At 29.5% G+C, this 144,179-nt stretch overlaps 1 protein-coding gene across 1 annotated transcript; it reads left to right on the forward strand.

Moving 5' to 3' along the window:
* The first annotated feature begins 7,931 nt into the window (after nt 1-7,931).
* Nucleotides 7,932-92,659, forward strand: LOC122271046 (uncharacterized). Its single transcript, XM_043050854.3, has 3 exons — nt 7,932-8,500; nt 89,404-89,577; nt 92,465-92,659. The coding sequence occupies exons 1-3, from the start codon at nt 8,065-8,067 to the stop codon at nt 92,506-92,508; spliced, it is 654 nt and encodes a 217-aa protein (XP_042906788.1). The 5' UTR covers nt 7,932-8,064; the 3' UTR covers nt 92,509-92,659.
* Nucleotides 92,660-144,179: the final 51,520 nt, after the last annotated feature.

A 144,179-nucleotide genomic window follows, 5' to 3' on the forward strand; every position in this document is an offset into this window, starting at 1 on the left:
GCAAAATCTTCGAAACGCAGCTCACTTCCAAACAATAATTTTTCAAATTAGCACTTATTTGCAATTATTTAGAATTAAGAAAAACAGTTATTCATCATTGACATTTCTTTCATTTACAAAATCAATTACAGATAAATTTTTGAATATTAATGAGAAAAAAAAATTGTCAAACTATTTTTTTTGTTTTTTCGATTTTATATTTCAGTACAAATATAATTCTGATATTCTAACAGATTTTTTCAGAAACTATTAGACTGTTTCTTATAATCAAAAAATACAAAAATAATTTTTGGTTTGTAATTAGAGAGTCAGAAAAAAAAATATATAAAAGGGACACCTGTGTCCCATCTGCCTCATAAGATAAGGAAAAGTTCTCAACTTTGATTTATTATAATTATTTTTTATTTAGAAGTGACGATAAGAAAAATTCGTAAAGCAATTACTTTTGAAATAAAAGAGGCATTTTGGTTATAAAATGCATCAATGACTATTTTAGTTTAATCATTAATCTAATATTTACGGGCAGAAACTGTGAACTTACAAGAGAAATCTATGAAAGCAGCTTTATTCTACAGTTAATAAAGGCAATTTATTTGTTATTAGTAACCTTTGTTAAGATTCCGATCACGTAAAAGTAATTATTATGGATGACCACGTTTTAACACCGCGTCATGGTCAATATGAAGTCCCGTATAGTTATAATGGGCTACTCACAAATCAATAATTCGTTCATTTTGGATTGCATGATTTCAGAAGAGAATTAAAAGCAAGCATCACGAGCAGTAATAATTTATTCGTTTTTAATACATTGAAGTTTATTGTTAGAAAATCTATTTTAAATTACTATTGCTATATATACTATAGTCCCGTATAGTTATAATGGGCTACTCACAAATCAATAATTCGTTCATTTTGGATTGCATAATTTCAGAAGAGAATTAAAAGCAAGCATCACGAGCAGTAATAATTTATTCGTTTTTAATACATTGAAGTTTATTGTTAGAAAATCTATTTTAAATTACTATTGCTATATATACTATAGTCCCGTATAGTTATAATGGGCTACTCACAAATCAATAATTTGTTCATTTTGGATTGCATAATTTCAGAAGAGAATTAAAAGCAAGCATCACGAGCAGTAATAATTTATTCGTTTTTAATACATTGAAGTTTATTGTTAGAAAATCTATTTTAAATTACTATTGCTATATATACTATAGTCCCGTATAGTTATAATGGGCTACTCACAAATCAATAATTCGTTCATTTTGGATTGCATGATTTCAGAAGAGAATTAAAAGCAAGCATCACGAGCAGTAATAATTTATTCGTTTTTAATACATTGAAGTTTATTGTTAGAAAATCTATTTTAAATTACTATTGCTATATATACTATAGTCCCGTATAGTTATAATGCGCTACTCACAAATCAATAATTCGTTCATTTTGGATTGCATAATTTCAGAAGAGAATTAAAAGCAAGCATCACGAGCAGTAATAATTTATTCGTTTTTAATACATTGAAGTTTATTGTTAGAAAATCTATTTTAAATTACTATTGCTATATATACTATAGTCCCGTATAGTTATAATGGGCTACTCACAAATCAATAATTCGTTCATTTTGGATTGCATAATTTCAGAAGAGAATTAAAAGCAAGCATCACGAGCAGTAATAATTTATTCGTTTTTAATACATTGAAGTTTATTGTTAGAAAATCTATTTTAAATTACTATTGCTATATATACTATAGTCCCGTATAGTTATAATGGGCTACTCACAAATCAATAATTCGTTCATTTTGGATTGCATAATTTCAGAAGAGAATTAAAAGTAAGCATCACGAGCAGTAATAATTTATTCGTTTTTAATACATTGAAATTTATTGTTAGAGAATCTATTTTAAATTACTATTGCAATAAAGAGTCATTATATTTTATTATAAACTTTATGCATCGTTATTATGATGAAGAATTGTAATTTGTTATTGCTAACTTTTTATCCTTTTCGGGACGGGTGTGTCATAAATATATTCGTATGGAATCAGAGACAGGATGGAAAAAATAAAAAGCGGTAGCTTACGTTTCGTGCATGGCTAATTTGACAACCTTATTTTTGCTTTCACTTTAAATCTAATACATCCAATCTAAGTTTGTTAAAAGTGTAACTATATAATTTTTACCTTGAACTAAGTCTCAGTAATGTAAATAAAGATAATTATTACCCTGCTCACAAATAAGCTGCTATTAAAATAGTTTGGCTACCAATTTTACCGTAATTGACGCCAGTCTGAGAATGAATATATGACTCGCCCGTCTCAAAGAGGTTAGCAATAACTGGCTACGAAATCGCTATTACATACTTGTAAACTATTGGATTTATACTAATTTTAATTTCTTTGTAGTGGTAGGATTTAACAATTGATTTTGTTATTTTAACTATTTTGAAATGATATTTAATATTTTTAATCGTGATTTTGATCTTTAACAATGCACTTGGGGATTCTAGCGGTAATAGTTTTGAAGAATAATATTAGAACTTTTATAGATATATTCAAATTAGAAAACTATGGTCAAAGTTAATATAAATAAATGGCTTTTAAAACAATATGAAAATAAAGTTTTCATTTTGTTACCATTTTAAAAATATAAAGAAAATCTTTTGATAAAATTCAGATTAATCTTAAATATTAAATTTTTAAAATTACCCCATATTCCTAAAGCTAGCGCGTTTATTATCTCTTATGACGAAGCGAGGTGTTAGAATTAGTAAATATAATTCTGAATGGAATTATAATTCGTACATTGCTCTAAGGAGCTTTATATATACTTATTTAACACGTTCACGCCGGGGTGACCCACCGGTGGGTCACGCTATATTGTCTCATCTTGGCAGCGCACCGGAGTAAAAACTGGTAACAATAAATTTCATTTTTTAGTTTTTTTCAGGGAATAATAAAAATCCATAACTACCAATTGTTTTTAACGGATGCAATTTTTATATTGAATTGCTTCTTCGCCTTAATAAATTTCCTTACAGTGAATTGTTATTGTTGAGAATAGATTAACTCCTCCCGAATATTATCTAACATTGAAATAGTTCTTCTACCAGTATTTTCTCTTTTCCCGTACCAGTATTTTCACTTTTCCCGGCGTGAACGTGTTAAAAAAGTTGTAATTGTCATACATTTACACAGGAAAACTTTTTTTTTCTTCCTAAGTTCAGTCTTTTTTTTATCTAAAAAGTGTATGCGTATTGCATGTGTAATGTACTAATTGCAATTGTCGTTATGTCACAGCTTTTTACGAAACTTAGTCGAAAGTACAAGTTGAAAATGGATTTTTCCTTAATTTTTTGGAACAAAGCTGTAATGAGGGGTCCATTTTGAAATTTAACTTTAACAAAGAGACATAATTAGGGAAAGAATTTCTTATGTTTCTAATACCTATAATTTTTTCCCCCGTTCATTTTTCAAGTTTCTTAATAAGAAAGAAAAATGTAAGATTTACCTAATAAAACTTTAAAATGCTAGAAATGTATAGATAAATTTTTAATGAATAGTATTGAGATCTTTTATTTTGAGAGAACTTCAAGGGAGTTTGATTACCTCCATTTTTTTGTCACAAAATATTAAATATTTAAAATCATAATTTTCAAATTAAAAACTAAAGAATTTTTTTTAGCCAAAATTCCTGGTCTCAATTTTCTTTCGCATATTGCGAAATATAATGAATGTTTTTTAATATTGAAAAAGAATGTGTTCTTTGTTTTTGGTCTTTAAAAAGTAAAAAAGTGGTTTTTTAGTAAAATATTCCAATTAGAAGTAGTTTTCAGACTAAATATCAATGCTGTAACGTGTATAAGAAAATTAAAAACATTACTATTTTCTTATTGATTGTTAGATAAGAGAGATTTAATTAATATAAATTAATATTATTTTTGAATTTTGGTTATGAATATTTAGCTTAAAATCATGAGAGTTACTTTTTCTTGCCATGGATTATAATTAGATTAGGTAATTAGTCCTTAATTAATTTTAAATTTTCTATGTGTTTTTCATTTTAAAAGCACTTTTGATGATGGGGTATTATTTGACAACACAATACTTTTAAAATATATGAAAAATGAAGGACTCACTTTGTTAGAATGGATAATGGATAGCCACTTTATTGGAATAGAATATTGTATTTCTGCAGACAAAAGTAGTAATTTTATTTAAATATGTGAATTATTATAGGAGCAAAAATAACAAAATTACTTTAAAAACACGAACTTAATATTCATGAGTTCCAAATGTGGAATAAATTCCAAGAAAATGCACTTTCAAAGAAAAGAATTCTATTAAAGATATGTTTCTTTAAATATTTTTGTCCATTTTAATTCGCATCCAGAAATCAGTGGAACATAATTTGAATTGCAAAACAATGTAATAAGGTTAGAAAAAGAATACTTTTTGAACATTATTAGAGTGATTTAAGTTGTCGTATGTTAAAATTGCTTATTTTTCTGATTTCAAATATTCTTCTATGCAATTGAACTTAGCTTGTTATTACAATTATTTTAAAATTATCTTTTCAATAATTTTTTCCTACACCCTTTACAGGTTTTATTATTTGGTATTGATTTGCATACCTTCCAACTGCTACGGAATTTCCGTAGTTTCAGAAATCTTCTTTTCAGACGGTAGCAAAATTAATGTCTTAATACTTAAAAAAAATTAATTTTAGTGTAACTTGTCCACTATTACTTATAAAAGTGCAGGCCATATGGCTAGATTCTTAAGTTCTGATAAAAGTTTTATGAGAGATCCATTTGCTTTAAAAATTTCTACTTTGGTTCGCTACCACTAGAAAGAATTATTTTCAAAATCTTCATAAGTTGGAGGGTATGGATTTGTTGCAAAGATCGATAATTTTTAAAACCACAAGTTAAGTTATGATCTGCGAATGAAAACGATTTCTTAGAATCATAAAAATAAACTCAAATGAATGATTTAAAAAAAAATGAACTTTAAAGAAAAAATAGAAATTAGAAAATAAATTAATAAATGTGGAATTAAAAAGTTTTACTTCTTATTTCAGAGTCGTAAGTCCCATTCAGGAAGAAAAAAATTGCATAAGGAATTTTCGTAGATATTCCCATTTTTTTTTCATCGAAATTATTATTTTTCTAAGTCATACTGATTTCAATAATATACAACATATTAGATTATTTTACTAACAAAAAGTTTCACAAATTGCAGTCAATATCGTATGGTGTTCTAAGATTTTGAAAAGTGGCAGAGACATACAGGGGTTGATCAAAATAATGGAGAAACTTTTATATTAGCTCAATGTAAACAATTTTTCTTTTAGCAGAAAATGTGTTGGAAGATTTTACATGGAAAAACGGTTAGCATCGAAACGGTTAATACTTAAAAAATTAAGTTTGAAACATTCAGAAATAGTAACCTTTTTAACCATGTTCGACCATAATGAGCACAAGAGGTATGAAGCAGGTTTTTTGTTTTTTAATACCACTGTAATTAAAAAACCAATATATAGAAATATTGAAATTCAAAAGAATGATATCAAATTTCCTAGCATTAAGCAAAAAATTTATTTATTATTCAAAGCAAATTCGGGTTGTTCCGAACTTTGCATGGGTAAAAATATCATTTCAAACATAATCTTTTAAATCGTGCCATCAGTTTTGCCATGTAAAAGCTTCCTAAACATTTATTACTTAATAGTTTATACAAACGTTGTCTATAAGTTTTTCCGTTATTTTGAGCTACTCCTGTATATAAGTCGTGATGATTCAGGGGATAGAACGTTCGCCTTCCAATGAGGTGAACCGGGTTCGAATCCCAGTCGATACGAATCCCGCACTCGGCTCGCACCGACTACAGTGCTGACGTAAAATATACTGAGTGACAGACGGATTACTGGTTAGAGTCCTCTTGCAATCAGGGTAGCAGTGGGAGGTTTTCGTGGTTTTCCTCAGCGTGTAACGCAAATGCAGGTTAGTTCCACCAAAAAGTTCTCCACGAAAGCAACTTTCTGACAATACTTGATCAGAGTTCTCTTGTCTTCCGGATTGGGTTCAAAATTACAAGGCCACGGAGCTTGAAAATTGGCAGTCGTAAACCCAAAAGTGGGTTGGTTACGACCGTTATATAATATCAAATAAAAATGAAAAAAAACTCCTGCACAATAATGTAAAATTTGAAGTCATGCGTTAAAAATTCGAAAGTGAAAGCTAATAATAGCTAATTTTAGCTAGGCCCCTGAGGTCGTTTACAGTCGTTTACATATATTTCAATTTTAAATATTATATAATACAATTTATAAATAAGAAAATGAAATTCGATCTGTTTAGTAATATTTTATTTATTAACAGAGTTGGACGTAATCCTGAAAAGTTTTTGCATGCAATTCAGGACTGTAATGACAGCAAATGAAATATTTGATTCATATTGAATTGAAATATTTGACTGTTATAACTAAAATATTTGACTTATATACTAAGGGAAGTCATTGTGGTATAACCAGAGCTGCTTAAATATACCGAATTCCGTATCTTTATATAATTCTTTAGTAATTTGTTTATTTATTTTTATCAAATATCTTTATATATTATAAAACAGTAATAATAATATATTTTTCTACTCAAAATAACCAATAAGGTGTAAGAACGTTTATCAATCTAGATTTAAAAACGATTCGGGAAACCTTTCTTGGTCTTTCTTGGTCTTTCTATTTCTTTCCCCAAAAGTTCTTTTCCATCTTATCTATGAACTTAGCTATGAAAATAAAACTATTCTTTCGTGTCATTCTTTTTACTCTTTTTAAAATAAGGAAACATCAATTCATTCTCTACCGGCGAGCGTTACGTTAGAGGGCGCTGATGCAGAATGAGATCTTAGGTAAATGTGAGAGCAGACGATACTCCCTAGCGATCATAAATGATTTCGCTTACTCGCAGCGGCAGGGTAGCTACCTTTCCTTGCTTTGGTTTCAAAGCGGTGTGCAGATATAAATAAATTCGTATCCCTGCCTTGCAGACGATAACAGAATATTTCCCTTTTGCAAACGATACTGTGACAAACAATTTATTCCAGTGTTGCCAGGTTTCCAATTTTATTATAATTAGTGAAGCATTTAAAGTGATTGATTAATTTATTTGCTGAAAAAGGATATGTGCTGACAGCAACAGATAATCAGTTGCATTGTTTATAAAGAATGGTAATTTTATTCTATGGAATATAGAAAGACTTTTTCTTTATAAATTAGAAAATGCAAATATGAGGTAACTGATTTTCAACGATTAAGTGTAAGCTTTCGGTAAGTTTGTTGATGCCACTTGTTGATTGCTATTATGATAAACTCGCAGCATTTTTTTACTAAATATTTTTTTAATGGATATAAGACCGATAAATATTAAAAAATATTTAGATATATAAAGTAAGATAAAAATTACTGTCATAAGTTGAAAAATTAAAATACAATTTTTTAGTCTTAAATTAAACTGAAAAGAGAATATGATACATATTTTAAAATAATTATTTTATAATTTATTTGTTTTTTTTTTAAAATTGACCAATAAAGTTTTGAACAAATAAAGATATAATAAGATTAATTGATAATAGCTATAGTAAAGAAAACCTCATTGACAATATTTTCATGAAAAATCTCTCTTAATCTTTAAATAAATTTATTAAAAAAAAACAAAATTGTAATGAATAAATTATTGTTATCTGGAACAAATTTTATATAAAGAACCAAATTTGTCATCTTATCTTAGCCTTGATTTACAAACAATTATTTTTATTAAAATATACAGTATTTAACTATGAGTAAGTAATTCGAATAAATACAAATTTAAATTCTAAATAAATATTTTTATGTTCAATAAGTAATTTTAATTATATAAGTTCTTTTTAAAAAATAAAATTAAAATTTTAAACAAATTATGATTAGTTCAAAAGTCACATAGCGCTTGTCTTTAACAATTGCAGCATATTATCCTAATTCAGAAATTGAAAATTAAGATTTAATTGAACCAGAATAATTTTAAAAAGAATGGCATCATCATCACCGAAATTAAATTCAGACGATCGTCAAAGTTTTATCACACCTGATTCCCCGACTACCATGGAAGCAGAAACGTCATTGAATGGTGATCGTTGTGGATATTGTAGCATGCCAAAAAGGCCTGAGAAAATCTCTTCCGCCACAGATTTATCCCAATTGTGTAAGTGTCCAAGCGCATCAGATTCTACTGATCCTAACATTCGATTGGGTACTGTTCCATCGAGTGCTTTTAGAAGATCTCCATCTCCTCGCCCTTCTATTGTTCCACCTTATGATCGCTCTGGATTAGCCGCTGATGGTGGTGGTAAATTGGAAATTGTTAGCATCAGAGAAAAGCATGGCGAATTCCGTAAAGCTATTCCTCATATGCCGATACCTGTTGCTGTGGTGCTATGCTTGTTGAATGTTGTGTTACCAGGAGTGGGTGAGTTAACCAACTTTTATAAATAAATAACACTAAAGTATATCATAACGCAACACAATACTATAAAATAGCTGTTCCCAAAAGATTTTTCAAGGAATCCTACGATTCCGTGGAAAGGTCACAGGGGTTCCATAAGTTAGAACTTTTTTTTTAATCAGTAATGATTTTTGTAACTTTAATTAAGGCAATTAATAATCTATTATTGAATTTCTCAGTTATTTTTACGAGATTATTCATTAAAAAAGAAAATAACAAAATTTAACTAAAAAAATACTTTATTATTTCTCATTGAACTTTAAAATAAAAAACTAAATTCAAGAATAAAGAATTATTTTTCTTTAATAAAACAGTAACACATTTCTTCTTTTAAAAACCATGATTAGATTATTTTATTCAATTCAACTTGTTTATACGCCAAAAATTTATAAACAAAAAGCCGCTGCAAACTAATGAATTCAAATGTCTAGTGTGAAACCTAGTCTTAAGACTGCTATTGATGAAACAATTGAATTTTTCACTATAAATGTTTCTAAATTAATTTGTTTTCTTTTCATTTTTTTCTAACTTATTTAGAAATGCTAATGAGTTTTTTTTCTTAAAGTCAAGTTCCACCAAAAGAGGGTTCCGCAATCGGAAAAGATTGGGAACCGCAGCCGTATAAAATAATACTAAAGTAAATTTTTATTTTTAGCATTTTATCCACTCTTGCGTGTTTATTAGAGTAGAATCATTTTTCGCTGACTATTTTTTTGGTCTTTTTTCTTATGATAAATGCAATTTTTTATTGAAAATGTTCTTTTATGTATATAAAAAAAATTACTCAGCGAGAATAATTTCAGGAAATATATTTAAATTTGTGATATTAAACTTACATTGAAATTAACTTAATGTGGTAACTTATATTAAAAATTATGAATAACTATAATGTCAATTTCAAGAAGAAAAAATAAGTCCACACAGGAATCAACGCCCAAATGTTCAAATCAATTTGAAACTCAAATAAGTGCATTTTAGTAATAAAAAATCTAAAAAAAATTATTTTTTAATTGCCTACCTTAATCTGCGGATTTTATAAAACTTACAATTGAGTGATATTAAAAATATTTATGTTGAAGGAAGGTGTAAAAGAAGAAAAGTACTATGTTTCATTCGCTGTTTTTTTTTTTTTTTTTTTTTTTTTTGACTAACAAGAAGTTTTCGATGGCAAGTAATGTTGACAACCTTAGACTCTAACCTTAGCCTTTTTTTATAAGTAGTCTGCGCAGACTACTTATAAAAATACTTATTTAAAAAGTGAACCGATTGTGCGCCTGAACCCAAATTCTATATTAAAAGGGACTTAGAGTGAGATGAGATTCTGAGTCCCTGCCAGCGAGCGGGCACTCCACTTCTTCATATGTCATATGCCACGGGCGACTGAGGTACTGTCATTAATTAAGTGGTAGACAAGTAAATAAGACTAAGCAATCATATTCATGAATTTAAAAAACAATTAGACAACGTATTTGCTACCACTTTCTTATTTTCACCAGATTTTCTATTAAAGGGCTATTTCGTAAACTGGTTTACCTTCATAGTGGTCTGATCCGACTATCTATAAAAAACCGTGTGGAGGCTTTCAGTTGTATGAGGCGTTGCCTAAGCAGTCCTTTCCCTTTGAAGCATATCCAGATGTTAATTGTGCGGACGCTAAGACGAGAATAGTTTAAATAAACGTTTGGGATTTTAAATTTTGCCGATTGACAGTTTTCGGGGGGAAAGCAAATGCGAGATACAATATACCTTAAAAATAATTCTGGCTCTAATTGCGATAAAAAGTACCGGCACTCAGGGTGCCGGTACTTTTTACCGTAAAATCCATTTTTACTGGAAGATGCTACGGAACAAAAAATATGATATTCAGAAATTTTCACAGTAATAATTACCGTAAAATCTATGTATCACTCTAATTAAATAAATATTACTGTAAAAATTGTGGTAAAATATTTTACGGCAAAAATACGTGTGATGCACCATAGGTGCCAACACTTTATACCGTAATTTGATCCGTTCTTCTTACCGTAATCCGCTACATTTCCTTAATTAATTATACTAATTATTGAGAAAAAAATATTTATGCATAATTATCTTAATCCTTTTAATTATATTTCAAAAACAAAAACTAAAAACACTGATTTGCTTTCATATAACATATAATAATAAAAAAACAAAACAAATTATATAATTTTGAATTTTTGGTGATCGGCTTTTTTTAATGAATCATTGAATCCTTTAAATAAATTACACCGGAGTATATTGCTTTATATTTATTTATTGTCACAAAGGCATATGCGAGATAGTGTGCTTATTCATCACCTCCTACATCAAGAAGCCTCCACACGATCTTTCATAAGTAGTCCGCGCAGACTGCTTAAAAAGCGAACCAGTTGTGCGCATGTACCCAAAACCTTTTATAAAAGCAATTGAGAGAAATTTATCTTATATATTTCAGAATTGAATCTATAGTGGTTGACAAGTGAATAAGGCAAGCTATTAATATTCATAAATAAAATGAAGTTTTAGCCATATATTTGCTGCCACTTTCTTTTTTTAACTATATTCTGTATTAAATGACTCGTTCGGTAAGTGGATATCCTTCACAGTGGTCTGATCGGACTATCTATAAAAAACCGTGTGGAGATTTTCAGTTATAGGAGGCGTTGGCTTATTACAAGGTATGGCTTATAAGTCTTTGTCAATTTGAAGAACAAGTGTCGCAATCTAAGATAGGACATCACAGAGATACTTCTAGAGTTGCAGCTGGGTTCGAATCCGCTATCTCCATGTAACAGAGAGTTTAGCAAATTTGTGGGACATCAGAGTGTTTATTGAATAAAATTCTTTTTTCTTTTTTGAAATAATAAAGATTAAAAAATTAATCTTCTAGCTCAAAATTTAAAATTTGTAATTCGATTGAAGATTCATATAATATAAAACTAGAAACATTCTCTTGAAAACTCGAAAAGAGCTTAAAAATTCAAGTCAATCTCATGCCTGTCTAGACTTTTACTGCTTTCCGACTATTTTATTTCTTTTCTAAACTCATTATGTCGACTGAAGTGAAATTTCACGAGTTTGCTTCTCAAAAATAGATTCGTAATTGCAAAAATATTTTGTGATTAAGGCATTTTCTAGATAAATGCGTTTACTTTATAATATTAGAGCAATATTCTATTCCTGTAGCGGAATCTCAAAATATAAACCTGTATATCATAGCAATCTTAGTCATTCATCACAGCGGAGATTTTTCTTTGTGCATTATGTTTATTTTCGAAAGAAATGCTCGCCAAGTCAAACAATCAACTATTGGAACGAAAAATAAGCGTTAGTCACTAAATGTTTGTTAGCTTTGGCTTTAAGAGCCACATTTCGATGTCTTAAAACCCCAATTCTCTTAGGAAACTCATAAGATTTTATTTTATCCATATCTAAAAAAATCTTAGCTTTCAACGCATTGTATAGAGTTTTGTATGTTGTTTCAGAGCATTGTATAAGTTTTATTTAATTTTATCGCTGGCATTGAAGGCAATGCATAAAATGTATGCGCTACTTTTGAAGTTCAACTCCACAGTGTTGCAGTTTTGAATCAAGGCCCAAAAATTAATTAAGTAGAAAATGTTTTTGTGTTCAACTAATGCAAATTTGCTGTACGTGTAGAGGAAAACCGTGAAACCTTTCCAAAGATTGCCCAAAGGCAAAGGTACTCCTACATGTTATGAGTTATTTTTTCAATTCATCGTTAATGGAATTATAGATGAAAGAGTTTAATTTCAAAAGTGCCCAAAGCGGCTAAACTGCGTCAAACACGAATGGCATATCATGCTCGAATTTACTCGGTCAAATGATGTTAAAAATGATTCTAAAAAAAAGTTTGTAACAAACAAAATGAAAGGAGCCCTATTAACCCTATTAAAAGCTTTCTGTAAAAAGTTTTCATGAAATATACAGGGGTTGGAAAAAATTATGGAAACAGTCTTTCTTTTTTAGTAGTAAATTTTTCATAGCACAATTGTTGGCACTACTTAAAGGATTTTGCTTGAATCTTTAAGAAATGGTGTCGTTTTTACCCATGGAAAACTTACATCGACCAGAATAAACGTAGGAAGTTTAACCCTTTCGCGCCGACTGTCACAAATACGTGACAGCAAAAAACCGTATCAATCAGGGTAAGAAAATAAAACTGGTAATCAAAGTATTTCTTTAGCAGTTTATTTGTAGGCGGAGTTATAATTTTTTGATTCATTTAATTCACCATTACTTTGTTCAAAATAAAACTATTTAGTTATACTTTGAATTAACATTGATTATATATATGATTAAACTAACAATAATTAAAATAAAAGCAAAGTAAGTCTGTCAAATTAGTAACGACTACATTTAAGTTACCGTTTTTTATTTAATTGCAACTTGATTCTGATTTTGTACGAATGCTTTTCTGAATCACCCGTCCCCAAGGGGTTAAAGCTTCCTTCTTTTCCCAACACAACTATGTCCCAACACTTCTATAACCATTCCAAATATCATTATCCCATTGAATGATTTCAAAATTCCTGGCATTAAAATTAGAAGGAAGTTATTAACTTCCTTTCCTCTTTTTGTTTGATCTGAATTTTGCATGAATAAAAAATGACATTATTTGTAAAAACTTCAAGCATGATTTTTTAAAGTCGTGCCATGTAAAATCTTCCAAAATACTTGAGATCAAGATTGTTTACATAGATTCAGTAGAGAAGTGTTTCCTTATTTTTGTCTAACCCCAATATATTTTAAATTTTTACATTTATATGAATTTTATTTCATAGTTTTATGGAAACGTACTCGATTAGGAAAACCAAATAAAATAATTGTTATAATTTTTTTCTTTAAACGCAACGTGATAATCTCTTTTTACTTAAGTTACTATTTGAAGATATGATTCGAAGATTATGCACTTGCAGTAACTTTCATTATCTTCTCATCAAATGTTTTACTTTACTGAACTTGATTTACTTTATTTTAATCATGAATTTAATTAAATTCAATATAAATTTTCTCATCGTCAGAACTTTTTATGATCAAAAATGTAAATGTTAGTATAAACTTGTGCTATACAATTGTGTTATTAAAAAATGCTTTTAAATGTTAACTATTAAAATACAAAAGAGAAAATACCGCGCTTTGCTAAGACAAGTTATCATAAAATGTATTTAAATATTTTATGTAATGTATTAATAATTAATTAAATATTTTATATAATGTATTTAAAATATTAAATATTTTATATTACTATATAAATGTTACATTAGCTCATTTCATTTGCATTGCATTTAGATGTAAGCTATTTCATTTATAATTTTTTTCCTTTTCTAGATCGATATGGCAATATTTACATTTAATTAATATAATCTTTCGTATGAAAATATATTGCTATTTGCAAAAAAGAGCGAAACTAACGAGGAACTATACGTTTTTAACTTAACTATTTGTTTACAATAAAAACTTTTAAATAATTTATGAAGCCGAAAAAGGTTATCTAATTATAATATTTTAAATTCATACATATAAACCATAGTTTTCTTTTCTTTGCATAAAAACATATTTGTTACCACTAACGAACCAAAGGCACGCATTATTTTATAGCTCTTTTTATGTCATAAATATTCGGCAACTAAATTTATGGCACGCAAAGTCGATTGATTAAAAGTTATATGATCGGGTATAAAATTCTAATTACCGGCGTCGGGTGAATTGCGGCTGTCAAGTGTTTGTTGAATATAATATTTGTCGATAAAATTGATTTCTAATATTTACACTGGAAGAAATTCTTTCATGAAGAATCAGATCTGCATACCTGCCAACTTTTGATCCCTTCCATTATGACTTTTCCCAGTGGTAGTAAAATGGGATTAAAATTTCAATTGTAAGCAAAAAATACGTTGTATTTGAAAAAGCTTTAGCTGACAACCCCAATAGTAATACATATTAACCTATATGCTAAAAATTTTTAAGAATAGTTGTGATCAAAATCATTTAAAAAATCAGTTTATGAAAGAAAAAATAATATATATTTACTACCACTTTAAATATAAAAATAAAATTTTACGCCAAATCCGTAAAAGTTGGCAGGTGTGGATCTGTATGAATAATTTCCAAAGGGGATATCAATATCGAATTTTATAAGTCTCTTCTTATTTGATAGTGGTGAAAATAAATCCCTTAATGATATCATTTTCGTGAAAAGGAATTATTAATCATAGGCCTCCAGTTTAAAATTTGCATAGAAGTTATGTGAATATTTAGACTGGTGGTGAATTAAGTCACTCATGAATTTATGAAGTAATAGGCGAATGTAGTTATTTATTTGTAAAGTGGAATAATATTTTATTGTTTTTCCAAATAATAAACTATAAAAGAACATTAATTGAGTTATTTACTCGATAATACAATCGATTAATTGTTTAATATCTCCTTATATTAAAAAATCGTAAGACCTCCGACGCCGTTTCAGATTTACAACTTAAAGTTACATTTTGTTTTTCTGTGCAAAAACTATAAGACTTAGAAATTTGAAACTACAAATATGTGTAGAAAAATGTATAGAGAGTAAAATGGATTAGAAAAATTTAGCATTCGACAATTTGTTCGAGAATTTTTAAATGTTAAGCTGGTAGGAAAAAATACCATATCGTCCGTACTGCAGGCAGCAGGCAAAGTTGAAATTTAGTATGCTGAAAGGGTCATATTCATTTATAAACTTCACACAGAGCGTTTTTTCTCAAAATTGTTATTTGTACGAAAGTTAAGGCGATATTCAGTACTTTTCTTTTGCGAACTTTTAACACTTTTTTTGCTTTAACCCTTTCGCGCCGACTGTCACAAATACGTGCCAGCATAAAACCGTATCAACCGGGATAAAAAGATAAAACTAGTAATCAAAGTAATTCTTTAGCAGTTTATTTGTGGGGTGGAGTTATAATTGTTTGATTTATTTAATTCACCATTACTTTGGTAAAAAAAAACTATTTAGTTATACTTTGAATTAACATTGAAATACATGATTAAACTAACAATAATTAAAGTAAAAGCAAAGTAAGTCTGTCAATTTAGCAACGACTACATTTAAGTTACCGTTTTTTATTTAATAACATCCTGATTCTGATGTTGTACGGATGCTTTTCTGAATCACCCGTCCCCAAGGGGTTAAGTTACATTTTGCTTTGCTGCACAAAATCTATAAGACTTGGAAAAGTCAAAGTACGAAGGTATGTAGGTTTGACCACTAGTTTACCAAAAAATACCACGTTTTGTTAATCTGAGGCTCGCTGAAGTGCAACAACGGAGTCCAAATTTGATGTGCTGAAAGAGCCTTTTTAATTAGTAAACTTAGCGCAAATTTTGCTTCGAAATTTTAATTTTTTCGAAAGTTATAGCAAATTTAAAATTCCTTTTTTATTTTTTTCCTGCTTTTTTACTTTAAATATTAACAACTTATCCATTAGAGTTGAAAATTTATTTTTCCCACACGAGATCTTTTTTTATTTCATTTTATAAACTCACGCCCGAGTCGACGTCAATCAAATGAAAAGAAAGATACGTCTTGCCAGATATAAATCTTAACATTTATATTGGAATTTAGAAAAAAAAAAACTTAATAAAGAGCTATAGGATCCGTTCCTCATTTGAATTGTCAACAAGTAAAATAACATCTAATTTATTTCTTCTTACTTAATCTAACATTCTGTGTTTGTTAGGCTAAAGTTGTTTTTTCCTTCAAGTATAGGTGATTATTTTTCAAATCCAGGTAACCGCTCATTTCGTTATGATTAACTTGTTAACAGAATGTTATCCTACATGAAGCTACCATAATTGTATACTTTTTAAACAAAATTTTCTGTGTTTTGGGGGAAAAATATCGATGTTTAATGGAAAAAGACAATGATGAATGCGTAGCATTTACAAGGGAGTGAACAGGGAACACAGCCTCCAAGTTACTACAAAAAACATGTTTGGATGATTTTTTTTTTAATTCTTGCGCAATTTTAAAAAGAAACTATGTTCCATTTTTATTCGCAAAACAAATATAATTTAAGACTCTCTGTAGTTTCCGCAATTCCCAAAATCCTAAAAAATCGTTATAAAACTTTTAAATTTGTATGTGAAATTAGTTATAAATAATAAGTAATTAGTGATAATAAGATAAATTTACTTTTCATGATCTTTCAACAGCATGCCTGCAACCGCTTACGGTCTTATTCCCATTCATCATGTATTTCTAATGTTGTATTGAGAGTCATTGTGGTTAATGGAATTGGTATAAAAATTGTGCATGTTGGCCGCCATATACACATAAGTGAGTTTTTTGAGTTTTTTGCAATTTGGACAGAAATGCATCAGTACAGAAGGAGGCTGCTATAGGTCGCGTTCTTACGTCTTGTGGTTTATTGGAATTACATATAATTGCAGGCTTGTGTGCTCAATTTAGGCTTATAAACCTTTGTTAATTAGAAGGACAAATAGTACAATATAGAGAAGGACAGCACGTTGGAACATCCAGAGAAACAGCGGGATTCGAATCCACTACCTGTGCGCTTTGTACAGCGTTTGGTGGGAGATAGGGCTCTGCCAGGGAGGCTCCGATGTCTTCTGTTAGCAAATTTAATTGAAAGATATCATTAAGCTTAGTTTTGTTGCATTATTTGTCCTCGTAAAAAAAGTTAAAATTAATTTAATTTCGCTTCACGTTGGTGAAGATAACCGATTTCAGGGGTCTGTTTAGAAGAAATTTGGGTCCGTTAACGGACCCTTCACAAAATATCTTTTCATAAAAATGGACCCTTCACAAAATATTTTAATTTAAAAACGGACCCTTCACAAATTTGTTTATCTTCATTATTGTTTTGTAATCGAATAAACCCTTCCCGGGGGGGGGGGGAGGAAGACAGATGTAAACGAACTAAGTTTCGTCTCCGGCAGACGGTTCGTCCATTATTCGTCCGAAATGAATATTCTGCGTTCAACAGTATAGCCTAAATACCAAATATGTGTATGTTGCATCTCTAATTTAGTAGCAGCAATTCTTGTTTATTTTTGAAAATTTAAACTTTTTATATTATAGTTTTACAGTGTTGAGCATAATCTGCTATTTACAATTTTAAAACTCCTTGAAAAAGTTTTTTGCAATAGCAGAACCCTATTTTCACAAAATTCAAAAAAGCAGGACCCTGGTTAAAGGAATGTGACTTAACTTTTATTTTATATTCACAAATTACGAGAAACTTCTTCACAATTTCACAAAAACAGGACCTTTCACAAAATGTCTGGACAGACCCCTGGAATTAGGAAAATGTACTATTTTAGTAGGAACAATATTCATAAGATTTAACTTTAAAATACTTTGGGGCTTTAAAATAATTTGGCGTTGTATTAAGACAATTACTTTAAAATGCAATTTAAAAATCTTTTTTCGATGCAGAGTTTCTTCGTCTGAGTTCAACTAAAATTGTAACACTTTCTATTTATTCCAAAACTAAAGCACATTTCCTTCTTGAATTATAATACAAATATATAATCTTTATCCACAACTATTGTCCCCTTGTTATTGATGACATCGGATACATAATTACAAGTATGTAAATACCAGAATGACTGTTTGTAAAGTTTTTGAATCAATTACAAAACTTTTTTGGATTTGTTCCAACTCCACAAAATAAGCCAGTTACTTAATTTTCCTAGATTTGTGTATATGACTTTTAAGGGTAGAATGACTAACAGAAATATTTCTACTTGAATCATTTATTTCGAATGAGATTCAGCAAATAAATTGTCATTTAAGAATATTTATATGTATCAAATCGTCTGAAACTTTACGAATTGTTTAGTTTAAATTGTTAATTATTCGGCCTATCGAAAAATTCTGTCCCAGAAAGTACACACCCGTTTTGAAGTGACGAAAAGTAAAAAAAAAAAAAGATTATTAGCATTTAACCGTTTAAGCGCTAAGGCTGCATTTTTGGAACATGTCATTGTTTCAAAAAGATGAAGAAACGCTAATGCTGTATTTTTGGAACATGTCATTGTTTCAAAAATATGAAGAAACGCTAATGCTGCATTTTTGGAACATGTCATTGTTTCAAAAAGATGAAGAAACGCTAATGCTGCATTTTTGGAACATGTAATTGTTTCAAAAAGATAAATATACGCTAATACTGCATTTTTGGAACATGTCATTGTTTCACAAAGATGAAGAAACGCAAATGCTGCATTTTTGGAACATGTCACTGCTTCAAAAAGAAGACTGGTAACGCGATTATTTCTTTGTCAGTATTAATTATAGAAACATCAGAGATTAGAATCCACCAAAATATTTTAATAATACTAAAATATATTTTAGGTTCTTTCATAATATTGCTATTATATTTCTAATTTAAATTGGTAGCTAATTGAATAAAATATTTACTTAATTTAATCACAAAAATGTGCTGTCATTTTTAACTTAAAAAAAACGTTTTTCTCATTGTTACATAATGCAAGTTTGGCAGGTGAACGGTTTATACTTTGCCAATTAAACGCAAATGCAACATTTTACAATAACGAAAAAAAAAAAACTGACTTTATTAACTTAAAAACCCGAGTCAATTCGGGAATTTTCAGTCTTTTACACACAAAAAATGTGGCTGACGTTTGTGTTTAAAAATTAAACTAAGTAGTTTTGCATATAATGTTCCTGAACGCAGCTTGCACCTCAATGGTTCAATTACAATGCACCTCATTAGTTCAATTTTTCAGAATATTGCTTCACTTCCGGCAACACATGAAAAACATTTCCAGATGATTATCAGTTTTAGTAGCTAAATGAATAAAATATCCACTTAATATAATTACGCTGTTTTTCTCCTGAAGTTTTAATTATTTTTATTTACATAAAATATGCTTTTCGTAGGTAAACGGTTATAACATTTGTTCAAAGGTCAACAGTCAGAAATTGATGTAATTTTGATTTCAGTCAGATGACTATTTGATAATTAGGTCAATGGTTATTGTAAGGTATTAATTTACTAAGTATTAACATTAATTGATTATGTACTAATAATGCTAATCAACTCAGGAATAATGCTAATTAACTAGATATCAAGAGTTATTTTATTTGGATGTGTGTACTCAAAATATTCAATAAATTATGCATAGAGAAGGTTAGCTAACCTTTTTTGAAATGTTAGCTAACCTTTTTTGAAATGTGTTTTGTTTAATTTTAAATTTCAAGCTTCCCTTTTTTATAACTTTTATAATTAGACGTTTAAAGATATTTATAATTTTATTTATTTTTTTCTTTCCAATTGAGCCAATTTTTATTTTTAAAAATGCCATATTTTTTAACTATTGTAACAAGGATTTAAATTTTATTTTTTTATCTACGTAATAAGTGAAGAAAACAACAAATTCAAATTGGGCCCCAAATAAAGTTATCGTTTTTAGTCAACTTTTTACTTTCATTATTAGAAAGGATAATAAGTTAGTGTTAACACTTTCATAACATATTTCGGTGACACCAACGTGTTGTCACGTGAAAACCAATCGTTAGCTGCCGGTGACAACACGTTGGTGCCATACGCGAGCCATACACTAACAGCCGGTGACAACACGTTGGTGCCATGTCCAAGACAAACGTTAGTGGCCGGTGACAACACATAGATGTCGCGCTTTGCAACCTGATATTCATGTGACATTTTGTCAAGGGACAAAAGAGTACTAACTAATCAAGTTTTTCAGAGTACCTATCCAAGAATGGATATCTGCTCCTTCATCTAAATTGAAGGATATGTGGTGGAAGGGAAGGGAGGTGCTGCGTTAACAAAGTTAAATCTCAGAATGAACAAAAGAGTACAGAGATGCCAACTGCTGCGCTTTCTGGAATAGTTTTAATAAAGTGGTAGCATATTATATAGTAAAATTCGTTAAAGAAAGATAGTTACGTCTACTTTTTAATAAAGTAACTAGTAGTTTGATACTTTAACGTTGCATTTTATATCATACTTATAATTTTTGATATTTACTGGTGAAAAAATTACTTATAATAAAAAATACTAAACTAAAAGTAACTTAAATTTCGCTACCACTAGAAAATAGTATTTTACAAAGTGGAGCAAGTTACACGGAGCCGGTTACATGGTAAACTTATCACTAAATATATGCGGACCGCATAGTGTTAATATGAGACATATATCGTTGTGTCTCCAGATACGGTGTTCGACTAAAATTATTTCATTTCAGGCGATGGTGAGAGAAGATCTCGCCAATATTTTCATTTAAGTCTGTGATTTTATATTAGGCGATACAAACTGGCTTCAAATTAAATTTCAAAATGTTATTTTTAGGCCAAATGCACTGCAAAATATTGTTTTGTATTAAAATATTCCTTTATATTTTTAGTAGTTCGGGCTATAAAATTTTTGTTCTTTTATCTTACTATAAAGATAGAATAGAAAAAAACATCAGTGTATGGAATTCCGGATATTACCCATGGATTTGTTATTAATAACCAGTGTTGCCAGATTAGGGGTTTTCCCCCTAAATTTAGGAGGATTTTTTTTTTATTTTTATCTTCAGTGGGTATTTTAGGGGAATTTGTTTTTAGGGGCTTCTTTTAGGGTTATTTGTGAATTTTACTAGTTTCATTTTGGTTACGTTCTAATATCAAATTTTATAACTGAATGTGTGATATGGTAAGATAAAAATCAATATGTTAAACCAAAACAAAAAGATTAAGATTTAATTTTAGAACTTAACCTCTTTGTTGAATGTAGGTAGTAAGTTAGTACTTAGCTCGATCAACCTGTACGTTTGGTGAATTTGAATTCAAATTATTCAAAAGTTTTAATGTGCAGGGTTTAAAAATAATGCGAAAGGAGGAAGAAAAAAGATGTACGTACAAAAGTAAAAGAAAGATTGGAGATAATGTGTATACGTACAAGAAGAATATTTTATCAGAAATTTAAGCATAATGTTAGAATTAAAATATTAAAAAGACTATATCGTTGATAATAAAATATTTATGAAAAAATGTGCGAGTCAAAAAATATCTTTAATATTTTAGTAGAAATTAAAGATAATGCAACGATTGAAATGTAAAAAAGACTAATTTGTTGATAATAAAATATTAGAAAGTATTAAAGCAACGTTTTCTATACATTATTTAACTTTTGTACTATTTTTTAATACTTATACATTAAGTTAAGAATTTTGGGTTTTTTTAAAATTTTTAGGGGATTTTACAACGCCATCTGGGGGTGAATGATTATTGCCACCTGGCAACAGTGTTAATAACCCCCATTATTATTATGATTAGGAAAGGAAGCTAATAGCTTCTTTTTTAATTTTAATACTAGCAATTCTAAATTATTAAATGTTGAATGAAAATTCTAATTAGAAAGAATTTATATTTTAATTATAGTGGTACTGAGAAAGGAAAAAAAAAGCTTTTAACTTCATGTGCTTATTTTAGTGGATGCGAATAACGCAAAGTTAAAAAATGACACCATTTCTGAAAGCTTGAAGCTTATTCTTTAAAATTGTGCCAACAGGTTAGCCATGTAATATCCTCCAAAATATCTGCTGCTTAAAGAAAGATTGTTTATATAGTATAGAATATTTTCCATATTCTTGCCTAATCCCTGATTATAATACTTAATTGTACAGAACGTGTTAAAAATATTCACAAATTTGCAATCGCTGAAAAAAAATTAAAATTCGAGGATAAATAAATATATTTATTCTGGGAACTTAAAAGAACACGAAATAAAAATCGTTCTAACTCTTATTCTTACACGAAAATATATAAAATAAAGACAGAAAGAAAATGCGGAAGTAAAAAAAGAAAGTAAGTAGGTATTCTTCAAATATTCTGCTCAGATTCTTTCGAAAGAAGCTGGTAAAAACTTTGTCCTGCATTCTGGAACTCAGTTTAGTTCTTTTTCTGCCAGTAAAAATAAAGAAAACCCAAGATACTTTTGCCTCTATCTATAGTAATTTAAATCCTAGAATCTTTAACATCTATTTTTATGGTACTATTTTACCAGGCGGGTGTCGACAACTTTTAATAAATTGATGCACTTTTCTGACTTTTTGCTCCGTGCTTGAGTACATGAAATTTTTCTCAATTTCTGTGAAATGCCATTAACTTAAGAGGACGCTATACCTTGGAGGAAACTTTTCATGATGATTTCTGCTTCACCTTCTCTGGTTACTTTAAGATTTAAAGTTCAGAAAAAAGTGTGTTCAGGTAAACCATGAAGTTTCAAATGCCGAAGAAATGTTTTCAAAATAACGACGTAATTATTTTTTATTTTTATTTTTTTGCAAGATTGTTTAGAATTAGGCAGTGTTTAAGTGATCTTGTCATAATTTGCTGTATTTTGATGTTTTGAAAAAAAACATTGTCAGCAATTGAAACTAGTTAAATATAGGTTTGCCTGAACTCCCCTTTTCTATACTTTAAATTCAAGAAAACTTAAAATGGAGAACAGATAATTTGCCCTGAAAGTTTTCCCGGCGGTATAGCGTTCGTTTAAGGACTAGCAAGGAAGGGACAGGTTTTTATGTACAGTTTTTAAGTCTTATATTTAAAATTCGATTTCTCAGAAACTATTCAACTTATTTCGCACAAATTTTGTATTTTGCTATTCAAAATTAGATACTATAAAATGACATCGAAACTTGTATACTTTACAATTTAAAATTTTTCTCGACATTATCTCCTTTTACTATTTCATTCCAGGCACCCAAAGGCATACACACATGCGAAAGAGTAGATACTTCACAAGAATTTTGATACTTAATAAGAATTTTGCTTTATATTAGTCACTTTTTTCACATTTTTAGTCATCTGTGGTATCGTTAAATAAACTAATATAAAATTCTCATCTAAAAAAAGCAGTAAGTTAAGCTCAAACAAGATGTTTTTAGCATGGAAAAATTTAAGTTTGAAGATAAAAAAAATTATGCAGATTAAAAAAGTTCAAGAGAATATAATATTTATACTCTATTTAAAAAATTTTGTATTCAGTACCTAAGGATAAAGCTTAATCGTTCTAATTTTAAGGCTTAGTTAAATCAGTGAAAAGCTTACATTTTTAAGCTCATAATTATTAGTTTTCTGAAGGGATAATAAAGAATTTACTTAAGCATTATGAATGTAAGTTATTCTGTCTGTGTTTCTTACAAAAGTGCATGATGACAGACGCAATGGGGTGTAACTTTTCTGCATTCTCTTGAAACATTTGTAAAAAAAATTCACGTAATCATATTTGAATTTTTCATTAGTTTTAAAAACGTATGTAACCTTTTTAACGAAGTTTTATTTCTATTTAGTTGTCTCAAAGCAGAGTTAGGCAATAAGCTACGTTTGTTGAATAATGAATGACTTTAATTTAAAGATATTTTTCTCAAGGCTTTAACATTCATTTCAAGAAATTTTTTTTTGAAGTGTATTGATTTTACTTGAATATCTTGACGGAACAGAAATAATTTTTGTCTTATTAATAAGGGAGAGGGAGGCTAGTATGGACATGGGGTAGCGTAGACCAATGGACTATTTCTGTTATTTATGACTCAAAAAAATCTCTGTAAATTACGGCACATTGGTAAAACTGTGTTACACTTTCATATTATAACACTAAATATCTAATCCAAAGTATATAAATAGCAATTAACAGTCGACATGTTTCAAGCGCTTCAAAATTGGCGCCCATTTTCAAGACTTGCTAATTGTGAAGGAGAAGAAGCAAAAGTGATTTGAAATATTAAAAAAAAGCGCAAAGTTGCCAACAAAAAGGGGAGAAACAAGACCAGAAAAATTACATTAGCCAAGAAAGAATGTGGATTAAAAATAGAACAAAATAAAAATAAAATATTAAAAAAAAAAGTAAAAAACACAGTGGCCAAGAGGGGCAAGAGGTCGTTTACAACGGAATCACCATTCATATAAATATACAAAATTCCGGGGCATCAAGATGTGCTAATGTGACAGGAATGGAAATAATTTTGGCATTGTTGAAATTAAAACATGAAATAATTATATAGAAAATAAATGAATGAAACTTTATTATAATGGGAAAGTAAGATCTAAATTTTTGCTTTAATTTCAACTTTAGATTAACTTTATTTATCGTTATTTAAAATATGAGTTATTATGTTAAGAAAGGATACGCTTATTACATTTGATTTATTTTTATTTAATTAACAGATGGGTTAAGTGAACTAATAACTGCGCGAGGCTAAGGTAAACACACAGTGGCGAGACAGTAAATTGAATTTAGTGAGTATTAGTGGTTGTAAATTTACGTAATTATTAATAACTATAGTAGGGACTATCTTTTTTTAAGATACTACTTTAATGTGTAGAGCTTAAATTAATACTAGCTCTCTACTAGTTAAATTAGTACTAGTCCTCTACTAGTTAAATTAGTACTAACCCTCTACTAGTTAAATTAGTACTAGCCTTCTACTAGTTAAATTAGTTCTAACCCTCTACTAGTTAAATTAGCACTAGTTTTCAGAGATGCCAACTTGCTCCGGACGGCAAATATATATTTTAAAGTGGTAGTTTATCAATTGTGATTCTTGGTTTAATAAATTCAATTTAATAGATTTTTATCCACCTCTATTTCTAAATAATTAGTAGCCTAATACAATTGACCACTTTATAATTCTCATGTCACCTTTTAAAAAGCAAGCAAAAATAGTCTAATATTTGCAAAATTCACTTTGTAGTTATTTACCGTTTTTTTAAAATTATTTTGGCTTGTCCGGAGCAATTGGCATCTCTGAGTTTGTAGTACTAGCCCTCCGTTCTCGTGCAGATCTGATCTTCACAAAATAACCTATAATGGCAATCACAAATTTCTTAAATAATCAAATTTTGTTATATTTTCACTACCAGCATTAAAAGTTTTCAAAGAACTTTAAAGAAACCTGTTAAAATATTCACATACTTCCAGAGGCGTATATTTACAGAATATTACAGTATATTTACAGAGTTTGCGTATTTACGGAGGATATATAATACAAATTTAGGTTATCTAAGTTTATTTTGTGCATCACGTAACTCTTTGATGCAGATGGGGTATCCATTTTATATATTTTAACTCACTTCCTAGTTGCGAGAAAAAAAAATACTTTGGTGTTTTTTTTAACTGTTAAAAACAGTCTAATAGTTACTAAAAATATCTGCTAGGTTATCAAATTTATATTTCTAGCAAAATATAAAATCCAAAAAATGTTATTTTAAAATTTTACTATTCATTCATATTCATATATTTATCAATATTTAATTTTGAAAATTGAAATAAATGAATGATGAGTAATTGTTTTTATTAGATCCAAAAAACTGCAAACAAGTGCAAATTTGAAAAAAATATTGTTTGTAAGTGAGCCGTGTTTGAAACATTTTACTTTTACAGCCGAAAAAGACACCGGTGTTTCAACCTCTATTTCATAACCAAAAATTATTAAAATACTAAATATAATATTTTTCACCTATTTTGACCAAGTTAAAACAAAATATTAAAAAAAAAGTATGGAAAAAAATGTTTAATAAAAATTTTGCGTCCAAGGGTTAAAACCTCCTCGTATTATCAGACGGCCTAATACATTTGTTTTGTTTAAATATCAGTGTAAATCAACTTTATTACACCAAAACTGAAACATTAAATTGTATCATTTGCTATCACTTTAAATATTTAAAAAAATCTCTCGGTATAAGATTTTCATGATTATTTACTCAACTCTATTTTTTTTTGACTAAAACTATTTCTATTTTGGTTTTCCTTGCTTTTTTCAAAAATAGCAATAGATTAAATAGTAAGTTTTAAGGTGTAGACACTAACCAAGTGTTGCGGGACTAGAATGAAAAAAGAAATTATTAAAAAAATTATGTTCAAATTAACTTATCTATCATTTAAAATGCATAGAGTTGTTCAAATTTCATTTAAAAAATACGAGATATGTCCAAAATAATGGCTAATAAGCTTTATTGGCAAATTTGTTAAAACTTTACACACTAGTCCCCCTCTTCTAATAATCTGTCACACATTTTTGAATTCTTTCAATAACGAAAGAATATTTTTTTTGATATTTAAATCAAATTGGAATATTTAAATACCAAAATATTGTTGCTTTAAATGTTTCGTCAAATGAACTGAAGCTAAACGTCTTAAGGTTCCGACATTTACTTAACTTTATAGAAAATCAGTACTTATTATTGGTCATGAAGTAATAACTTATACCGGCATATTGTTTGCTATTCATATTAATAAAAATAATTTATCGTAAACAATAACCAACAACCCGTATTAACTGTAACATAAATTTTTTAAACTCAAGTGTTTTTGTTTCACTTTTGTCTTTTCATTTGTTAAAATTATTTAAATTTTGAATTTTATCCATTAAAAAATTAAATTTTTAAATAGTATCAAAATACATAATATAAAATAATAATTTAAGAATCATCGCGCATTAATTAAGACCTAAATGAAAAACAAACTGTAAAACAACAATTTCAGTGAATAGAATCGATTTAAATGATTAAGCCCTTAACGTCAAAAGTATCAGGATTTTTTTTAAAAAAGTAAGGGTAAAAACTAAAAATTTTTTATTTATGTAATGTGTATAATAGTTAAATTTTTATAAATTATTATTTCATTTCATTCAGAAATTAAATTTTTTAATAGTATTAAAATACGTAATATAAGAATGGTAATTTAAAAACAATCGAGCATTAGTGAAGAACTAAATAAGAAAAACTGTTAACAACAATATTAGTAAATATAATAGATTTAAATGATTAGGTGTTTAATGTCAACAACATCAGAATTTGTTTTAATAAAAAAATATGAGTAAAAACTAAAAATAGTTTTTCTATATGCTATGTATAATTTTCTTATTTATATCCATAGTTTCCGTTTTTATTCATTGTTATTTTATTTTACTCTAAAATGTAAGTTTTCAATAGTATCAAAATACATTATATATATAAAAAAAATCAATTAAAGAATCATCGTGCATTAGTTAAAAACTAAATAATAAAAACTGTTAAAAACGATTTCAGTAAATAGAATAGATTTAAATGATTAAGCGCTTAAAATTATAAAAGCATCAGAATTTTTTTTAAACATATGAGTAAAAACTAAAAATATTTGTTTTATATAATGTGTATAATTTTGTACTTATATACCATTGTTTCAATTTTTATCCATTATAATTTCATTTTATCGTAAAATTTATTTTTTCAATAGAATTAAAGTACATAATATAAAAAATCTCAAGAATCATCGTGCATCACTTAAAAACAAAATAAGAAAAACTGCTAACAACAATTTCATTAATAGAACAGATTTAAATGACTAAGTACTTAACGTCATAAGCATCAGAAATTTTTATAAAAATTTATGAACAAAAACTAAAAATAGTTTTTTTTTACATTAAGTGCACAATTTTCGCTCTTATGTATCATTGTGTCAATTTTCATCCATTATTATTTCATTAAATTAAAAAATTAATTTTTTTAATAGTATCAAAGTAATAACAAAAACTTATTTTCAAAAAATCATGGTGTATTACTTAAAACTGTCTCAGAATAAGAAATTTAATAAGATTTAGTTATTATAATAGATTTAAATGATTAAACACTTAATGTCTCGAGAATTAGATACTTAACGATAACCGATTGCGTGCGAATAAGTAATTACAGCAATTTACAGAGTTATATAGATGAAATTTACATCTGTGTCCTGGAAGTTATCCTGGTGTATAAAAGGCGCCATCTAGACTATCGATCCATCTGACAACGAGATAGTACGAATGATTTTGAGAAGAAAAAAAAGTGCTTTCTGAATGAAATTCATGACGCATGAATAATGATGTCTTTCACAATATTATATTGGCTCTTTGACAAATCATAATGCGAGGAATAAAATATGGGATATTAGATACATTCTGTGTAAAATACTGAGTTCATATAGAGCTTTTGGATGGCTTATTTCCTGTTTTTGAAAGTGTTAACATGAGGGAGTTTTGGTTATTTATAATATAAATACATTTTTAAATAGTATATTTGTTAAGTATGAAATGAAAAAAAGGATATAAGATAAATACTGCATAAAATATTTAGGTAATAGTGTTTTTTTACATAAAATATTTAGTTTATAGTGCTTTAGGTTATAAGTTTAATTTTTAATACAAGAGTGTTTTTAAGTTTTAAAATAAATAAATCAAATACTGCAAAAAATCAGATAAATACTACATAAAATATTTAGGTTATAGCGTTTTTTAAGTGCATAAAATATTTAGGTTATACTCTTTTAGGTTATAAGTTTAATTTTCATCATGAGAATGTTTTTACGTGTTAAAATGATAAAATCAGATAGATACTGCATGAAATCAGATAAATACTGCATAAAATATTTAGGTTTTAATGTTTTTTGCATAAAATATTCAGTATATAGTGTTTTAGGTTATAAATTTAATTTTCATAATAAGTGTGTTTTTAGGTTTTAAAATAATGAAATCAGATAGATACTGCATAAAATCAGATAAATACTGTTTAAAATATTTAGATTACTGTGTTTGTTTACATAAAATATTTAGTTTATAGTGTTTTAGGTTATAAGTTTAATTTTTATTATAAGAGTGTTTTTAGGTTTTAAAGTAATTAAATCAGATAAATACAGCAAAAAATCTGATAAATACTACATAAAATATTTAGGTTATAGCGTGTTTTTTTTGCATATAATATTTAGGTTATAGTGTTATAGGTTATAAGTTTAATTTTTATTATAAGAATGTTTTTAGGTTTTAAAATAATTAAATCAGATAGATACTGCAAAAAATAAGATAAATACTACATAAAATATTTAAGTTATAGCGTTTTTTAAGTGCATAAAATATTTAGGTTATAAGTTTAATTTTCATTATAAGAATGTTTTTACGTGTTAAAATGATTAAATCAGATAGATACTGAATGAAATCAGATAAATACTATATAAAATATTTAGGTTATAGTGTTATAGGTTATAAGTTTAATTTTCAGTATTAGAGTGTTTTCAGGTTTTAAAATAATGAAATCACATAGATACTGCTAAAAATAGGATAAGTACTTCATAAAATATTTAGGTTATAGCGTTTTTTCTTGCATAAAATATTTAGGTTATAGTGTTTTAGGTTATAAGTTTATTTTTCATCATAAGAATGTTTTTACGTGTTAAAATGATGAAATCAGATAGATACTACTTAAAATCAGATAAATACTACAGAAAATATTTAGGTTATAGTGTTTTTTGCATAAAATATTCAGTATATAGCGTTTTCTTTTATAAATTTGATTTGCATAATAAAGAGTGTTTTTAGGTTTTAAAATAGTGAAATCAGATAGATACTGCATTAAATCAGATAAATACTGTTTAAAATATTTAGGTTACAGTGTTTTTTGCATAAAATATTTAGGTTACACTGTTTTAGGGCATAAGGTTAATTTTCATTATAAGAATGTTTTTACGTGTTAAAATGATGAAAACCGATAATTTGTGTTATTTTAAAGAATAGAAATATTTTTATACATTGATAACTTCACATAAAGAAAATTATTCAGATGAAGATAAAGCTTTCAGATAAGTATTTTGCAAGCTTATTTTAAGCAAGTCTTTTTACGTGGTTGACTTTAAAATCGGTAAATTTTACTAAATTGATGTACATTTTTGCATTGTAAAACAACTGATTCCTTTCTTTGCGTTCCTATTGAACAAGTAGTAATTTTTGAAAGTTAAAGTTTTTGATTTTTATTTTAATATTTCAAATATTAGAACGTTTAATTGAAGTATTTATGTGAAAACTATTAATTTTATGATTATTCATAATTAGCTTTCAGCTGGTTATGAATCACATCATTTTCCAATTTAACTTCTTCAGACATGATTTGTCCTTTTTTAATCTATTTAAATAAGCATAGTCTGATTTCTGATCAAGTGATTAAGTGTGAAGTCGTATTTAAATTACCTACTATCTTTTAACAGAAAAGAATGCTTAATGTTCTAAAGGAAATTTAACTTCTTAACGCTTTAATGGGCCATTTATTTCTAATAAAGGTAAATTAAAGTATTTTTGGAATTGAAATTGTTAAGAAAAAAAGCTCATTAAGTTTATAAAAATGCCATTTTTTTCTGTTAAGTATATTTAACACGACCTGTAAGGAACTTTTTCGCTTTTATTTTTCTTTATTTATAAAATAAATTTTATAAATGCTACAAACTTCAAAAGGAATTATGAATTTTATAACTTTTATACGTTTTCTTAAACTAATAAATGGTTGTCAATTTTATTCAAACGCACTTCAAGAAAGCTGAAGTTATTAACAAATGGAAACCTAAATTAAAAGTGGTAAAAAGGTTCACCATAGGCTTTAAAAATTGGTGGTAAGTATACTTACCACAGCTTTAGAAAGGGTTAAATAGAAATGCAGGAATGTCACAGGCGACTATAATTGTTAAAAGTGGTAGTAACTCAATTCGTTTTTGTTTATTTATTATCTCCTTAATTATTTAATCGTAACTACAACTAGAACTGACATTTCATATTATTCATAATTAAAGCACTTTCATAAGTAAACTGAAAAAAGGTAAAGAAAAAGGTGCTAATTTTAATAAAATTTTGAATTTTATTAGTTACCACTTTTTGCTTTTTTGGTCGCCCGTGGACAACTCTGGGACTCGTTTTCAATTTTGATTCTGGACGTACAACGTGCAGTAAAATGGAACAAACAACGGTCGCTATTTGTTTTAGAAAATATCTCGATATACAGCATTAATTTTTTTACTTTCAAAGTTTGAGAAATTAAAAATTTTATTCAAATTTAAAATTTTCAATTATTATTAAAATAAAACTTTTCAAAAATTTCTTTTAGCAGAGATACGACTCTTGATGGTCAAGAAAAATGTTTTTAAATATTTCTTCTATCTTTTCGTAGCTATTTTTTCTATCTTGAGTAGTATTTTCCCCATCTTTCCTTAATTTATTTTTCACATTTTTTTTAATCTTTAGCATATTGATATGAATTATGTATTTAAAGTTGTATTAACATTAAATTATTTTTATTTTGCTCCTACTTCAACTCACTGGATTTAAAATTATTTTTACCACCATTAAATTGTAATAATTTAAATCCCCTTAAGAATAGCTATTATGATTCATTCTAGTTCAGAAAGTACCAAACTTTGCGCTATTAATATATACGCTTTAACACGTTCACACGTTATTGTTGAGGATAGATTAACTCCTCCCGAATATTATCTAATATTGAAATAGTTCTTCTACCAGTATTTTCACTTTTCCCGGCGTGAACTTGTTAAAAGAAACGTAACTCTTTTTTACAAACTGCAATTAAATCTTATAGCAGTTCTGAAACTAAACAAAAAAACATGAAAACCTTGAGACAAATCTTTAATCATTCAAGTTGAGTGTTTAATTTATTGTTATGGAAGCAAATTTTTAAAATTAAAATAATTTAGTTACAAACGAAATGAAAAGAAATTACATTATTTTTACCTATCTTTCTCAGTTATTGAATTATTGTCGTGATCAAAAATGTTTCATGATATTTTTTTTAAAAAAGAAATAAGAAACAAATGTTACGACATATAACTTCTTTGCACTATAATTATTTTAACGAATAGTTGAGAGTCTTTATGCTACTTTAAACTACTAGTTCAAAATAAGGTTAAAGTAATTCGATAAATTTTATACTCTGCCGAACTGAAAGAATAATAAAGTTGAACATGGAAAAAGTTTTTATTAAATTTATATCTATGATGGAATTTTATGCAATTCTTAAAATACTTCCTCAATATTTTATTTCTATTAAATTTGTTTAAAACTTCTTTTAGTTACATACTTTTTGATGATTTTTTTACGAATAAATTGAAAAGTAGATTGAAAACTGCTTTTCAAGACTAATTTTTACTGTATTACCGAAAATTTCCATTAATACAGAAATCGGAAAATTAGTTTAGCGAATAATAAAGAAATCATTATAAGAAGAAAAAAAAATTTTTTCAATTAAATTTCATAAAAAATAAAGTAAAATATAAATTTAAATAACTTATTATTGAAGAAAAACAACCAACTGGAATTAAAATAATCAAATATATAAAATCTGTGTTAAAAATATTTTTTAATATCGAAATCGGAAAATTAGTTTAGCGAATCACAAAGAAATCATTAAATATAATATTAACAAAAACTTTTTTCATTCAATTTTATAAAAATAAAATTAAATATAAATTTAAATAATTTATTGAAGAAAAAATCATCAAAATAAATAAATAAACGGGGATGAAAAAAATCGGAGTTAAAAAATATTTTTTATCGCACTAAGTCGGAACATTAAATTTTACTTTCTCCGCAATTTTCTCAATTTCCGGGGAAAAAGTAGGAAGTCAGCATAAAAAAAGAGTAATTGAAAGTAGTTTTTGGATGCTATTTTCCTTTTTCTTTATTTTTACAAGACGGTCAAAGACAAAGAAAGCAATTTTACTACTCGGAAAAGAAATCACCTTAGGAAGAAAATTAAAGGGCTGCTAAAATTAGAACTTACAATTATGAAAAATTCAATTTATATTTGGTTAGTTCATTACGCGAATCAATTTTTACCGAACTTTTCAGTGATATTAGTAAAAGATGGTAAAATTCATAAAATTACGTTTCCTTAAGAATGGTGCAATGCATTATTTCAGATTAAGTCAAACGAAACGGATTGATTGATTTTTTTTTTCACACTGATTATTTTTTTTAATTAAGGAGTTGACAATAAGAGAAGAGTTAAATGACAAGAAAATCGTCTTTGAATAAATATCGAATTAGTGGCCGATTGCGATGTAAAAACTGATTCGTATGGTTATTAGAAGTTGAGAAGTGGAAGTAAAAATAAGAAAATATAATTTGTTTTGAAAAGTTCATATAAACCCATACCTGCCAACTTTTAATCCCTTCCATTATAATTTTTCCCAGTGGTAATAAAATGGAATTAAAACTTCAATTTTAAGCAAACAAATACGTTGTATATGAGCAAACTTAAGTTGACAACCATGATAGTAACGCATAATTATATATGTGCTAAATTTTTGTAGGAATAGTGGTGATTAAAATCAGGTATGTAAAGTTGGCAGGTATGTAAACCAACACCCGTTATGTTTCTACTTTATAAGACCTTAGCCCCTTCGCGCCGACTGTCACAATTAAATGCCAGCATAAAACCGTATCAATCAGGGTAAAAAGATAAAACTGGTAACCAAAGTAGTTCTTTAGCGGTTAATTTGTGGGCGGTGTAATAATAGTTTGCTTTATTTAATTCACCACTACTTAATTTGAATTAAAAATTGTATAGTTATACTTTTAACACACAGGGATTGGATGTGGTGGATTTCAAGCAAAAGCCAGATTAAGTCTGTCCATCCTCGAAAGGATTAAAAGTCAATTAATTATTACATTTATTTTAAGAGACATTTACTATCTTAAAATATTACTACTTATAGTTGAAACATGTACATTTTACTAGTGAAAGTTTACGAAATATAGCTTTTTGAGGATGCTGGCAATAGTGTGAAACTTGTAGTAAAAACTTATAAGAAAATGTAGTTTTTCAAACCATAAATCTCCAACGTCAATGCACAAAATTTTCATCAATTGTTCATAACAACACCTTAAACAGACTTGTCATCGTTTACAATTTCATTAGTATCTCCCGATGAAAAACTAATTGAAAATGCAATTGTTGATAAATTTATCTTTTCACAATTGCTATGGTTTACACTCACTTTTGTTTCAACAACTTGTTATTATATAATGACTAATTCGCATTTAGTGGTAGTCAAAATTATATCAAATTAAATTTATAAAAAGAATTAAAAAGAAATTTATAAGATTCATGATCACTTAAAATATAAAAATGAAATACTACCGATAATCCGTTGCTGTTGGCAGCTATGCATTAAATGAGATGAGTAAATATTAAAAAAAAAAAACTGTAATTTTCGTTCGAAAATTTTATGTTCCATTTAAAAGTTAGTCTGTTTTCTATATTACTTTTTTGCATTGTTCTTAAATGCTTATTCAATAAGTTGATAACATGCGATTTCATTCCCGGACTTGCTAGATTCGATCAATCTTTGTGTCTTCTTCTAAGCCAAAACACGCGCTTGTCGTTAAAAGTGCCTCTGCGTGTTAAGTTGCCTTTCTTTCAGAATGAACTACTTACATTGAAAGAAAGTTCGACACGACATTCACCGTAACCTTAATTACCCCCAAACGAGTGACACAAATGTTCGTGCTGTCAGAAGATTATGGTTAGTTTAGAATATTTTATTTCATCAGAAATGCTTCTTTAAATCATCTTCGTCATATTGATTTCTATGTATTGCAGGGCTCTTACTAGATCATCAAATATATTAAAGGGGTAATAATCTAATCGTCAAAGGAAAAGGAAAATTTTATGGATTTAGCTACTATTATCTTTTAAATAATTTTGACTTAATTACGTACGCTCTAACAAATACAGATATTATTTTATGTTTTAGAGAATGCAATGCAATGGATGAAAAATAAATAAATTTAATTTATAGAATTACGTTTATAGTGAGATTGTAATATAATTGTTTAATCTGGTAAAAACTTTTTACTTATACAGGGGCTGATCTGGAAACAATTCTATACTAGCTTAATGCAAACAATTTTTCTTTTATCAGCAAATTTCTTAGACGATTTTACATAGCAGAACTGATGACACAGTTTCAACGTGCTTTAAGATTTAAGAAATGAGTCCTTTTTTTACCCGTGCAAAATTTGAATCGACCAAAATAAACGACGGACGAAGTTAAAAGCTGATTTCTTTTTCAAATTTTACAATACCACTATAATTAAAGAAGCATTCTTTTATATATATTGCAACCCACAAGAATGATACAGTTGACTAAAAATGTATAAAGTGGTAAAAATGCAATTCATTTTTCTTTAATTATTATTTCTTGCATTATTCTACTCTGTTAAATACACAGTAAAACCAGTGTAGAGGATGGAATTTTACAATTTAATTTTATTTAGAGAACGGAAAATGAATTCCTCATTAAACTGCATGTAGCGAAAAAACTGCAAATTTGACTAAACTATATTAACCTCTTAACCAACATCTTTAATTCGAGCGCGCTAAACCATCATCCCCTACATCAAAAAGCCTCCACATGGTCTTTTATAAGTAGTCCGCGCAGACTGTTTAAAAAGTGAACCAGTTGTGCGCATGAACCCAAAACCTTTTATGAAAGTAATTGAGAGAAATTTATCATACATATTTGAGAATAGAATCTGTAGTGGTTGATGAGTGAATAAGGCAAACCAATAATATTCATAAATAAAATAAATTTTTAGTCTTATATTTGCTATCATTGTCTTATTTTAACTAAATTTTGTATTAAGTGACTCGTTCGGAAAGTGGATATCTTTTGCAATGGTCTGATCGGACTACCTATAAGAAATCGTGTGGAGGCTTTCAGTTATAGGAGGCGTTGGCTAAACAGACGAAACTGTGTACACTCGAGATAATTCGAGCTGCGTTGTAGTTTATGCTGCTGTAATTTTTCACACTGGAATATAATCGAGAATTGAAAATAACAATGCGAAAGCTAAGAAAAAAAAATCGTTTTATTGATATTTATCATTTATATGGGATTGTAAGCCATAACTCTTATTTATTCAAGAATTAAATTTACAGAGATGTCAATTTGCTCCGGACAGCAAATATATATTTTAAAGTGGTAGTTTATCCATTGTGATTCTTGGTTTAATAAATTCAATTTAGTAGATTTTTATCCACCATTATTTCCAAATAATTCGTAGACTTATATAATTCACCACTTTACGCTATGTTTATCATGCTATACCTTTTAAAATGCAAGCAAAAACTAGTCAAATATTTGCAAAATTTATTTTGTAGTTATTTACCGTTTTTTCAAAAATATTTTGGCATGACCGAAGCCGTTGGCATCTCTGAATATAGCCTTTTTCCATGGAGCAGTATTTCTAAGTTATTCACCAAAAGAAAAGACAATGTTCTAAAGTGTGTTTTTTTACATTAAAAAAAATTATTTTTTTTGGCCCAGTTTTTTTCAAAAAATCTGTGCGTTAAGGGGTTAAAACTGCTTTAGCCTATAACTAAAACAGTTTACTAAAACTGTACTAAAGTACTAAAGCTTTTTAAACTGTACTAAACTACTAAAACAGTTTAAACTATACTAAACTACTAAAACTGTATTAAACTGTAACTAAAGAACTGTAAACTCCAGCTAAACAATCGTAACCGTAATTCGTATTTGTGATTGCAACTGTAATTGAAAATTCGTAATTAAAAAAAATGTGCTCGAAATGTTATTGTTCCTATTGTGGTTTCCAATTCAATAAAATTTGCAACTGGCTATAATACAACCAATCACAAGAATAGTTTCATTTGAATAAACTTAATTTTTTTCCAATCATTTAAAATAAAAGCTTCGTTTATACTTTCAATTATAAAGCTATTTACGTCACGGTGAAATATAATAAAACAGTTTTGAGCAAGAAAGGGAAACTTTTACGTTTAAGTTCAACATAAATTCACCTGAATAAACTCATGTTTTTTTTTTAAAACGTGTCATAAATGTGCTAACCAGGCGCAAGAATAGCAATATATATATCGCTTCTGTTTATATACAAGGTCCCCCATAAATTTGAAGCTTATTACACTAGCTATTTCTGAAGAACACATTAAGTAAATTGTTTTAAAATCCATGGAGTGTTTTGTGAAGAAAAGTCTTTAGAAAATAAACAGATGATCTCATTGTTAAAAGATGGAGTGAACTTTGTGAGAATGACGCAGTATATGTTAAAAGTAACAAGGAAATTATTTTTAAAAACAAGTTTACAAAAAACAGTACAAAAAGTGAGTTATTTGGTAAAAGGTTAATTGGTTAAATGTCAATTTAATCGCGTAGACGTTAGATGCATATTGTAAGACGCATAAATGAAAATAGTTAAAATACGTGCTTTAAAAACTGTCACGATTTTGACTTTGAAGAAAATTGTTTGACAGGAAAATATTTTCTACTTGCGTCTAACTGAATCATGCGCATTAATTATTTAGTATAATTATGCGTGAATGTTCCTTACTATTTTCATCTAAACTTCCTACGCATTTCAATAAAGACTAGGAGGCTTCACCTCCTGCATGCTCCGTTCGACAATACCCTGGGTTGTCTCGCATTCATCTTCATTTTTTATCTTAAAAATCTATATTTTTTCTTAGAATTAAAAACTTTTTTTTCGAATTTTTCTTCAAATTCGACCAAGATGAATACTGATTATACATTTATAAGTAATATTGAGTATTTATCATTATTCGAAATTGAGCAGATGATGTACAAATACAGATGAGCATTACTAGGTTGTTCGGAATGTTTATATATATATATATATATATATATATATATATATATATATATATATATATATATATATATATATATATATATATGCCTCTAGTGAAATAGTTAAAATAGCATAAAAAGTATTCGACAACCCTATTGACTATGCCTACTTTATCCATGGTCCTCATAGTTACAGTTATTTTAATCATCCCCAAAATCCTTATAAGGGGCCTAGAACGAGATGAAAACTCACTTAACTCCTTGGGGACGGGTGATTCAGAAAATCATTCGTACAAAATCAGAATCAAGTTGTAATTAAATAAAAAACGGTAACTTAAATGTAGGCGTTGCTAATTTGACAGACTTACTTTGCTTTTACTTTTATTATTGTTAGTTTAATCATGTATATAATCAATGTTAATTCAAAGTATAACTAAAGAGTTTTATTTTGAGCACAGTAATGGTGAGTTAAATAAATCAAACAATTATAACTCCGCCCACAAATAAACTGCTAAAGAATTACTTTAATTACCAGTTTTATCTTTTTACGCTGGTTGATACGGTTTTATGTCGGCGCGAAAGAGTTATAAATGTTTTTCACCAAAAAAATCTTAGAGATTTTGAAAGGGCGTAATTTTAAAGTTTGTCTGTTAAATGAAGGGAGATCGTGTAACAGAAAAGGACTTCTATTCATAGTTTAATTTACAAAAGTGTTAAGGTGATATTTTGAAATTTTCCTTTAAAACTGGAATGAACCCAATATGAAGGTTCTCGAGGTTATTTAAAAAATGAAAAATTTGAATGTAATAAAATTTCTTCTACATATGCAAAAGCGCTAACTTACTCTGTTTGGTATAGAAATATTTTCTTACGGTAAATTAAGTTAAATACAGTTTTTAACTCCGTCAATTTAATTTGAAATTATTAAATATTAAAAATACAGAGCCTGATATAAAAAAATGTACCTTTGTTTTAGTCCTCTCGAGGTGAGGCTTTTAGAAAGTTTGCAAAAATGTCTCTTATTCTGGAAATTTTTTATTCGCTAATTAAAGTAAAACCTCCACTAAAAAAATTAAAAAAAACTAACCGATTTATAAAACTTTTGTAGAAAGTGGGCAGTTGGCATCGTTGCATATGTGATCTCCTCTTCAAGCTATTTTACAAAGTATATTGATATAAAAAATTTTACTTTCCAGATCTCTAAGCGATCTTAAACATGACTATCGATTCTAGATTTAACTACCGCTAATAAATTATTAATGTTTCTCGAAAACCAGGCATAAACAAAACGAGTAATAAAAACTGGTTTTTAAATTAAACTTTACCCTTAAATCTACCTTATTTTCTTTTATTATAAAATATTTCAAAATTGAAATTTGGTTTTTTAACACATTTTTCATTTCAAATATTTATATACATAAATATTTGAATTTTTTGTTAATAAGTTATGTATTTGCAAAGAACAGTAATGAAGAAAGGAATAAATACTAGGACTTATAATCCAATTTTTAACTTTTCATTTCCTCTTATGGAAGTGTGTTTCGTGAACAGACTGCAAATCCATTTATTTTCTGCGCATTTAACGAACTAAATGGGAAATCAGGGAAGGCTGATGTATTCTTCCAGACAATTATACCGCTTGACAAGGCAATGAATGATTATGTCTTTCTGCTGAGTGAGATGAAATCTTCGATGCTTCCTAATTTCTGTTTTTCTTCTTTTTTTTTTAAATTTTCTATTTTATTTTCCAGAATAAGCTTTCAGAATCAATAACTTCTTTAATAATATATTTCTTCATCTTTTTATTTATATATATATATATATATATATATATATATATATATATATATATATATATATATATATATATATATATATATATATATATATATATATATAATATATATATATATATATATATATATATATATATATATATATATATATATATATATATATATATATATATATATATATATATATATATATATATATATATATATATATATATATATATATATATATATATATAAAATACTAAGTCTGAGCAGTTTAAAAAAAGTACCGCTCTTAAAACTATTCAAAAGTTTAGGAAAGACAAATTTATAAGTCTCAAAATGGCCCAGACATAAAATGGTGGCCGAATTTAGACTAGCCACTAGCCATGACTGTCTCCCGAAACATTTGTGCTGTTTCTGCATTGTATCAAGTTTCATTTGCAATCTCTGTTATCTAGGACTGGTCACGGATGGTGACCATCTCATTCATGCCGACCTTTAGGCTAAGATTCTCTTGTGGACCTCTACTTTGAGCCTTTTAGATTCATAGACTATCGCAACAGCTGCTTTTCAAGTTCGCTTCAACTTCGATGTTCTCAATGTTGTTCTTTGTATTTATTACTGTAGTTGACTTTTAATGTTGGCATTATAAATAAATAAAAATAATGTGATATTATTACAGTTCATAATAGAGTATGAAAACTGCTTCATTTCAGGCTTGTCCCTAAAAGTTTTTCTACATTTTCGAAATGTATGTAATGTTCAGTATATTTCGAAAAATACTTCAAAAAATTGCTTTTATAAATATCATCAGTTTCTTTAAAAATACCACATGTTTTAAAAATACTTCAATGTACTTCAATACTTTAAAAATACTTCAAAAAATTGCTTTTATAAGTATCATCAGTTTCTTAAAAAATACCACATGTTTTAAAAAATATAGCCACTGGCCGGTGACAAAATTTCCTAATTTTTTACCTTATACCATTTTCATCAATATTTATTAGCTTTCAAGAAATATTCGACTAAGTTTCCACGTTTGTGCAATTTAAATCAACTCTGAAAGCTCAAACCTTTGGCTTATTGACAAACCCAAAATAGAAAAGCAACACAAAGAAATAAAAGTTTCGCTTGCTTCAGAAAACTGTAAACTAAACTGTGAGCCCAGAACATAAAATAGGCCAGGTCTAACGTGAAATACAGCGTGTTGTGTCACTGTCTGAAGTAGTTTTTTTGGACGCCACTTACACTCTAAACTTAATGATGACAAAGAGAAGAAACTTAGCAATTGTACTTTTCCTTTTAAACGAAACAGTGTTAAATGCAATGTGGGACTTTTTGGAATTTCGCCAATGATTGTTTCTGGAGAATCCGGGTGTTAGGATGTTGAATATGATTACAAAGATGAGCTTATATATTTTACAGATTTTTCTGTTCAATGATCTTTCTTTTTAGTTTTGGAGATTCGGATAGATTTCTATTTAAAATAAGTCTGAAAATATGAAACTTGATTAAGGAATTATGAAACTTATTCTTTTAACTAAAAAAATTTACTGGATGTTATCGAATTTGTTGCCAATTTTTTTCTTCAAAATTATACTATTCAAAATCTGGTAATTTATCAGTAGCAATCCTATAATAACATTAAAACTTTGAAATTAAATATATTCTCTTAAAATAACTCTTGACTTTCAAAAGATTAATAAAATGAAATTTAGTCATATTCAATTTAATGCATCTCTAAACGTTGGTTGATTTTCCCTGTTGTCTCTTCTTAAATCTTTAATTTGATTGACTGACTTTTATTTAGAATTATTTAAATTGGTGTTTCCAAATAACTATCAGCAACTACATATGAAACAATTAAAATTTTCTAAGGGTTGTAAAAAGCACAGCAAAATAAAAAAATTTTGTAAAGAGACAATTTTGTAAAAAGTTTTTACTACAAACTTGTCTCCGTTTCCACTGATATTCTAATCCCAAATAAAAAATATTGCAGATGTCTTAGCGTATTTTATTCTCTTTAATTGATCTACATCTATAACTTCAATTCAAATAAATATTTTCATATACGTATTTTATTCAAAAGTCTGTTTATAAATTTAACTTCGAAACTACAGAAGCATAAACTATAAAAAGATGTATTTTACTTATAATAAAGCAATATCTAGATTCTGCACCGGGCAAATTACTGACTCTTTTTTTGTTTGCTTTAATACAAACTTAAATATTAAGAGGAAACCATATCACGGGAAAAACTTTTCATCACAAATTCTCTTTTACCTTTTAAAATTCGAAAGAATGAAAAAATGAGTTCAGGCAAACCTTAAATATTAAAACACAACCCAAATAAATCATCGGAAGAGAATTTCTCCATAGCGTAAACCGAAGTTATCTTTTCCTTATTTATTTTCATTTTGATATTTAAAATTTTTTCTTCAGTGTTTGATACTCTAGGTTTGTCTGAACTCACTTTTTCTAGCTTCTCATAATTAAGTTTCATTTTGATATTTTAAAAATTTCTTATCGGTGTTTGATACTTCACGGCTTATTCTAGGTTTGTCTGAACTCACTTTTTCCAGCTTCTCATAATTAAGTTTCATTTTGATATTTTAAAAATTTCTTATCGGTGTTTGATACTTCACGGCTTATTCTAGGTTTGTCTAAACTCACTTTTTCTAGCTCCTCATAATTTATTTTCATTTTGATATTTTGAAAATTTCTTTTCAGTATTTGATGCTTCATGGCTTACTCTAGGTTTGCTTGAACTCACTTTTTCTATTCTTAAAATTTTGAAAGGTAAAGAGAATTTAAGAACAAAAAGTTTATCCTGTGGTACGACGTCCTCTTAACGTGTACAGTGTAATACGCTAAAATAAGGAATAACCATTTTGAAAGAAAAAAGTTTTTTACAAAAGATCATTTAACTGGACATAAATGATTATTTTTAAAAAAAGTTGCCTCATGACCAACAATGTCATGTCCCTATACGCCTTGCTTTAGTCTAAATATCCTATAGTTAACTCATTTTTTTCCTTAATAACGTCATTTTTTTTGTGAGATAAGAACAAAATTGGCAAGTTTGTTAGGATAATCAATAATCAATAGCGAATTTCTCTTTTAGTTCTCTAAAAGTCTAGTAGTGATTTATTCTTCTCAGCAGAAATATATTTTTTTTCAGACTGAAGTTTGAAAAACTCAGTTATTGTAAGTAAATTAAGAGCAAAACAGTTTTATTTAAACTTATAAATCAAATAAGCTAAGAAGTTTGCTCGAATGAAGATAAAATTAGAACTTTTCAGCTTTTGGTATTTACACATAACAAATTTTTATTATTTACGCAAAAATAATTTAAACATCCTTGCATCGTACGGCAAATAAATATTTTCGAGTGGTAATCTTTTAATGTATGATTCTTGGTTTAGTAAATTCGATTTATAAGGTTTTTACTTACCTCTACTTCTAAATAACTCAAAGACTTCATAAACCACTTTGTTACAATTAAGCCTGGGGACCTTCTTGGCGATTGTAGCAAATAGTTCGAAATTTTTTTACTTTTCTTCATATCATGACTGTATTACCCATATTTTTATTTTTCATTCTTGTTTTCAAAACTCATGATGAAGATTACTTCACGATTTCACAAATCAAGATAAAAAGGTAACAGGCCCTTTCGGGGACTAAAAGCCTTGAGCAATAATATGACTATGACTACAGTTAAACCTATTATCCTTGTATATATTTTAGTTCACTACTATATTAACACGTTGAGCGCCGCGTCAGCCATCGGTGGCTGACACTGGACTTTCCATTTAGGCCGCATCAACCACCAGTGGCTGACACTGAAATTACATTTAGGCCGCTTCGACCACCGGTGGCTGACACTGAAATTACATTTGGGCTGCTTCAACCACCGGTGGCTGACACTGAAATTACATTTAGGCTTCGTCTGCCACCGATTGCTAACATTGACATTTCACATAGGCCACGAAAAACAGCTGGCTGACAGCGTATAACATGATATAGAACTATAAAATTTACACTCTTTTATGGAATTGTAGAGAACTTAATCAAAATTTACTTAATTATTGTGATTCTTGGTTTATTAAATTCAATTTATTAGATTTTTATCCACCACTATTTTTAAACAATTCGTAGGCATATATAATTCACCACTTTATTCAGATATTTCATGCTAAACATTTTATAAACTAGCAAAATCTGTCTATATTTGCAAATTTAGTTTGTAGTTATTTACCGTGTGGCCAGACGAGCAGGCCATGTAAAATTAGCGTGGCATTCAACGTGTTAATCAGGACAGTTCCTGAGGAGCACTCTGCGAAAGCTGCTGACAACCGCGGGGGAACCAGGTCCCCAGGACATAGGGACATTCCTAATAATCCCCTCCTCATTTTTAATTTTGCTTTCGCCATTTTCAGATCTCTCTCCAATCAGATGAATGCGCAAAAACCCTTAACCCTTTCGCGCCGACTGTCACAAATACGTGACAGCAAAAAACCGTATCAATCAGGGTAAGAAAATAAAACTGGTAATCAAAGTATTTCTTTAGCAGTTTATTTGTAGGCGGAGTTATAATTTTTTGATTCATTTAATTCACCATTACTTTGTTCAAAATAAAACTATTTAGTTATACTTTGAATTAACATTGATTATATATATGATTAAACTAACAATAATTAAAATAAAAGCAAAGTAAGTCTGTCAAATTAGTAACGACTACATTTAAGTTACCGTTTTTTATTTAATTGCAACTTGATTCTGATTTTGTACGAATGCTTTTCTGAATCACCCGTCCCCAAGGGGTTAATAGGCCTGGTTCATAGATTTAAATTGTGTGCAGGTATAGGTACAAAGTCTTGTTGAGCCCTTTAAAAAGTTAACAAAATTAATCGAAAATCTGCAAATTTAAGTTTGTAGTTCTCTGCCATTTTTTGAAATATTTTGTCGAATCCTCAGCAGTTGGTAATTTTGTAAATATATATTACCATTATTTTTATATAAATATAATTCATAAATACATACTATACTTTTATATGCTATAAATTAATGAGAAAGAACCTTAAACAGCCTCAGGGTCCCAGAAAAATTTTAAAGATAATGTTTGGAATTAATACGACAAAGTTATTGACACTGTATTGAAATGTTCGTATAAAGTAGACACATTATTGTTTCGTTCACTGTAAAAGTAAATACATTAACAGTAGCAGCAAATTGTTTAGTTAATAAAAATTTGAATATGGAAATGCAGCAAGGAAACTGAATACAAAGTATGGAGCACATTGTCTAAATCAGAATAAAGATAACATTTGTAACATATTTTTTAAAATGAGCTATAAAAATAATAAATTTAAACTATTCTTAGATCTTATTGTTTTTTTATTGCTTTCAATGCTTTTTGAACATTTTTTTACTAAGTTGCTTTGCTTTTGTGAAAAAAATACACGAAGAAAACTCATCAGTTTTACTGCAGCATTTTGAAACGACATAAAAAAATATGTCCCCTCTAACTATGACATAATCTTCAGACTTTTCAGATGTCAAAAAAGTTTCAATTGATTTTGGCAGGAAAAGAAAGTAAAAAAAAGTCTATTGTGTAACTGGATGGATTCCAAAAAGTATTAAAGAGCAAAATGGAATTTGGATGCCTTTTTAACAGATAAAGTAAGGTTTTCATATTTTGAACAATGAGTGATAAGAATATTTCTAATATTCATAAAAATGAGGTTCTTTAAAAATAAATGGAAAAAAGAATGAATTCGTAAATTATTCAAAAAGAAACTTTTAATTTCTTATATTTGTGCCAAGCGTCCTTTTAAAGGGACGGTCCTCTTTTTCAAAAATAAAATAAATTGATAGCACAATAGTAATTTAAGATTTTTAATAATCATAAAAATGAAGTTCTTTAAAAATGAATGGAAAAAATAATAAATTAATAAATAATTCTAAATTTTAATTTTTTTCTCCATTTATGCCCAGCGTCCTATTAAAGGGACGGTCTCTTTCAAAAATAGAATAAATTGATAGCACACGTGTTTCACTATTATGACTTATTTTGCAGGAAAAAAAATTTGAGAATTAATTGGTAGTTACAAAATAATTCTCATATTTCATATATTTAATATCCTGTTACAGTATTTTTTAAAGTAAAGTGGTAGACAATATAGGGAATATACATATGTATAAATAAACATGTACAACCACTTTTTCAAATATAGACCACATTTTTTAGCCAGGAAATCATGTGTTTAAAGTATGCTACTTAGAGCTTATCCAAAAGTCGTTTTCATTGATTTGAAAAGGCATGAAGAGTTTCTGGTAACAAAAATTATTCTATTATAAAAAGGAGAGACTAAGAGTCATTTAAAGTCACGAATTTACTTCTTTATTTCTTACCATTTGTGTAAATTCTTAACACTTAACATTTTTTAAACAGTTAACAATGATCAAGTGATACACATCTAATTACACTGGTATCCAGATTTAAGGTCACAAATATGAATCTGAGAAAACCGATGATGCAACTGTAAAAAACTGTGTTGAAAATAACTTCAGAGATATATTGGGATGGATAATGGGAGAAAGAATATAGCATCATTACAATAAAGAAACGTATTTTTATTTGGACAGCATTATTTTTATTTTAATTCGATTTTTTAAAAATAATGACAATTATCTCTATCACAGAAATAATACTTTCTGAAACAAAAGAAATTCCGTAGTAGTTGGAGAATGTGAAAACTTTAAAGAAGTTTGCATGTATAAGTGTCCATGCATATTATAAAAGCTATTCACATCATTCTAAAAAATCATTGTAGGTAATATGGTGTACGTTTTCCTCTCACTGAATAATTTTTTTTTCAAATAGAGTGAATTCTCTGAATAAAGGGAATTGTTTTGAGCTCAGTGAAAACATTTTCTTTGTTTTTTATTTGGAGGGGGGAGTTGTTTAAAACATAGCATCATCGTCTTGTTTATTTGAATTAAGGAGACAACCGCCAGAAAGAATAAGCACTTTTTTCCCAAGAAAAAGCAAAGAGAAGCTGAATCCAGTTTTTTGTTTAAATAAAGCAACTTAGGCAAAAAAAAAGTTCCTTCTATTTCTGGATGTCTATTCAGTTCGTAGAAAAGGGTTGCTTTTTTATTTCATACATCTTTCTGCGAGATATTTTTTCTCTTATTATTATTCTTGCGCCGATTCTTTATTATTCTTCACCTCAAACATTACATTACACACAGAAAAAAGCAGTAAAAGCAGATGAGAGCTATTTCTGTTCTACCAAACCTTACAAGTAATCTCGTAAAAGAACAGAAACCAAATGAACGGCTACGAGTATTTATCTAATTCTTGACGTAAAACAAATCGTGAAATTCCCAATGGGTGAAACAGATTTATTCAGTTAGTGTTATCTTATGTAGCTTAATCTGATGCATTTCACAGTTACAACTATACTTAATCTCCCTTATTTTTACATGCACATGGTGCCCAAAAGTTAAGCATACTTTTACATATATGTCCAGTGAAGAGATATGCTAAACTTTCGGACACCAGTGTAGCTATCAACATTTTTGTGTTTTAATCCATTATGGATTAATGTTCCAAAGCACAATAATGTAAAAGTAGTGGTCAGAGTATCCTATTAAAATTAAAATAGCGGTATGAAAGTTACACGACATTTTTCATTCATTTTTGGATGAAGCCTGTTTTAACTACCACGTTACGTTTACAATGTAAGTAATAAAATTATTACTTACCAGTATATAATAAAATTATTACTTCCAGTATATTCCGTTGCTTTGTTTTGGTTGCTGTTACTGCAGAAAACCCAGCTTCGCAGAGATAAGTAGTCGGAAATGGCAATAGGGATTTAAGTGCTGTGGTGGCAATCTCGGGGTATTCTGCCATGTCTTTAATCCAGAACACCGGCAGAGTTGTTGTCTCGAACGTAGTTTTAAGGCTGCCGTCGTCATTTGCAATCTCCAGCAGTTGATCTTCTTGCACACACATGCTAGATTCGCCCGATTTGTTGACAAATGGGTTGCACATCCATTCCTTACTAGATATTTTTAATTTGGGGTATAAACCTAGGAATTTAAATTCAGTTTCAATGAAATGGACGGCCCGGTACCATTTGTACCACGGACCGGTACCGGTCCGTGGACCGGGGGTTGGGGAACACTGACTTAGGGCAATAAAAATGAGGGTAATAATTGGCAAATTAAAGTTATAGCAAGTAACAGCTTACCCTCCAATAACTGCAGATTTAGACATAGTTTTCGTAGTGGTAGTAAAATTTATGCATAAATTTCATATGCATAAATACAGAGATAATTAAAAATAGATACAGATAGAACAGAGATAGTTACCAAAATAATTTAAAAAAAGTGGTAAATAACTACAAAGTAAATTTTGCAAACATTTGATTATTTTTGCTTGCTTTTTAAGAGTTATAGCATGACAGAAATATCGAAAGTGGTGGATTGAATGAGCCTACGAATTATTTAGAAATAGTGGTGGATAAAAATCTACTAAATTCAATTTATTAATTCAAGAATCACAATTGATAAACTACCACTTTAAAATATATATTTGTTGTCCGGAGCAAGTTAGCATCTCTGTAAATGTTTTAGTAAAATAGAATTAAAAGTATTTTGTTCACAGCAACAGATAATTAAATATTAATAATTTATATGGATACATACCCTCCAACTTATGAGGATTTTGAAAATAATTCTTTCTAGTGGTAGCGAACCAAAGTAGAAATTTTTAAAGCAAATGGATCTCTCATAAAACTTTTATCAGAACTTAAGAATCTAGCCATATGGCCTGCACTTTTATAAGTAATAGTGAACAAGTTACGCTAAAATTAATTTTTTTTAAATATTAAGACATTAATTTTGCTACCGTCTGAAAAGAAGATTTCTGAAACTACGGAAATTCCGTAGCAGTTGGAGGGTATGTGGATATACGACACGCAAAGTTGCTCAGGGAGTTCGATAGAAATTTCGTATTATTCTATCAGTTAAAAATTTTCTGCTTCAGTTTATTACCACTGGCACGAATATTTTGCTCTTATCTCTAAAATGTTGGACAATATGGTAAAGTTTGCTGGAAACCTGCCAACTTTTGAGTAAATTAGGTTATGATTTTCCCAAGTGGTTTTGAAACAACAGTTGAAAGATAGATAAATAAAAGTTGCCAGAAACAATATTTTTCCATTTTCCCAGATCTTAGACATTGCATCCAATGATTTTTGCATTTTTAAATGTTTGATTTATTTGTATATAGTAAAGTTAAAAATCATTATAAATTTAGTGAAGAAGAAATTAAATAGGAAAAGTCTACATTTCTACCACCTTGAAAAATTGTTTTTTTAATTGAATTCAATTTAGATAGAATATTGAGTGAATGGCACAATTCAGAATTAAACATAAATCGACTTAAATAGCGATGTGAAACAGGCGACTAAAAATGTAATATGAGGCAGAAACTCAATTAATTTATATATTTTTCTTCCGTTAATCGTGACTGCCACTATGAGTTACATTTCAAATCATTCATACTTAAGACAAAATCATTCTTTGCACACTCGTTGCATCTTCTTTTAATACTAACATAGTAGTAGTAGTAGTAATATGCACCCTCTTTTAATAAAAAAAATAACACTGCTATAAAAAGTTATAATTTTATTTTATTTTAATAGAATTTTGAATTTATTAATCATCAGTTTTTGCCTTTTTAGGCACCGGTGGCAATCAATTAGGTTTTGTACGTTGGAAAAAGTATAAATAATTGATTTCTTCAATCTTATATATATATATGGGTGAAATAATAAAATTCTTGGTTTCATACTGTCACTTTATTAAATTCTACCTCTATAAATTTAATTAATTAAAATTTCTATAAATTTAATTAATTTAACTATTAAATGCGAATGCCGACGCTCCGCTCATCCTTAGTAAAAAAATGAATGTATGCCTTATCTTTCTTTCATTTCAAATAAAGATCATAAGACTTTTTAAATCTATTTGTGCTTAGCCTCCTTTGGAAAGAGCGCGCGCACTTTTTTATTAGCCATAAAGGAATCGAAAATGATATCAATTTCTTATGGTTAATTTTTTCTTTGCAGATGAAACATTTTGTCTATCATCATATGCTAAAAATATGAATTTTCATCCGTGTATCTGATTCACAAAGTGTTTTCTTTAGGAAACATAACGGGAAAAAATCGACTCATGGATGATGCCCCCTGTTACTTCGTTACTTGACGAACAGAAACCATTTGACGTAGCCAAACAGGTCTTCTGAATAGTTATGTAGGCAGTAACCTTCTTAACAGCTAGATATCTCAAAAGCTTTTGACAAGGTCTGGCAACAGGATCGCTCTTCAAGCTCATGCGACTAAATATTCTATCTGGGATCATCAAAATTATTCAGGAATTCTAATACTAGAACAATGTTAATTTTAAAAACATGAAGTCAATAGTTAGAAAAAATAATAGCAGGCTTACTCCTAGCAAGTGTCGCGTCAATTCTTCGCTCTGACAATTCGTTTTGGGCATAAATCGTCGCAGACACAACTCATCACAACGGCAATTCATCATGGGCCCAATTCCTCACAAACACAATTCGTCGGAGGCTCATTTCGTTGCGAATACAATTCGTTGTTTGCTCAACTGGTCGCACGCACAATTCGCCGCAAGCACAATTCGTCACTGATACAATTCATCGTGGGCACAATTCCTCACAAACACAATTCGTCGGAGGCCCATTTCGTTGCGAATACAATTCGTTGTTTGCCCAACTGGTCGCAGCCACAATTCGCCGCAAGTACAATTCGTCACTGATACAATTCATCATGCACACAATTCCTCACAAACACAATTCGTCGAAGGCCCATTTCGTCGAGAACACAATTCGTTGTTTGCCCAACTGGTCACAGGCACAATTCGCCCCAAGCACAATTCGTCACTGATACGATTCATTGTGGGCACAACTCCTCACAAACACAATTCGTCGGAGGCCCATTTCGTTGCGAATACAATTCGTTGTTTGCCTAACTTGTCGCAGGCACAATTCGCCGCAAGCACAATTCGTCACTGATACAATTCATCGTGGGCACAATTCCTCACAAACACAATTCGTCAGAGGCCCATTTCGTCGCGAACACAATTCGTTGTGCGCCCAACTAGTTGCACGCACAATTCGCCGCAAGCACAATTCGTCATTGATGCAATTCATCGTAGGGACCATTCTTCGTGAGTTCATTTTCTACTGGTTTCATCGAAATACATTTATTTACGAATGCAAAGTCTTGCATTGACTACGAAAACTAGTTAAATATTTAACTCATGGTCGTTCTAATGCTGCAAAAGCACCTGATAGGGAAAAAAATTGTGATTTACTTATTGTTACTTACAAAAAAGCGCAATGCTTGTTGAATAAGACACTGAAATAAGCTTATTTTCAAATCTTTCTTAAATGCAAAAAAAAAAAAATCTTTAAGACTCTCGCGACGAATTGTATTTCTATTTATATTATTACATAGTTCGTTATTAGTCTTCTATTACGATAAAAAAATTATTTAACAGAAATACATTTCTTTGTGTAGATATAAGTATATTGTTCATATATTGTTGTATATCAGTATATTGTATAAGTATGTTGTTCAAAAAAGGTTAAAATGAAAGGCAGTTTAAACTAAAGATAAATCTAAAAAGTTCATGATTCAAATATTACGTAGACGCGTTTTCGACAATTTTGAAAGACCTTCTCAGCAATGTAAGAGAATTATAAACCTCTTCTTTTTTCTTACGTATTTACGAAATACTCAACACCCTTTCCTTGTTTTTTGATTTTTACTCTTGCAACCTAATTTTAGAAATAAATTTAAATAAAAAAAATAAAGTTGCATAAAACAAAATTTGCATTTTAATTTATTATGTAAAACTTTCGAGTTCTTTGCATAAAACTTTCATTTCATAAATATTTGCCTTATGATTTAAATCAGGAGTGCCTTTCGCTTGATAAGAGACCACCGCGATGTTAAAAGGGCGACTTAGCTCAGATCCCCCAGATAGATAACAGGGTTTCAATATCTCGCTCACGATGATTTGTAACCGCGAATAATTGTGCCTACAACGAATTGTGATCGTGGCGATTGGTTTCACGACTAATTATGCGAGATGAATTGACGAAAAAATCCAAGGAAGTATGTTTTGACCAATTCTCTTTATTATATTCACGTACGACAGGGGTGTCAAACTCAAAAGCTAACTTGGGTCAAATAAACAATGCTTAACTTTAGGTAGGCCGCAAAAAAAAATCAATGTATTAACATATTGTAATAAACATATATAAAGTTAAATTATTGTCTGATACTTGACATCTCTTCTCTGCTATTATCTCTCCGATGTCGGGAGAAATTTTATTGGCCGAGACTACTTTCAAAATTGATCCAACGTGAGCGTTATTAATACGGTTTCGGACATGAGATTTATTTCCATTCATAACAGAAAATAATTGCTCCCACTGATAAGTACTTCCAGACATGGAAATAATTTCATATGCGAATTTTCGAGTATTTTCAAACCTTTCCGGTAAATATTTGTAAAATTTAGGCACACCCACTTCAATGAATTTTGCCTTCAAATTTGAGTCGCACTGAATCTCAATCACTTCCATTTGCATATAACTGGGCACTGAGTCTATATTTAATGAGAAAATCGAATAAAACAAACAAAATTTGACTTCCAAAGAATTAAAATCTTTAAACCTTGTTTCAAATTCTGTTCTAAGTTTTTAAATTTTTTCTGCGTATTTTTGATACGATGCAGCATCCTTGGAAGGGCAGGTGCCGCAAGCAAATCAGAATGTTACATTTTCGCGTGTACAATTTAAAATGATCCGAATAGTTTACAAATAAAGTATATTATAATTTTATATGCTAGTTTCCTTTCTAATTCACATTTTTATTTTATTTTTACTTTGCGTTGGATATATTGACTGGGCCGCAAAAATGTTCATCTCGGGCCGCATGCGGCCCGCGGGCTGCGAGTTTGACACCCCTGACGTACGACTTTCCTGTGGACATTGCCTTTTAGGCATATGGCACTGGAAGAATCGAGAAGTTTAAATATCCCAGCGATTTCCATACAGAAACCATAAGAATAGCTACAAGAGCTAGAAAAACACAAACCTAGTGCTTGGATCAATGTTGACACTTAATCGAAACTTCAAATTATTCAACATGAAAAAATATCTTCTCAAAAATCAAATTGTTCCCTTCAGCGAAACAATCTATTTTATCAAAAGAGCAAATTATTTTGTTCTGGCTTTTAATAGAAAGTTCAACTGGAATGATCATGTCAAAACAGTCACCAACAAAGCACAAGCAGCTAATATATTACAAATTCTCCATTGGAACTTTAACATTAAACTCAGATGACTGCTTTACATCTCAATGGTTCGTCTCATTCGAAAGTATGCATTACTGGACAAGTACAATATCTCATCCCTACTTCCAGAGAAACTCGAAAGATGTCAGAATAAAATTATCTGAAAAATGACTTGAAGAGGATGGCTGACTCGAAATAAGGATTTATGTATCTCATTTCCTTCTAAGTAGCAATAAGCAGGACGCAAACCCTTAAGCAATATAATAAGCATTAACTAGCCAATAAGTAACCAATAAGTAATCACAAACCTATGTAGTTATATACTATCTCAACATTGACTATTTACACCGGCATATTGAAATTTTTTTTATAAAGCCTTAAATTGTTATGTCGCAAAATGTATTAAAACCTTTACATTCGAAAGCTCTTATTTAATTTCTGCTCACTTAAGACCAGCTGTTAAACAACGCCGTAAACTCAGGTGAACTGAAAAATTTGATTTAAAATTTTGTTTCAGGTTTTTCATTTTATTTCACTTTTTATGTCTAAATTAGTTGACATTTTCCTAAGTTGATACTGAATTTGATGAGTGAGTTGATTTGCCTTTGATTAAGAATTCAAAACTTCGTTTAGCTATTTATTTTGCTTTTGATTTAGCAATTAAAGTTCTACATTAAATTGTATTTTAGATATTTTTTATTGAATTTAATTAAATTTATAAAAATTGGAATACATTAATGTGATTTATTTTTACGAACCGAGCAAATAACAAATTGTGTTTCAATTATAGAGGGAGGATGAGCAGCAATGAGCAGTTTCGTTTACGCAATAAATTATCATACGTTCCATTTTTACGGTCGATAAGATTCCTTTGACTATAAAGAATTTTAAGTTTTCATAAAACAGCTATCTACAGTCTCTCTCTTTATCCAAGTGCTAGAATGAAAACAACGAACAAGATATTGATTTGTGAACTGCATCGTATGATATAAAACCCAAATCATAATGAGCAAGTAAATAACGGTTATTATAGCTTTTCTCTGAATATAAGATACGTCAATAAAATTGATTGACGATGCTATCATTTAGTTAATTCACGACATGAATTGCGAGAACCATGCAGACGTCTTTCTGTCCTTTAGAAGTTATGGCATCATATTGGAAACCATTAAATAACTCTATTTGTGTGAAAAAGATTTATTATCTCCAGAACTAACAGCATAAACGGTGTGTCTAAATGTTAGATGTTATAATAGAAAAATATGCAACCGACGTACCAAAGAAAGTTTATACGTTCTCTTTTCATTAAACGATAAGTATTGTCAATTTTGTTATATGCTTATTCGACTAACATTTCAAGTATAATGAATTTAATAAATATTAAGCTACATTGCCAGTACTTTAAATCAAAATTGTTGGATTACTATGTCTGATCCATGCACTGTTTCAATTATTGAATTGTCATGGTATATTAAAGAGTTTAAGATTTATGCATTAAAAAAAAGAATGATATAACCACTTATTTCATTAACTAGTTATTGTATAAAATAACGGATTTCATGCTTAAATGGTAACATGTAAAAATCTTCTCTGTATGCTGAAGCACATTTTAAAATATTTAGCAAAAAATGGAGCAGTTGGCATCCTGGGTACATGCAATAAAAAACTCAAAGAACAAAAGTAATAGTTTAATTAAAAGCTGCAGCTTTTCTTCGATTAAATATATATATATATGTGACATAATAAATAAATACAAAAAGGAAAAATGTTTTAAATCATTCTTGAAAAATTTCCCGTTGAAGTAAATTCATTTGAATATATATATATATATATATATATATATATATATAAATAATAGATTGATAGATAGACGATTTAGTGTTTAATCATTTTAAAATTCAAATATTGAAATTGGCGTATTGTGATGTGTCTTCAGTAGCTGCAAGGGAGTTCAAAGAATGAAAATTATTTAACAGACATTTTTTAAAGCGAAATTGATGCAACAATTAACTCCCTTTTTAAAAGACATGACAGGCAGTTTTTTAATTTATCGCCAGCTTCCCTCCGTGTTCTAAGAAGTAAATAAACTAGGAAAACGGAAGAGTTCGGCGAATGTGGTTATTGCTCCTTAACAATCATGGAGCGGAAAGCTGAAAAGCATTTTTTCCTTTCGGTAAAGAAATAAAAACGTCGTCAAAACTCAAGTTTAGAATTAATGAGAATTTTGCTTTTGTTCTTTTTTTCCAGAAAATAAAGTTATTTTTAGCGCTTCATGAAAGTAAATTAATGTTACAGAGTGATGCATGCATTATTTTGAAAAGAAAGGTGTAAACTATAATTAAGGTTTTGTAGGTTTGAATTCGTAAATAAATACTTCATCTATATAAAATGATTTTTGAGATAAATCTTATAACCAGGTTATATTATTTGTTTCCCACTACTTTATTTCTAAAACGAACTCATTTTAAATGTATAAACCCTTGTTCCTAATTTATTTATTGCCAATTCGGAAAAACGTCCTAAAAGTGTATATATTGCAGAGATGCCAAATGCTCCGGACACACCAAAATAATTAAAAAAACGGTAGATAATTACAAAGCAAATTTTGCAAATATATGACTATTATTGCTTGCTCTTGAAAAGGTGCAGCATGACATTAGTACAATAAAGTGGTGAATGATATAAACCTACGAATTATTAAGAAATAGTGGTGGATAAAAACCCACTAAACAGAATTTATTAAATCAAGAATTACAATTGATAAACTACCACTTTATTATATATATTTGCTGTCCGGAGCAAGTTGGCATCTCTGATATTGTTATATTATCAAAGTTATAAAGTGCTGTATAAATATAATGAAAATACTTTATATTAACTCTATGTTGGCAATCTTTCTTTAACACGTTCACGCCGGGAAAAGGGAAAATACTGGTAGAAGAACTATTTCAATATTAGATAATATTCGGGAGGAGTTAATCTATTCTCAACAACAACAACAACTTGCTGTTAGGAATTTCATCACGGCGAAGAAGCAATTCAATATCAAAATTTTATCCGTTAAAAACAATTGGTAGTTTTGGATTTTTACTATTCCCGGAAAAAAACTAAAAAATGAAATTTATTGTTACCAGTTTTTACTCCGGTGAGCTACCAAGATGAGACAATCTAGCGTGACCCACCGTTGGGTCACCCCGGCGTGAAAATGTTAAACAGCAAATATTTTGGGAGATTTTATAAGGCAAAACTGTTGGTATAATTTTAAAGATCACACTTTGAAACTTTTACTTTTCTTTTCGTTTACTTTTCTTTTTAATCGTGCAAAATTTGAGTCGACCAAATTGAGCGTAGAAAGTCAAAAGCTTATTTCTTTTTTCAATATAACTATAATGAAAAAAACCATACTAAATAAATATTGCAATGCTATAAGAATCATTTCAAAATTTTAGGTATTAAAGCAATAAAAACAAAAGGGATAAAAAGAAAAGTGAGAAAAACGAATAAAATTAAGAAAATTAATAAGTTTTATTTACCACGCTTAAGCGGCAAGTGTATAAAATTCATAAAATAAGTTAAAAATGTAGAGAAGACATGGAAAATAATAAAGATTAATGAAAAGAGAACAAAAATGAATTCTTAAAGTTAAATATTTTTAAAAATATTCAAAATGTTTCATTTATCTAAAAAAATATTAAAAAGCCGGAAAATATTAAAAAATATGATCTTTTCATCAGCTTACACGATTACACCCGCAAAAGGAGTGCTTTCTAATATTGCATCAATATAGTCAAAGCTAAATATACCAATACAATAGTGTGAGGAGCACTAAAAAAATGAAATGAAAATGGAGCACATTAAGTAAAACATATATACGAAATAAAGCATAGCAAGCAAAATCACAAAATGAAATTTAATGAAAATAGAGAACAAAACATAAAACGAAATTTATAAGGCGAGTAGCGAATTTATAAGAACTTACACGTAAAGGAATCTTTCAAGAATGATTTAAAATATTTTCGTTATAAGATTGTTTGATTACAAAATATGAAAATAGAAGAGTAAATTGAGGGATCTTTTATGGTATTTTCGTACTGCAGTACATAAGCGCGATTGATTTGTTAGTTACCTTTTCCCAAAAATGGATGTCCGCAAGGTAATAATATTAAACTGAATAATTTAAATTTTATAATTAATAAGTTTGATATTTAAGTATACATGTTTAATGATTTTAGAATATATATATATATATATATATATATATATATATATATATATATATATAGGCGATATTTCAAAATAAGGAATAATTATCCTACAATAAAAATTACTCTTTATTATGCGTGAAATCGCTGGTTTAAAATTAATTTTATAAATACAATTTGTAGCCTTTGAAAGAGCGGAATTGAAAAAAAAAATGAGTATTGATGAGTAATGTACAGGTTAATCATCGATTATCCTTACTTTAAAATTTAGTATTAAAATTATAAGCAATTAGCAAAAACTGAATCAGTGTGCTAACCTGAATTATCAGGTGACCAAGAAGATAGATTAAAAATGTAAATTTTGGAAGAAAAAATATCTTGGACAAGTAACCGCGTGCAAAAGCAACAGGGGGAAATTAGTAAGTTTAGAGAAAGAAGCTTCCAAAACATATAAATGGAGTACTAATCACTCAAACGCAGCAGAAATATCTAAATAAACACACAAGAAAAAGAATAAAATTACACAGAAAAATTTTTTAATGGTAAAACTTGAAGATTCTCTTCAGGACGCATTCCTTTACGATGGTAAATGCGATATTTCAAAATAAAGAATAATTATCCTAAAATAAAAATTACTCTTCATAATGCGTCAAATCGCAGCAGATGTAACAATATAGATAGATATAAATAATACTCTCAGTGTTTAGAACTCCACCTAAACTGTCAATTAAAAAAACTAAACTATTTTAACCCAATTTGCATGCGTGAATAAATTGTTATGAATCCCATCACGTGTAGATCTCCCCACGTAGGGAATGTGTTCTTTTCTCTCTAACAAAGTATGGTTCCTTAATTTCTGTATTTTTAACATTTTTCAAAAATAAGGTGTTTGTGTCCAGTACAATGTATTTTAGTATAAATGTCCCGTTGGATTACGATTTTTAATTAAAGGTGGTAGCTCTGAAGGAAAATACAAAAATCTCTACCTGGTTTATGTATAAATGCATAGTTATTTATTTTTATAAAGACAGTTTACTTTTTTTTCTTTTAAAAAAATAATATTTACTCATTTTCAGATTAAGTATTCTGTAAATTAAGGTTATTTAGTATTTTGTAAATAAATACTTAATATATCTCATTAATAATTACTCAGTGAAATGTGAGAAACGAGTTTTTCGAGGAGTAACACTGTATTCCCATATTAGTTTCGTTCATCTGCACTTTAAAAGTAATTCTAATTCCAAAATAACTTATGAGGTTCTTACATAAATTATTAAAAATAAGGAAAAGAAAATTATTGTCATTTAAAAAATAAAGTTAAAAAATCACTGAACAATTACTATTCTTACTTAGTAGTAATTTAGACGGTAATTAATCAGTCATAAACACGCGTTAAATCGAAAGATTGACTAATATTTTTTTTTTTTGATTTATAAATACAATTTTAAAAAATAAAGATATAAATTTATTTAATTTATATGAATAAAAATATTCGAATCCCCATAAAAATTAAATTTGCGTTATGCTTTCTTCCTAAAACGTATAAACACGACTATCTTTATAAAACCAACAGTTAAATATCGAATCAAAGCATACGATTTTCTTGATGATGAAAATCAATGCTTAACATTTCTGACAGCATTAGACACGTGGTTACTGTTAAGACTGTCTTTGCGTGTTCTTTGCTTCTTCTTTAAAACCAACATGGAAGGAGAATTCGACACGATATGATTCACGGGAACTGTAATTACCTTGGTTATGTGCTATAAAAGACGGTTTAATCGTAGAAAATGGTAGTTGGAAGAATATTTTATGTTTCGCGAATCTGAAAGCTCCTCAGCTATTCCACGGACATATTTATATCGATTTTTGATGGATGCCGAAATATTCTGGTTTAAATATGATCGTAAAAAGGTATTTTTTAATGCATATTTTAAGGTAGTATCTATATTTTTGATGCCCCGTTGTAGAATAGAAATGTACTTTTTTATTTCCTGAGTGATTTATTACATATATTTTGGATCATGGAATTTTCAGTCGTAGCAAATAATTTTTTTTTTCTTTATTTACAGTATTTATAAATAAAAACGCATTTATTGAACTGAAACTATATTTTATCCATTCCGATATGGAAGCAGCGTTACAAAAAACAATTTAACTGAAAAATATACTATATATATATGTTTTTTTCGTTTTCCGCTCAATTACAAAAGCGTCATTTTTTTAGTCCTTTAATCTTAGCTGAAACGGTAATTTACGTTTCTTTACCCATCTGTGCCCTGTGTACTTTTAAAAGAACGATTTTATTTTCAAAAGAAGAATAAATTGGTTGCACAAGAAATACGTTATTATGACTTATTTGCAGAAAAAAATATTCTTCTTACCTTAATAAACTATTAACGTAAATATCTAAATTTAATGTTTCAAATTTAATTTTTCAAATAAATAAATAAACATATAAATCTACCATAACATGATATTAATGTGCTATTTTTATTTAATTTTAAAACTAAAAAGCTAAGTTATGTAATGTTTTTTAATTAGGTAATGGACTTTCGGAATTAGGTTGTGGTTGAGTTGTGTTTGGTCACGTAAACCATGGAATAAGGTAAAGACAGAAATAAACACTTAGTACTAATATGTGTAGTTCATACAAAAACCACTTTGTGTGTGAAGTATTAAACTATTAATGTCCAGCAACAAAAAGCAGTCTTCATAGGAATAACAAGAAAGATTAAAATTTGCAATTTTTTATATAATATATAGTTTTTAAACCACTGTTGCAAACAAATGCAACGTAAGTTTGTATTTAAATATGAACAATTTGAAATGTAAGTCACAGTGGTAGTTACCATTGAATAATTTAAGAATAAATAAATTGAGTTTCTACCATTTTTTTAACAATATCAATCGCCTGTGGCATCCCTGATATAATTACATAAAAAAAAAGTCTAAGTGTTATCAGAAGCTTGCATGTAGAAAAAAAAGGTCCTTATTTAAAATACTCCTTATTTAAAATTGTCAACGATGATTTGACTATAATGTGCATAAATGCACAAATATATAAATATATTGCTTTCTAAGTGCAGAGTTGTCAACTGCTCTGGACGCGCCAAAATAATTAAAAAAAACGGTAGATAAATAATAAATAAATTTTGGAAATATAAAGTGGTGAATTATATAAGCCTACGAATTATTTATAAATAGTGGTGGATAAAAATCTACTAAATTGAATTTATTAAACCAAGAATCACAATTGATAAACTACCGCTTTAAAATACATAATTGCTGTCCGGAGCAAGTTGGCATCTATGCTGAAGTATTTGCCTAAATCAGTGTTTCCCAAAGCGTGGTACGCGAGCCCCCAGGGGTACGGAAACAGTTCAGCGGGGGTACGCTTTCGTATGTGAAATATCTTGCAAAATATGAAAATTTCAAAAAATTTAATTTTGAAACAAAACTAGCCATGAAAATTTACGATTACGTATTTTTCTATTGGCTATTTTTTGCAGAGTTAACAGTTAATAATTAGTGGTGTCAACAGTCAGTTGTGATTTTTAACTTTTGTGCAATTTTTTTATAGCAAAAAATACGTTCATTTTTTTATTAGGGGTACACAGCACTACGAAAAATTTAGAAAGGGTACACAAAAGTCATAAGTTTGGGAAACACTGGTCTACATTAACATTTCCTATAGTAATTTTACACTGAGAAAAAAATTTTGGGCGAGTATAAAAATTGGCTGATATGCATCCTATAAAAGGAAACCACCATCTAGAATTAACGTGAATTTATTAATACTATTGAATTTCTTAAAGGACCGAGGGAATGCTAATAATATACTAATAACTACTGAGTCCCGTTTAGTCAAGTTCATTAACTTTGATAAAGGATTAACAATAGAGATAACCAATAAATGTATAATTATATTAAGATTTTGCCATGACTACTGTTCCCTTTAAAATATGACTTAAATATTTATTCTTTGCCTTAATCAATTAACAATAACTAAATTCTTCATCAAAAAATGCATTGTACTTTACCAAAGTATGTATCATTTTAATCAATGCTGTGCAAATAAATTTAATTATTACTATTCTACATATAATATTATAATTAAATTGCCAAGAATTAACACATTAATATTTTTTTTTCTGAAACTGCGAAAAGAAAAAATTAAACTTTTGTGAATGCGTCTATCATAAATGAACAGACGCCTTGCAATTAGTAGTGAAATTTAATGAAATATTGTATTTACAATGAAAAAAACAATTTTAAGTTTTAAAGTTTGTGTTTAATCACAATTTTTTTTTCCATATAAATGCATAAACACCAAGCCATACGTTAGGGCAGTACCATACCATACAACATAATACAAATTGATTGTGAATATAATGTGTTAAGCAATTTTTTTCTTAAATTGATGCACTATCAATAAACAACACAAAAATTTACGACGCTGCTAATTGGCAGCATTAAAAATTACGACAGCATAATTATCAGATAAGCTTTATGAACTTCGGAATTATGCATACGCTGTGGTCAAAATTATTTAAAATTCAGTATTTCTAACCAAACGTTAAATGTTAACGCATTTATTCATCTAATAATATTTAAGAAAAATATCCCATTTAAAGTTCGAGACGTTGGTAAGTATGTACAAATATTAACTTTTTCTAAATACAATAAAATATTTAAGCAATTATCTTCGCACGTGTAGGATTTTTATTGTTTTTATTTTTAAATGTTCGAAAAAAGAAACGAGGAAAGTTTCCACATTTATGTAGTCTTTGTTTATTGAAACGCCGAGAATTCCAAACTTTGGCTTAATGACAAACTTAAAATAGATAGAGAACAAAAAGACGAAAAAGTTAAGGTGTTAGATTGTGGAGTACAAAGCAAATTAGAAAAGGTCCATGAAAAAGTTACAAATAAAACGAATGCAATAATAAAAATCCGTGTGAATTGGACAAAAACGGTTACATAGGTGCCAATTTGTATATTGTATTTGCCAATTTATATTGAGATATTTTTTTCTTAAAGGTAGTAATATTTATATTTTAGTTAAAGATCTTAATTTCAAAAATTAAATTGTTTCGCCTGCCACGACAAAACAATAATATATATATATATATATATATATATATATATATATATATATATATATATATATATATATATATATATATATATATATATATATATATATATATATATATATATATATATATATATATATATATATATATATAAGATTGATTATCTATGTCAACAATTCCACAAATGCTAATAAAATAACATAAGTTTAACTACAGAGTTGCCAACCTGCTCCTGACCGCAAATATATATTTTTAAGTGGTAGTTTATCAATTGTGTTTCTTGGTTTAATAAATTAAATTTAGTAGATTTTTATCCACCACTATTTCTAAATAATTCGAAGGCTTGTATAATTCACCACCTTATGCTAATTGTACTTTTAAAAAGCAAGCAAAAATAGTAAAATATTTGCAAAATTTACTTTATAGTTATTTACCGTTCTTTTTAATTATTTCGGCCTGTCAGGAGCAGTTGGCATCTCTGCATTTAAAAGCAAGCAATTATAGTCAAATATTTGCAAAATTTACTTTGTAGTTAGTTACCGTTTTTTTTAAATTATTTTGGCGTGTCCGGACATCACCTCCTACATCAAGTAGCCTCCACACGGTCTTTTACAAGTAGACCGCGCAGACTGTTTAAAAAGTGAACCAGTTGTTCGCATGAACCCAAAACCTTTTATAAAAGTAATTGAGAGAAATTTATCTTATATATTTGAGAATTGAATCCGTAGTGGTTGACAAGTGAATAAGAAAAACCAATAATATTCATAAATGAAATAAATTTTTAGTCATATATTTGCTACCACTTCCTTATTTTAACTATATTCTGTATTAAATGACTATCTCCGTTAAATAGATATCCTTCACAGTGGTCAAATCGGACTACCTATAAAAAACCGTGTGGAGGCTTTCAGTTATAGGAGGCGTTGGCCCGGAGCAGTTGGCATCTCTGTAACTACTATGCTCAAAAATAAGAATAAATGATTTACATCTATTGAGTTAATGTTTTCAAAGCAAATTCAGAGTCGGTTTTGATATCTGCCGGATGGCAAATAGCACCCTAGAATATGCCACTAAAAAATCTTGATAAAAAAGAAAAAGGGAACAAAAACACCCCGTTAAAAATAAAATAAATAATTCTAACTCAAATGGAAGAAATTTCTTTTAAACAAGAAATATAAAATATTTAAATAATTTATAATTTTAAATTATTCAAATAAAAATTATTAAAACACAGACTATTTAACCCATTCCTAAATGGTTAAACTAAAAACCAACAAATGAAAAAGAAGATAAATTGAGTGAATTTTTTCTGAAAATAAAATAATCGTAGTTTCATTCAATGTTTTACGTAAAGAAATAGAGTAATATTTTATTTTATAATTATGTGAAAACCAATTATACTATCAAAATCAAATTTTATAAATGCAATATTAACAAATCACGTTCTAGTTATAATCTTAGCTTCAAATCACATTTTATTTTCACCATAGCAATACTAATTTTAATGATCAAATGCTATTATGTATGAACATTAAAAAAACTCTTATATTATGAGTCAAAATTGTGACAAATTTATGAGTCAAATTTTTTAACTGTAACAGGAAAAAAAGAAAGTTAATATTTTTTTTATGAAAGTATATAAATTAAATAGGTTTTTATGAGTTGAATCACGGGTTAAAATAATTTTCAATAAAAAAAAAAGAAAACTATTTTCAGTAAATTGTAAACAATTGAATTTCTTGCACTTATTTCTTAAAAAATGATACCTCGAGAATCACTAAAAAAATCAAACAAAAGTTTTAAGTATTATAAAAAATAGTAAGTGCTTTTCAAAAGAAACTTTAAGACCGCTAAATGTTAAAAAAAATAATAATGCGGGAAAAATTTATTTTTAAATTTAAAAAAATGTTCTATTCAGTAATAATGACCCACTAAAGCCCATAAATTAGGAATAAGCACCGGCAAATAAAGTTTCAGAAACAAACATATTCATAAAGCCAATTTATTAAACAAAAGATAAAGAACAAAAATATGGTTTATGTATGCCATTCATAAAAACTACGATTTCCGCTCCCTGGAGCGATTATAAAAATCATCCTTTTAACAAAGACTTAATATTACATAGTTGGTATGATGGTTAATACAATGTATGTTTCCCATGCTATGAAATACAGTCCGTACAACGTCTGGGCATGTTGAATATCAAACTAAGAAGCTAAAATTGAGGAAGATTACTCCACTAAGCATGAAATGCTCTCCGAAGTTCCAGTATACAGAGATGGTTGACGGACTGCAACTCATTGGCCAAGCTTGACTCACATATATTCTATGGGATTCAAGTCACATGAGAATGCTGGCTATTCCATACGGTGATATCTTCAGATTGAAGGCATTCGCTTACGATGTTTGCTAGGTGAGGAACGGTGTTGCCATCCATAAACTTAAATTCTACTTCCATGACGCCCTTAAACAAATGAACATGTTGTTCCGTCAGAGAGATGTCCCGATAAATTTAGCCTGCCATGGTTCCGATTTGAACACGTATATCTATTCTGGTACCCAGTATAATTCATTTCCAAATGAGCAACCCTGCACAACCAAATTTAAAACTTGGTAGTAAGTTTTCGATTAAAAAGTTGTTTTTTTTGTTAAATAGGTACCAAATATAACATGCCACTTTCACTAAATGCTTTGTCATTTTTAAAATGTGGTAGTTATCAATGATTTATTATTTTCTGAAATAGACTGACAGCAAAATATTTTAGTCGCCACTTTTTATTTGTTGGAAATAAATGCATGACGAGTCTCACTCGTCAAATGTACCCAAAGGGTTATGCTTCCTGGGGCGGACCAAGAGAAATTTAAAGTGTGGGCTTTGAGGCAGTTACAACATTTATTTGGGGTGCCCGGAAGCTTCCTCGCACTGGAAGGAAAAGTACCTTTCAGCTCACGTAAAAACATCTCGGTGGCTCTTGAAATAACTTCTGTGTGTCTCCGAACCCTCGGCAACAGAAACATTGCACTTGTTTTCGGCCACCTCTGAATTTTTCAAACTTGACTGGTTACTGTTTGAGTGTCTTGATCTTGAAGATTTCACCATAGCCTTTTATCACTAAAATTTTATTTTCTTACAACCATTCCTTATCTCTGACACTCTAGTAACTGTGATGTGCTATCGCCGTCATCTCATGGCTTCCTGTAATTTGCAGATAAAGATGAGCGCGATAATGACACTTCAATTATTTGTACACTATTCTATTAGTAAATACCATAGTAGTGGCTACTAATCTAAAATTTCATTTTCAATTTACTTAACACATTGCTGACAGGTCAAGAGTTAACTCGCGTTTTCGTGACCAAGCGTTGGTGACCGGTCACGAGTTAACTCGTGTTTTCGTTAGCAGTGATCTCGTGGTGACTGTTTCGAAAAGTGGGCGTAATTCTCCTTACTTTTCAAGTTTTACTATTTAATTCTCTACTAATTTATTATAACTTTACGAAACCACATATATTTGTAAAACTTATGGTGCACCATACCTGCCAACTTTTAATCCCTTCCATTATCATTTTTCCCAGTGGTATTAAAATGGAATTAAAACTTCAATTTTAAGCAAACAAATACGTTGTATTTGAGAAAACTTAAGTTGACAACCATGATAGTAACGCATATTAATATATGTGCTTAATTTTTGTAAGAATAGTGGTGATCAATATCATTTAAAAATTAAGATTATAAAAGAAAAAATAGTGTATAATTACTACCACTTTAAATATGAAAATAAAATCTTCCGGAAAATCTGGAAGAGTAGGTTGGTATGGTGTACCATTACACATAGGTGATTGTTATACCTTTTATCATACGGCGTTAAAAATTAAAAGTATTTTAAAGTTTATTTATATTGTTTTACTTCCACATTCGCTTTCAAAACAATATCCGGGCACATGGGGTAATTTTCAGAAAAGTTGCCGGTCAGCAATGTGTTAAAATGATAGACATATACTGCGTTATTTTTAAGACAATTTAAGAGTTGTTTTTTTCTTTATTAACCGTAAATAGGTTAAAATTGGTATGATTTATAAACAAAGTTTAAATTAGAAATCTTTTTTTTAATGAAAAACGGAAAAAAGTAACTGCTATGTAACTTAAGCAAATATTCATATTATTAATCTGTTTTGCTTCTGAAAACTAAATCCTATTAAGGAAACATTTGCGATAGCGATCACGGACCCTAGTAAACATGATTTTGTTTAATATGAAAGATAATCTTTCTTTTCCAATAGAACATAAGCAAAAGAAATTTTTAAAATTAACAAAAGAATGGTTGCAAAATTACAAATCATTTAATGAAAACATGCTATTATTTATTTATTTATTATTTGATTATCTAATACTTGTAAAATAATTTCCTCCTATTTTTGATATTTTATAATTCTTTAAAATTTAAAAACGCTTGTTTATACAAAAGGTAATGTCCAAATTGTCTGAATATTTATCACACATTTAATGTTAAAGATACAATATTTAATAAATAAAACTTCGAATACTTCGTGAAATGTGTCATACAATAACTTCTGAACTTTAAAAGAATGACGTCATCAGAATTATTTTTAGAAAGCTTCGGAAATTCCATAATTCAATTTTCCATTCGCTATGAAAGATACAAATGATTTTACCGAAATGTTTCTTTGTGGAACTTTCATGTTGATACTTTTATAATGTTTCTGGAGTCGGTCCAGCTATAATAATGGTGGAGTTTCTCTCGGTCCTTAACTGAAATGTATCGGAACGAACTTGATTTTTACGTAGTAGAATAAGAAAAAAAATGATCTACTGCTTTGAATATTTTTTGCTGACATAGTTTATTATCCAAATTTTTATTTTTCATGCTTGTTAGCACAAAATCAAATTGTTTTTATAAAATGTTTTCGCTTCATACACATAGATTGCACTTATTCTGCGGGAAACTATTATACTGGGTTTTATGAGGAAATTTTATGACTTTAAGTGTGATTCTTTGTCTAGCAAATTTGATTTGAAATTATTTTCCACACCACTGCGTGTGAATTACTCAAAAGCTAATATAAAAGTTATACAGTTACATTGTATAGTTTAGTAATAAAAGTAAAGCTTTTAAAATGATAGCAAAGTTAACTTAAGTACTGAGAGCTTTTGTTTATGATTGTCTAACACTTTATAAAATATTTTGCAAAAAGCTTCCATGAAACTTATAATTTTAAGTCTATTATTGATTAAACGATGACAGAATAATTTTGATTCTTCACGTTAAAGCTAGGTTTACGGAAGTTTCTTATATATCTCTACGAACACGCGTCAATTTGACGCATGAAAGAATACATAAAACATCACTTACAGAGATGCCAACTTACTCCAGACAGCAAATATGTATTTTAAAGTGGTAGTACAGTCGGCAAAAAAAAAAAGATATCACCCTGAATAACTTTCGTTCTAATGATCGGATTTTCACGAACTAAGTGTTAATCTTAATGGTTCCTGGGGGTGACCTCAAATATGTTAATTAATTAGTGCTAACTATTAATTAAGTTACGAAATCAGACACAAAAACGTACTTTCTCTGAATAGACATATATTTTTTCTTACATATTTGGATTCTTAACCTTCAAAATAGAGGGGGTAGCCGCAATCTGGGAAATATGGTCCCCATAGTTTGGTCAGGAGAGCGATCCAAAGTTCGTACCCCTTAATGTTAATTTCACTTTTTACGTTTTTAGTCATATTTTAAAAACTAATAAAGCAATTTGAAGAAAATTTCACCCAGTCATAAAACTCATTTACCCAAAGATAATTTCACGAAAAAAATAATTTTTAATAATTGTTAATTATTTTTTATTATTTAATTAAATTAAGGATGAAAAATTTTTGAATTATAAGGTATGAATTTTTTTATACCATATTAATCTACATATTTTTCAATTGAAAAATCTAAAGTTTCAACTGTTTTTATTTATTAGAAGCTGAGAAAAATTAAAATTAATTATTTTTAAAAAAATAATTTGGCGACAATGAAGAAATGATTAAATGGAGCGATTAATATTAAAATGTGATAAACTTGCGAGGAACTTGACTTCGCGCGCTTAGCATAAAATTTCATTCATATTTTTTTCGCTAATAATCGTTTGCTTATCTTTTCATTTTTATTTTTTTAAGCTATAAAATACGATGTTTCTTCTTTAGTCGTCTAAAATTCTATTTGCAATTTAGTAAAGAAATTTGAATAAAACATTTTATTGAATAAAATACATTTTATTCAGAGAATGTGGAGTTTTATAAAAGCATGCTTCTGATAGAATATGATTATACAACAGATTGTGATTCTTTATAGTGATTATTTTTTATTTTTTTTTTCTCAATAACTGGTAAAATTTCAATAATATACATACGAATGAATAAATTTGGAATAAAATATTCATCAATTTCTTGAATATATATTTTATAAATATTAATAAAATACGCAGTCAACATTTTTAAGCATCTCTCACAACATCGCAAATTTCTCAAAATCTTATAGGGTGAACTAACCAGTGAAGGAATACTTAAGCTTAGCTTGTCTTTAAAAAAAAAATCATAAAAATTTCAAAATTTGTAATTTTAGCTAAATGACGTATTTGTTATTAAATGCAAATTATGTAAAAAAATTTAGATAACTTACATAATATTGTTTTAAGCTTTTGGTGGTTTAAATAATAAGTAGTAAGATAACCAAGTGAAGGAACAGTTCTTAAATTGAATAAACACTAAATTTTCCAGTGAATGAACACTTAATTTTGAGAATGTTTGATGCTCGTTAGGAATCCTTAGGCCACACAGATATCTGTCGCCCTGTAGATGCCTGAATTGACTGATGTTAACACAGGCGGGCATTAGGAAAAAAAAATCTTTTAAGTTTTCGTGCCCCCATTTCAGTATCTTAAGGGCCTTACGAGCTATATATATATATCTGATATCTGAGATATATATATATCTGATATATATATAACAAAAATAATCATAGTAGCAGTATTTGGTGGTAAATGTAGCTTATCGTAATTGAAGAATATGCTGTGCGACATTTTATGGTGAATTTGCGAACGTAAGTTTCAGAATGTATCGAAACATGTGGATGCTATTTGCTAATCATCTTTATCCAAAGAAAACCATGTAACGTAAATATCTAGCAAAATGAAGCAATTTTTTAAACAATGAATCATACAATATGCAACATATTATTTCAATATCTTATTCTTAAACATAACATATTTCAATGTTTTTAAAATGCCACTAAACATTCAGCAATTCATTGAGTTATAGAAAAAAGAAATAGTAAATTACAGAAAACCTTGTGAATGTGCATTAGAATTACTATACAATCTACATTTTATTTTTCATGCACTTTTTTTTCCTTCAAACTTTCATGCCTAGAAGACTCGATTAAAGCTGTAAAAATCATTATCCCTAAAATTTTGTATATAGCTATTATAAGTTATGTTAATTTGATTTTAGTATGAAATCCTCGAATAAACATAGCAAAAATAGCATAATCTAAATAATATCAGATAAAAAGTTCATGTATTTAAATTCTGAAAACTTATAAATCGATTCAAATTTTCTTTTCAAAAGAGATCAAAATAATTTTTTTTTTTTATTTATTTATTTATTTTTTTGCTTTTTGGACATAAATGAACTTAAAAATTGTCTATTGCCTAGAAACTTCGAGGTGTTTTCTATTAACTATTAATTAAACCTCTCAGAGCAATCACAAAACATTATTTCAATTTTTTTACAGTCAGAAATTGGTTGCCTAGCAACCTAGTAAAATTAAGCGTTTCTCTTTTGAATCAGTCAAGGGTTATCTTAAAATATTTATTTGCGCAGGCGACTTTTTTTGGCGGTTTTCTGGACTATCGCCAAATATATAAACCTTTATTGCAACCCAATTTACGACCCAATTGTTTTAAAATTTTGTCTACCCCCCCTAATTCAAGTGTCTAGATTCCAAATATGTAAAAAAAAATATATATTTATTCAGAGAAAGTACGTTTTTGTGTCAGATTTCGTAACTTAATTAATAGTTAGCACTAATTAATTAGCATATTTGAGGTCACCCCCAGGAACCATTAAGATTGACACTTAGTTCGTGAAAATCGGATCATTAGAACGAAAGTTATTCAGGGTGATATCTTTTTTTTTTTGCGGACTGTACATCAATTGTGATTCTTGGCTTAATAAATTCAATTTAGTAGATTTTTATCCACCACTATTTCTAAATAATTCGTAGGCTTATATTATTCACCACTTTATATTTGTGCAAAATTTACGTAGTAGTTATTCACCGTTTTTTTTAAAAAATTATTTCGGCGTGCCCGAAGCAGTTGGCATCTTTGCACTTAGAAAGCAATGTAATTATATACTATAAGAAAAAAATGAAAATAGTTTAGTATTTTATTTTTGAATACTCAAACTAAGGAGCTGAAACCTTCAAAATCTGACACACTGACATCAATTAACATTCTGCTTTTGTTCTTTCTATTATTGCTTATCGCTTGTTTCATTTGAGATAACGATAGCAGATAACGGATCGAAGTATTGTCGGTATATTCCTATTTATTATTACTCCTATTTATTATCTATTTACATGTTTACTCAAAATTTTGTCTAAATTACGATCAAGTCAAATTGACGCATATCTGTAGAGATAGGTATACCACAAAGAGAATTTCAATATTTCAGCACTTTTGAAGAAAATAGATTTAAATATATATATTTACCTCGATCAATGGATAAAAGTCATTACAAGAGATAAAACAAAAACGCAAACGGGTTTTGTATTTTTCATTATAAAATTCGAAATGCGTCAAAATGACGCGTCCAGTAAAACTAGGGTTAAATATGATCAAATAATTCACAGTTTATTATTACAATTATTATTTATTTTTCGGCAAGTATATCCGCGCATACTAATTTTATTTATTAACTTTGTGTTCCACCAAAAGATACTCGATCATTTAGGTTATCCATAAATCCCTCTTTCCTGGTTTAACTTGTTTTTAATATAATCCCATACCTGCCAACTTTTACGCATTTGGCGTAAAATTTTTTTTCTATATTTAAAGTGGTAGTAAAATGTATACTTTCGAAATATTTCTTGCATTTATAAACTAAATTTATAATCTTTTTGATCACCACTATTTTTAAAAAAAATTAAGTGTATACATTTATATTGAATACTCTCACGGTGTCCCGCAGAGGCGATAGCAAAATGCAACGTTTGCTTCGGCCTAAAATTGTAATTTACATTCCATTTAACTACCACTGGGGTAAATCATTCTCGGATGGATTAAAAGTTGGCAGGTAGGTAATCCATACGACTGTTTTTCTCTTTTTATTCGGCATTTTGTATCCAAATTTGAAAGTACATAAAAGTATCCTTTTAATATTATTGCATTTATATTAAGTAACTCCTGGTTAAAAAGGGTGCTCTAATTGTGTAAAAAATTTCTCGTCCTATGCCCTTCCATATTATTAAAAATCTTATTAAAATATTTATTAAAGGCCGTGCTCAGGAAGACCTCTGTAACCGTCTTTCCCAAAAGTCCTGGAAGAATGCCATCCTAAATTTGTGTAATGGCCCAAGGCGTAGAACAGTCACTAAATTTCTCCTAGCACCCGGACATGACTGCGAAACCATCTTTATAGACTCACAATCGTCCCTCCCCCGATATACACGTTGTGCAGCCTGAGACTTTTCCAACGACTCCTCTAACTGAAAGCCGCCACACGGTTTCTTATAAGTAGTCCGATCAGACCACTATTAAGTGAGTAGCTCAGAAGCCAATGCGGTGAAGTCCAAAACACAACAATTGAGAAAATTAATGTTTTTTGATACATTAGTTTTTAAAATTCCTGGTTTATTAATTTAATTAGAAAAGTGTATAAAGTCTTTTTTCGAGGTGTAAACTCTGCAAAAAAACAAGATGTGTACAGGATGTGTAAATAAAAACGTAAGTATTTATTGAAATAATGACAGCATCTTAAAAATTTTAGGACTTATGCCTTTTGGCAGCTGAAAAAGATAAGAAATTTATGTCTACTAATATAAACGAACTTTTATTTTTCTCAATCATCACTAGATACAGTGACTAATAGAAAATAAACTGTTGGATTATTTCAAAAATTGTTTTTTACTTCAAAACTAGAGTGGCACTTTTCTTTGTTTTAGGAAATGAAAATAAAAAAAAAATAAAAATAAAAAAATACCTCATTTTAAAAAAATACTACAAAAAATACCATACCCCTTTTTTTGGTGAAAAAATACTGCCGTAGTATTAAAAATACTACGTCTGGCAACCCTGATACTATGAATTTCTTGTTTTTCACTGTTACCAACAAATATCGAAAGAAGAATTTAATTTTTTATTTCAAAGTTCATGTAAAAAAATATTGATAAAAGGTGGACTTATTCACAATGGCTTCTGAAATTATTATACAATATATTCAGAAGCTATTAAAAAAAGGGCTGTCTAACCTAGAAAAAAGTAAACAACGAGTAAATCCTTTAATAACTAAGAAGATTATTATTTATTTCATCAAAATTTTCAAAAATCAGAAAATATCAAAAAATGGACTTAACCTTAACCGCATTGGCTTCTTAGCGGCTCAAATATACCCAGTTAACGAAAGAGCCATTTAATTGTATAAATCTAGAAAAAATAAGAAAGTGGTAGCAAATATATGTCTAAATAGGTACATAATTTATAAATATAATTGCTTTGTCATATTTACTTGTCAACCACTACAGATTCATTTCTCAAATATATATGAAAAATTTCTTTTAAATACTATTAAAATAGAAATTGAGTTCAAGCGCACATTTGGCTCAGATCTGATTCACTTTTAAAATAATCTGTGCAGACTACCTTGTGAAGGCTTTTCTTGTGAAGGCTTTTCTCGACGAGCGATATTGGGAGGCTAGATATATGTTAAATTAATGGACTTTGTTTCAGCCCCTTTTTTTTTGTTTGTTATAATCTGTGTTCTTTCTCTTTACTTACTTTCTGCTGTAACTGTTCATAATCTGCGATTAGAAATCGAAATAAAAAAAAATATTAAGTAACTCCTTACCCACCGAAATAAACCCACTGATGTTTTTTTCTTTCTTCTTTCTTATTTTTAATACTTTTATTTATTTATTAAATATGTTCCTTAAAGCAAACAATTGATGCAGTAAACAAATATAGTGATAAACGTATGCAGAAAAAAGAATATGTTACTTTCCTGCAAAGGAAGTGGTTGTAAAGAATGAAATGTCATGACGATATAAGAATCACAGTTAGTTTACAAGAGAGAATGGACCTTTTATTTTGTTTATCTGTATGTCCTTTTCCAGTTCTTTTAATACCACAGTAAATCTTCTTGGAAAGAAACGTAAAGAACAGTTCTTATTTAGAACTATATCTTCTCTCAAAGGCTTTTACCTAATCTTATATAAACTGATTTAACAAGTAAACATGTCGGATATCTACTCCAGGTCAATACATTATGCAAGCAAATCCGAGCTTAGTTAACTTCTTGGTAATTCCCTCTCATGAACTGGGAAATATTCGGAAATATATGTGGACGTGTCTGAGCAAATCAAATATGATGGCAGTGGTCTTGTATCCGGACTAAACATAGAATTAATTCTGTGCGTGCAAACTGAGAGAGAAGCGATGAATTTACTTTTAACCAAAAAATACCCATGTTTCAAATAAATTAAATAGTTACTCTCGTAATAAAGTCTAGGGTTAGATTACTAATGATAATTGTTATCCTTAGCAACCTAACAGTTAAGCGATGAATTTACTTTTAACCAAAAAATACCCATGTTTCAAATAAATTAAATAGTTACTCTCGTAATAAAGTCTAGGGTTAGATTACTAATGATAATTGTTATCCTTAGCAACCTAACAGTTAAGCGATGAATTTACTTTTAACCAAAAAATACCCATGTTTCAAATAAATTAAATAGTTACTCTCGTAATAAAGTCTAGGGTTAGATTACTAATGATAATTGTTATCCTTAGCAACCTAACAGTTAAGCGATGAATTTACTTTTAACCAAAAAATACCCATGTTTCAAATAAATTAAATAGTTACTCTCGTAATAAAGTCTAGGGTTAGATTACTAATGATAATTGTTATCCTTAGCAACCTAACAGTTAAGCGATGAATTTACTTTTAACCAAAAAATACCCATGTTTCAAATAAATTAAATAGTTACTCTCGTAATAAAGTCTAGGGTTAGATTACTAATGATAATTGTTATCCTTAGCAACCTAACAGTTAAGCGATGAATTTACTTTTAACCAAAAAATACCCATGTTTCAAATAAATTAAATAGTTACTCTCGTAATAAAGTCTAGGGTTAGATTACTAATGATAATTGTTATCCTTAGCAACCTAACAGTTAAGCGATGAATTTACTTTTAACCAAAAAATACCCATGTTTCAAATAAATTAAATAGTTACTCTCGTAATAAAGTCTAGGGTTAGATTACTAATGATAATTGTTATCCATAGCAACCTAACAGTTAAGCGATGAATTTACTTTTAACCAAAAAATACACATGTTTCAAATAAATTAAATAGTTACTCTCGTAATAAAGTCTAGGGTTAGATTACTAATGATAATTGTTATCCTTAGCAACCTAACAGTTAAGCGATGAATTTACTTTTAACCAAAAAATACCCATGTTTCAAATAAATTAAATAGTTACTCTCGTAATAAAGTCTAGGGTTAGATTACTAATGATAATTGTTATCCTTAGCAACCTAACAGTTAAGCGATGAATTTACTTTTAACCAAAAAATACACATGTTTCAAATAAATTAAGTAGTTTCTCACGTAATAAAGTCTAGGGTTAGATTACTAGTGATAATTGTTATCCTTAGCAATCTAACAGTTAAGCGATGAATTTAATTTTAACCAAGAAATACACATGTTTCAAATAAATTAAGTAGTTTCTCACGTAATAAAGTCTAGGGTTAGATTACTAATGATAATTGTTATCCTTAGCAATCTAACAGTTAAGCGATGAATTTGCTTTAAACCAAAAAATACCCATGTCTCAAATACATTAAATAGTTACTCTCATAATAAAGTCTAGGGTTAGATTACTAATGATAATTGTTATCATTAGCAATCTAACAGTTAAGCGATGAATTTGCTTTTAACCAAAAAATACCCATGTCTCAAATACATTAAATAGTTACTCTCATAATAAAGTCTAGGGTTAGATTACTAATGATAATTGTTATCCTTAGCAATCTAACAATTAAGCGATGAATTTACTTTTAACCAAAAAATACACGTGTTTCAAATAAATTAAGTAGTTTCTCTCGTAATAAAGTCTAGGGTTAGATTACTAATCATAATTGTTATCCTTAGCAATCTAACAGTTAAGCGATGAATTTACTTTTAACCAAAAAATACACATTTTTCAAATAAATTAAGGGGGGTCAGGACCCTTTAACGCCTTAAACGATACAATGAAATACCATATTTTCGACACACTGTAACTATCTTTGAATTTATCCTAAAGCTATGAAATTTTTTTTATCATTTACTAGCACTATTATCAATATAATTAAATAGCTAAATTCAAAAAAAATCATTCATAAAAAAAATACAGACTTTTTTTAATATAGTGAAATTTTTTTATTTTCGAAAAAGTGAGTTTCATTGCGCGCAAAGCGTACGAGTCAAATATCATCAAAATAATGTCAAACTAATTTTAAATTAAAGTTATAATTACCCTAAACCTGTGTTACCTAATATTATTTTGATATACATATATTTTAATTTTCTAAAAATTAAAAAAGTTTAAGTTTTTCAAATTTCTTTATTTTTGGCACATTACACAATTATTTAAAAAAATTTTAAGAGAGTAATGGTTTTTATAGTAGGTACCAGTTGTAGCAAACCATATCATAAAACTTTTCCTAAAGTTTCGTACAATTCTATCAATTAGTTCTTTGTACGCAGTGCGCACAAGTTCAACATATCACATTTTGAGAAAAATGACTTTAAAGTTAAAAATTTGTTTTTTTCGAATACCACTCAATATATTTTTCTAAAAATGCCTAAATAAATAAAATAAATCATTTTACAATACCTACATACAACTTAAACAGTAATACATTAACTAAATTTGACTTATAAACAAAATAAAGTAACATTTCACAACGACTTGTCACATAACGAGCATCGAGTCAAATAGTAATCAACTTTTCAAACATTAGAAATGATTGATACAAAAACCAAACCAACCTAAATGATAGATTTTTGAGATTTATAAAAATCTAAAAGATGATGTTTTAAAATAAATTTTCAAAAGCAAACAAAAGATTTTCAAATTAGTAACTTTTAAAAAATTGTTTATAAAAATGACCACAAAGTTAAAATTTTGATTATTATAACAATATCCATTTTTATGTTTATCTAGAAATCCTAAGTAACCTCAAAGACATAGATATAAAGGAATAAATTTCTTACATTTTATTATTTTATAATAAAATCAATATAAAAAAAAACATTTAAAAATTAAAAGCCACCAGAAATATACATATCCCCCCCTTCACTTTTTTTCATTCTCTCATTTTCACAAATCTTTTTTTGTCGTTTCACTCTACGAGCTACAATAGACTGTTCACTAGCTCGCTTTTCAGCTTTTGTTACGCGGAGTTTATCTTGAGCATGAAAGTTTTTCTTTGCTTTTTTGTTGATTTGTAGCTCCAACAGTTTCATAATAGACATCAAAGACTTTTTTCCATCGTTAAAAACACAAACACCCATACATGCAGCTATTTCGGCAACATTTTTGCCAGCACTAGCAAATTTAGGGCAAAACTTCCATATGAGTGAGTTCAACGACTCGTTTGGGTTTTGGGTCTTACCCCCCAAACATCTTTTCAAAAGAGACGGATGAGACAGATCCTTAAATATTGGCTTTATTGCCTCCATAACAACTTTAGCAACCAGCATTGGGTGCTTATACTCATGCACTTTGTTGTTATGCACAGCTTTATTATAGCTGCACCAACTATTTTCGCCTTTCGGACAAAACCAGTGCATCGGCTCTTTATCCGTGCTGCAAGTATGAGCCCATATGGCCCAAATCGCTGTTCGCATGTTGACTGAGTTATTGCTGTTTTGGCGAATTGCATTGCCATAATAACTTGTAATTCTATTTATTGTTACGTCTGTCAGTCTTCCCCGACCACCTATCGTCTTACCATCTGAAAGCCTTTTTTTGCCATATGAAGTTTTGAGTTTTCGCAAACGAGTGCCCATTCTCTTCTGTATGTGTCCCACACACTCCACTTTGGTTATCGAAACATCTTTTCCATATGGCTTTGCCTCACAAATAGCCTGGAAAGTTTTACAATCACCATCGCCAATGTATGTTTCATACTTGACGTCATATTTTTCTTCAGATCTTTGGAAAATCCTCTTCATGCCGTCAACCTCCATTTTTCCAGAAGAGCCGGCATGATTTTTCTGGCACACTGTTTTATGAGAAGATAGCCACTTATGATATCTCAAGCCAAACTTTGGACCCTTGTACGAAGCACAACCTTTGCAGAATGTCGACATTACTTCTATGTCAACAGTTTTTCCTGTCTCGCCGCCTACCAGGGTACATACGCCTATTAAAGACGTATGACCTCTGGTTTTCCAGGTGCCGTCTCCACTGACGGTTAGACTGTTTGGATTATCTGATAGACACTTTTCCTCGTTAACTGCCTGTTCCATGGATGACAAAGCAACTTCTTTTGATACTTCCAATATTTTAGAATTAATTTTATCATAAGATTTCTGAGTTATGGGCTTGGGCAAGCACATCACAGAACAAAATGTCTGCAGACTTGAAAGTCCACCACCAATGCACCGCATTGCAAAAACAGATCTTCTGTTTACTTCTGGAATGTTCTTATTCACTCCTATCAGTTTGCAGCTTTTAAAAACATCCCTTTTCTGACATGCTTGACATGTTATTTCAAAAGAAGACAACAATCCACACTGGGATTTCTCAGTCATTTTCAAGGAAGCATGACAAATTCCACAAGCAGCTACATTATTGAAAAAACTTATCAAGGAAGCAACATCAATAAGGCGATAACCATCAAAAGTCTCTTTAGTTTCAGTTTCGATATCCTTGAAACTGGAACATGACATCGAAAGCTTTTTCTTAGAAGCACTTTTAAAATCCTCTTTTTCAATAAAAACATTGCAACTGCCCACATTTACACTTTGCCGAAATTGATTTCCACGAAATCTTCTCTTTTTTAGTCTCTGACCAGATCTACGAGGATTATTCATGATTATTTATAATAAATAAATCAAACCGAAACTAGATTTTTGACTAAAATGAAAGCTAATAGACGAATGTACAAATATTAATCTAAGATTAAAAAACGCATGCAATTCGAATATAAACAAATAAAATCTGCAAAGGGTTGGAGCAGAGTTGAGTTGTAGACACTTTAAATCTCAGATTATTATTAGAAACTATAAGATAAGCCCGAAATGAAGCAATTCGCGACCACGCCCACTAAAGCAATTGTTGGTGAGTGACTTGTCTTCTAACCCTTATAACTTTTGAACCAATTGAAAGATTTCGAAATGTAAGATATGAAAATGCGCAGAATAATGCAAGGAATAAAAAAAATGATTCTTGAAAAATCGATTTTTTGAGAGTTTTAAGGGTCCTGACCCCCCTTAAGTAGTTTCGCTCGTAATAAAGTCTAGGGTTAGGTTACTAATGATAATTGTTATCCTTAGCAATCTAACAATTAAGCGATGAATTTACTTCTAACCAAAAAATACACATGTTTCAAATAAATTAGGTAGTTTCTCACGTAATAAAGTCTAGGGTTAGATGTGTCTAAAGTCTAGGGTAAAAAAATTTACACCGAGTGCAATGGAACTATCGAATTATTGACTGTTGAATTTGTAGGAAAAAAACACCATGCGGGCAACTCTACAGTCGGCAGGATCAGATACAGATTAGAAATTTGACAGGCTGAAAGGACCATGTATGTTCATAAATTAATACTAGTTTTTTTTAATCTTATTCGTTTAAAATTTATTAAATACTTAAATGCATTTTTTAGAGAATTTTTCTCATTATTCTTTTCACTTTGCGTTACATTTTGCTTTACAGCGCAAACTCTATGAGACATAGAAATCTAAATTTGTGATGGTGTGCAAGAAAATGTGCGAGGAATTTGATGGAATAATTATGATGGAAGATGGAATAATATTTGCTGGACTATAAATGCGAGATTTATCATCTGTTAAACTTGAAAAAAAAACTGAATCGGCCTATTTACTGCCAATTGAAATGCAAATGCAGTGTTTAAATTTGAATAACTGAAAAGACCATTTTAAATATCAAATTTAATAAGTTTTTCCGAAATTCCAGCTTGCTCGAAAATTATTGAAATTAAGCTCTTTTTTCGTGAATTTTTCACTTTTTTTTTTGCTTCAATTTTCATTGAACCAAAACAATTATCTCCCAAGATATCATTTTATTAGCTCGTGCTTGACTTGATATCAAAAGTAAGAAACAAATAATGAATACATTAAATAAAAGAAATAAGAGAAAACGAGAGCAGATGATGCTAAATAATGCTCATAACATTTATATCGAAATTTTTTAAAAATATAAATGTCTCAAGTGAGGTAAGAACCGTTGGCAATTTGAACTGTTACACAATTTAAGGTTATTGTCATAATTTGCTGGTTGTTTAACGAACACGAAAATTTTCGTGACTTTTATTCCAAATTCAATGTTTTTGAAGGATTTTTGAGTTGAGGAATAGGAATTAGTTTTTAAAAAGAAATTTCATTATCCACAAAAAGAGATTTTTGTTTGAGACGGTAGACATTCTGAGTTTGTTAACAAATAACATTTCTTCTCATTTATTGCTTTTTATTATATCACACATTCTATATTCCTATAATAAAATTAAATATTTTGAAATTAAATAGTTTTAAAATATTTTAAAACTAAATATTTTTTAAATATTTTTAAAATAAATATTTAAACAATTTGAATATTTTTAAAATTGTTTAAATATATTTTCAAGTACAGTTGATATTTTTCAAATATAAGTAAACGTTTAGAGCCAAAAGGTTTACGTAAAATTAAAATTATTGTATATTTTATGAACAAATTTTTTTGTTTTATTTTAAAACGGCCGAGCCAATTCTGAGTTTGCGAATATCAATGTACAACTCCGTAATCCAGGTAATTTTGAACCCAACCCAGAAGACAAGGAAACTTTTGATTCAAGCATTTGGGACAAATCAGCCTTCGTGGAGAGCTGTGTGATGAAACTAAATCGCTTTTGCGTTACAAGGAGCAGAACACCACAAAAAAACTCCCGTGTTTAGCCCGACAGCAAGGGAATGTGAACCCATGATCCGTCTAACACTGATGATATTTTACGCCAGCACATTTGTCGGTGTGCAGAATTCGAATCAACCAACACCTGATTTACCTCATTGTGTGGTGAACACTCTGACCTCTAAGTCACGAAATAAAATATCAAATGATAAATAATAAATTAATTAATCAAGCAATTTTTGAAAAGTATCGAATTGATAAAATATTGATTGAAAAGTATCTAATTTTAGGGACAAAAAAAACAAAGATGAAAGAGTAGCCACTACAGGGTTTAGCGAGCAAGAAGCGGTGCCTCCAAGTTTTGTAAAACGGTTTTATATTTTTATTAAAATAGTAACGAAAGAAATAAAACACAAAACGCAACTCAACCGACCTTCGCACAAAAGCAAACACTCAAATGAAATTCTGACTAAAGCTGAAAATAGCTTTAGAATCATCAAATTAGCTTTAAGTAACTAAACATGACAGCTGAAATAAATTGTTTCACTAACTTGAAAATCGATTTTCCTTCTCTTAAGAATTTAGTGATAAGAGCGAGAATTAATCATCGCATTGAATTTCACAAAACAAACAGTTCCCCATTATGAAGATAATTTGGGTGCCAAAACGCTCTCTCCTCAGTGCGAATGTTTCATCTAAATGACATGCTTAAAATGCTCTTACGTTGCTTACGTTTTAAATTTCTTTTTAATTCAGAGTTAAGAGAGGGAAAAGCTTTATCAATCAGTCGAAATTGAATTCTTAGCAAAACACATTTTGAAAAGAGTTTCCCTTTAGTTTAACGATAATATATATATCATTTTAAGCAATTAGTGTTTGGCATACACACCATCAATAAAACGTGAAATTCAAAACGAAATACTTAATCTTTAGCTGTAGAAAAGCACCTTCCTACATGGAATTAAACGTATGAAAATAAGGTGTTTAGAAATAGAAAATTCATATTTTCAAATTTCTCAGAAAACATTGGTTGTGAAGAGTAACGAATATAAATATCAAAAAAATAATAATCATCTTAGGGCATAACTCTACGTCCCCCTAAAATTACTTCCCCCACTAAACTGCTAAGTACCCACTTTTTAGTAAGTGGTAAGATCTAGCACAACGAGTTTAGACACGGAAGAATAGTGGAAGGGAGGTAAATTGAATTTGCTACCTAGACAAATGAGGTATTGTTGCGATGCATGTTTTTAGGTTGAATCGAATGAATTAAATTTTGAGAATTTAGGACAAATAGTCTAAATATTATAATTGTTTTAATGTGTAAAAAAACAAAACACAAAAGTACACATTCGACATGGACGACTGTAACTACATCTCAAAAGGACAAAATCGATATCTTCCAAGACAAATTACTGTGATATATGCTAAACGCACCGAGAAACAGGACCTACTGAAATATACGCAAAGACACGAAACAAGACAAACACAGTCATTACATTGAAAAACTGAATACATCCTTTTACAGCAACGCTGCCAACTTCCGCACCATATTTCAACAAATACTTTTCGACATAACAGCCAAATATAATTTAGTCACTTCTTTCTTTCGATCGGACGCTGTAGTTTGTATAGATTTCATCATTACAAGAATTAGAGATGTCATCATTACACGAGCAATATGCTGTCACCAGCCTCCCTCTCAAACTACATTCAATACATGTGACAATTTAAATATTAATTAATTTAATATCTACCGAAGGATCGGTTGGTATTGCCTTCGGCAGCAGATGCCGAGATATCGATAATAATTAGAATTAAAAAATTGATTGGGCATGTAATTAGACTGACGTCAAAGTGCAAGCGAAGCTCGTATGAAACTACCACTTTTTGTTTTATTTCATCCTGATTCTGTACGAATGCATTTATGACGATCCCAGCCCAACCTGAAGAGGTTAACCAATTAGCGCCCAGCGTCATATTTAAAGGATAGTTTTTTTTTCTCCAATGCCCACCTGGAGAATGACCTCTAGGTTATACAAGCATCTGATGGGAGATTTGTTGTCCACTCTGTCGTCAGGAGCACCATACTATGTGGGCAAACGTTGCTCCCACTGTAAAGACAGATAGTACAGAGAATGAAAGAGCGTCCATGCCTTGCCCGGAATTCGAACCCAGAACCTTTCTGAAGCAAGGCCGCAGGATAGTTTACTTTAGCAAAAATATATATTAAGGTAAGACAATTGTTTCAGTTTTGCTGTTTGTCTAGGAGAATTAAAATACATTATGCCACTTTTTCGTAAAGCTACTTTTTGTATTACTTTAAAATAAAATGAGCCGATCGGACAGTGGAGGGGTCGGGGAACTGGCCTTCTGGGTTCGAATTACGAGCAAGGCATGAATATTCTTTCATTCTTTGTTCTATCTGTCTTTACTGTGGGAGCGACGTTGGCCCACCAAATATGGTTCTCCTGAAAGAGTGGCCAACAAATATGCCCTTCATATGGCTGAATTGACAAAAAGTCATTCCCAAGGTGGGCATTGGAGAAAAAAATTAAATGGCGGGATCTAACGGCTGAAAGTAAATGCATGAATACTGTTCTATATTTCAAAAAAGTTTCTTTTCACAAAATGGCAACATTTGTAACTCGGATTTGTATTTTTTCTGTGATTTCATAGAATTATAATCTCGACAAGGTGTGCCTAAATTTCAGTTGCACCTCCTATAAAACACACTTCTATTTGTGGCCAGATAATAATGGCTGAAAGATCTTTATTTTTCTGACAAAACCCAGGATGTCTATTTCTGACAAGAATATCAAACAAAAATATCTTTAAGTGGCTCTGTTCAATACTACTTCTCTTTTAAAAAAAGCAAATTCCTATTTCTAATATCAGATTCGTCGGATAAACTGTATCTTAAAAGTTAGTTATCTCAAGACTTCTCAAAAATCATCGAATTTGGAATTTTCGTGAAATTTAATTATTGAAAGCACGTGATTCGAGTAAATTTTTAATTTTTTTGCATTATTATCGTTACTAAAATGATTTGAAGAAATTAATGCAATATAGAACACACGAAAATAGTTTTATTTATATAGTTTTATCAGGGTGGCCACCCACCTGGAAAACCTGGTATTATCAGGGAATTTTTCTTATACAGGAAAAAAGCTGGAAAAATCAGGGAAATTTGGATAAAAACCTGGAAAAATCAGGGAATTTTAAAGAAAAGCTGGAATTTTTTTAAATTTCACTAATTTAAATTATTTACTAATTTTCTCAATTCAAATTATTTCATCCATTATGCCCACTTTTTTAGACGGAAATGTATCTCCAAGCAGTTGAAATATCATCAACTTAACAATACTTTGCTTGCATCAAAATTTGCTCCATTACAGCTCTGTCAAACTAGATGGCTTGGGCTGAATCCATTTATGGCTTAAGTTTGTTCCAATGCTTTCGTGATAATTTTTTTTCCTTTTTGACAAAATGTTTTTGTATTTTTAACTTTATAAAATTCTCCAAAAGTTAGTTGGTTATAATTTAATAATAATAATAGATTTTATGTTGCACTCTTTTTCTGAAAGCTTTAGTATTCCCATTAAAAGAAATCTGTGAATTATTTTTTCTCAGCAAATCAACCAATCACACATTTTTTTTACAATCGCTAACAGCAATGTTTATTGACAAATTGTTACAATTGTTGCATTAATGCTAATTTTTCTATTTCATTTTAACCTTTTATAACATATTTTAATTTTAAAAAAAGGTTTTTTTAAGAACTAACTATATACTGATATTTAATTTTACTCTTTTGTTGGTCAATTTATGATTTTTGATTCAAAATTTTGTACCAAAACATTAAAAAATGAATAAAAAATCTTGCCAAATTGTCAAAATAAATTATTTTTTTCAAGATAAGTTAAAAAAATAACATTTTTAATAAAATATTTTATAATATAGACACTTTTCTTGCCTACAATTTATTAGAATAAAGAAACTAAAACCTGGAAATTTTAAGATTTTTATCTGGAAAACCTGGAAAAATCAGGGAAATTTGAAATCTGATTTGAGTGGCCACCCTGTTTTATTTAATAGTTTTATTTTAATAGTTTTACTATATAATCTTTAAGGTTATATATAACATGTAACCTTAAAGATTATACGCTCATGTTATTTGCGATATACTGTATTGAAACACTCCAAGCAAAGGAAAACGTCAAGAATGATTACAAAAATTAACTGTTTTGTTGTAAATAATATTTCATAAAAATATGCAACGCATACTGAGAAAATCATTTTGGCCAGACGGGCAAGCCATCTAAAATTAGCGTGGCATTCAACGTGTTATTGATGTGGTTGCGAGAAATTCAAATTGCTCTGAAGAGTAGTTTTCTACCACTTGAATATTTTGGGTGACCTTTGAGAACTTTTCCGATCGAAAATCAGCACGAACTTTCCGGACGTCTAAATAATATTCTGCGTTTCAAAGGTTACAGTTTCTGTGCAGCAAAATAAAACGTTACATGAAGTAAAATGTCACACAAAGTTAAGTGTCACAGCTGTGACAGAAGTTGTTGACAGTAGTTCTCTTTATTTCTTCATAATTATAAGGAAAGGAAAAAAAAAAACAGATTTCTGGTTGTTTCCCATTTTTCGATTATTTTATCTGTCTTCTATTTTATAAATATGTATTTTTTTAAAAGAATATCTACTCTCAATTTATATTTATTTCGAAAATTTGAATCTGTATTTGAATTGGCGTGTAATAGTTTTTCCAGAAAAAACTAAAGATATAAGGTATAATTTACCGATTTGTTTAAGAATTTATATCATTGTCACTTACTGCAAAAGCTTAATGCGTTTTTTTTTTCAGTTGAAACATTACTTTTATTCTACATCTGTTTCTTTTACGCGTCGTTTCTAACTTTCAAACTTGATTTGAATGGATGCCAAAAAGTACATTTGCCTTGACGAACATTTAAAAAGAATTTTTAGATATCCTGTTTCTGCTATTTTAAAAATTTTTTTTCTTCATTATCCTGATAAAAGAATAATTAATCTTTTCAATATATTAGCAAAAAGACCAATTGAATTTAGTATGTAGATTGAGAAAATATTCTTTTCAGTAGCAACAAAAATACTTGAGGGTTACAAATAGAAAATTTATTGCGCATAATTGTGTCTATATTATGATATGCTTGTATTAATAAATGAAACTATGAAAAATATCGTTTGAAAATGAATATTTTATAATAAGGATTAAAAAAAATAACATTTCGAATCTTGACTATTCTAATTTTTCTATAATTTTGACTAAAACATTGTAATTTTTCTTTTTACACCTTACTGCAAAAGATTGCCTTCGGACAGTGAGAAGTATTTGCCAACATAGTAATAATTTACGTGTTATGCGCAAGCAAAATTCGATGCATCAGATCTTTCGATGAATCAGAATCCATGGAAATAAATTAAAGTGAATAACTGCGCTATCACGTTGCTTAGAAAATAGAAATTGGTAATATAATCACGGTATTTTGGTAGATATGATCACTGTTAAATTGAATCGCTACAGATATATACTCTATAACAAAAAAATCGACGCACCAAGAAGGCACTAAGACGCGCAAAATCGTCTCTCGATCAGGCTAGAATGATGCCGACTGGGGACGTATAGTCTTTAGCGACGAATACCGTTTCCAACTGTGTCCTGACGATCATCGAAGACGTGTTTGGAGACGCACAGAGCAGAGGGGGGGATCCTGCCTTCACTATTGCACGCCACACCGGCCCTCAACAAAGCATTATGGTCTGGGGTGCCATTTCCTTTGACAGCCGGACCCCTTTGGTCGTCATTAGAGGTACACTTATTGCACAGCGGTACGTCGACGACATCCTAAGACCTGTTTTGCCTCCGTTCCTTTTGCAGCGCCCTGGGCTGGTTTTTTAGCAGGACAATGCCACACCACATACGGCACGTGTTGCTATGAACTGTCTGCAAGCTTGTCAAACTCTTCCTTGGCCTGCCAGATCACCAGATCTCTCTCCCATCGAGCATGTCTGGTATATTATGGGAAGGCGATTGCATCTGGCACGAAATGTTTATGACCTCGTTCGACAATTGGATCGAATTTGGCAGGAAATATCGCAAGAGACCATCCGGGAGCTTTATCGGTCTATACCACGCCGTGTGGCTGCTTGTTTCCAGGCTAGAGGCGGGTCAACACCTTAATGAACTTGTTACTGTAACTCTGCAATAAATAATTCAATTGCTCTGAAATTTCAATCATTTACTATTCTGTATATTGTCTTCCTATCCACCAGTTTTCGTTTCAATCGGGCAACTCTTTCTTGGTGCGTCGATTTTTTTGTTATACAGTGTATATTCAATGAAAAATTATGTAAGTGATTTTACAAATACATAAAGGTATCGATATTTGATTCGCTTTTATTTCCACTTTTGAAAATTATTAGGCCCATAGCCGTAAATAATGTAATAATAATAATAATAATGCAATGTAATACAATAATAATGTATTATTATAACAAGAGTAAAAGTAAGAAGAATCACCAACTGAGCGACGAACTGGTAGAAGTTGACAATGTTGGCAATAAACAACAGACCATTATATTTACTTCCGATATCATTTTACCCTGAACTGAGTATACTTGAATATAAACTACTAAAAATAAAGAATAATGCTACTTTAAACTAATAAAAACGAATATGCGTGCATAGTTTCAAATCAAGAATAAAATCTACCCCAGGTACAATTTATTTGTGTAACCTTTTGGAGTCAAATTTATTTAAATTCCAAAGTATGAGGAAACATTTGAATTAAAAACTAGTTGGAAGTTTTTAATCAATAATCATCAAAAGTATTTTTAGTTAGTTTGTTACCAAACACAACCTGATACCTTCTCTAAATGCATTGTCATTTAAAATATGCGATTTGATTAATGTAATATCTCTATCTGATACAAACAGATTGCTAAATATTTTAGCTTCCACTTTTTATTTATTCAAATTAAATGCATGACGAGACTCAATCGTCAAAAGACACGATTGGGTTAACAAAAGATAAAAGTGAATAATGAAATCATGTTAATGACACTATTTATCTTTTACAGGGCTACCAACAACTACGCTTTTCGGTAGTGATTTCATACATTGTTAGACAGTTAAAAACTGATGTTTTCAGAGATGTTGGCAATTTTGCTCAAATTTTAAAAGTCTCACCAAGAGGGTGATGCACTGTGGGCCAGAAGACCATGAACTTTGGCAAAAAGTCAAAATTAAATTTTCAACTAAAATATGTGTAGGCAGTTTTAATATCGCCCAAATTAAGTATTCATAATCATTCCAAACTTACAATTTACTTTCTGGACCGACGAGAGTACAATATAGTGAAAAATATGTTAATTTCTTTTATTTTTAAATGTAACCTTTAAATTTATATTTCAGAAATACATATAGGAATTTCACCTTTCTGTTACATTTTTATCAGAGTAATTACTCTGAAATTATAGTACAATTTTTCAATTTGTTGGATTAGTTAATACTTTTGACAAACTTACATCTTTTCATTTATATCTTATCATTTGACATTTTACATTGTTCGAATCACTTTTGAAACTTATCTCCAAAAAGTTCCATGAGGTAATTAGCTAAAAAAAAATTTTGTTGCCTTCTTTGATGTTTCTTCTTTCGAAAAAACCTGCCCCATTTTACCCCTATTGCAAAGGTGGACTAAATATACCGAAAAACAAAAATTATGTTTTTTTCATGTTTTCGCGTTATTTTGTAATATTACTTCGGAAATATAATTTGCTTTTCATTTTTAATATAAGACTATGAAAATTATTATATTTTCATTGCTATATTTAATTATTTAAACGTACTATACATACATATATTCTTTTTTGCTCGTCATATTTCTACCGCCATTTTCTTTTTGTTGGTATTTTTAGTGTATTTCAAAATTACAACTATGAATTCAATTTCACATAAAAACCCTAAATAAAACCCCCCAAATTTTGAAACTAATTTTGGCCACGAAACCTTGGATGCTGGCCCACTGTGACATGGAACAAACTGGCGTTCATGTGAAGTTTTGAGTCATTTGCATGAAGTGATGTGGAAAATAACCTTATATTAAATTTACGAAGCAAAGATTCATACACTTAAACATAAACTTAGTAACCTTTCGAAGAAGTTTTCACCAACGCCTTAGAAATCTGGCAACACTTGTCGTTTTAATAAACATTCTACCTGTCTTGAAAGTATGACAGGGCAACAACGAGTCTGTAAAAATCTGCAGATAAAACTTTCTATCCTAACGAAGGAATAATAGTAGATTAATGTATACGTTAAGAACCTATCAACAGATCAATAGCTATTCAGGGCGTTCTCTTTTTTTCTTTTTTGCACACGGTTCAATATTGTTTGTATAATTTAGTTATGATCTTTGACTAAAGTACTTTTATTATTTTCAGGAACTTTAATAAGCGCATTTACAGTATTTTGTGGTTGTACTACAGAGCATCCAGGCAGGCAGACACCTTTGATGTATAACCTTTTAGCTGCTTTACTACAACTATTGCTAACACCGATTATTGTTGGTTGGATATGGAGCATTTATTGGGGAATCACATTTGTCAACATAAGTGGTAAGAATTTCGTTGTGAACTTATACTTTTTTATTATGCGAATTATATTTATTTTAAAAATATGTAATTATCATGTAGGTTAATGTGCAATAACACATATAAGATTATAAAGTAGGTAATTTTTTTCTTCAAATTACTGTCATGTGGGAAGTTTAAATAGCTTACCTAACATTTTTATAAAATAATAAATTTACATAAATTTACTTACTGTTCTGCTACTAGTTGGAAATAAGTAATCTACTTTCTCTCAATCATGTATTTATTTGTTCTTATGTTTATGACATACTTTGATTGCATAAAACTTGCCTACTTCATTGATATCTTTCGTAAATAAAGAATAAATGTTATTCTACAGGGTTCCCAAACCCAGGGAATTTTTTTTAAAGTGGCTGTAAAAGTGAAATATATCTAGAAGTTTCAAGCTATCAATAGATATTTAATTTAAAGGAAATATATATGGGTACAAATAATAACTCGGGAACAATTTGGTAAATCAATAAGCTACCACTATATTAATAATTCTATAAGCTACCACTACTATTAATAAGATACCACTCATTTACTTTTTTCTAGGTCGGGAAAACCCTGTTACATGGCGCATTTTATGTATGCCTTACTATCTTACATAAATTTGGAGCAATAAGAAAAGTTAAACCCTTGGAACTAATATTTGCTTGCAAATGAATATAAATGTTTTGGTTCTCAAAGCTTTTCAGAAAATTCAATTAACTTTCCGTGTCTATTTTTCTAATAGGCTCAAAGTGTTCCTTTTAAACTACTGGGTGTGTTATATTTTTCATTAATATATATGTTAAGATATTTCTCTATCTTTAACCCTTTGGGGACGGGTGATTCAGAAAAGCATTCATACAAAATCAGAATCAGGATGTAATTAAATAAAAAACGGTAACTTAAATGTAGTCGTTTCTAATTTGACAGACTTACTTTGCTTTTACTTTAATTATTGTTAGTTTAATCATATATATAATCTATGATAATTCAAAGTATAACTAAATAGCTTTATTTTGAATAAAGTAATGGTGAATTAAATAAATCAAATAACTATAACTCCGCCCACAAATAAACTGCTAAAGAATTACTCTGATTACCAGTTTTATCTTTTTACCCTGGTTGATACGGTTTTATGCTGGCACATATTTGTGACAGTCGGCGCGAAAGGGTTAAAGAAAAAATAAATTTATGATCATGTCATAGTTCCGAAAAAATTGTTTCCAAAGATCTTTAATAATTGACTTTTACTGTAGTAATATAAAAAATGAATTGTTTCAATCAAAAAACATTAAAATTTACAACTTATTCGAACTCTTTCAACACATAAAATTCTTGGTAAATGATTTTTCTGATGGTAGTGAGCTGAAACAGATATCGTACCTGTCAAGTTTTACGATTTTTAAAAAAGTTTTTTCCTAACTGTAGTAAATTAATTATTGAAGTGATATTGCAGATAAATACTTATTTTATTTTTCACCATCATTTAAAATAAGCAAAAAGATAACTAGCTGGCCTTCATTACGTATATTTAAACAATTGAAAAATATTCGTAATCAAAATTAATGTAAACAGGAATCAAGCATGAATGCAAAACTTTTGCAACCACATTAGATACTTTAAAAAAAAGTGGGAAAATCGTAAAGAATTTTGCAGTTATGAGATATTTTTTAAACAAATAAATTAGAATTTCCTGGACTTAAATCATGACTGTAACCTTCCCTTGTCAGATAGAGCTGGCTACCTGTGTCAAACATGACCTCTACAGAGCTACCAACTATTGTTTTTCTTGCAAAATATTTCATAGAGTGTTGAGCAATTAAAAATTAAAATTCTTACAATTTTGACAACATACTAAAAGTCTCACAACGAGATACTAGGAACAAAGTGGCGTTGGATATAAAGTTTAGAATAATTTAAATGTGGTGTGAGAGATAACTTTAAAATCAAATTTACAAAACAATAAATCATACATTAGCTTAGCTACCACTAGAAAAATATTTCCCATAAACATGGTTGCCACGAGCGACAAAAAATTTAAAAAGTCGTAATAGCTAAAGTTATAAAATTTTATTCTAAGACTTAAAAATTAGCAACTATTATTCTGATAAGTTATGTGGTGTCTAATTCTGGTCTAAAGCTCGTTGAGTAATAGAGATAACAGGTTGTTAGTTGGGTAATAGGTGTAGGTATGATTTAGTTCTAACATAAATAACTTTTTCAAATAATTTTCCTATTGAACTAAGTAGACTGATCAGTCCATAACTATCCGGCTTTGGTGGATTCTTATTAGGTTGGAGAAATATTGCAAACTTTACCGACAAAAAAACTGTGTCGTAGCCGGGATAGCCTGGTTTGTTGGACGTTGGGTTCCTGTTCGCGAGAGAGTGAGTTCGAATTCCACCGGCCGAAGAATCTCCATCTATTAAATGGTGAATGGTGTGCGTTATATCTGTCAGAGTCACAAAGTCCTCCAAATTCTCATAATAAATTAATACCTTTGGGGTAACTAAATTAGAGATTGATCACTCACTGGTTCAAGTCAAAATTACGATATGTTTATGAATGAAAGGAGTATGATTGGGTTCTCCCTATAAAACGGACTGCGACGTGTGTGTGACTGAAGTCATATTTTTTGCCATAGATGGAGCCACTGAACAAAAATAAGAAATGCGTTAAAAATTCACTTGATTCCCAAGCAGGCTTGCTGGTATTGGCAAGTGGCATAAGTTACAATATCAACATAGTCTGTGTTGAGAATGCTTCACCTTGATTAAAATAATAAATTATATTTTCAATTAATTTTTAATTTTATTTCTGCTTATTTTTTTTTTTTGATTAATTTTTATACTATGTTAAAATATTCTTTTCTTTGCAGTTTCCAAAGCTGTAGAAGAGCCGAGTTCAGGATCAATGCTGTAGTTAAAAGTTACAACTTTCTTTTCATTCAAGTATTACGATGAAAATCACGCGGCTGAACTTGTCTCACTGTTCATTTGCACTTCTTCTCGTTCGAGCACTTGAGGAAATGGGATGTCTAACCCGTCACTTCGTGAAACCTCTTAACTTCTTTACTCCAACAATAAGCACCATGTGTTCAAAATGCATGCATGCTCTTGCTGAAAAAGCATTCTGTGAATCTCTTTCAAAGGTCCATCTCCTGGATTACGTATGAGAAATGTCGAAGATGAGACTTCAATATATATAATTTTTATGCTATTCATGTAACCTATCATACCTTATTATGTTCTTTTAACATTGCATGGGACTGGTTGACGATCACATAAGTGATTAGATCCACATTTTCTACACTGAATATTTAAATTGAAGAGCTTGGTAAAAGGAAGTTTTAAGTGATTTTATTGAATAAAAATTCGAAGTATCATCATAGAAATATTTTATTTTAGCATGGTTTCCTTAGATTCAACAAGAGTTGCGATGGCAGTGATTGAGGCATTGAACTCTTATTGTAAAGAACTGAGGTTCGATCCCTGACTTTGAAGCCCACCCAGCTTCAGATCGAAGGGTACCAGCTCGTCTGTGAAGTATAGGCTGCTGATACACCTTGATAACCACACTGCCACCCATCAAGCCGTTAGACACAAAATTGTGGAGTCTTAAACTCCATGACCCACAATGGGTAGTTGCGAAAATGATTTTTCCTATACAACCTTATTTATTTTTCCTAGTTACTGAATTTTAAAGAATATTTGTAAATGAAGTCTCTGAATACTTTTGAAGTGGTAGAACCTTATGGTACTGTTTTTGGTACGTTTTATAACAGACAGTAGACAACAACCATATCAAGCTTTTCCTTTGGCAGCATTTTATAAAGCCCAGGATGCTAACATTATGATATCGGTAGCTATTTAAATGAGTAAGGGGAATTTATTAATCTCGTTAAATGGAAGCTTGCGAATAAAATAATAAAGACTTAGCTTAATCTTTACTTTTTTTTTCTCCACACAATACAGTGACACGTAGAAATATAAAGCTAGTCGACAGAAATTCACTAAATGTCACTTAAAACCTTCATCACTTAGCTCTTTAATTGCAATAATTTATTTGGGTCAAACAAATTTTTTTAAAGCACAATTGCAGAGTAGAAATATATATATATATATATATATATATATATATATATATATATATATTATGTTTTAAACTGTAGGAAAAGACTATTAAATTCCTCATAAAGATATAAATTTCTCAGAATGCTTTTCCTTTTGAATTCCTCAAAATCAGGGATGCCAACTGATTTGTTTTGAAATAAAAGGAATTAAAATTTCCTACAAAATAAGACATTAAATTCTGTTGAATCTTGGTCATTTTGAAAATACATTAAAAGCCAAGGTATGTCAAGATAGCAGTAAATTTTGAATTATGAGCCTAAGACAAAACTAAAAATCTGGTAGCAAAATTTCTGAAAGGACATTCGAAAACTCAATTCTTTACCTGTCTAATTATTTCTCTTCTATTATTTCTATCTGTATGGAATTCCTGTTCTGAGAATATTAATTTGGAAAGGTAAAGTTTAGATTTCAGTTATACATGTAGAAATTTTACTATCAGTTTACAGTTTCATGAGGACGTTGGTCAACTTTGTCTAAGGCATACCCTCCAATATCTACAGAACTTACTTCGTTTCAGAAGCCCTTCCCACTGGTTGCAAAAATTTCTTCATATTTTATTAAATTAGATTTAAAGGAATTTGTCTACCTCTACTGATAAATATTTTAAACAGATAGAATTATGGTCGAATGAATTGCCTTGTTCTTAACTTGCGAAAAAAGTTTTATAAGATATCTGTTTACTGGCGCTGGTAAAGACAGTTTGCAAAAACTTTAAATGTCATGATTTAAAACCTCATGTTTATAAGCTATTAAGAGCTATTAACTTTCCATCGTGTGTAACTCTGTCTGGAAGTTGTTTTAATCATGAATTAGTTGGAACAAAGTAAAAGAAAATCGTTTAAGGCCTCGCAAAGATTCTTTTTTCCTGCTCATCATAAAACTCTGGATACTATCAAGTAAGTGGTGGTGATACAATAAAGTAAGTGGAAGATCATATGATAGCCGATACTAAGTCACATACGATATAAAGCGCTTTAATTGTTTCTATAAGAAGGGGTGGGCAAAATCATTTTTATTTCAAACTTTCTAAACAAAGAATAAAATATTTAGAGGAAGAAAGAGGAATAAATGAAGAAAGTTGGCATCTCTTCAAAATTCATTGAATGCCACATAAAGGGGAATACTTTCCTTCAGCAACATTTCGTTCCAATGTTTCAAAAATGAAATTTTTTCTTTCTTTCTTTCTTTATTTATAAAAAATTGGGCACCTGGGCCGCACAGAAGGCTCATATCCCATACATCATGAAATAGTATAAAAAGATAAAATAAAAGACAATTTGAGTTTAGCAGTCTATGGGGTGGCTGTTACAGGAAAAATGAAATTCTCAAATCACACATTACAAGTGGTTTGATAAAAAAAAAGGGTTAACGTGGAACATTATAAAATAAGGTTATGGTGGTAGAAACGCTGTACTGAATTAAATTCTCTCTGGCATTAAAATGATTATTTTTTATAATGTGATTGCGCGAAATTTTTTATTGCTTCTCAAGACCAAATAAGTATGAAGAAACAATGTCTCAAATCACAAAAAAATAGCAAAATATTTTTGATTTTGTAGAAAAACGTGTCTTGTTATAGGTGGGATTGAAAAATTAACATTCTTTTGTATTTGGTCCTGGTATGTCCTTATCTAAGAAAATAATACTACTGTATATTTTTAATTATGAATGGAGACAGATGATAAATCTTGCCAAATTCTCTGTAGCATAATAATAGCTCTCAGTGGAAAAGGTATTTTCACCAGTATCATTGTAACAAATTATTTCTTCACTATGCTAGGCTACTAAAAAGAAACAGATAACGCTGGATGCTAAAGGCAAATATGTATCATAGAGCTTCCTTTAAACATTTAATTGAAGTGCATGGACTGGAAATTTAAAATGTGTGTGTAAATGTGTCTTCTTTTTTCTCTATTAGCAGCATGCAAAATATTATCTTTAAGCATTTTTAAACTATTTACAAAATGTAATGTTATTAATATGTAATGCAATAAAGGTATGAAAGATGTAAAATGTACGTAATTTCCATGGGTAACATTAAAACGATTGATAGAAAGATAATGTATTTTGAAGGTGTCAGCATTACCACGTGATTAGTTTTCATATTTTTGAAGTGGTACCAATGCATATCATTTTTGATTTAACCCAGTACATACTTGAAAATTCCTCCTCGTTTTTGGAAAGAGATTTCTCACAAACATATGAAATGGTAGAAACAATTATACTTTAATATTTAATTTTGGATTTCAGAAATTTAATTTACAATGATGTTGACCTCACTGTATTAATAACTTAAACGAATATCTAAGACCAGATTATCCATCTGTGGAGTTTTTGAATGTTTGTTATTTCTAAAAGACAACTGAAATACTGTTAAAAATGTATTTAAAAACAAAAAATTTTTCAGATTGGGGCAGTATTTTAGGGATTTCAAGATTGGTGGAGCGTCGAAATAAGATGAGCCTAAATTTATTTTGAAGAACGTTTTCGTTGTACAAAAAAGAAAGTGGTAGAAGTAACATTAATTCAACGTTCCAGCGGTCCTTGAAAAATTTCAGTAGTGACAGTAAATTTAAGTTAATGCTAGAATATATATATTTTTTAATCTACCACTTTAATGTTAGGTGAATTAGCAAGAGGCAATTTTTATGCAAATATACTTTCTTTGGAAAACAATTTTTAGTGCCAAGGTGACAACCCAGCAATAAAAAATATCGAAATTTGTCTTATTTTTTGTTCCACTTTTTAAAATTTCCAAGGCCTGCTGGAGCCATGTTTATATATTAGGGTTAAATACTAACAGTTGAGGTACGATCAGTTTCGAGCACAAGAAAATCTATTCGAAGCTCGATTCCAAATTAGCTCAATCATTGGAATGCAATTGCTGTACCCATCAAATCGTATGGACATCCCGATAAGTCTAAAATTAAAATGCCTTTTCAAATTTATTTGAAGAAAAATGTATTTATAATTTGTTCGATTTTCAACCATTCCAAGGCAAAAGCGTTGCTGCTAGGTTAGCTTCTTTTGGTTGCTGCTAGTTTAGCTAGGCGTTTAGCTTTTTTTTGTAAAAAAAAAAACTCGTATTAATAGCGAAAAACGCTAGCAAAAGCATTAAAGCAACCGGAAAATTAAAAAAAAAAAATATGCTAACACATAATAACACTGATATGTAATTCCCAGGGCTTCTATCTGCGTCGACTATATGTGAACAAATTTTCAAATTTGTTATAACGAGAATCAAATATTCAAGTATAAATTTTACTAACATTGGAAAAAAACTTTTACAATTCATCATTCACTAAACACTTTGTTAATCGGCAATTTTATACATAAACTATGTCATGTCACCGGCTATCATTTTGTAAATGAATAAAGTAAAACATTCTAAATATTGATATCACACCCAAACATTGTTGACCGATGACAAGTTAACTCGTCATTTGAGCATTAAAAGACGAGTTAACTCGTCACCAGTCAGCAAAGTGTAAAATATGATCAGCTCTGCAAATATACATTAAAGTATTGGAATAGAAAATGTATCTATAGGAAGTATTTGTATTTTAATGATTGACAGTTACCTAAACTTCATTAACCAAACCAATTTATATACAGTTAATGATGCCAAGACAAGCAATGTACCATTATTCATTTCATGTTTTCACTATCAAAATTCTAATCCCTGCATTATTGGTAGTTATGCATAAAATGAATGTAGTTTCTTAAGTTAAATTGTGATCGCAAGTAACTTGTCACCCAGTGAATATCAGAATAGATCTGCACAGTTGCCTTCATAAGTGTTTGATTGTATTTGTGATGTGAAAAATAGAAGAAAATTAGATATTACTATTCAATGTTTATTTTTTGCCCTTTTGTTGTTTTATCATAAAATATGTTGCTCGTGAGAGCACTTGTAAATTATATTACAAAAATTGTGAAAAAAAACTATATGAAACCCATATTTATCTACCAATAAATTTTGCAAAAAAATCACACTCAGTTGTATTTTATTTGCATTCACTCTTCAGAAAACCTGTATCACCAGCAATTTTAACTCACTCCTAGATATAGAACTAATTGACGACAACACTAAATTTAGCCCCATCACTGCCTTTTTCCTTAGGGATATGTTGCCCTAGCACACGAAATATACTCAGCCCCAGCCGACTCACACGAACCCCCTCTTCTTCCCATCTCCATTCCTCCTCACTGCTCCTCATCATCGATTTATTACAACAGATGAATCGGTTAATGCCGCTTCGTGGCAGCGCACCGAGATTTATGTGATTTCTACCATTCCACCATTCACACTTCAAAAGCATCTTTTAACAGGGCTCCCAGGATCTGAAAAAAATTTCATTGTTTTAACACTAGGTTTACGGACGTTTCTTATATACCTATCTCTACGAACAAGCGTCAATTTGACGCATGAACGAATACACATAACAGCACTTACAGAGATGCCAACTTGCTCCGGACAGCAAATATATATTTTAAAGTGGTAGTTTATCAATTGTGATTCTTAGTTTAATAAATTCAATTTAGTTGATTTTTATACACCACTATTTCTAAATAATTCGTAAGCCTATATATTTCACCACTTTATATTTGCAAAATTTATTTAGTAGTCAGTTACGGTTTTTTTTAAATTATTTTGGCGTGTCCGGAACAGTTGGCGTCTCTGCCCTCAGTAAGCAATGTAATTATATACTATAAGAAAAAAAAATGAAAATAAGATATATATATTTATGAAATATTCTAGTATTTTACTTTTTAATACTCGAACTAAGCAACTGAAACCTTCAAAATCTGACACTCAAACATCAATTGACATCCTGCGTTTGTTCTTTCTATTATTGCTTATCGGCAACAGTTGTTTAATCGCTTGTTTCATTTGAGATAACGATAACGGATCGAAGTATTGTCGGTACATTCCTATTTATTATTGATGTGATGTTTGCATGTTTACTCAAAATTTTGTCTAAATTATGATGGTGTCAAATTGACGCATATCCGTAGAGATAGGTATACCACAAAGAGAATTTCAATATTTCAACGCTTTTGAAGAAAATAGACTTCAATATATATTTACCTCGATCAATGGATAAAAGTCATTACAAGAGATAAAATAAAAATGCAAACGGGTTTTGTAATTTTCCTTATAAAATTCGAAATGCGTCAAAATGACGCGTCCCGTAAACCCAGTGTTAAACAACTCATGAAGTTTTTAATTTGAAGCTAATGTATGATGGGAAACTAAAGAAACGATTGAGCATATGTCTCTAGTTTTCCATTTATAGACGGTAATAAATTATTGAGATCGTGTCCTTAGATTAAAGCTTGTGAGCAAACCGGATGCTATTTTTTTACAAAATCAAGTCCTGTCCATTTTCCAAAAACAACTGCTGTTTCTGCGTAGTTTCTTCAGAAATTAATTTTCTCTAGTGATAGCAAGGGTAAGGTATTTACATTTTTAAAAATTAGAATTATAAGAATTTCGTCTACCACTTAGGCTTATGCTTATTATAAAAATGGGCAACTTTCGTCCACAACTAAACACATAAACTGAAAAAAAAAAGTTTAAGTGGTATCAAAAGTGATAAGAAATTTCACGCTTAAAGCACTGCATGTATACATGCTTAAGTTATAAAGTTCTTATAAAAAAATATTATTTTTAAAAAAAATTGCTTGCTTTGAAATTTCTATAATTATAACAATTATCACACAATAGCCCGATTTTAATCAATTTTCAATCAGGATGATCATGGAGGATAAGGCTCCACAATTTCGAGATCAGCGGCATGATTGTGGCAGTGTGGCCAGAACTGCGCACAAGCCTCCTTTACTTCCATGACAAGGTTGTATTCTTAATCCATTCTCTACCTTAAATATTAGAAGCTCTTTAAACTTTAAATCTTGTTTTCGGAAAGCAAGATTTAGAGTTTGAGGAGCCTCACAAAATCCACCAATCTGAGGAGCTCCTTCGATCTGAGGCTGAATGGACTTCAAGCCGCTACTAGGGTCTGAACCCCAGTTCTTCGCAATGACAGCCCAGTGCCTTAACCACTGAGCCACCACGGCTCATAATTCACTATACCACTGGAAGAAAAATAAGTCTAAAAATAAAATAGTTTCAGCCCCTGCATGAGAGAATTTAGATCATATTTTTGTGAAGTTTATATAAAAAGGATTAAAACATGAACTATTTTTTAATAAAGCTATTTTTGAAACAAATAAATATAAAACAGATTTTATGTAAATTGAAATGAACTTTATCAATTTAATTATTGTTACTTTCTTTCTTAAATTTTCGCAACATACGGCGCATAAGGCATTAGCGTTTGTAATATTGTTATAAGCAGATGTATTTATATTTTTGAGTATATAATATTTTAATTTTGAGCACATATTAATGCAATGCGTTGAATCAATAAATTTTAGTTTATTTATAAAAATTATTTTTTCGGATGAAAATATTTTTTAAGTACGGTTCGAATGTTAAAAATGCTCTAGTACCTGGCAAAGTTTCTTTTTATCCGATCTGGTCTTGACACGGATCATATGTAATTACAATATTTTTTACTTTCCACCTCAAAAACTACAAAAACAGTCCTCCAAAGAATTCCTTCGTAAAACTATTTATTTTTTTACTTTCGTTCATGAGTTCTCCAAAATAATTACCTCAAAATCGTCAATATTCCTTTTTCGGGAACATATTCTTTCCGAAAAAAATATGAAAATTAATAACGCAATTATCGGATAGAAAGAAGGCATCCGTGTGCATCACAAAATAAATTCATACTTTTTTTCCATATAAAAGTTTTTTTACTTCTGAAAAAGGTATATAAATGATGGTATCAATCTCCATTAGGCAGCAAATGAAATTAGAGAATATTTTCAAACTTTGCTGATTGCAAAATATTTCCCTCATTTCAGATTTATAAACGGAACTAGAATGAATATTCTAAAGTACGCATTATTATTTTGAAGGAAAAAGAGTAAATAATGCGTTAGAATTAATAAAAAATGTTATACTAATTACAAAAAATTAATACAATAAAAAATAATATATATTAACATATATTTGACTAACTAGAACATTTAAGTCCAAATTGAGGCTAGGATATTTGTGTACTATTCAAGCATGATCTATCAAATTGAGTCAACAGTTTTGCCATGTAAAATCTTTTAAAAAACTTTGCAATTAAATGAAAAATTGTTTACATAGAGTTAGTATTGAAGTGTTTCCATATTTTTGCCAAACCCCTGTATATACTCCACAAGTTTTATTCTTCAAATTGAATTCAGATAATTTTAAAAACATTTCTGTCTTCTTTAAATTTTCTTTATCAAGTTTTATCAGCAAATTGTTTTAAAAATGAAATCCTCTCTTTTATATATTTTTTTTAAAGACGTAGAAAATTTTTTACTAAAAATAAGCTTTTTCTTAAACTTTTTTAAACTTGAGGGTACAAAAAAATCCTCTTTCATTTTCTTATGTTTCTAAGCCAATCTTTTCACAGTGAATCTTTTTTTTTTTGTGGTACTAAAATTACATCTTTCGCTGACTCCGTGTAGGAAAAAAGTTCTAAGTAAAACCAATTTTGTCAACGACTAAATCTCACCTGCGTGGTGAATTTTTTGCAATTCTGTAAAACAAGAAAAATTCTTTGACGAAATTTATTTCAAGAAGGTTGTGATTTTTAAAGTTATTAACTTGTTTTAATAAAGTTTGCATGGTCAACGTTTTTTTTTTTTTTACCGAGCACTTTTTTTGTTAGTTTTCAGGGTTATTAACTTATTTAATACTGCTTGAAAAAACGCAACATTTTGTATAAATGTTAAAAAGTACTTTTATCATAGCTGCTAACTTTCCCTATTTTCTAGTAGGATTTTATTTTTATATTCAAAATGGTGGTAAAATGTATGCTTTGAATATTTCATTTATGATTTTAAAATTTTTTTTAAATGGTTTCGATAAACTTTAATAATTAAAATATATAAGCATAGGAGTAACGTAAGGGGGAGGGCAAAAGTTTCGTTTTTGTTTTGGTCTGTTTTAAGTTTAATGCATACATTTACTTATAAATATACATACATATAAAAAATAAATATGCTTATATACATATGACTCAAAATGAATTATCAGTTTTCCAAAAGCAAAAAGTGTGCCCCCCTCACGTTACGCCAATGTGATTTTAGTGTTTTCGGTAATGAGATTTTTTAAAAAATGCCACAGATTGTCAAAGTAATTTAACTCATTTGAAAACCTTTAGGGTCTTTGCATCGGAACTCGTAGTACCCTTAGAAAATCTTATAAGTGGTAGCAAAAGTTAAAAAATAAAATGTATTTCTTGTAAATTTGTGTTTAGCATTACGCTAAAGTTATCCAAATAAAGATATTTTAGTAACAAACACTTTCTTTTTTTCGAATTTTTAATATTAAATTGAAAATTAATAAAAATAAATTTTTCTATTAAAATATTATCACTACTTTTTAATTTTAATAGAACAGTTCGAACCCTGCTTGCTTTGCACTTAAAGTTAATATAATAACTATTGGAATCTACACTTTTGTTTAAAATATATCAGAGCTAGTTCACCCGATTGCCACAATAGATGATAACCTAATGAATAAATTATAACAGTAAATTACCTGATTTGCCTTTTTGCAGACAAAAACACAGACAATGATCTAATTTTTTCCAAGATAAATTTCAAAAATCTTATTATCAGTCTTTATCTATTTGAACATATTCCTTAGAAACGCACATAATTAAAATTACAAAATTACCTATTTTACCAAGTGGCCATGATTTTACATACATGCACTGTTGGCTTTGGTTTGAATTTTACTTTTTTTTAAGTGTTAGAACCCATAGGCAAATATGTCTGCTTTTTTTATCAGTTTTAAATTTATTTGAAAATTTTAAAATCAATATTTCAATTAAATGCTGTAATGGTTTGCAGGAATAGCATTTTGTTTTAAAAAAGGTAAAAATTTCGAAAAATCGTTTGCTAGAAGCATTTTATTTCAAACATTTTCATTCCACAAAAGTGCTATTTATAGATTTAAATTTAGAATTTAGTTTTTCTGCGATATACTAGTCAAACACTTAAACACATCGTGTTTAAAAAACTGGAAATGAGCTAAATTAAATAGGAATCTACAAACTGTAAGAAAAAAATTATATTTCTCGAATTGTGAAGAAAGGATTTTGCTTGAATATTTAGAGTTGGAATAAGTTTTCTTGTTCAGTATTTTATTATTTATTCAATAAATTTTATTTAAAATAATTTTACTTAGAAAATTTTATTTAGAATAATTTTGTCCTTCCTTATATACACGCAACTTAAATATATATGTATATATAGCTTGGTAATCGTATTGTCGAGTTATTAAATGTAAAATTAAACTAATTAAGGTTACCCAAAGTTAATAAATTCGCTACAGTTTTAAATATTATATGGAACTTACTGGTTGGCACCTGTGTGTTAAAGAATTCAATTTTGTGTGTTTCAAATTCCAATTTTTAACTTGCTGCATTCTCTTTACCAAAATTAAATCTTATTCTCAATTTATTAGCTATTCCCATACATAAAAATAATCTTGTTTCACGTGCTTAAAAAGGATGTTCATTCATTTCCCTATTAACAATTCATCAGATTAACTTTATTTTGTTATTACTTCACAAAAAACTCCTCGCAAAAAATATAATAATAATATCATTTTTAGCTCTTCTTTACTTAAATAATTTAAGGAAATAATTTAATTACAACGTAGGAAGTGGCAACAACATTTATTTTTCCTTCCGCTTTTCTAAAACCAATATTTGCAAAGCTGACGAGAAGAGCTCGAATTCTGCGTTGGTTATTTTTCATTAGCTCCGCGACTAAATTTAATTTGAAGGTTTCTTTAGTTATTCTTTTACTTAGACTTTTTCCTTTGAAAGTTTTTCATTTTCATATAAAATTCTTACTCAAAATTTTATAGCTTTTCCAGTACAATAGTTTTAAAATTGTTAATTTGCAACATTCTTTTTCTTTTCGGTTCAATTGTAAAACTTTTCGTGTGTGGAACATATTGGAAATCTTTTACACAATATCTATGTTTTATAAGAGCGTTTTGTCATATAAGAAATAATTAAAAACAAATAGCTTGCTTAAAAAAAATAATATTCGAAAATTATTTTTTATATGTATTTCAGAAAAAAAATTATTCATCCGAATAATTATTTCCATGTTTAATTAGTAAAATCTTTTTTTCTTTAATCTTCTCTTCCTTTCTTTAATCTCAAATCTTATTGGTAAAATCTATTTTTAAGCACAGTATTTTTTTTTCAAAAAAATTGTAGAAGTATTTTAAAAAATTGCAGAAGTATATTTAGTTTTCACCTTTTCTTCTGTTTCAGCGATATTTTTCTTTGTGTTAAAAGTTTACGATAAATGGAGAATTTGTAAAGATGCGTTAATAGACAGGCCTTATGTTTTTTTTTTCTTTTGAAAAAACAACAAAAAATTGCGACATAGATACCATTTGTTTAGTTTCTAAGTGATAAACGAAAAAAATTGAAAGCATTACTTTGGATTTACTTGTCTAAAGCAAAAAAAGATAAATAGGAAATAACAGTCGATAAGCTTCAAGCGCTTGTTTTCCAGACTTGCCTATATATATATATATATATATATATATATATATATATATATATATATATATATATATATATATATATATATATATATATATATATATATATATATATATATATATATATATATATATATATATATATATATATATATATATATATATATATATATATATATATATATATATATATATATATATATATATATATATATATATATATATATATATATATATATATATATATATATGTAATAACAGGGCTCCAACCCTGTTATCAGTGTTGTATTTAGCTTGGAATAATTGCAGTCATAAGCCATCATACGTTCTAAACAGGTTTATTTAAATATAGCTGGTATCGATAACAGTCACGTCCCCACTCCTGCAAAGGAGGGGGAGTGGACAAGACTCCGGACAATCCCGGAACAGCTTATCGGGATCACATCAAGATGAAAAGGACACGCAAAACTATGCGTTCTTACGTTTTATACCAACATAGATTTGGAGTAAAAAGGCACATTCGTACATTCCTTGCAACCTTACGCATTAAGGAAAATCATTTCTGCTTCCTTATATGGAATTGAAAAAGGGAACGATTCTAAAAATAACTCTTCCCTTGAAATATAAATCTATTTATATTTCAATGGTATGTTTTCAGCCTTCAATTCCCAAAATAGAATCTCTCTACGCTTATTCTTTAACAAAGACATTTTATGAAAACGAAAGAGATTTAATTCTTTTATTAATACAAAAGTATTTACTTTTTGTATTACATCCCCCCCAAAAAAATTTTTTGGTGAGCCAAAACAAAAAAAATAAAAAAATTTAGAATACTTTAAATTTAAAATTTTTCGGTTGGTACGATTGTTCCTTTTTCCCTACTACAAACAACATTTTTTCAATTATGTAAAGAAGAAAAAAATTATTTACAATGACAAAAATAACAACATGATTATGCAAATTATCTGTTCAGACAACTAAACAGAAAAAAAAATTAAACATTTATAAACTAATCTACTAAAATGTTCAAAAAATTTTCACACAAAAATATTCCAAATTTTTATGCAAATGAACTGGACAACAAGTGTCATTTAATCAGAATTTAAGATTCTGTGTGGTTAAATGATTATTTACTAGATGAAATATAACTATTCTACTAAAAATTTCAAAAAAATTTTTCACACAAAAATATACAAAATTTTTATGCAAATGAACTGGACAACATGTGTCATTTATTTAGAATTTAATTTCAACATTTGTGGTTTGTGATATTTCCTATGCTTTGATACATGAACTTTTTCAAAATTTTGTTTACTTAAATTTCTTTTCATTTATTTTGTTTTTATAATCAGTTTCTTGGTCATTCTTTCTTTTTCCTATTTTTCCTCTGCTTTTTTTTTGTTTTTGTTACCCTTTACATATTTTTTCGTCGATATTAACCTGATAATGAACGCATCCATTACCTAGATCTATCTTCGAATCATTTGAACTTTTTGGACATTCTTTCTTTCTATTTTTTGATGTTTACTTTTACTGAAACATCCTTAACATTCATTTTTTCGATGCTTACTTTTTTGAAACATCATTCTTTTCTTTTTTCGATGTTTACTTCTTTTGAAACATCTTTTTCACCATTTTTAACCTTAACATTTTGAGAATTCTGCTGTTTAATGTGCAAAGATAAGTTGTCACTTTTAGAATTAGCAGAGATGATCAGTCTCTTACCAAATAGAGTAACAACTGGCCCGACGCAATGAATAAACAAACAAAAGTCCCTGCAAGTCTACAACCCTACTAAAGCATGTAGTAAATCAGTATCAAGTATAAAACTTTGCTGAGTTAAAAAATTGGCCTATCGTAATAAGGGAGTCTCACAAATTTTGTTAAGTGTTAACTGTCCGTTTGTTTGGGTTTCACATTTTTTAAAATAGGAATATTTAGTTTTGACCTAGTCCGAAAAAGTAAAAGAAGTATTACACTTTCTTTAAGTTTATTTGAAAACTCTTCATTTTTAGGTTCAAAAGACAGTTTTGAAAGATTTAATTTTTAATGTGGTTAAATCTAAAAATCATTTGGAATCAAAAGTTTAAAAAAAAAACTTAATTTAGTTTGCCGTCACTAATTTATTTGACGTTTGAACCACATTTTTTTTTCAAAAACATTTTAAATGCACTAAAGAACTAAATTGTATCATAATTTATGTAAAAAATAAATAAATAAATGAACAATAGAAATGCAATCTAATCCTTAATAATATACTATTGAATTATTCATAATAAAAAGTTTAGATTACTACTCATATTTAATATTACTAAAATATTTAATCATAACATTGAGAGAGAAAAAAAAATGAGAGAAAAAAATATATATCTACAGTAAATCCTTTCCATTAGCCCACTCTTCCTTTGACCTTCCTCCATTTTTCGGTGACGAGAGAAAAAAAAATCACTTTTTTTTTTTTTTCCGCGCACTTAAATCGTAGCAATTCATGAATATTCATGATTAAGATTCGCGCACATTCACTTTTTATTTCACAACTTGAGTAGTAAGAATTGTAGGATCACTCGGTGTCGAATCACTACTTTGGATGATGTTTCTTCCAGTTTCTTCCAATTTATAGGCACTATGGAATTGTAGGGTCATCGGATGGGATACTTTCACTGGTTTCAGGGGACAGCATTTCAGGCACGACGAGGTACAAGTAGTACGGGTGGAAATCGCCCTTCCATCCTTCCTTCCTTCAACGTTTTTTTCACTGCCGATTTTTTTTCTCTTCTTTTAAGTCCAAGGGGGGAGAAGCTTTCCGGATGGGATGAGGTTTCAAAACGGATGGGATGAGGAAAATTGCAACGTAGCCGTCACAGCCGGTCCAAAGATTTCCTCAGCAAGCAACTATCCTGTCGACTTGTAATATCCTGGCGGGTTGTAATAACAGGGCTCCAACCCTGTTATCAGTGTTGTATTTAGCTTGAAATAATTGCAGTCATAAGCCATCATACGTTCTAAACAGGTTTATTTAAATATAGCTGGTATCGATAACAGTCACGTCCCCACTCCTGCAAAGGAGGGGGAGTGGACAAGACTCCGGACAATCCCGGAACAGCTTATCGGGATCACATCAAGATGAAAAGGACACGCAAAACTATGCGTTCTTACGTTTTATACCAACATAGATTTGGAGTAAAAAGGCACATTCGTACATTCCTTGCAACCTTACGCATTAAGGAAAATCATTTCTGCTTCCTTATATGGAATTGAAAAAGGGAACGATTCTAAAAATAACTCTTCCCTTGAAATATAAATCTATTTATATTTCAATGGTATGTTTTCAGCCTTCAATTCCCAAAATAGAATATATATATATGTATATATATATATATATGTATATATATATATGTATATATATATATATATATATATATGTATATATATATATGTATATATATATATATATATGTATATATATATATGTATATATATATATATATATGTATATATATATATATATATATATATATATATATATATGTATATATATATATTTTTTCAATTTTCGCGTGCTAGGATTCTATCTTAATCGTTTGAAAACGTGGCATTCGTTTATGTTAGCAACGGTTTTTTCCATTCTATTTTGAATAGGCCAAGCCTGTCACGTACTAATTCTCATAAGTAACAGAGCCTTTATTCTTTCACAAAGATTCTTTTACAATTGTTTCAATTCTATCACTGTATATTTGCACAAAGACTTAACACAAAGATAGGCATTGAACCATGTTGAACATAAACAAACTTATAATGCATCGAAATAACCAGGTACACAAAATATTACGCATCTTACATCAATTACTATTCTTATATCAATTTCAATTCCGAAAATACTTTAATTTACCTTTGCTGGAAATAAATGACCCATTAAAGGGTTAATAATACAATTACAATTCCATAGATAAGGCTGAAATTACAATACGTTGTTGAAACTCTGTTTTTTATTTTTTAAAGCAAATTTCTATTAAGGTAACATTAAAAATTAATGCTGCACTTTAAGAATTATAAGCTCTTACAAAGCAACTTACTTTGCTTACAAAATGGAATAAAATCTAGAAAAACTCTAAAAAATGCTGAAATGAAAAGAAAAAAAACTTATCTTGGCCATGCATTTAAATATAAATACTGGATAGGGTTTATCTGTAGCTTATTGAATTTTCTTAGTTTTAGCCGTTGTTTAAATTTCCTTTTAGTTAACTCAGCCTTTTTAATACGAGGACCGTAAGGTTCTGAGAAAGCTGTAGAGAATGAATCAATAATCTTCTAAGTCCCTTGAGAATCAATTTAATCTTATAAACAAAAGAAAAGCTGAAAATACAATACAGTATTTCTGCTTATTTATCCCTTAAATAACTTTTCTGGTTCAGAGGGAATTTTAAGTAAGAATTTTAATTATCCGAAAAATAATTCAATTGCAAAGCTATAGACTTTTTTTCTCTTCTTTTAGAAGAGCTTTCTAAACGGTGGTGAAAAGTTAATTTAAATTTACAAATAAACCAGTTTTAATTAGGGCAGTACTTGTAAAGATATCATTTCAATTCCGGTCAACTTTTGTTCTATCCGAAGATCATTTTCCCAAGGGGTTGTGAAGTTTTAAGCAAATTACGATTGTAAGCTGAAGTATGATTTTCATGCATTTAAATACTTACATAATTAATATATCTGTAATTATCCAAAATCATTTAAAATTAGTTTATAAGTATGATTATAGCATGTATTGATATTATATCTAAGTACAAAATGCTTCAAGCTTTACCTCAAAAGTTATAAGAATGTTTTCTTTTGCTTTTAATTTTGCGCACTGCCTAAATTAATTTCTGCGTTTCGAATATAATTAGATTTCTAAATAACCCAATGCAGGGCTGCAAACTACTACGCTTTCGGAAAAATATTTTATTGTGCAGAAGGCGAGTATAAATTAAAGCGAAATGTGGAGGTGACGGGTTCGAATCCTGTCGTAACCGTGGATGTATTCTGCGTTGTGTCCTTCTCGGAATTGTTCTATCTGTCCTTCTACTTCACAAAGATTTATAAGCCTAAATTGAGCACACAAGCCTGCAAATGTATGTAATTTCAGTAAAGCAATAAATTGAAGCTCTCATAATTTTTGGTGATTTTGCTAACATTTTAACACGTTGACAGAGATGCCAACTTGCTCCGGACAGGAAATTAATATTTTAAAGTGGTAGTTTATCAAATGGTTATTCTTGGGTTAATAAATTCAATTTAGTAGATTTTTATCCACCACTATTTCTAAATAATTCGTAGGCTTATATAATTCACCACTTCAGAGTAGTTATGTCATGCTATACCTGTTAAAAAGCAAGCAAAAATAGTCAAATATTTGCAAAATTTAGTTAGTAGTTATTTACCGTTTTTTCAATATTGTTGGCGTGTCCGGAGCAGTTGGCATCTCTGCGTTGAATGCCATGAGGGTCACCGGTGACAGGCACTGAGTTTGTTCGTAGCTCCGTCGATTATTAGAAACACATAATTCGAGTAAATTTTTAATGCTTTTATTTTTATATATTATTATCGTTACTAAAATGGTTTGAAGAAATTAATGCAATTTAGAACACGCAAAAATAGTTTCATTTATATACACAGAGATGCCAACGTGCTCCGGACAGCGAATAAATATTTTCAAGTGGTAGTTTATTAATTGTGATTCATGGTTTAATAAAATCAAATTGGTTGTTTTTTATCCGCCACTATTTCTAAACAATTCGTAGGCTTATATGATTCACCACTTTTTAGTACTTAAGTTATGATATACCATTTAAAAGCAAGCAATTATAGTAAAATATTTGCAAAATTTAATATTTTCAATTTTACGAATCTAAGAAATAATTCATTAAACCTTCAATTTATATACCACTAGAAGAAATTTTCCCAAAAATGAGCAGAAAGTTGGCAGCCTTACCATTGGCATCATTTGATGAGTGAGTTTCTTTATGCATTTCGATTAAATAAATTAAAATAATGTATGGTTGCAAATTTATGTTGCTATCAGTTGTTGCAGTCGAAAGAGATGATGCATTGATAACGAGCACATCATAAAAATGATAATGTAAGTAGGTATGAAATTTTATTTGTTAATCAACTAAAAAAAAAATAATTGATCACTTTTAATCAAAAACTTACTATCAGTTTTTCATTTGGCTGTTTCACCTTAGTTTGACTTTTAAATGAATCAGATGCCATTGCGTTAATTCTTTCAAATTCCGATAGTATTAATAGTTGTTTGGAAGCTGGAGTTCTGTTGCGATGTCAATTAAATTAAATAGTTACAAATAACTGTGTTGCCCGGATAACTAACAATGCAAATATTTGCGACACTCTCTAATTAAATTCCATATTTTATTAAAAGAAATAAAAAATTTTCACTTTTCCTTGCATATTTTTTTGAAATATTAAAAGGACAATAAAGTTTAATAGTATTTATTTTAAATATGAATTGTTTGAAACATAAGTCATACTGGTGGATACAATTATAAATAAAGAGTTAAAAAATAAACAAAAACTGAGTCGCGTTTTTACATTTTATATTTTTGACAAAAATATATAATCACTTCTATACTAGTTCCATGCAAGCAATTTTTCATTTAGCAGCAGTATTTTGGGGATTTTACAAAAAAGTTGTAGGCACAGTTTAATATATCATGTTTGAACCATTTAAAAATGGTGTAATTTTTACCCATACGAAATTTGCATCGACTTAAATGAGCGTATTTTTCCTCTTTTAATGCTATCATAAATCTCATGCTAATAATCTTATGTTACGTTAATATCAAATGTAACATAGAATCAAGGTGCTTGAATCCCGCTAACAGCCACCACATAGACTGCTAACTTTAAAGTCATACCACAATTATCGAAATAAACATAATTTTTTTTGTTTTATTTTATTTTATAACCGTAGTTGAACAACCGACCCAATTTTATGGGCTTACGACTACTAACTCCGTAGCCCTGTAATTTTGAACCCAATCCAGAAGACAAGTGAACTACTGGATCGAGAATTGGTAAAAGTTTGCCTTCGTGGAGGACTTTTTGATGGAGCTAACCCGCATTTGCGTTACATGGAAAGGAAGACCACGAGAACCTCCCACGGTTAGTCTGACGGCAAGGAAAATAAACATGATGGATGGTTAAGGGTCGCTGCACGGCCCTGGTGCCCAGCTCAAAAATCAAGACAAGACAAGTAACATATAAAAATATTACAGTAGGCATGCTTCAAGCTCGCATAAACAGGCGCCTATTTTCAAGACTTGCCAGAAATAAATTTGAAGAGACAAAAGTGATTTGAAAATACGTAAAATTGGAACGAAAAATAAAGGCGAGAAATAGAACTAGTAAAACGACAATAGCCGAAAGAGAAAAAAGATGTATACTACAAGAATGTTTCGACATAACCATCCAAATAGGACTAACAGTATTGCCGTGTAAAATCGTAACAAATATTTGCTGCTGAAAGCAAAATTGTTTACATAGAGTTATAGAAGTGTTCATATTATTTTGTTACCCATCTATATATCTATTTTCTTAAACTTTAAATCCATTATCTTAAACACGCATTTTGATTGTGATCATTTCCTTAAATATGCTCTCTACGCTTTGTGCATTTTCTGAAAGTAGTGTAGTTGAAAAATAATAATTTAATAAAAATATTAGGAAAGGTTATCAAAGCATTATAATAATTATTTCAGTGAAAGAATATTTTGAAAAGGTGTAAACATTTTTACAATTTTCGAAGTTAATTTGACGAGAAGTTAAAAAAAAACTGCATCATCCCGAAACTTAAGTTTTCCACGACCTGGTTGGTAGGACACTGGGATCGTGTCCAAATTCCGCCGACCGAAGAATCCCCATTTTTTAAATGGTGACTGGCGCGTTAAAATCTGTGGGGTCACAAAATCATCCATGCTGCCATGACAAATAAATACCTCTAGGGGTTCTGAATTGGAAATTGATCGTTCGCTAATTCAAGTCAAAATAACGATGCGCAGAGGAATGACTGGAGTATGAGTGGGCGTAAAATGGACGTATGAATGGAGTATAATGGGAAGTTACGTGTGAGGCTGAAATCATATTCTTGGCCACAGATGGCGCCACTAAAAAAAAGAAACGCACTCTCTGCTTTAAAAATCGCTTGGATTCCCATAGCAGGTTTGGTAACATTAGCAAGTGGTATTAGAAACAAATTAAGACACCCATTTAAAATTAAAATTTGAATTTTCACTGCTTCAAACTTAATTTCTTCATGAATATTATTTTTTCCAAAAATAAACCTTTTTGACGTTTCTGAGAACACTTTTTCACAATAAACTATGTAACGAGGATTATAATTTAAGAGTTACAAACTTAATTACTTAAATTTATTACTTACTTAAGGATTACTACTTAGGAAAAAACATTTTGGAGCAGCATTGACAAAAATGCTCCTAATTGCATAAAATTTGGAAGACGTAGGGTGTGTTTTGCAAGAGTTTCATAATTTTCCTGAAAAGTATGGAATGAAAAATTCAGGTGGTAAACGTAGAATTCGTAAACTTCCTCTGAAATACATAATACGACGTGGAACACAATGCAAAATATAGCACAGGCGAAACAGATATTCCTGGATCAAAATCTAATGTTCATCGAACAACACCAGAACTTATTTAAATATTTTTTGTAGTTAGAAAGCAAAAATATAAAATAAGTTAAAACAGCCACAAAATAAATTTGAAAAAAACGCATAATGTCATTGACCGACAATTTCTGAAAAAAAAATAACACTGATTCCCTACATTACTCCTAATTTATTTACCACTAGAATAAATTTTTACATAAAGTGAATAAAAAAAAGCCGACTTTGTTAATTAAATTTGAATTGAAGTTAACTTCAGCACCATTGCAAGAAAATGATTCAAAAGTTAAAAAAGAAAGCCTTTTTAATTTTGCTCTCACTTCATGATGTTTTACATATATATATATATATATATAAATAAATAAATACAAAAAAACAGTAAGAAAGTTAAGAAAAACAATAAGTTTCATTTATTGCGCTTAAACTGCAAGTAAACAGCACTCATTAGATAAGTTCAAAATGAAGAATCAAACAAAGAAAAAATTTTCCGGTTTTTTAATTAACATTTCATTTTTTTTTTTCTTTTTTAAATAAACTGTTTGTTATTCTTTACTTATTATTTCCCACCCCCCCTTTTTTTCATATGTCTATAATTTTTCTTTGTTTTATTCTTCATTTTGAACTATATATATATATATATATATATATATATATATATATATATATATATATATATATATATATATATATATATATATATATATATATATATATACCGAAGAGCCATTACATTATGACCAACCTCCATCTATAACAATGGGCTCGCCCCAGGAACAATGTTTTCATGGGGCACATTAGAATCCATAATCCACATAGAACTATCCCTGACGTCTGTAAGCTACTTGAACATAGTTGCAGATCAGGTTCATCCATTCATGGAGAATAAAACCCACTAAAACCTTCTACGGTTAGCCTCACTACAAAGGAGCTCTAATTTACGATCCGTTTACTAACTGGAGATATTTTATGTCAGCACTGTGGTCGGTGCGAGCTGGGGGCGGAATTCGAATTAATCAGCCATTACCGGGATTCAAACCCCTTTCGCCTCTTTGGGAGGTGGGAGCTCTATCCTCTGAGCAACCACGACGCTCCCTCAAAATATAGGGAGTAGCTGGAATCTGGGAAATATGTTTCCAATAGTTTGGCCAGCTGAGCGGTCCTACGTTGCTATTGATTTCTGAGTTTGTTTCCGGATCTCGAAAACTTATTAAATAAATTGAAAAAGTTTTTCACACAATTATAAAATTCATTTATCCAAAGATAATTCCATGTAAAAAATAGCTCTCAGTATATATTTCATTTTTTATTATTTTAACAAATAATAGTGGAAAAATTGTGATTTATAAGGTATACAAATTTTTCATCATTTCAATGAATACAATTTCACCTGGCAAAAAACCAAATATCAGAAAAATCTATCTAATCGTTCATAAGAAATCGAATATTAAAAATACGACTTTTTTTCGGAAATGCGGGGTCCGTTACTTATTTTTCGCATTGTACTTTTACAACTGTAACTTTAACTCTCGAAAATTTTTTTTAAAAAGCTTACTTTTTTTTTAAACGACATTGCAAGAAACATTAATGGTGTGAGCACGTACTGAAAAGTAACAATATTTCAGGTTTATATTTTTTAGTGTTTTCTAGAAAATTACTTTTGAACGTGTATAAAGAATGAAAAATTTTCTCGCTAGAACTGAGCAGTACTTTGCAGATTCGTGTTTTATGTTTTAATTTTTTGTTTACATTTTTATTCTTTAAGAAATTCTTCTTTCATAAAATTGACTTTATTTATGAAAGATGAGTTCGACGTGGAATTTTTCTCTATAATAATACTCAAATATGAAGCAAAAGAAAATCCAACGAAATATTAACAGCTTGAGATCATGGGTGTTTGTACCACGAAAAATAGCAAGAACTGGTGTTAAAATAATTTTAATTTCTGGCATTCTATTCTGGTCCATTTGCAAAGTGAAAGTGGGCTGAAAGTGAAACGGAAAACCGGAACTGCTGGTAACAAAACCATTTCCGGTTTAGCTAGTTTATGGGGGGGGGGGGAGTATTTATTGAAGTTTACTTTTTCTGCAGAACGAAAAGATTTTATATATATATATATGCTATATATTTTATGTATGCTATATTTGCAAGAAACAAATGAGTAGTTACAAATATTTTATTCTTCTTGATAATAAGCTAAAACAAAAAGTCTATCATACCAGTTATTGCTTTTTTCCGTCTTGATATATGAATGCTTTCAGCCCTGAGGCGGACAACTTTCCCAAAAAAATTATTACACATACCTGCCATCTTTTGATCCCTTCCATTATGACTTTTCCCAGCGGTAGTAAAATGGAATTAAAATTTCCATTGTAAGCAAAAAAATACATTTATTTGAAAAAGCATTAACTAACATCCGTAGTAGTAATACATATTAACCTATATGCCAATTTTTTTTAAGAATAGTGGTGATCAAAATCATTTAAAAAATAAGTTTATAAAAGAAAAAATAGTATATATTTACTACCACTTTAAATATAAAAATAAAATTTTAAGCCAAATGCGTAAAAGTTGGAAGGTGTGATTACAGTTATTATTGATTAAAATTTTAAAAAAGTGGTTGGCAAGATTTCATAAAAATAGGAGCAAACTTGGCACTATAGATGCAGCTCCAATTTAACAAAAAAAACAAATTCCGACGAATGATTTGTAAAAAAAAAAGCGGAAACAAAGTAGTTTTGTGGCCATTTTTTAACATTTTGTATGGATTGCAAAAATTTAAAAAAACGTATTTTTACGTGACCCGCTTGCAGTGTGTAAACGGGGATACCACTGGTGACTAGAAAAATAAGAAGTAGCAAAAACTCTTCTTTAATCTTGATTTACTTCATCTATTTAATTTTAAGATCGTAATTACCACTTTTTTTACATTGCAAATTATCCATATCAAGAACAAAATCTAACATAACATTTATCATTTCCATCATGCCGACCAGGCCTGAAAGCGAGACGGAAAAGAGAAAATACTGGTAGGAGAACTACTTCAATATTAGATAATATTTGGGAGGATTTAATCTGTTCTCAACAATAAACAATTCACTGTAACAAATTTTTTTTCAGGGAAGAAGCATACCTGCCAACTCTTCCGGAAGATTTTATATTTAAAGTGGTAGCAATACACAACTTATTCCAATCAACTTTTTGAATTATAATGATAATTATAAATGAGTTTGACCACCACTACATATAAATAATTACAATAAATATATAAAAGCATAATAATTCATGTTCAAGCGAATTTCAACGGGAACCAAATATAAATATATTTTTCAGTTAGATTGTTTTTCGTTTATTGTTTTGCAACCACTCTGAAAATCCATTCTCGAAAAGAGTGAAAGTTGGCAGGTATGAAGAAGCAATTCACTATAAAAATTTTATCCGTTAAAACCAATTGGTAGTTAAGGATTTTTATTATTCCCGAAAAAAAGCTTAAAAATGAAATTTATTCGTTACCAGTTTTTACTCTTTTCCGTCTTGATATATATTGGCATACCCTCCAACTTATGAAGATTTTGAAAATAATTCTTTCTAGTGGTAGCGAACCAAAGTAGAAATTTTTAAAGCAAATGGATCTCTCATAAAACTTTTATCAGAACTTAAGAATCTAGCCATATGGCCTGCACTCTTATAAGTAATAGTGGACAAGTTATGCTAAAATTAATTTTTTTTAAATATTAAGACGTTAATTTTGCTACCGTCTGAAAAGAAGATTTCTGAAACTACGGAAATTCCGTAGCAGTTGGAGGGTATTTATATGGGCTTTCAGCCCTGATGCCGACGTATCACCCATGATATACTTTCTTTTTATTTTCAGGTTCATTTGAACCAGTAGTACAAACAGTACTATTATATGTCCATTATGGGTATTTATTGATGAATGGGAAAAGGGCCAGTATTTGGCCTCAGGAGCCCAGCTAAACCGAACAGAACATAACATAACATTTATTTTGCAAGCTTGCCAACTATTACGCTTTTAGCGAAATATTTTAATGAGTGGTAGACATTTAAAAATCAAAGCATTTCAAATTTTTGGTAGTGTGTAAACATTTTCTAAGTCTCAGCATGAAATGGAACTTGACTTGACTTAATAGGAGTGTTGCTCAAGCACCTGCCCGCGGCAGTGGGCACCCGACTTCTTCATCTGAGATGTGCTAACTGGCAACTGAGACTATTGGCATAGGGTTAATGGGAAAAACAAGGAAATTATACAATTGGTGCCGTTGTGTATGAACTTTTATATCATTTATATGTAGTGGTGTGGAAAATAAGTTTAAATGAATAAAAAATAATACACTACAACATAAATATAACTACCGCTAGATTAAATATTTTAAAAAATGGGGTAACGTTGGCAGCCCTGACTTCAATTTCTAAACTGAAAAAGAAAAATAATGCTAGGAAAACGATGCTTATTATGATAGATTTTGCAAATTTATTTATTCACAACTTCCTACATTTTTAGTGGCCAATGGCCTCCCTACTACTTTTAATTTGTCTTGGTGGCCAGGATTTCCCAGTTCTTCTGAAAACAAGCTAATTATGTTATGGTTTTATTACTAACCATTTCTTTTTTTTTTTCGGGAGGAGGGCATAAACTGGTCTATAAACGGCTATAAATAAATATATATATATATGTAATGCAGAGAAAACATGGAAGAAATTATGTAAAGGAAAAACAGAACAAAACATAAAGCGAAACATAACATAAAGCGAGTAGCAAATTGAAATGAACTTACATGAAATGGCCCAGCTCTCAATTCAAGACAAGATTAAGTGATAAAAGCATTATAATAATTTCTGCTTAATTCTTAACCGAAGAAAAACAACTTCTAGAAATAACCTCAAATGATGCACAGATATAATTACCTGACAAAAAACTTCATTCGCTTCTAAAATAAATAAATATGGAATTGTATTTATTACTTATGTCTGTTCTATTGTTGCGTTTGTTTTGTTCTATATTTTTGAAGCGAATGAAGTTATTAATCTAGTTATATCTTACGGCTTCAGTTTCTTAGGATTATTTAAATAAAACGGATGTACTTCAGGAAGAGTACAAGAAATAAACTATTTTCGGACAAAGTACTCTATTTATTATGTATTATTTTCAGATCTAAAAATTGACTATACTACCCACTATACTGGCTAAGCTATTTATTAATTTTAGATCGACGGATAAGTCTAATTTATTTTGCACTTTTTATATTTTACTCTAATTGTTGTTAAGAAGCAATTAAATAATAAATACAATTTCAGAAACAATTCGTTATGTATAGTTCAAACCTAAAAAAGGAAGAACTTACATTATTGATTTATTAGACCACTATAGAGTTAGAAGCATTGCAAACATCTTTGTGATTCTCATGGGATTAGTGAAAAGCTATTATTTCTCTGATTGAGCTGAAGGCCAATGCAATTACAGCTCAGCTTTTTCGAAAGTCCAAGTTAAGGAAGTTGATGCTTTAATCCTAGAGGCTTTAAAAATGAAAGACACTTAATCTTACTTTCTCTACTTCAAATACATCGAGTTTAAAATTACGTCCACAAACAAAATAGACAGCATCTAGGAAAACAATCTGATTTTCTTTGCCATCTTATATTTTTTGGCCAAGGAAGATTGTTTCAGCAATAAAAAATCCAGTTTCTAAGGAATTTCTTTAAATATATGTTTATTGTTTTTATTTTTCGTAAATATTTTGTAAGAAAATAATATTAATAATAAGTTTAACAGTTAAAAGAAACACATTAAAAGGAACTAGTGAGAAAATTTTTTTTAAATGTATCAACAACAAAAAAAAGTTACGAATTATTATTTTGAACAAGCCTAGTATTTTGTCATTAAAATTTGAACATTTATTTCCATTACAAATGATACAAAGCTAATTTATATGCGTGCTTTTCAATCATCAGCAATGTAATTGAAACGTTTTAATTATTTTAATTATATTAAACACGTTAATTGCTTTGTAAAAATTTCTCAGTAACCTTACAAATTTACACCTTAGCATACTACTTTTTTACAATAATAAATCTATGACTAAATTTGTGAAAACAATTAAGCTTATTTAAAACATATAAATCAACCTCACAGCTGAATAGAACGAATTTTAATTATATCCATATGGCATTGACAAGACAGTGTAACAATAATTTTTTCTGCAAGAGTTCATTGGGAAGTTTCACATTTTCACATAACCTAGTGCTATAAAAGCAACTGACATGATTACTCATAATTTGTATTAATCTGGATTGCAAAAATATTTAGTTCAACGTTGATTGCTTAATTAAATGTGATTGTTGAAACAAATCATGTTGTAAAAACAACAAAATTTAAGCTATTCAAATATTTATGTATTTGTTGTATTAGTATAAAATATTTAACAAGGGAATGCAAAAATTAATTCAATTCTTTAATTAAATAAATTTTAGGATATTCCTATAATAACGCTTTCCTATAAAACAGCTAAAGGCCAATGGTTTATTTCTATAATGGTCTAAAAAATACTTTTAGTAGAGGCTTTTAGTTATAAGAGATTATAGTTAAACAGCAACCAATCTTAAATATAAACCCATTTGAAATCCCTTAAATTGACATATCCTTTAACCCTTTGGGGACGGGTGATTCAGAAAAGCATTCATACAAAATCAGAATCAGGATGTAATTAAATAAAAAACGGTAACTTAAATGTAGTCGTTTCTAATTTGACAGACTTACTTTGCTTTTACTTTAATTATTGTTAGTTTAATCATATATATAATCTATGTTAATTCAAAGTATAACTAAATAGCTTTATTTTGAATAAAGTAATGGTGAATTAAATAAATCAAACAATTATAACTCCGCCCACAAATAAACTGCTAAAGAATTACTCTGATTACCAGTTTTATCTTTTTACCCTGGTTGATACGGTTTTATGCTGGCACATATTTGTGACAGTCGGCGCGAAAGGGTTAAAATACTATATATATTTTGAAAGATAAATAAATATAAACAATTACAAACATTTTAAAAATTACATATGCATTTTAAATATACATATTTTAAAAAATCCTTCTACTTACCTTATATTTTACACTTTTTTATGTATTAAAAACTATCACCTCCTGTATTTTTCAGAATTTTTTTTTATATCGAAAAAAAATATCTGACAAAATGCAACAGGAGCATATTTACTGAATCTTCTTAACTGATAAAGAAGAAACTTACCAAAGATTTTTTGTATTTTTTTATTTTGTGTTTAAACACTCTAGAATATTTTTTTCTTCGGGTTGAAAATCTCCAATTCAAAGGAAGCTTCGTGATTAAATTTAAGTTTTACGGTAATCTTCAGACAAAAAAACAGACAGGGTTGATTTTCATTCTTTTTTTCTAAGAACACCATTTTTTTATGAAGTCTTAACGCTTTGTGTATAAAGCATGCAGAAAAAAAAGTCCAAAGGCAGTAATCAATACACTTTTGTGTCCTAAAGTTATTTGCGTAATCCTATAACAAGAATCACGGTGCAATCTACGGAAGCGGGACTATTTTTCGATTTATTTATTCCCCAATGCGGTCTCGGAATGTTGAAAGCATCAAAATTGACTCTTTTCAACAAAAATATTTCTCCCTTAAGTTATGGGCTGAATTGTCTCCCTTTTTCATGATAAATAATGTAAAATGGAGATTTATTTTTGTTTTGGGCGTTTCAGAAAATATCCCATAATTGGGACAAAAAGCTGATATAAAATGAGATACGATCTATCATAGATAATATTGAACATTTTTTTCTCCTCCAACTTGCTAAGCAATTTAAATATTTAGTTTTTATACATGATATCCTATAAAAAAAAAGCTTATAATGATAATTTAAAAATTGCTCTTAGCTTGCCCTTTAAATTTATGTATCAGATATAATTACTGACAAGAACGTGCAAGGATCAAGGTCTTCATTCACTTAAAATGTTTTTTTCTTCTTCTAATTAACAATATCAGAGAGGCCAACTTGCTCCGGACAGCAAATATATATTTTAAAGTGGCAGTTTATCAAGTGTGATTCTTGGTTTAATAAATTCAATTGAGTAGATTTTTATCCACTTCTATTTCTAAATAATTCGTAGGCTTATATAATTCACCACTTTATAGTACTTATGCTGCCCATCCAGGCCCAAGAGAAAATTCGCACCGAAAAGGAAAGATCATCGGAGTGCCTCCAGCTCAGCCACTAGATTCCTGAGAATTGTTAAGGAACTGCAAGAACTCTTGAAAGACGAGGATTTAGTTTCACTGATCCATTCCCTTCTCCCGGCTCCCAAGACCTAGACTCGGAGATACTCCAACCAAGACGACCACAGATTTTCATCTGTGGAATTCCATTTTTACTTCACGCCACTAGTCATCGTTGCCCTAGGGCTCATTTTCAGATGAAGAGGTCAGGTGCCCGCTGCCGCGGGCAGGTGCCTCATCAAATTCAGATCAAAGCAAAAAAGTACTTATGCAATGCTATGACCATTACAAAGCAAGCAAAATTAATAAAATATTTGCAAAAATTTACTTGGTAGTTATTTACCGTTATTTTAATTATTTTGGCGAGTCCGGAGCAGTTGGCAACTGTGCATTATAAATCAGTCATTTTTGAAAGTAAGTTTAGCGCAAACTTCAATTTAATGCTTAGTAATTATTTCTGCTAACATTTCGATTAATTGCCTCTTTAAAGTTAAAAAATGTCTTGCGTTAATTTGATATCAGATTAATATATAGATACTAGCTGTACCCTGCGTGCGTTGCAAAGCTTTCAGTTTGAATTTAAATTTTGTATTTAAGTGTGTAAATGAGATTTGTGATTATGATTTGAATAGAGAATTTTATTTAATGGTGAAAAAACCAGTGATAGTCTCAACAGTTAATTCTCTAGGATATCGTTAGTGCATTTTCAAACAGACATGTATGGTGATGCACACCGACCATGAAACATATTTTGGATGATGATCTGAAATAATTCTAGATCAATGGCGTCATGAATATTTCTGCTGATATGAGCTGACCAATTTGTCCTGGTGTGAGTTTTTCAATAAGCCAAATCATGTGGCAATTCTCTTTTTCTGCCGTTCAATAGAATGCAACAAACACCGTGTCTCTCTAAAAACATGACTTTTCGCAATAAAACCAAGTTTAGAGCTTAATATTTGTTTTAACTCACGTGTGATAATGCATCATGAAGATCCGATGATGTTTGCCTAAGTTACTAAAGCTCTTTAATTTTAGCTCAAGCAGGATTGCATGTGAATGTAATAAATAACTCTAGCTGTCCATATGCGCACCGATACTTGTAGCAGCACCGAATGAAGTCATTTGGAAACACGAATGTACTGACCTATATTCGCCAAGAAAAGTTTCTATTGATTTGCTTGACCCGATAACAACGTTGATAATGGCTCGGCTGGCGACGTTAAATCTGGTAGTTACACTTTGCCTCCAGAACAGCAAATTCCAGCTGTTTCATTATTAAATTTGAGAGCACTACAAAACATACATAATTGATCCATTTTTCCGATGATGACGCTTGGGTGAAAGACTATAGTTGGTTGTCGGATCATAGTGAAATGCACTGAGATTCAAATCAGAGTATTGGCAGCGTCTGAATAGCGAAGTGCGTTCTTGATTGATTTTTATTCTTGCATCCCGTTGCTCTGATGTTTCCGACGAACGGGCTTGAGTAGTGCGTAGTTGATTTGTTAACAGTCTTCTTTCCTGTTTCTTAGACGTTTCTAAGGAACGGGCTAAAGCATTGTGTTCTCGATTAGTTTCAAGTCTTTCTTCCCGTTGCTCCGATTTTTCTGAAACACGGTTAGTTCTCTTCTTGCGTGCTTGAGATGTTGATCGACTAAGAGCGATTCGTTTAGGCGGCATATTTTTGCAAATATTCTCTTTCAAACAAAAAGAAATGTAGAAGTTGACAGTGGTCGCAAGTTTGCTAATTCGAAAATTCACGTATTTATTTTAAATAATAAAAAAGCAATAAAAATGAAATAAATTAAATAAGAAATATAATAATGATAAAATTTAAAACAAAAATCTATTTTTGGTAAAAATATACTTGTGGGTGCCCCTTGACTAAATTGGTAACTTATGTTTATCACCATTCCTGTTTGCGCGGAACACCGCGGTAACAGGAATGGCTGCCAAAACATAATGATATTTTAATAATACATTGGAAAATTTCAGCAAGACATCGGCCAAAACTTTATAAAATTGCAATGAACCCAATGTAAGCAAAATTAATAAACCCAATAAAATGCATTTTGAATCGAAATAAAAATTAATGGAGTAAGCACAGAAAGAAAAGGAAAAAAAAAACATCTCACTTATTCATTAAGCTTGAATTTCCTCAGTTTTAGGTGCACAGAATTCTCTAATAGCAGTTAGATACTGTCTAAATTTATCATGAATAGAATCTGTGTTCCTCCATCGCCACATAAATTCGGCGAAATGCGAATTGAAAATGGCGTCTGTGGTATCGGAATGGCGGTGACATTTTTTTCTAAAGTCCTTTTTTAATGACTGCCCACATACCTTCGATCCTATTGATCAGAAGCAAAAGTAACCTAACCAGCCGGTATCCAACATAGAACTAACGGACTTCTGAAATTACATATACCGTTGAACATTTAAAAATAACGCTGAAATTTAAACGAATCAGAATCACGATAGGGATTCAACATCGGCCAGCTTGGAGATCAACCGCTATCACAACTTGGTGAGAATCAAGGGGCACCCTCAAATATAGTCTACTCCTATTTTTTAAATGAAATAATTAAAATGAATGTGAATTCGCAAACTTTGTAATAATAAACAATCTAATAGTTTTCAAATGACAACTGTCAGCAATGAAAAATTGCATAGTAAATTGAGCTAAAATTGCATACTAAATATGAATAATTATTAAAAGTGTGCAAGATGAATAAAATTTGCTTTTGCCTTGATTTTTATTAAACAGCTTTCACAATACTAAATCCGTGATACGACCAATAATTACGAAACTTATTCTCGTTGATTTTACGTGCTTGTGCTCACCTGAAATAAAGAACCGAATTATGATTAAATATTAAAGTATATGTAATCTACTTTTCTAAAAGAATAGAGCTATAAGATAGAAAATATCACTGTTGTTATCTTCAAGATATTTGAAAACTGATTCGTGTACAGCAAAATTTAAAACAATGGCTAACTTTTAACCAATCAGAAAATTCCATTTCGATTTTCGCTGATACCGCTGGAACGGTTTGTGGCAGAATGTTCTATTGTGAATCTAAACCATTCTCGAATCCTTCTGAAGGTACACAGAAAATTTCATTTAAATCAGTCCAGCCGTTTAGGAGGAGTTCAGTGACATACACACGAACAGACGAAATATATATATAAAGATTTGTATTGTTTATACATCATGGATGACAAAAACATGTTAAGTATGACATGATCATGGATGACAAGATCAGTTTTGTAAAATAGATCCAAAGGCTGAAATAATTAAATTACGTAGGATTTATTTTTTATATTAAGAATTTTTTTAATTTATGTGTTTATTTCTTTTCGTTAACCAATTTAATTTTACAATATATCTTTTAGCTACTCAGGGCTACCGCGGGCCTTTAAATTTCAAAAAGTGGTTGCGAAAATTAATCAAATGTCGATAATTTAATTTCTGTGTGACCACCACTAAAAATTGTTTTCCAAAGAAAGTATATATGCATAAAAATTCCAGCTTTTAAACCGCTTAACGACAAGTAGTAAATTAAAATGAGAAATATTTAAATTTACTACCACTTCCAAATTTTTTGAGGACCGCTTGATAATGTCAATTGTTCGGATTTCTGCAAAAAAAATTTCTAAATTGGTAGCTAATTAAAGCAACGCCTACTGGAACTGATAGCAACCACACGGTTTTTATAAGTAGTCCGAACAGACCTCTATGAAGGTAAACCAGTTAATGAAAGAGCCATTTAACAGAAAATCTAGCAAAAGCAAGAAAGTGGTAGCAAATATATGTCTAAAAATTTATTTAATTTATAATTATGATTGGTTTGTTTCATTTACTTGTCAATCACTACAGATTCAATTCCCAAGTATATATGATAAATAACTCTCAATTACTTTTGAAATAGAATTTGAGTTCATGCGCACAACTGGTTCACTTTTGACAGAATCTGCGCAGACTATTTACAAGAAACCGTGTGGCGGCTCTCTGTTGTAGGAGGTGATGATTAAAGTCAAACTTGCTGAATAAGGATAAACCCATTCTTAAAAGAAGTAATCACGAGATAACTGCAATAAAGTTGCATTTAATATATTTCGAGTTAGTGATATGTAGTGGAAGGAAATTACTTAAATTGAAAAGTACTAAACTAAAAATTTCATTACCACTGGATAAGTTAAATTTCGTTATCACTAGAAAATAATTTTTACAAAGCGGGGCAAATTGGCATATCTGTAAATGCAACTTATTTTGGGCGCAAAACATGAATATGGAGAAAAGCCACAGTTTTGAAAAAACATTTGTGGTCTGAGTTTTTTAATATTTAAAAACTTACTCCAATGCTGTATTATCTGGACTCATAAGAAATTTTTTAAAAACTGAGAATAAAACAGTGACTTCCATTTCAAAATTTGGTGATTTTTAAAAAAGTTTAATAACTTGTAAAATACTTATATTATTTGTCAGTTCTGAAGCCCAGTTAATTCTTCACAGCAACATGATATATAGAGTTTAAAATAATCGCATTTTTCAAATGTAAGTCCCTTAACCCTTTCGCACCGGACGGGACGTGTGCTGTCCCAGTCCATGGATGAAAGCCCTTACATACCCTCCAACTTATGAGGATTTTGAAAATAATTCTTTCTAGTGGTAGCGAACCAAAGTAGAAATTTTTAAAGCAAATGGATCTCTCATAAAACTTTTATCAGAACTTAAGAATCTAGCCATATGGCCTGCACTTTTATCAGTAATAGTGAACAAGTTACGCTAAAATTAATTTTTTTACCGTCATTAATTTTGCTACCGTCTGAAAAGAAGATTTCTGAAACTACGGAAATCCCGCAGCAGTTGGAGGGTATGCCCTTATATAGCAAGACGGAAAAGAGAAAAACCTGGTACGTAAAACATTTCATTCCAGTATTTTTTTCGAAAAAAATGAAATATCTGTAACTATCAAGATTTTTTTTATAATTCTGGCATATATATAAAACTGCTTCTGTTCCAAGATAAAGTAGATATTGTTGAAAAATTTAAAAAAAGAATAAGTAAACTCCTCCCCAAAACTAGCTATAACTGAAATGGTTTTACTACCAGCCTTTCCTCTTTTCCGTCTCGCTTTCACCCCTGCTGATTTTTCGCCGTATTGAAAGGGTTAAACTGCGGCTTTTTTATTTTTCTTGGGAACAGAGCTTCGAAAAACTATGTTAAAGCACATGGCTGAAAAGGTAGCAGAGGGGGGGGGTGAAAGGCGCATTTTTCGTACACAATATCATCCGAAGAATTGCCACCCTACCATCACCTCCTACATCAAGAAGCCTCCACACGGTCTTTCATAAGTAGTCCGCGCAGACTGCTTAAAAGCGAACCAGTTGTGCGCATGTACCCAAATCCTTATAAAAAATTATCTTATATATTTGAGAATTGAATCTGTAGTGGTTGACAAGTGAATAAGGTAAACCAATAATATTCATAAATAAAATTAATTTTTAGTCATATATTTGCTACCACTTTCCTTTTTTAACTATATTCTGGATTAAATAACTCGTTCTGTAGGTTGATATCCTTTACAGTGGTCTGATCGGACTACCTATAAAAAAAAACGTGTGGAGGCTACTCGCCAAATTTCAGATTACAGTGTATATAGTCCATTTTGGAGTCTTGGGCCTGCACTAAAGCACACAGAAGTTTGGACTCTCTAAAGCATTCACGTTGGTGGGAATGCGATAAATTAAAGGAGAAATTTTAATACGCAATTGCAGTTTTGTATCGCTGCATAAGACGGCCACTTTGAAGCCAATTATATTTTTCCATTTCTAAAATTCTACTCTGATAACTATTCGTTTTATTTTGTTAATTTATTAGTTTTTAATAAAGTTATTTCAAAAATTGTTGTCAGGTTTTTCTGCCACATTCTTCTAAATGATTTTCTTGTAAATTTTTTCACTTTTCCGAGGAGCAAACAGCCCTGAGATTTTAACACCACTGAATTTAGCACCTAAAAGTTAAAGGGAAATTAAAAAGAAAAAAATTCCAACAACCGAAACAGGCATTAAACACCACTTGTGAATTTTTTATCGATTGTAGCCTCCTAGTATAAATCCAGCTGTATATATTTGTGAAACGTCCTTCATTTTTTCTACGTTTTAATACATTTTTTTATCTTCTTTCGCGTGTGTGACGACAGAATCTTGCATTCTATCACTGAAATGTTGAAAACTTTTCTACTAACTATAGTGCTCAAATATTCACTAAAGCTGTCTCACAGATAAAAATACAAGTTTGGATTATCGTTCCTTGACCGCTGCAAACCAGAAGTAAATTCCTTGAGGTAAACATATATAAGAAAGCTTTTGTATGCCTATTTTATTACAATATTCAGAAAGTGACTTTAAAAAGTTTACTTTCTTAAAACAGAAATATTTCATTATTGTTATTAAATATTAGATTTTTATTAAATATTATCTATTTTTAATAATATTGGAATTCAGGAAAACTAAAAGGTATTTTCGATGTTTAAAGGCTTATTTAAAAGAACAATTATGATGTTAAAGGATAACATTTTAAGTAAACTTGACACGTTTTTACTTTAGAATGATTTTTCGTAGCAATTTAGTTTTGCTAAGTTGTTTTCTCATATATAACTAGTTTCCCTAAGGTAGCATTTTTCAAGCCAAGTCGCCATTTGGATCAAAGCCAAAATTTATGTGTCTCGAAGTGATGCAGAGAGATTTGTGAATAGAAACTTTGCTTCAAAGAAGTTATTCATACTTTTTTCATCTTTTGAAGACAAGTTTTCTGAATTGTAACAAGAAAGTCAAAAATAATGACTTTTCTTTAAGACTGTGTATGAATTAATAAGATTTTTATGGTTAACAATGTGTTAAAAAGACACAATTTTGTGCTTGAGTGTTTCTCAAACTGTGTCTCGGGAAATGTCTATGTAATTTAACAAAAATAAATAAATAAATAAAAAAAATTAAATTCGATAGAATATTTAAACTGTGGGGAGCTTTTATAGTGTGAGCAAAATTAATATAATGTATGGACAAAATTAATATAATATATTTTTTTATGCTATAGAGTAGCTAATAAAACTTTTTATCATTGTTTATTTGATGAAGTAGATGAATAATCTTCATTAAATTATTACTGTTTCCTTTTTAATACTGTTTTATTTAATATCCGTATAGTAGAAAACGTAACTGATATTAAAAACAAAACAGTATTTTTATTTTCCTAAAACAATTATGATTATATTTTGTTAGATGAGAAATGAACGGAATCAAAAAAGTAAATGCGATTCATCAAGAAATTTACAATTCCAATTATACAATTTCCACACACTATAAATCAAGAGCTATGTAAGATATTATATGTTACCAGCAACCGAGTTTTATGAGATTATATTAAGTTTTGATAGGGTCAGTCACAGATGTTCTATGTGTGACCCCGTTGTCACATAAAACACATCTAACCGTCCTTCCATTCTCGTCCAAACGCATGTGAAACTATCTGAATAAAATCCATTGATAGTGACTTTGATACACTGTTTCAGCTTCTCTAGATAAATAGGAGAGGGTGGGACGAATACCTTGTACTTTACGTACTCCTAGAGGAAAGAAATCACAGATGTTAGAGGCTAGGTCAGGACTTCTGGGAGTGCATTATGTAAGAGGCATGTTGTAATTCACGACTAGTCCAATCGATGAGTGAGGGAGATATTCATCAAGGTAATCTCGCATGTAGATCAACTTGTGTAATGCAGAGATGCCAACTGCTCCGGACACGCCAAAATAATTAAAAAAACGGTAAATAATTATAAAGTAAATTTTGCAAATATTTTACTATTTTACTTCCTTTTTAAAGGGTATAGCATACCTGCCAACTTTTAATCCCTTCCATTATCCTTTTTCCCAGTGGTATTAAGATGGAATTAAAACTTCAATTTTAAGCAAACAAATACGTTTGCATTTGAAAAAACTTAACTTGATAACCATGATAGTACCGCATTTTAATATATGTGCTTAATTTTTGAAAGAATAGTGGTGATCAAAGTCACTTAAAAATTAAGTTTATAAAAGAAAAATAGTATATATTTACTACCACCTTAAATATGAAAATAAAATCTTCGGGAAAATCCGGAAGAGTTAGCAGGTATGGCATGACCTAATTACTACAAAGTTGTGAATCATATAAACCTACAAATTATTTAGAAATAGCGGTGGATAAAAATCTACTAAACTAAATTTATTAAACCAAGAATCACAATTGATAAACTACCACTTTAAAATATATATTTGCTGTCCGGAGCAAGTTGGCATCTCTGGTAATGGTGCACCACCCAATTGGAGAATGAAGTTCAAAATATCGTACTACCACTGTCGCATCACCCAAGAGCTAAGCTATCCATTTAGATAGATGTTCATAATTGCGTTTAACGCTTCTTGTTTAAGACCAGTACGTAATGTCATACCTGCCAACTTTTAATCCCCTCCATTATCATTTTTCCCAGTGGTATTAAAATGGAATTAAAACTTCAATTTTAAGCAAACAAATACGTTGTATATGAGCAAACTTAAGTTGACAACCATGATAGTAACGCGTATTAATCTATGTGCTTAATTTTTGTAAGAATAGTGGTGATCAATATCATTTAAAAATTAAGATTATAAAAGAAAAAAATAGTATATAATTACTACCACTTTAAATATGAAAATAAAATCTTCTGGAAAATTCGGAAGAGTAGGCAGGTATGTAAAGTGTTTTTTTTTTGTCAGTTCATTGCTGAAAAGCCTCTTTCAACCGCTGCTGTACTCCCAAACAGAGAAAACATTAATTCCACCATGCGCAGTATGTTGCGGTATTTCTAGATTAGAGGGTCATTTTAGAAGTGAGATGCTAGACTCTTGTAAGATAACAAAAATTGAAAAACTATCACGAACATTAACGGGAAAATGGCCGTCCGCGGGAAATTTTTGACCGCCGAGGACGGGTGCACGGGCCGTTTTTCGAGCCCTGACTTATCCCATATTTTTAATTTCCCTGATATGGATGCTCCCTCGAGAAGAAAATGACCCCCATGTGATGCTGTCCCGGAGCTTCCCGCCGTGCGTCTCCAACCACTAATTTAGATAGAAGTCTGACTAAATGCGAAAACTTAAGTCTACTAGAGACGCTTGCTATGACCATTATTAAAGACAATACCTCACTTGCCTAAGAGCACTAATCCAGATGAAGGAGTGGAGTGCCCCAATCTGAGAAGTAAAAATATTTAAAAAAAATTTACGATTTTTTTTAAATCTCTTTTAAACAACTTTTATCTTCTTCGATGACCGATATAAAGAAATAGTACTTATATTTGTATGTATTTTAAGTTCTTGCGTTGATTAAAACTTTTTAATGTTCATATTTTTCGGCGCACGTGCCATGATTGCGTTTTCCTTAAAATTTAAAACTGCTGTTTTGTGGAACAAAAATACAAATTATAACATTTGCATATTTTTACTCAAACTCGAGTGAATTTTTTTTCCAACTCAGACTGAATTTTCAGTTAATAAAATTACTAGAAAAAAAACCCTGAGATTACCGACAACAAAATCAATTTCTGAAGATTAAAAATGGGGCAAAAGCTTATCGCAAAACTAATTTACCCGCAAGTCTTAAAGTTTATGACGTTAAATAAAGCATGCCTACTCATAACTAGTAGTAAGAAAAATATCGGGAAGACATTAGGGGAAACTTTTAAAGAAAACTCTTATTATCATAAAAGTAGCTTTCAGCGTTATTTTGAGTTTGTGCATGAATTTATTTTATCTTATTATAACAAAAATGGGGGAGAGCACATTGTTAAGAAAACAAGACTGCGTCTCTTACTTCAAACTTCTTAAAAATTCATTTTTAAAGCTTATTATTTATTCTGAAAATTTTCTAATTAACTTTTTTTCTTCAAATAAATACAACTGATTTAGAATTGCATTGGATTTTATCGTTTAAAATTATTTATACTTACGAGAGGGCAAGTGGTGGTGCCTTATAAAAAAATATTCTAGTGGTAGCAAAGTTTATATTATAATAATTTATTCCAGTTTTGGTAAATTTAAGTGATCTTGCCTTTAACTTAGCACATTGCTGACCGGTCACGAGTTAACTCGTATTTTCGAGGCCAAACGTTGGTGACCGGTAACGAGTTAACTCGTGTTTTCGTTAGCAGTGATCTCGTGGTGACTATTTTAAAAAGTGGGCGTAATTTTCCTTACTTTTCAAGTTTTACTATTTAATTCTGTACCAATTTATTATAACTTTACGAAACCAGATATATTTGCAAAACTTGAGGTGTACCATTATACATAGGTGATTAATTGTGGTGTATCATTATACACTAGTGGGCTGCGCCCCCTGCTCGCTAACGCTTGCCAACCCCCGAAAATTGCTACGCAATCTTATATCGCTTCGCTAACTACTAAGGTACATTGCAAATGCACAAAATTCTAAGAATTCAAAACAATCATTCAAATTGATATAAAAACTTTTTTTTAAAAATAAATTACATCTTTTTAGTAAATACAAAGTCATTAAAATAAATTTGAATTCAAATAAATGACATGTAATTCGTTAAACCTATTAGAAATGTGCTATAGTATAATTCGTGGTATAAATCAAAAATCGTCAAATAAATTCGTAATATATAAATTCGTGAAAAAAAGCGCTTTCGACAAAATACTAAAATAGAGATCTATCGACAAACACTACTCACTACTGTCTAGCTTAATAGTATGAGATTGCCGCAGCTGATGCTCTCTGGTTGTTTCAGTTTCCATTTATAAGAGCGCTATATGTTGAGCCCCCTCAGCTAGATTTGGCATGTGACATTTTTAGCGGCAATCATTGGTCGATTAGCCGTGTAGAAGAAATATTAGCGTAAACAAAACGAAGAAAACGTTGCCACCGGCGGAAAAGAAAAACAGCCAAAATTTACCAGCCACGTAAGAGAATTATATATATTAGATAGGTGATTGTTAGCTTTTTATCATACGGCATTAAAAACTAAAAATTTTTTATATTTATTTATATTGTTTTACTTCCACATCCGCTTTCAAAACAATAGCCGGGCACATGGAGTAATTTTCAAAAAAGTTGCCGGTCAGCAATGTGTTAAATAACATACATAATTTGAACATATTATATAGAGAAGTAGAAAATTAAAAGCTTTCAAAAATTTTCGGTAAGTTTGTCAAAGTTTTAAAAGCTCGAAAACGTGAAAGCAGGAGCGAATTGTCTTGTGATATAAAATTTTAAATCATTTACATGTAGTAGTGGGAAAAATAACTTTAAATCAAATTTACAAAACCAAAAAAATTTAAACTTAACTATACTAAATATTCCCAAAAAACGTAGAAAAGTTCGCAGCAGCGATTAAGTTCGTAACATTAAAGAGAATTTTGTATCTCTCAATGTTTAATATTCTACTACTTTATAAAATATCTTGCATGCTATCATCTTTGAGGAAGCCTCCTATAACCTAAAGCCTCCACGCGGTTTTTTATAGGTAGTCCGATCAGACCACTGTGAAGGATATCCAATTACTAACTAACTAACCAACTTTTTTCAGAGTACCTATCCATGTATGGATAGGTACTCTGTCATCTAAATTGTCATCTCTGTCTATACTCTTTCATCTAAATTGGATAATATGTGGTGGAAGGGAGGTGCTGCGTTAACATTAAGTTAAATCTCAGAATGAACAATAATTGATAAAATCAAGTTTGAGTCATACATAAAAATAAGTCGCAAGTTGATACATAATAAAGGGAACAAATTGAAGATAAAGAAAGAGTATTTACAAAGGGGGGGAGACTCCCTGTGCACTCTCTCGCCTCCCACCGGTATAGCCGGGCTTCATTGGTGCAGAGAACACAGTTTGTCTAGGGCAGTGGGGGGATATCCAATTAACGAACGAGTCATTTAATAAAAAGTATAGTTAAAATAAGAAAGTGGTAGCAAATATATGACTAAAATTTTATTTAATTTATGAATATTATTGGTTTGCCTTATTCACTTGTCAACCACTACAGATTCAATTCTCAAATATATAAGATAAATTTCTCTCAATTACTTTTACAAAAAATTTTGGGTTCGTGAGCACAACTGGTTCACTTTTTAAACAGTCTGTGCGGACTACTTATAAAAGATCGTGTGGAGGCTTTTTGATGCAGGAGGTGAGGAGCCTCACCATCAAGCCTGCTATATCCAGAGATGCCAACTTGCTCCGGACAGCAAATATAAATTTTAAAGTGGTAGTTTATCAATTGTGCTTCTTGGTTTAATAAATTCAATTTAGTAGATTTTTATCCGCAACTACTTCTAAATAATTCGTAGGCATATATATTTCTCACCTTTATAGTACTTATGTCATACTAAACCTTTTAAAAAGCAAGCAAAAGCAGTCAAATATTTGTAAAATTTACTTTGTAGTTATTTACCGTTTTTTTAATTATCTTGGCGTGTCCGGAGCAGTTGGCATCTTAGTATATCTTAAATGATGCCTTTCAATATTTTATCTCATTTCGGGTTCTTTTCCGAAAAACCAATACAACTTCCCTTTGGGAAATTTCATTCTGAATCGGATAAGGGCCATTCAGCTCTCAGATGCCCAGCTCTGCAACAATGAACGAATGAATGTTAGCTTGTACTTTCAGTAGTATATTGAAAAAAAATGCCATAAAAAGTTAATTTTAATTAATTTTAGTAAAAGTTTAAATTTTGTAATTTAGCACTTTTTGCATTTGTCCGCCTTCTACGTATTTGTATGAATTTATATCTCGAAATGCTATAAATTATACTTATTTAAAAAGATGGAGCAACTGGTCTTCAGAGGCGGCTAGTTATTTAATAAAAAAAAAATAGCTATCAATGACCATCAAAGTTAGCTTTTATTGTGAACGTTAATAAATTAGTTTTTTTTTCCAGTGATCAAATTTTCTTCCACTGGAAAAAAACGTTTGTAGTTGCAGTGAAAATTCCGTAGCATTTGAAGGATATGATTAAAGGCTCTTTTCCGAAGGCTCTTTCCTCATATAAAATTATGTTTTTTTTGCGAATAATATGCTATTTTCATAACTGCTATGAGTTTGTTACAGGTACTCATAACTGTTTAGACAAGTTTAGCCTATCCAAGGCCAGAACTCTTAATCCTTATTCCGAATATAGAGAAAAATGGCATAATGGAGAAAAGCCACAGTTTTGTTAGAATGAAAAGCGTTTGTGGTCTAATTTTAAGACATTTAAAAATTTTCCAATTCTGCATTTTCTGGGATCATGAAAATTTGTAAAAGCAGAGAATAAGGCAGTGATTTAGATAATTTTCATCAAGGTGGAAAAATATGACCTAATTGGAGATTTTTAAAAATGTTTAATAACTTTTAAATTTAACAGACAAATAACTATCTATCTGTTTTAAAGCCCAAATAATTCTTTACTCATCAACCTTTCTGAAAATAACGTTTCCTCATGCTGATACAATTCTGAACAACTCCAAAATCAAACAAACACAGTTTAGAGCAAGCTGCTCAATTTATTTTTGATTCCTTTTTAGTTATTCAAGCAAAGAGCTTGAAACATTCATAAAAGCAACTCCATTGCCTGCTTACCTCATTGCTCAACCAAAACTGTTCAAAAATTCCAGATGAATGGGATAGGGGCCGCTTCGCGACCCAGGTGCCCAGTAAAATCTAAACACTAGGACTAGAATAATTCTTTACAGAAAGATTATATATATTGTTTAAAATCATCGATTTGCTTCTTGGGAAAGGCACTTAAATTGCATCTCTTTTATTTTCCTTGGCAAAACCCCTGTTGAAGATAATTTCTGAGATTTAAATTCGCATTATTTTCCTTTCAAGAAAAGTAATATTCCTCCCACCTCCTCTGTATGTCTAACAGAGAGAGGAATATCACTTTCAAAACCTGTTAGCATAATGCTCTTCTCGTTTCTAAACTCTTAATTTCAAAAATTAACTTTCTGAATCAATTTATTTTCAAAACAAAAAGAATTCAAAATTGTTTAACCTTTTTTTTTCTTGTGAGTCCGGCGAAATTTTGACAGCAAAAGTAGTGTTATGTTCTTCACCTGTTCTCTACTCAGTAAAGTTTTCAACCTGGCTGCCATATTTTAAAGATATGCCTTTTATCCTAGATTCGCGTTTAAGGGTAAATGAAAGTGCTTTAACATTTACTAACAAATTATCCAAAATAAAAACTTTATCGAAGTAAAATAAGATTCGCATTTTGAAGTTGAACTTTAAGTTCGACTTTATTCATTTTAATTAAAAACGACTTTCTTAATAGAACGACAGAAATTGACTGCGCATTGTTTTTCGTAAAAAATAATTAATTTTAACAAAATTATAACATACACTTTTTACATCTGCCTTTGAAACATAAAAATAGAATTCATTTGTTTGAATAAAAATATGTGAGTTCAAGGATTAACATCGATCCCCTTTTAGAAATAAAAATAGAAGAAAAATCTGCTGGATTATCACAAACTTTCACGACAAAGAAAATTAAATAAAACTGTTAAAATTTATTCTCAAGAAGTTAAAATTTTAAAAAAAGCATTTATTTTCGATTACTGAGAAGAAAAAGTAAAAATTGATTTATTTAAGAATCTTTTTTTAAGCTATTTAAAGAATTTGAAAAAAAAATAAGAAATCTCAGATATTAATTTCAACGTATTTTTAGTTTCAGTGTTGAGAATATTCAAAGTAGTTTTCTTTTACGATTATTCTGATAAACAAATGCTTATTTTTCACTCGTATTCAAACCCGTATTTGTGCTTCAATCTTGTTTTCCATTTTTAATTGCTTTTAATTTTCTTTATCAGGTGTTCTTGATTAACGTCAGTTCCGTTTAGTAAATTCTTTTCAAAATAATAAGCGAAATTATTTCATTTTCCATTTTCATCAAAAAGAAATGGTACATTAATAATATTAAACTTCGATTTTGGCTTTGTAACCACAGAAATTATGTAATTAAGCATAAATAATTACCACTCTTTTATAATAGCAGAGCTGCTAATTACTAGTCATTTTTCAAAAAATTTTAAAGCATGGTAAACAATTAAAACTAAAGTTTAGGAATTTTTTATAATTTTGACAGCATTTTAAGAGCCTCACCATGAGAGAGCTGGAACAAAGTTGCGTTTCACATAAACTTTTAAAATTTTTACAAGTTGAACATTTGCATTGCATTTTGAAACATTGGTGTGAAAAATAACGTTAAGTCGAATTTCCAAAGCAAGGAATAATACTAAATCTTAAAATTATGTACCACTACAAGAAATTTAAGCAAAAAGCGTAGAAAGTTGACAAAACTGTCAGAACATTTTTTGTATAAGTGCGTCAGAACTTAGCATTCAACATTTAAATTCGGGGTGAAAAAGTTTTTCAGCTGTAGCGAGTAAAAGTATAAACTTTAATTAAAATAAAATTTTTATCGAACTTACATCAGAATTTAAATAATTGCAATATGTCTTGTTGCTTGGTATCATTTCGAAGGCTATCTCATGCAGGACTGAAAGCCCATATACGTATATCAAAATGGAAAAGAGAAAATAATAGTGTAGTCAATATAGTAGAGTATTCTGAGGAGCTGTTTGGTTGCATCAAGATGCTTCCGAAAGCCATACTGCAGATAGATTTTGATGATGAAATTAATATGCCACCTAATATCCTTTTTTGAAAAAACTAACTTTGGCAGACATATCTGTATTAAGAACGATAAACAAATCTGCAATCGGTTTCTCTCTACAAGCTACAATTTTCAGGCAATTTAATAATACAATCCTAACCAGGATCTTTTAAAACTGTGGTGAACCACCTTCTCACCAGATGGCGATGAACTTTGCTCGCCAGGTGGCAGTACAAAACTTTCCCCTCAAGGAAATGACTTTTCTATAAGATGGCAACATCTCTGAGTTAAAACCTTAGTTTCAAGAAATGGCAACAGGTCAATTGTCTAACATTCATTCCATCTTGCCGACTGATGAACTTACACCATTTTTGAAATGCTGCTGTCGCTAATCCTATTCGTCTTTCTACTTGTAACTTAATATAATTTCTTTTATGTTTTATTATTAGTAAACTGTGTTGATAGTTAATTTTTATTGATAGTTAATTTTTATTGAATTAATTTATTTAATATATTTAACCTTATCACCACAAAACTCACTCCAGTGAATAATAAGCGCCTCCCACTTCTCTACTACGTAGGAAGTGATAGGAAGAAAGGTCATATGTTTTTCGGATATGTTAAGGTCATTTTGTTGCTGTTGTTTTAAGTGTTATTTTCAAATTATCAAGCAAGTCTATAAGTAAGTATATTAGCCAATACGTTCTATATATGTACATACATGAAGACAAAAAAATAAACCTAACTAAAAATGTCACTTTGAATAAAATAAAAATCTGTAGTTTAAAAAGAAACTAGATAAATCCGATCAAAATATGGAAATACTTCCAGACTAACTCTATGTAAATGATCTTAAGCTTAAGTAGCAAATGTTTTGGAAGTTTTTACATGGTATAATTGTTGCCACAATTTGTAAAATTATACTTTACTCTTTTCAAAAATTTGAATTTTTTAAACTAAGAATCACAATTTATAAACTACCACTTTAAAATATATATTTGCTGTCCGGAGCAAGTTGGCATCTCTGTAACTGGCAATACATATAACAGCACTTAAAGTGCTGTTATATGTATTCGTTCGTGCGTCAAATTGACGCGTGTTCGTAGAGGTATATAACAGGGTTCCCACGGTCCTTGAGAATTTTAAAAAGTGGTAATAAAAATAAAAGAAATTTTGACATTTTTATTTCTGTGTAGCCACCACTAAAAATTGTTTTCTAAAAAATATATATATGCACGAAAATTTCAGCACTTTACGATAAAAAAGTATATTAAAATAAAAAAAGTATATTGTAGCTCCACCCTAAATTTGCTACCAATTTCTAAATTTTACAAGGACCGCGGGAACCCTGTATAAGAAACGTCCGTAAACCTAGTGTTAAAGTGAAAATTTATAACTTAGGTGAGATATTCTCCTCCTATAACCTCATTATCTGAGAAGAATAACTATAAACAAAACTGCAACGACGGTTTGAAACTATAAACTATATACCAATAAAATACAACTTATTTTAGGATTTGTTTAATGGCCTATTACTATCCCAAAATAAGGCCTTCATTTTAAACATTTAGAAATAATTGATTTTTTTGAAATTATGAATCCCTTTTCTGAATATTAAGAGGCCAGGCTGTTTCCTCAGTTTGTTTCTGGACCAAAACATTATAGTAAATTTTTTTTTGATAAGCTCCAAATTTTAGGGTTTATGTATTAGTTATTTTAGTTAGCTATTTTATTAGATAATTTAATAGTTATTATAGTTATTTAATAGTTTACTTTTCTTAGTCATTTTATTAGATAATTTTTAGAACAATTTCTTAATTAATTATTAGAAAAATTTTGGAATAATTTCCTAATTTATTTACTAAAATGCAATAAACATTATAAGACAAGATAAGTTGTTATATTCAATGCAGAGCACCCAAATTTCATCTAATTTTAGATAACTTTCAGCACTTTACAACTTATTAATGTTAGTTAATTACATAATGTTAGTAATATAACGTTTGCTAACTACATCTTATTGATTCACTTACTTTCTGTACTGACACTTGGTTCTAAGAAAATGCAAGAGATTTAGGGAAGTGGCACAGCATATGGCTAGGTTCTATGGTCTATCATAAAACAAACAAACAATCTGACTTTGCCCAACTTTGAATCACTTTAATCTACACTCTATAACATAAAAATACACGCACCAAGAAGCAATCATCCGATTGCTCTGAAATTTCGTATGCATGAATGTTTTGAACAGATATGGCTGGAATGATGCCGACTGGGGACGTATAGTCTTTAGCGACGAATCCCGCTTACAACTGTGTCCTGACGATCATCGAAGACGTGTTTGGAGACGCACAGGGCAATGGGGGGATCCTGCCTTCACTATTGCACGTCACACCAGCCCTCAACAAGTCATTATGGTCTGAAGTGCCATTTCCTTTGACGGCCGGACCCCTTTGGTCGTCATTAGAGGTACACTTACTGCACAGCGGTACATCGACGACATCCTAAGACCTGTTTCGCTACCGTTCCTTTTACAGCGCCCTGGGCTGGTTTTTCAGCAGGACAATGCAAAATTTGATACTGAACAATACTTTGTGCAAAGTTGTGTATGAGAACATTTTTGGTGTAATGCAACACCAACATCCGTAAGATAGTTGCCATAATTGTTGGTGTTGCAATACATCAAAATTTTTACAGTGTATTGAATACTTAAATTAGTCATTTTTCTCTTACATACATTAGAAAGTGTACCACATACGGCACGTGTTGCTATGAACTGTCAGCAAGCTTGTCAAACTCTTCCTTGGCCTGCCAGATCTCTCTCCCATCGAGCATGTCTGGGATATGATGGGAAGGCGATTGCATCTGGCACGGAATGTTGACGACCTCGTTCGACAATTGGATCGAATTTGTCAGGAATTACCGCAAGAGACCATCCGGGAGCTTTATTGCTCTATGCCACGCCGTGTGGCAGCTTGTATCCAGGCTAGAGGCGGGTCAACACCTTATTGAACTTGTAACTGTAACTCTGCAATAAATTATTAATTTCTTCTGAAATTTTAATCATTTACTATTCTGTACATTGTCATCCTATCTACAAATTTTCGTTTCAATCGGACAACTCCTTCTTGGTGCGTCGATTTTTTTGTTATAGAGTGTATTAACGGAAACTAATCATAGAGGCAATATCTTTATCATTCAAAAAAGCATTCACTTACCAATACTGTTCTAATTGCGTAATACAAATAGAGAATTAGATCTGCATTTCACACTCGTAGTCGATTATTTAATCGACGTAGCAAGAGTCTAATGGACACCAATATTTTTACTTAATTTAACAATTAGGCATCATTTAATAATAATGAAAAATATTAGGAAATAGAACTGGTAGAATAAGATTTTTAAACCTAAAAATATATAACATAAAATTAGAAGTTAAAAAAATCAATTTATTTAAATCTAGTTAATTATTCAATCGTAAATACTATCATGATTTACCTTCAAATGATTTTTATTTAAATCAAAAAGATCCTCTTCAATAACTTGTATAAGTAATCTATAAGATACTAGGGGGCTCCGCCCCCTGCTCGCTACCGCTCGCCAACCCCCGAGAATTGCTACGCAATTCTTTTTTGTTTACTTCGCAAACAAATTTTATTACATTTATATAAGGATATAAATGCGCGGCAGAGCATAAGTACGACTGTACGATTCTCCCAAATGCTGATTTTCATCTATTTCTCGAAGACGATTAGCTGCCCTACTTCGATTTTCTCTTTGGCGGGCATTAGTAAGCTCTCGATTATTTTGTCGATTCATTCTTCGACGCTCTTGTTCATTTTGACGAAACGTGGGATCCAATCTCCGCTGTCTGCGATATTCTCGATCGCGATCTGTCCTGTCAGACATTATACTGAAATTCCAAATGATTGAAATGAATTGAATAAATAAATGTGATTTAAAATTTAACCATTTTAAGGTAAGCAAGCCTCAGTAAGCTTTATAATAGCAAACAACAAAAATGTAAACATTAAAAGATATCAATCACTGGATAGGCATAAGAATGATAAGATAAGATGAGATGTAATCAGCAAAAACCCACTCAAAGTAAATCAACAAAAAGCTTTGACGCGAATGCGTTCTCTTTTCTGATTGGCTTAAAACTGCATCCTCGCTTGGATTGGCTACTTCTTTCATACTGTCACGTGATACCTTAGATTTCATTGGCTGGTGCGACACCATCATTGGATTTTTATATATAGTTAGATATGCTAGAAAGATTTGCTAATTAGAATCGCTCTTAGTAGAATTTTTCAATTTGTTAGTCATCACTTTTTACAATTTTGATAGCCCATGCCAACCCTGTCTAAAATAGGTGAAGTAAGTGTCTAATTAATGTGTAATTCTTGTCTAATTTTATTCTTTCCAAAAATTTTTTTTTTTTTTTTTATGTTCATCCGAGCTTTAAAACACATTTTTGTAAAATTATCATGCTTGTGTGCATATATATGTAATTTGCTAATAGCAATTGTGCTAATTATCCGGAACAGATTAAGAATTGATTGCATGAACATTTCATTTTAATTTTTGAAGTTATATTTCTTATGTGACTTCCAACAAGGTTGCGTTTAACGTTTAACACTACATTTTTTTTGGCCGGGAAATCACGTGGTAGGATCCAGTTTTCCCTCATTCATTTCCATATTTTTTTGGTTCTCACTAGCATAAAAATAATAAAAGTCATAAAAGTATTGTTTTTCTATAAATATTCTTTTTAGTTTGTTTTGATACACATATAATTTAATAGGGTAGTATTTTTTATTTTCAAATTTAGTGGATAACAATTGATAAAAATGAGTGAAAACAATCCCACGGACAATGCGACGGATTTAAGGTTATGTCAAGGTACGTCTCTTGTGAATATCAATTGATTGTTAGGTTTTCTCTTCTGAAATTACATTATGGCGCATGCACATACATTATCAATACAAATACATTTTCCAGGGCGAGACGATGAGACAACCACAAGCACTTGTTCAAGAGGTCCACGAGGGAAAAATGCACAATATTACCGTGATTACAGAGCACGGAAGCGAGCGGAGCAGAAAAAAGAGTCGTTGAATAGAACTAGTGATCCTTCTACGACTGATGATTCTTCTACAATTAACGTCGCAGGTAGCGAAGTTTAACTTCTTCCGCGCGAAGGGACTCTACGCACTATTTTTCTTTAAATATATTTTTTAAGACTACCACTATTTATTAAGAAATAAAGTATATATGTTAATTGTGCACGTCAGCATCTAGCGTCCCATTGACGTACATGCCAACTCTTGCGGATTTTCCGGGAGATTTTATTTTCATATTTAAAGAGGTAGCAATACTCAGGTTACTCCAATTAACTTTTTGAATTATAATGATAATTATAAATGAGTTTAACCACCACTACATATAAATAATTACAATAAATATATGAAAGCGTAATAATCCTTGGGCAAGCGCTTTTCAACGGGATCAAAATATCAGACGTGCCAACTTTTAATTCCTTCCATTATCATTTTTCCCAGTGGTATTAAAATGGAATTATAACTTCAATTTTAAGCAAACAAATACGTTGTATTTGAAAAAAATTAAGTTGTCAACCATGATAGTAACGCATATTAATATATAAGCTTAAATTTTGTAAGAATAGTGGTGATCAAAATCATTTAAAAATTGAATTTATAAAAGAAAAAAATAGTATATATTTACTACAACTTTAAATATGAAAATAAAATCTCCCGCAAAATGCGGGAGAGTTGGCAGGTATGAAATATAAATATATTTTTGAGTCAGATTGTTTTTCGTTTATTGTTTTACAACCACTCTGAAAATGCATTTTCAGAAAGAGTGAAAGTTGGCGGATATGCATTAATTTGCGCTACAGCAAGTTATTATTTTTTCCCTCTCAGATAAATTGGTTAAAGCCCCTGGCGGGACTGATGCTGAGATGACCTCTGTCAAAACACAAAACTTAATAGACTACTCATTGTAGGACAATAAACTCATAATTTGCTACGGCAGTCGTCGAAAATGAGTGGCTTTTTGATTACGTAACTGTTGGAAAAACCCTAGTCTTGAAGAAGTAATAAGATGCTGTATAAAACTTAAAAGAAGCAAATTTGTACTTCGTCTGTGAAAATGACTTATGTTTTCTTCAAATAAGATGAATTATTACAATTAAGAGAGTTAACAAGTCTTCTATACTGCTCATAAGCTGCAAGTTTCAAGATCTCTTAAAAAAAGTTAAAAATATCGAGAAAACAAGGAAAATAATAAAGATTAACGAAAAGAGAAGAAGAAAAATTACTAAAATAAAATAGTTCTACAATATATTTTAAAAAACAATATATATTAAAAATCCAGAAAGCAAAAAAATTAAAAGATATAATCTCTTCATCAGCTCACACGATTATATCCGCAAAAAGGAGTGCTTTCTAATATTGTATCAATATAAATAAAGCAGAATATATAAATACAATAGTGTAAGGAGCTCTCAAAAAAAAATAATTCTAACAGAATGAAACACATTAAATAAAAAATATATCATGTAAAAAACAGAAAATAAAATGTAAAGAAAAAACAAAACAAAATCTATTAAGCAAGTAGCGAATTCAAATGAACTCGCTTGAACAGGAAATTTTCAAGAATGATTGAAAATATTTTCGTAATAAGATTGCCAGATTAAAAAATATGAAAACAAATGGAGCTAAAAGTGTAAATAGAGGTTTGTTTATGGCGCGTTCTTACTGCAGTAATGAAGCGCGTGCGTTTGATTTGCAGTTACCAAGGATTGGTCCAATATTGGATGTGCTCAAAGTAATAATTGGGTATACTATAGCCCAGAGTTGGCCGTTGGTTACAGTAATCGATTACAACTGTAATTGATTACAGATAATTACAGCTATGTAATCAATTACTTGTAATCATGATTACAAGTAATCAATTACTTGTAATCGTGATTACAACTTTCAAAAAATTTTGATTACAGCTGTAATCATGATTACAATTTTGATTACAGTAATCAATTACTTGTAATCACGATTACGAGTAATCAATTACTTGTAATCGTGATTATAACTTTCAAAAAATTTTGATTACAGCTGTAATCATGATTACAATTTTG

Source organism: Parasteatoda tepidariorum, chromosome 5 (assembly GCF_982258835.1).
Source record: "Parasteatoda tepidariorum strain Cologne lab strain chromosome 5, Ptep-v5.0, whole genome shotgun sequence".
Lineage (NCBI taxonomy): Eukaryota > Metazoa > Arthropoda > Arachnida > Araneae > Theridiidae > Parasteatoda > Parasteatoda tepidariorum.

Bases quoted from the DNA above. Each gene is read 5' to 3' on its own strand.
- LOC122271046 (XM_043050854.3), top strand. From the start codon at position 8,065: ATGGCATCATCATCACCGAAATTAAATTCAGACGATCGTCAAAGTTTT. The intron at 8,501-89,403 runs GTGAGTTAACCA...TATTATTTTCAG, and splicing joins TGTTGTGTTACCAGGAGTGG to GAACTTTAATAAGCGCATTT. The intron at 89,578-92,464 runs GTAAGAATTTCG...TTTTCTTTGCAG, and splicing joins CACATTTGTCAACATAAGTG to TTTCCAAAGCTGTAGAAGAG.